The 140,363-nt window shown below is 38.1% G+C and overlaps 5 protein-coding genes across 10 annotated transcripts; 3 read left to right on the top strand and 2 right to left on the bottom strand.

Moving 5' to 3' along the window:
• Positions 1-4,294: 4,294 nt before the first annotated feature.
• On the top strand, positions 4,295-18,296 carry chrna9a (cholinergic receptor, nicotinic, alpha 9a; the record flags this gene model as incomplete). 2 transcript variants are annotated; one of them, XM_084401854.1, is made up of 6 exons in its annotated part: positions 4,295-4,340; positions 4,977-5,122; positions 10,461-10,615; positions 10,700-10,883; positions 11,824-12,175; positions 16,571-18,065. In XM_084401854.1, the coding sequence occupies 6 exons, from the start codon at positions 4,295-4,297 to the stop codon at positions 17,434-17,436; spliced, it is 1,749 nt and encodes a 582-aa protein (XP_084257980.1). In that variant the 3' UTR covers positions 17,437-18,065. The 2 variants fall into 2 exon arrangements, with proteins under 2 accessions (XP_084257980.1, XP_084257979.1); XM_084401853.1 differs by lacking the exons at positions 4,295-4,340; positions 4,977-5,122 and adding an exon at positions 6,624-6,759 and having other exon boundaries at positions 16,571-18,296.
• Positions 18,297-27,177: 8,881 nt separating this feature from the next.
• haspin (histone H3 associated protein kinase) lies at positions 27,178-38,410 on the top strand. Of its 3 annotated transcripts, XM_084402051.1 has the most exons (19): positions 27,178-27,310; positions 27,989-28,167; positions 28,282-28,386; positions 28,693-28,863; positions 28,952-29,039; positions 29,154-29,743; positions 30,252-30,402; positions 30,598-31,035; positions 31,789-31,963; positions 32,171-32,331; positions 33,907-34,092; positions 34,309-34,394; positions 34,481-34,543; positions 34,716-34,807; positions 34,890-34,969; positions 36,764-36,852; positions 36,955-37,097; positions 37,872-37,974; positions 38,077-38,373. In XM_084402051.1, exons 2-19 carry the CDS (start codon positions 28,001-28,003, stop codon positions 38,279-38,281), a joined length of 3,093 nt encoding a protein of 1,030 aa, XP_084258177.1. In that variant the 5' UTR covers positions 27,178-27,310; positions 27,989-28,000; the 3' UTR covers positions 38,282-38,373. The 3 variants fall into 3 exon arrangements, with proteins under 3 accessions (XP_084258177.1, XP_084258175.1, XP_084258176.1); XM_084402049.1 differs by having other exon boundaries at positions 27,183-27,310; positions 30,252-31,035; positions 38,077-38,410; XM_084402050.1 differs by having other exon boundaries at positions 27,187-27,310; positions 27,994-28,167; positions 30,252-31,035; positions 38,077-38,410.
• A 139-nt stretch (positions 38,411-38,549) lies between these two features.
• Positions 38,550-83,016, bottom strand: fam184b (family with sequence similarity 184 member B). Its single transcript, XM_084402048.1, has 19 exons — positions 82,534-83,016; positions 67,675-67,854; positions 66,875-67,549; positions 60,749-60,884; positions 58,995-59,146; positions 55,709-55,981; positions 53,447-53,542; positions 50,469-50,648; positions 50,057-50,163; positions 48,205-48,322; positions 47,948-48,130; positions 47,429-47,645; positions 43,974-44,104; positions 43,710-43,873; positions 41,760-41,924; positions 40,902-41,010; positions 40,706-40,810; positions 40,320-40,576; positions 38,550-39,085 (listed from the first exon to the last, which is right to left on the bottom strand). Exons 1-19 carry the CDS (start codon positions 82,690-82,692, stop codon positions 38,995-38,997), a joined length of 3,498 nt encoding a protein of 1,165 aa, XP_084258174.1. The 5' UTR covers positions 82,693-83,016; the 3' UTR covers positions 38,550-38,994.
• Positions 83,017-83,951: 935 nt separating this feature from the next.
• ncapg (non-SMC condensin I complex, subunit G) lies at positions 83,952-100,996 on the top strand. Of its 2 annotated transcripts, XM_084401841.1 has the most exons (23): positions 84,045-84,059; positions 84,437-84,473; positions 84,708-84,825; positions 86,135-86,356; positions 86,470-86,698; positions 86,841-86,986; positions 87,206-87,290; positions 89,960-90,155; positions 91,276-91,425; positions 91,570-91,710; positions 91,908-92,031; positions 92,981-93,070; positions 93,162-93,347; positions 95,513-95,623; positions 95,797-95,916; positions 95,999-96,220; positions 97,209-97,390; positions 97,917-98,079; positions 98,187-98,357; positions 98,553-98,676; positions 100,051-100,095; positions 100,195-100,264; positions 100,372-100,996. In XM_084401841.1, exons 2-23 carry the CDS (start codon positions 84,454-84,456, stop codon positions 100,490-100,492), a joined length of 3,036 nt encoding a protein of 1,011 aa, XP_084257967.1. In that variant the 5' UTR covers positions 84,045-84,059; positions 84,437-84,453; the 3' UTR covers positions 100,493-100,996. The 2 variants fall into 2 exon arrangements, with proteins under 2 accessions (XP_084257968.1, XP_084257967.1); XM_084401842.1 differs by lacking the exon at positions 84,437-84,473 and having other exon boundaries at positions 83,952-84,059.
• On the bottom strand, positions 100,980-123,019 carry lcorl (ligand dependent nuclear receptor corepressor-like). Of its 2 annotated transcripts, XM_084401826.1 has the most exons (8): positions 122,887-123,016; positions 121,036-121,101; positions 118,059-118,138; positions 117,639-117,768; positions 115,050-115,262; positions 114,647-114,719; positions 104,791-109,202; positions 100,980-102,772 (listed from the first exon to the last, which is right to left on the bottom strand). In XM_084401826.1, exons 1-8 carry the CDS (start codon positions 122,981-122,983, stop codon positions 102,759-102,761), a joined length of 5,085 nt encoding a protein of 1,694 aa, XP_084257952.1. In that variant the 5' UTR covers positions 122,984-123,016; the 3' UTR covers positions 100,980-102,758. The 2 variants fall into 2 exon arrangements, with proteins under 2 accessions (XP_084257952.1, XP_084257953.1); XM_084401827.1 differs by lacking the exons at positions 100,980-102,772; positions 104,791-109,202 and adding an exon at positions 112,010-113,946 and having other exon boundaries at positions 122,887-123,019.
• Between the last annotated feature and the right edge of the window lie 17,344 nt (positions 123,020-140,363).

Raw genomic sequence — 140,363 nt, 5'->3', positions numbered from 1 at the left:
CGTGCTTGGTGGCTCTATAGAAAAACTTTACAATTGTATTGAGAAATGTACATCTATTTCTAAATGTTTTCCTACGTGATCAGAAATATTCTGTGCTGATTCTAGAAATCAACACGAGAGGTTGAATGAAAAGTTGCTATTGAGAAGAATGAAAAATTTCAAATACAGTTACAATTTGAATGGGTTTATTCAACATAGTAGATTATTTTAGTAGTTTATGGGTTATTCTTACTTTTAAACAAATGAAGAGTGAGAAGAGTAGCTAATACGATCAACAGGACTGTATTCAAACTGCAATACATATACCACAAAAGAGGAAGTGAAAACTATCAAAGAGTTTATTTAATACGACACTGAGTGAGCGTACATGTGAAGCAGACAGGTTTATAGAGTGAATTGAATTGTTGAACTTTTGAATATTTAATGAATGAATTGCTGAATTATTGAATATTAACAATGGACGTATTAATGAACGCTATAAGGTTTTGTGCTACATTTATGAGTTTTCCTTCAGAAAAGAAAAATGTCTCTGTGTTTTTTCTCCCCTTGCAATGAAAGTCTACAGGGTCCAGTGTTATTTTTGGACCTCACTGGCTTTAACTGACAAAAAACACAAAATATCTTCAGGAAATTAGCAAATAATGACAGAATTTTTATTTTTGGGTGAACTAAAGTAATAGACTTGAAACTGTAATATGTGGGTGAGACAGATTGCTGAAGATGTTATATATATTATTAATATGCCTTAGTCAATACTTGGCAAATTTACAGAGTGCTGTGGTCTGCACAACACACAAAATAAATACACGCAGACATATACACATTTGTTCTATGCGACCCTACCACACAGTTCTCTATTCTACAACAGGAAACACCTGCACCGTTCTCTTACCACACGAACGCTCTGATACACATACACAGACAATCCACCCATAAAGCATCAAAGCCTTGCACAATCACCTCTTTATGACAGTTAAGCCATAACTTAAGAGATTGAGCATCATCAGATCAGTTACATATGCATTTCAGTTCCAATTGCTGAGGCGATGCTAAAACGCCAACAAACCAAGTCAAAAATAGTCAGAGATTTTAGTTGAACCTTTAGGATTTTCCACACTTTGGTTTATCTGGCCAAAGGTGAGTCAGAGAGGAATGAGTGTGTAGGACAGGGAAGATACCCCTGAAAATGATACTGAAAGAATCCCCTTAATTTCAGAAAGCACAAAGAAAACACACATTCTGAGTCATTTTGAGTCATCATTTCATTGTGTCATTTTATCTCTAAAGTGTTGTCTAAAGATACGGACATGCTCTGCTGCAGCGTGACATGAACAGGTAAGACAGAAAAGAGGGTGAAGAAAGAATAATGATCTAAAACAACTTTTCTTTTTTTAAGCAACATTTATTTAGTCATCCCTGAGAGTAATTGTCTATGCTGGAGCATTATGGGTAATGTAGTTTGGCAGCATAATATGTCTAAGTGCACTACAGGATATGAAACTCTCCTACGCCTGTGAAAGAAAGAGAAAGATATAAAGACGCCTCGAGAAAAACCACTTCCTGTCTTATTCCTCTCATCTCTCATCATTTCAGACCCCACGGTCCCTGTGAGTGTATGTGCTTGTATTCCTGCGTAGGTGATGGGAAATATGAGGGGGCTGTGTGACACAATCTAAAGAGATTCGGTTACAAACAGCTCCTCAAAGGTACTTAGAATGCTGTAAATGTGTTACATAGAAGTAGTTCATTAACATAATGTGACCCTGGATCACAAAACCAATCACAAGTCGCACGGGTATATTTGTGGCACTAGCCAACAATACATTGGGTCAAAATTATTGATTTTTCTTTTATGCCAAAAATCATTAGGATATTTATTTTCTTACCGTAAACATATAAAACATTTATTTTTGTGAATGAATGCAGCACAATTGCGAACATAAATGGACGACTTTAATTTTTTGCACCCTCAGATTCCAGATTTTAAAATAGTTATATCTCGGCCAAATATTATTCTATCCTAGCAAACCATACATCAATGGAAAGCTTATTTATTCAGCTTTCAGATGACAATTAAAAAAAAAATGGCCCATATGGTTTTGTGGTCCAGGGTGATATATTTGTTTTACATGCAAAATGTAATATGAAAAATCTGATTTTTTCCAGCACTAGAAAATTTGGAATGGCGTTAAGGGTAATCTGTGTTTGTTCTGTGTTTGGGGGGCTGGGTGGGGGTGTTCATTTTCTTTGCTTTCAGTTTGTTTCCATGGTTTTTCAATGATTTACACCTGATGTTCATTTTGTTAGTTTATGTGTATTTATAAGCCCTGTGTTTTGTTTACTTTATTTTTCCGCTATCATCATGTGTTCTGTTCATGTCTTGCCAAGTCTAAGTCAAGTCAAGTCAAGTATATTTGTATAGCGCTTTTCACAATACAGATTGTATCAAAGCAGCTTCACAGTATTAAATTAAAATAATACAACAAGGTTTGTTTCAAGTGGAATTTATTGATTGATAAAATTAAATATCCCCAAAATATCCCCAACTATAAGTATCCTGAGAGTTTTGTTTTTATGTCAAATAAAAGCTATTCCCAGTAATTAAATACAGCTTTTGTGTTTCACTGTTTTCAATCGTTAGTTTATATTAGTTTATGGTGTTGAGAAAACTAAGAAAAGTAAAAAAAATGGCTAACTAAGCTAAAAAGCGAACTTATCTTAAAGATTGTATCAGTGATTTCAGGCCCGAAAAAAAATGATCACATTCATCTAATCTTTCCTAACGATCCGCTAATGCCGTCAAAAAAACGCGTCTCTGTAGGCAGCCTAGGCTCTGAAATCTGCACACAAAAACAATTGGTTTCACCAACCACTCAAAACCAAAACAATTAGTGTTCCAACCAATCACCGATGGGGGGGGGGGGGGGGGTCCGACTTCACTGCACATGAAGTCGGAGCTGAAGAAGAAGCTGGCTCAAAACCTCACAACACCCTCCCCCTGTCAGTGATTGGTTGGAACACTATTTGTTTTGGTTTTGAGTGGTTGGTGAAACCAATTGTTTTTGTGTGCAGATCTCAGAGCCTAGGCTGCCTAAAGAGACGCGTTTTTTTGACGGCATGCTTATGGGGCGGGCAGCTAGTGGATCGTTAGGAAAGATTAGATGAATGTGATAAAAAAAAAATTGGGCCTGAAATCACTGATACAACCTTTAAATAAGTTTAAATAACTCTTTCATAGCCTTCTCTATCTCATGTAAAATGAGAATTACTGTGCTGTTCTGAATAAATGCGGCCTCGTATTAATTTAACATACACTTTTTATTTCAGTGCCTCAGCCATTGAGAAAAGAATATACCCCACTAGTAAACTAATACAGGGAACAATGTTACGTGTTCTCACTCTTTAATGAGATAAGAAAGTTGATATGGAACACAGACGCAAAGAAAAGATGATTAAAAAGCATATTTTTCATTTCCACATACAGTACACGACTGAAAAAGAGATCAGAATGTCAGAAATTAAGTGTGTTCACGTGTAAGAGGGGAGACTGTCTCTTCCTTTAAAATTCATTGTGGGTAACATTCAAACCACCTGACCTGTCTGCACTACACCCTTGTCAGATCGGCTTTCGCTGTGACTGACAGGACGAACACATTCAATCACACAAAATCACAACGAACAATCCATTACAAGTCTGGAAAGATAACACATAAGATGTTCCTGCTTTTGAAAGAACAGAAGATCCCCAGTGTTATAAACACACATTCTTTTTACACAGTTGAATATCTCCACAGTGACATGAAGTGTGTGTGTGTGTGTGTGTGTGTGTGTGTGTGTGTGTGTGTGTGTGTGTGTGTGTGTGAGAGTGTGTGTGTGAGAGTGTGTGTGTGTGTGTGAGTGTGTGTGTTTGAGTGTGTGTGTTTGTGTGTGTGTGTTTGTGTGTGTGTGTGTGTGTGTGTGTGTGTGTGTGTGTGTGTGTGTGTGTGTGTGTGTGTGTGTGTGTGTGTGTGTGTGAATGTGTGTGTGTGTGTGTGTGTGTGTGTGGGTGGGTGTTAGTGTGCATGCTATGTGATACCTCAGCTCTTGTTCCAGAGAAGCAGTAAGAATGACATTCAGGCCTTCAGTGTTGTACATGGCACACCATCACTTCTCAACGTTCAGATCGCTATGGGACTTCTCGCAATTTCTCCTTCCTCCTCTGCAGAAAATAACATTTAAAAATGAAGAGCAAATGAGGAGAAACAGCAAATAATAACTGGCAAATTGTATTTTATTTTTGCCTTTCTTATGAAAAATGAAGATCATATTTCTTGTGATTCACATTAGCATGTTGCTACATGGTAAGTTCATGCTCCTTTTAATGCTGATGCTGTTCAAAAAAATCATTTTCTTAATCAGCATTTTTGTTTTGTTTTTAAGTGAACAAGATACATTTATTTTATAAGCAAAATTGTCAGACAACAATAGATTTTTAGAGAATATATTTTGAATTAAGCCTAATTTTCATACCTCATTAAAAATGGGCTTTTCTTGTTTTAAATATCTATACATTTTTTTCTTGAGTTTATGCTGAAAATAAAAATAATAGGATAATAATACAATTTTCTCACAAAACAATATGAAAATACTGATTAAGAAATATTGTTATATTTATATGCAGCTACATATATATTACTATTATATATATATATATATATATATATATATATATATATATATATAATACTTTGTTAAACATCATGTTACTGAATGATTACCAGTATATTAAAGTACTGAGATGTTATATAATGCATGTCTAAAACAAAAAGGTTTACTATTTTTCTGTAATCTTAATTGGTGCCTTAAAAAAATCACCAACAATCATAGTTTCCACAAAATTACCATAATTACCTGTGATCATTTTGGGCCGATTTGTTCACTTTCAACATGACTTTATTGTATAAAAACAACTAAATACAATATGTTCTCCTCTCTAGTTGTTTTCTCTGCTCAGGGTCGTTTTGCTCAAAAATTGCTGAATGACCTAATGGAGAACTATTCTAATGCTTTACGGCCTGTGGAGGACACAGACAAAGCTCTCAACGTTACTCTGCAGATCACACTCTCTCAGATCAAAGATATGGTGAGCACTAAACACACACGCACAAGTCTACGGAATATTGACATTTAATCTGGTACCTATTTTATAGTTAGAATTAAATGTTTTACTGAATAATAGAGCAGAATGAGTTTATAGCCACACACATCAGACCTATACTGCAGAGACAGTGTGTCTGAAATAACCGCTGATTCTGAGATAAAGGTATACTGTATAACACCCACACACTGTCCAACTGGCCTTGATGTGGCTTGGCTTGTGTGATTTCGGGGCATACTTTTGCGACTTAATGCTGAAGCCGCACAGATCACACAATGGCCCAAACCTTTTAACCTCTGGAAATACATGCATAGCTCAAATGCATATACTCATTTATGCCCATGGCTTAAATAACTACTACATATGTATGCTTTTGCCCAAACAATTATGTATAGAATTGCCAATAGTAACCAACCAGGCAAACTTGCCCCCAATGGACTACCAGCTGTGGTCTTCAGTTGCAGTTATAGTGGATAACCCAGTGTCAGAAGTTATCAAATGTTTATTGTGTGGATCCTCTTCTCATTAACTCTCTGTATCTCGTGACACTGTAAACATTATATGTGTATGTATAGTGTGAGCTGGGTGACTAATGTATAACAGTTCCTAGCTAGTGTGCCACTGCGGATCATGTTTTCTCCTCACTTTAAAGTGTTTTAAATAGACATCAGTATATGTGTGTTTAAGTAACCTGGAAAGTAAGATTTGTATTATTTATTCTATATATATATATATATTTTTTTTTTATTAGATTATTTATTTACTCATTACTTTTGCTAGTGCAAAAGTAATGTCTGCTTTAAAATAAGAAACATTAGAACATGCTCATTTATAAATAAAAAAAACAATTATAAGCGAAGTAATTAAAAGGAGTAAAACGTTAAATGAACAAATTAACATAAACTTTATAATGTCTTACTATGGCCCTATGGTTTGTCCCTAATAGTTTGTATAGTCTATTGCTGTAATGGCAGAAGCACTCAGGCTGACATGAAGTTTCTGCAAAACACAATGATCATATTATCCTGCATGATTTCAGAATGTCAAAGATAACCTTGTCCTTCAGTGTAGGTCAAAGTAGTTCACATGATCAATGTCACAAGTTTGTTTATTTGGTTAGTGACCGAAATTTAGTGCAAAAGCGCAAATATTACTCATTCATTTTACTTTAAAGGATAATTCCGGTATTTAGCACTTTGAGTCTCTTTTCTGGTTTGTTTTGGATGAACTAGAGTGGTGGACACAGAAATTGTGACGATGGGTCCTGTCTCGACTTTTTGACTCGTTTTGAATCGCCTTTGACCGCAAACAACCCTTAACGTTCGTTTTCAAAATTGTGCAACTCACCGAGTGGTTAGTGGTGTTCGTTGATGATTAAAAACAAATATATCGGCGCAATGTATGATTTCAATCTGTGTTATTTGCTATAGTGGAACTATTTTTTTCAGACACCTCACAGCCACGTATAAACTTCCGCTCGATATTTGAGTCTGAAGCGCAGTAATATCAACGAGCAATGAGTTCTCCAATAGAAATCAATGGGATATTACAAAATGCCAAATAAAACACGACAGAAACTGTATTTCGCTACGCTACTTGTTTTGGAAGATCATAACCACTCGGTGAGTTGCACAGTTTTGAAAACGAACGTTAAGGGTTGTTTTAAGGACATGTTCGTGCATGCCTGTAGCAGCCACTCTGAAGCGGTCAAAGGCGATTCTAAACGAGTCAAAGTCGAGACAGGACCCATCGTCAAAATGTATGTCCCCAGACTCCCCACCACTCTAGTTCATCCAAAAAAAAAAAACAGAAAAGAGACTCAAAGTACTAAATACCGGAATTATCCTTTAAAGATTGTAAGATTTTCAATGTGGTTTAGATTATTTGCAGTTGATGCAATACTTTACCAGGGTAATACTATTTTGTATTTTCAAAAGTCTTGGCTTTTATTCACTTATTTAAACATAATTTTACAATAACTTATAAAATCTATAAAAACGGTTTATTTAAAAAACCTGTTGGTCTGTTAAATGTTCACCCAAAAATGAATAATTTGTCATACCATACTCACTCACATGCCATTCCAAACCTATATCATTCATCCTTCTGTGGAACAGAACAGAATATACTTATTTAAGAATATTGGAGGTCACACGTTGGACACAGTGACTCATACAGATAAAGAATCTGTTTTTTATTTATTTCTGTGTTCCACAAAAGAAAGGAATGCATAGTTTTGCAAACAATGTGAGGGTAAATTATGACAGTAATTTCATTTTAGGGTCTGTCACTGTAACTGATGAAATCCAATTGTAATTGTATGATTTTAAGTTCAGTGTTTGTGTGTTCTGCTCTCTCAGATAATGGTTATATAAGGCACTGGTGGTCATTGTTTATTCGTGTTCCAGAAAGAGACAATGAATTTCTCATTTAAAGGAACACTCCACCGTTTTTTGAAATAGGGCTTATTCACCTTCTTTCCTACATTTAGATAGGTGGGCAAATGCATTTTTGTCTCCGTGCATTCATTGTTTTAGTTTGACAGGGTCGGCGCTAGCTTAGCTTAGCATAATGAATGGAATCCTTTGTTGCCAGCTAGCATGTCCTGAGTAAAAGTGATATAAAAAAAACAAAAAAAAAAACACCTTATTACTTCTTGTGGCCTGCGTATTCACAACGATTACAAATAGCGACGCAGATTAACACTAGGCGACTTCCTAGGCAGATTTTGACTTATATATTAAGGACTATATTAGGGGGAAGCACAGGCAAAGCACTGCTACTTGGGCGTGATATCTCTGCGCCCAAGTAGCAGTGCTTCGCCTATGCTTCCCCCTAATATAGTCCCAAGTCAATATCTGCCTAGGAAATCGCCTAGTGTTAATCTGCATCGCTATTTGTACTCGTTGTGAATACGCAGGCCACAAGAAGTAATTAGGTGTTTTTTATTTATTTTTTATATTACTTTTACTCAGGACATGCTAGCTGGCAACAAAGGATTCCATTCATTATGCTAAGCTAAGCTAGCGCCGACCCTGTCAAACTAAAACAATGCATGCACTGAGACAAAAATGCATTTGCCCACCTATCTAAATGTAGGAAAGAAGGTGAATAAGCCCTATTTCAAAAAACGTTGGAGTGTTCCTTTAAGAGGCACTGAATTTCCGCCCTGATCAAACTCAATCAAATATTAATTTACTGAACCTGAGGAGTACTTTTAACCAATGAGATGTGATATGTAGAAGTCATTAAGTGCAACCTAAGGGTTCAGACTTTCTTCCCTTTCATTCTTCATTGTTGTGAGAAAGTGTTCCATGTAGAACAACAGGGTTGTATCTTGCAGATCAAGACCCTGTGTGACTGAATACGTGGGACTAACATATAATGTAACCCATACTTTTACCTGAAAAAAAAATGAAAAACTCAGAAAGTCCGATCTGTGGCAAGAGAGAATTGTTAGTGAATATAATCTATTAACATCAAATAACCACTTATTGCCTTATTCTACTTTTTGTTGTTGAAAACTGTATCACCTGATCATCTTTGTTTCTGGCTTTCTTTGTAACACTAACAAATTACATGTTTTGGTAAAAACTGTTACAAAAACCACAAACTCGCAAAACAAGCCAAGTGTCAAACTGCCCAACTAAAGGAAACACCGATCACCATAATGGTGATCAAAATCAAACATTTTCAATAAATCGTCAACATCTAATCTCTGTTAATTCTCAATAAGACCTTCTGTAGACGTATGACACCAATTATGTCAATCTGGTTAGTAATAAGTGAGCTTCAAAATGCTGTTTGTGGAGTTGTTTAATCCTCCTCTGCTGAGAACTTGAGAGATTTAATGTCTTCTTTTGTCTTCAGTTGATTTCATCTAAGGCTGTGGCTGGAAGTTAGTTGTAGTTCTTGTGTTTCTCTTTTTCTCTGTTCTTATTGTTTCTCTTTCATTCAGTGATTCTGCTTGTTGACAGCAGGTGTTCATCACTAATGCCCAATCATCACTTAATTAATCCCTTAAGGATCTCATTAACTTCAACACTGCTACAGAGTTATTTTAACTCTCTGTAGAGAGGGACGAAATGTTCTCTGAGCAGAGTTAATTTAACTCTGGGGATTTTGCTGTGTATATATTTATATATTTCTTACCTTATCACATCACATCACTGAACATGTTTACAGCAAGCACAGATGTCTGAAAAAGAATGCAATATCTGGAAACTCCCTTTATATTTGTGCAAACTGTTGTTAGACATCTTAAATCTTGTATGACTTTCTTTCTCCTACTGAACACAAAAGAAAATATTTGAGTATATTTGACTCAAGTGGCATAATACAAGTGTTTAGTTTGTATGACAACCAAAACATTTTAGTGGTTATTCATTTGCAAAACATTGATAAACTCATGTATACACAGGTGAAATAAAAAATGGCATCACACCAATGACATAAAGGGCCCTATCATACAATCGGGGGAATGCAGCGCCAGGTGCGATGCAAGTGTTTTTTGCTTGTTTCAGTCCGACGCAGTTATCATTTTCAGGTCATACGCCACGTTGTTTAAATAGCAAATGCATTTGTGCCCATCTGCGCGCTGGTCTGAAAACGAGGTGTGTTCAGGCGCATTGTTGGCACGGTGCTTTTTTGAGGCGACTGAAATAGACTGCGCCATTGACCAAATGAAACCTGGTCTAAGTCAATGGTGCAATATATTTTTTGTTATTTAAAGAGCGTGTTAGTAATGTGCGCCTATAGGCGGGTTCACAACGCGCGCACACTCTACTTATTAAACATACAGGGACGCGCAGCAGCACACAAATATGCCAAATATAAAAAAAAAAAGTAAAGGATTACAATGTAAAAGATTATTATTGTGTAAAGATATGGAGGAATCCGGCTTGTCCCGTAGATGATCTGCTTGCGCACTTACCTCGCACATGAGCAGTTCCGTTTGCTTTTTGGAGACGGCTTCGGTCTTTTATCAAATTCTGTCATGTAAATATCAAATCTGCCAAGGCGCGAACGCAACTGTCATTTAAAGGGAATCGGAGATGAGACTCTGGTTGGTTTATTGCACGCAAAGCCCAAAACACACCAATTACTCATTAAGAGAATAGAGACAACCCTTTTAGACCATGTGTCTGGCGCGCCGACCATTTTTCCCGTCGTTAAACTAGCAAAAGTGGATTTGGACATGCCTTAAGTGCACCGTGCGCTTTAGATCACGTGCTTAGAGCGTTAAAATAGGGCCCAAAATCATAGATTTGGCTACAGCAGGTTTGTAAATTAAAGTTGCTTTGTGCTTGACTCTCTGTGCTAGGATGAAAGGAACCAGGTGTTGACCACCTACCTGTGGGTGCGTCAGATCTGGCATGATGCTTACCTGAGCTGGGATAAAGATGAGTATGATGGACTTGAGGTCATTCGAATACCCAGCGATCTTGTTTGGAGACCAGACATCGTTCTGTATAACAAGTAAAACACCTTCAGTACATTTATTACTAGTTTTGATTGTCGGTTACACTGAATTATTAACCTCTATATCTCTTTTTTACTCAGTGCAGATGAGGAGGACTCCTCTGGACCCCCAGGCACTAATGTGGTGTTGAGGTATAATGGTGAGATCACTTGGGACTCCCCTGCCATTACTAAGAGTTCCTGTAAAGTGGACGTCTCTTATTTCCCCTTTGATAGTCAAGAGTGCAACCTTACCTTTGGCTCCTGGACCTACAATGGCAACCAGGTAATATGTACTTGATAGATGTACACGCATAGCAAATACTATAGTAGACATGCATGCATATATTCTTGTATTGAGCTATTCTATTATTAAGTTACTTTGGATAAAAGCTTTTTGTATCTGAACTTAAGTAAGATGTACACACTGTTATGTAACAATAGATATGTAATCCACTAACTCACTAACTGTAGACCAAGGATATTTTTAACACATTTGGGTTTTTGCTTATTTACACAGCAAATGTTTAGTTGTTAGTAACAAAAGGATTAGATAAATGTAATGGTAAATGAAAAAGCTCTATACTGTGAAGCTTTAAATGCTAAATCTTAGTCAGTACATCCTCAGCATCCCAAATTATGAAGTGACATCAGAATATATATGATTATGAACACATAGAAAGGATGTTATTAAATAATATTAAAAGTTATAGAAAATACATGGTGGCTTGACCTCTGTGTCGTCTTTATGCACTGTAACCTCATATTATTTATATATATATATATATATATATATATATATATATATATATATATATATATATATATATATATATATATATACATAGCAAATAAATAAGTAAAAATGCCTAAAATTACTTTAGAACTTACTTAACTTATTATATATAGTAAGTAAAGTAAGTTCTAAAGTAATTTTAGGTATTTTTACTTATTTATTTGTTATATTTGGCTATTTTAAAAATATAGAAATGTTACATTTGTATGTTTATGTTTTTAATAGCAGCAGAAATGAGGTTACAGTGCATGATGTATATACTGTATATATATATATATATATGTATATATATATATATATATATATATATATATATATATATATGATGCAAATGAAACCCTGTTATTCCGGGTGAAGGTATAGTTGTTGAGGAGGATATAGACAGAATTGTGAACTGTCCCTTACTGAAAATCCTATCACTTAACCCCAGGTGGACATCACTATGGGCATGGAGAGTGGTGACCTTTCAGACTTTGTGGAAAACGTGGAATGGGAGTGTCATGGCATGCCAGCTGTTAAGAACGTCATTATGTATGGCTGCTGCTCAGACCCTTACCCTGACATTACTTACACAGTCCTCCTCAAGCGGCGATCATCCTTCTACATCTTCAACTTGCTTCTGCCGTGTTTCCTCATCTCATTCCTGGCTCCGCTGGGCTTCTACCTGCCTGCTGATTCTGGGGAGAAGGTCTCACTGGGGGTTACGGTGCTGTTGGCTCTGACTGTATTTCAGCTGATGGTAGCAGAGAGTATGCCACCTTCAGAAAGTGTTCCACTAATTGGTGAGTTTACAGTGGAGCATAGTTAACACGCTTTTGGAAATATTTGAACAAGCTCTCTTTTTCTTTCTTTCCAATTCTCTCTGGCTACAGAATATGGTTGTCGCTCTGGTTAGAGTGTTAAATGTGGTTCTGTTGATACAATTCGGTTATAAATGAGTGTGACAACCAAATGCTTACTGTCACTGTCACTGTGCTTACAGATAGAGCCCTGCACGGGCCTCAAATCTAGGCCCGAGCCCGGCCCTGGCCCGAGACGCTCAGGCCCTAGCCCGACCCGTGTCCGACAGCTCATCAGAATTATAAGCCCGAGTCCGACCCGAGCCCGGGGTTTTTTTTTTTTTTTTTTTTTTTTACAGCGGCAGCCTGCCCTATTTGCAGCCATTAAAATATGTCCGTTTTGTTAGTTATGTTTCTTTTCGTTTCATTTCTTTATTAAGTTAATTTAGACAAATGTTTGGAGCATTTAAAAAAAAAAAAAAAAGTAATAAAAACTCAGTGAGTGTTTTAGCGCAATTTTCTGACGTCATGGGATCACAACACAAAGAGATAGTAAATCTTTTCCTGGATTTTTTTTGTGCGTTCCCGAGATTAGACCTTCCTTAACATAATGCCGAAAACCCGAAGTCTCTAGGTGGTCTGGTTGAGGAGTAGATAGAAGTGCAAGATTGGTGCGCACAGACAGAACAGAAATCATGAGTTAACAATCGCAATTTTGTCCGGTGGAAAATTGCGCTAAAAATTACGACCTAAGCAGCCAAGCCAACAGCGAGTAAAACATGTTTGATCAATTTAGCCTCTCAAATCAACGCTAATACTTTACTTGGCAACAATAAAATCCATAGATATAAAACACTTCAAGCATATCACACAGACAGTTAGTTTAATGTTTATTTATTAAACCACAGTGAGTAATTTTTTTTTTAAATACTGAGGCAGGCTCAGGCTGCTCGCAACAGCGCTCGCAAACGAAACGAGCAATAGAGCAAATTAAATTAAAAAAATCAAAAACAAACTTGCAGGTTATCTTACCTCAAAAATGCACCACAGAACATGGCCATTCTTTTTTTCCAGTAGTTTCCAACAGTTAAACGAAAATAAAGTCCAATCAAACGAAAAACGAAAAACATCAGTAGCCTAGTTTCCAACAGTTAAACGAAAATAAAGTCCAATCAAACGAAAAGTTAGAACAGTCTCTTACAGAGCATCGTGGAGAAAAAGAATAGCATCCACAGTGGGAGATTTTAACCCAGTCCTCTCTTCTATCACTCTGCGATTTTTCTCTTAATATTCTGCATTATTTGCAAGTGAGGTGAATCGTTGGTTGCGCTGACGGGAAACCTTCTGTGTGTGCGGGTGCTTGCGTGCGTGAGACTGTCATGTCAATCATATGTCAGTGTAATTATAAGATTATGAAAGTTATGAGGTTATTATGTCTTTCTATGTTTGTTCTTCTATCGTCGACGTCAACTTCTCATATTTTTTTAATTAATGTCTAAAAATATAAAAAGAAGGATAACCCAAAAAAGGCCCGAGGCCCGGCCCGCATGTGAACTATGACGTGAAAATTGGCCCGAAGCCCGGCCCTAGGGGCGTAAAAAAGTCGGGGCCCGTCGGGCTCGGGCTGAAATGCAGGGCTCTACTTACAGACCTTCCTTGTGGCTCAATTGACCCCCTAGTGGCATCAACAGTTAACTATCAGTTAATTATTTCTGACTGCTTTTTGTGAATTTGAATACATTACATCTACATTGTCACACAAGTTCAAATGGGAAATTAATTATTTCTGGTTATGTGACATAGTGAGAATTTTTTTCTGTCAGAAAAATCATACACTAAACAAACAACCATTGTTGCCAAATACATCAGGAATTAAAACAAAAGTAACTCGCAGTGACATGTATCACTAAATAAAGACAAAGTATATATTTCAGTTTATTTTTATTGAAATATACCAATATATTCATGCAAGGACAAACAATCCCTTACGGAAATTAACCATGGTTTTACTACAACCATCCTCCCCACAAAAAAACAAAAAAACATGGTTATTATACACCCTAAAAAATGCTGGGTTGGGTAAATATTGGACAGAACACATGCTGGGTTATTTTTACCCAGCTTGTTGGGTTTTATACATTAACCCATTTGCTGGGTTGTTTTTTGACAGTGCTGGGTCAGTCCATTTGATATTGAAGGTGTTGTAATATCTATCTAATATCTTTAATAACACTCTAAAATCTCTGTTATAGATAGTACAACAGGAACATATACAGTTCATATACAATATTTTTTATTCAATGGCAAGTCAGTCTTTTACAATCATAAAATACTCAAAAACATTTAGTAAACATTTTAGGACGTGACAGGACAGCAGCAAGAGCAGTCAGTGGGAATCTGTGGGAAAAAAACTGGTATCAGGCTGTTCCAGGTCATTAAATGACAATCTTATATATTCATTTTTGAAAAGTTACATAAAAAACAGCTTTACCTTGTGCCATCTCGCCTGTCAGATATTTAAGTTTCAACCTGTCAAACGCACTGCGACCACAGCTGCGACGCTAGCGCACTAGATCAACGGCGCGGAGCTCGCGGTAACTTTGTCGTGTTTCAGCACTGGTCGCGCATTCGATTGGCGGGAGGTGAAACTTCCATGGTGGCGTCGGGGCGTCGTTCGGCTAGCGTTCCCAGCAGACGTTAGCTGTGACGTACATGTAAAAAAAAATGTGGAATAGGAATACAATGTAATACAACCTTAATTTCATTCAGGAAGTTTCCCCTTTTGACCCATTGACCCAGCGCTGGGTAGGTATGCTATGTGAGGGGGTTATTGACAGTAAAAATGTCCCAGCAGCTGAGCTACAGAAAAACTACTAAAAATAATATAATAATACCAATAAAATGATTCAGAAGGCTGAACCCAGCATTTGGGTTAAAAAATAACTCAACATTTTTTAGAGTGTAGTTAAACCATGGTAACCACAAATTAACCATGGTTTTGCCACACTAACCATAGTTTAACCATGGTATTTGTGGTAAAGATATGGTTTATACAAGTGGTGCCAAACAACAATTCAACAATTGTATACATATACAACATATACAATTGTTGTATATGGTTATACAACAATTCGCCAAAAAACATGGTTAGTACATTTTTGCTATAAAACCATGATTAATTTTAATATGTGCAAAATATAGTACAATGCCCTCCCCAGGCTCACTGGGTGCTTCTCAATCCTCAAATTGATGCTTCCTCGTTTCCTCGCTCCTCCATCCTCCAGCCCGTGACCTGGAAACTGATCGAATTCAGCCATCTTGAAAGACATCTCAATTCTCTAATTCCACCGCAAGGAGGCGAGGAACGAGGAGTGAGGAAGCTTCCAGAGCAGCTATGAGCGAGGATGCACAGGTGTATCCTATGCGGAAGTCTTTCTTGTCGAGAAACCTGACATGTATTTGCCTCCCCCTTCTCATCTGTCACGATAATTTTTATTTATGCTTTACCTTTGCAGTTTAAATAAATCATATATCACACATATATCAAAAGGGCATTTGCTTTATCTTTATTATTAAATAATTTCTTAAATAACCAAACTTTAACAACATAAGGGCAGATCCTTTGAGCACAGCTGATGACGCTTTGAAGTGACGCTCAAGTGATCAAGAATATTCCAATATACAAATAAGCTTTCCTTCGATTCCTTCGTCCTCATTTTCTTTCCTTGCAGCCTTCCCTCGCATCCTACAGGGGCTGGAGCTGAGACACGAGGAAAGGAAACGAGGATGCACATATAAGAAATGAGAAGCACCCACTGTAGCCATTTTAGTATGCATATCAAGACCCCTCCCCTTATCTTAATCCAATCCCAATAAGTTTATTTAAACCTAACTGGCCTAATAAAAGTGTCTTACAAATTTGGGATGCTCATGAAATGTATTATACAATGCTCCCAAAATCATATTTAATACATTGATAATTCATCTTCCAGCCCTACTTCTGGTCTATTGTGTATCTATTGTCATAAGCTAGAGGTTCTTAACTCTGCCTTTGAGATTAACTTCCCAGCAGAGTTTAGCTCCAACCTTGATCAAACTCACCTGCCTATAACTTTCTAGTATTCCTGAAGACCTTGATTCGCTTGTTTAGGTGTGTTTGATTAGGGTTGGAGGAAAAACTCTGCAGGAAGGTGGACTTGTAGGGCCAGAGTTGAGAACCCCTGTCATCAGCATTTAAAAGTGGTTATGCAGACAATATACAATCCACTCCTGTAAGTTGTTGTATGAACAGGACAATTAAGTCACACCTGATAGTACATACAGTTGTCAATCCCAAACATTTCTTGTGTTAATCTAGTGTTTTTGTTATTTATCCCTTGTTTGTGTCTTTCTTATAAGGAAAATACTACATCGCAACAATGACCATGATAACGGCCTCTACATCATTGACTATCTTCATCATGAATATACACTTCTGTGGAGCGGAAGCAAAACCCGTGCCCCACTGGGCCAAAGTCCTGATAATAGACTACATGTCAAAGATATTCTTTGTGTATGAGGTAGGGGAAAACTGCACCACACCTGAAAGCGACAGAGGCCCATTGTTCTCTGAAGACCCGCTGGCTAGCCTGGAGAGAGATGGGTATTTTGACAAAGGGTTTTATGGAGACTGTCAGCTTGATGACAGAAACCACGGTCAGTTTAATGGGTACAATCACAGAGACCACCGGCATGGGAATGGGTACCATCACAACAACAGTGACTATCGGCAACATAGGCACCAGCATCAAAGGAAGACCCGCTCGTCTTCAAATTCCCCTATCCGACAGAGTGCCCATCATCCAAAATACACACACTACATTGGTCGAGATGGAAGCGATAAGCTCCCACTGACAAGTCAGGAAAAACTAAAAGATAGCGAACTCTCAATTCCAGAAAAACTTAGTGGATACACCTACGATCATGGCAATGGCTATCTCAATGGAGTTGGCTATCTCCATGATAATGGCTACAGCAAAACCTTTGGAGCAGATAAATACAGTAAGACCCCCACTGGCACAGGATGTGTATGCATCTGTGGCCAACATCAGAAAGTGGTGCAAAACATCGACTACATAGCTAACTGTTTCAGAGAGCAGAGGGCACACCAGGCAAAAGGGGCAGAGTGGAAGAAGGTTGCCAAGGTGATGGACAGGTTCTTCATGTGGGTGTTTTTCATCATGGTATTCCTCATGAGTATCCTTGTCATGGCCAAGGCAACCTAGAGCCATTTACACATTAAAGATGCAATTAATTGATTATATAATATGTAACTCTATGTTTCAAAAGACCGTTTAGTTACTGATTATTCTTTTTATTTTCAAACAGTAATTCTTATAATTCTGTATTTGTCGGTAAATGGGCTCATGTTCTACATTCAATTTAATATGTGTATTGCATTTAAAGCATGAGTGTTAGTTGTTTGAATGTCTCGCTTTCTTCATTATTTACTTTATTTTTTCCACTCAAGAAGATTATCTGGTCGTAACAGTAAAAGAAATGGCATTAATATTTCAGGTGTAGACGTGTTCCCACATGTGTATAAAGGGTAACACAATCTTTGTCTGGCATGGACACACATTAATAATGCATAATTAACCTTGCACATGCGTATGAACAGACATCCACACTATCGCACATTAAAAATGCATAAATAGACCAGTCTTGAATGCTGAACGAACACACACACAGTGCAAAACTTGCATCCTTGACCAGTGCTAACATCTACATTCTGCAACTTCTAAATTTATTAGTGTTAACTTATTTCTTTGATTTGCTATACTTGTTCCTCGCTTTGTTCTCTGCTTAAAATATTCTTTACAAATGGTGCTACACAAATAAAACTTTATTAATCATAGAGATCTAGAATCTTTGACTACTGTTCAAAAAAGGAAAATGTTAATATATGCAGATATCATTTTACTTGCTTGTTTGTAAAAATATCATTGTACAAACTTTCACGCTTTCATTCATTAATTCACCCCGTCCTGTTGTAGAGGAATCTAGTCACAAATTGAACTTTACTGTATAAAGCAGAACGTCATGGAATTTGTCCATTTTTGAATGAATAAATCAAAAGTAAGGGATGTAGTACAATGAATCAAATCTATATATGGACTAGTGTCTGTGAATATTAAAGCTCAAAAGCTGATAAAACCTGTGCTTCAGGGTAGAGGTCTGCACGGAGCACCTGAGACCCGAGGACCCAGGATCCGACAGGGATGCGACCGGGACACGTAATTTTAAATGGTCCGCCGGATCTGGGTCAGGTCCCTATCTATTACTTCGGGTCCCGGGTCTGTTTAACATTGTGTGTAATACCTGAGTTGATCGGACTCGGAGAACACCCGGCCGTGATCAGAGTCAGTCAGCACTACTTGTGTGTTTTTAACCTGCAACTTGTACAATTAGGATAAGAAAAGTGTGAACTGGGAAATAAGGTTAAAAAAAACACACAAATTGTGCTAAAAAGCTCTTCAGGTTGCTCCAGGCAGCTAAGATGAATGTGCAGTCTCTCTTGGGGGAGTTAAGTCACAGTATTACTACAAAAAACTAGACCACACCACTGTTCGCTGGGACCGCCGGGCTTGAGGGCACTGGATCCGCCATGAGTTACTGACCGCTCGCGCAGACATCAGTGGAGGATTGAACATACTGGATACCAGTCTCGTCCACCCCGAGATGGATCCAGTGGCCGGGATGGTACTGGCCGATGATGTTTGTGGTGGATCAAGCTCCGCGGCCCCCCCAACATATTGGGATCATAGTGTAACGACTGAGACAAATCAGACACATAATTATTTGTTACATTTAACAAATAAGTGTTAAAGCCCACTCTTAGTAATGAAACATTCCCCCGAAAGTCCTCAGTCACCAGGGCGACCATCAGATAAGATGGTTTTATTGCTGTGAAAAATGTGACCATGTGGTAAAACAGGCCAATAGAAAGACACATAGCCCTTAAAACAGACTTTCCTGCATTAATTTATAGACGAACTGATCTATAAATGAACATGCATCCCAGGACATTGTGTGTTGGATATTATTATGTCTTGTATAGTGTATCTTGCATTTGCATTTATTTCATGCATGCTTTATGAGAGAAATACTAGTTAATGTAACCCCACCTATATCATGTCTCCCATCTAATCAAACTCATTTAACGACTCACACTTTAGTGTACATCACCTCCTCATAGAATGCAGTGTATGTTTTTTAAATTAATCTGAGTATAAAGGGACACACACTTGAGACAGAGTCATAAAACCTCCCTACAGAGGAATTTTCCCGCTTGGAAATTCCACCTTTCTTATTGGTCAAGCCAACCGTGAGAGGTGGGGCTTTTCTCAGGCTTTATAGACCATCTACACAAGCTCTTCCCTCCTTGGCCCTTCTCGGTATCTTCGGGTCGCTGTCCTGCGTGGCCTCACCAGGCCCCAGGGCAGCAGACCTTGACTTACAACCAGCCATATGCTCATTAAGGAGAGAGAGGACTCTTTTAACCACAACAGAGTCAAGGACAACATCGGGGGGTTGTTGTCAATGCAGAAGAAGTCAATCGCAACTCCAACCATCGACTCACGGAAGTAGCTTCATAGCTTCATTCTTCAAAGATGTCACACACTGCTTCCACTGCAAAGGAGATGCAAGTATCGCACATTTTAAACAGAGGTTTGTTGTGGCAATTTTTCATTAAACAATCATCAACTGCGTAAGAGACACTCTGAAATTCAAATGATCATTAAAAAAGTATTTTATTCTTGCAAGAAGGCCCAGTTGCCACACAGAAGTCATTAGTACAGTCTGTGGAACAAGTGCGACGAAGGGAGGGAGGGCAGAGGAGCCTTTATATCTTTTCCAAGGTCTCTTACAGGCCGGCTCTTATCTATAGAAGGGAAGGTTTCTCTGCTAGTGACCTAATCCTGCTGAGTTTATTCCTACAAACTCAGAAGTCCCAAATGGGACCACCTCTGATCCCAAGGGGCCAGAGGTTCCTTTTACAGCTGTCTCCCCCTTTGTCTCACAGTGTTCACATTAATCATTATATTGAAAAATCAGGAGCACACCTAGAGTGTGAAAATTAAAATTCCCATTACAGGTTTAATAATAAGCTGTAGACAGCTCTTAATGAGGTGCTTTGAAAGAAGGTAGCTGATGTTTCTTTTCATAGCTAAATTTATATTTTCCATAGTTTCATTCCCTGTTCCATTTCTGGTTTAATTCTGTCACTTACCATTTTACCCATGTATGTATGAGTGTGTGTATGTATGTTTAGATTAGTTGTGTTTGTGATTTAGTTAATAAAACTTGTGCACAATACATATTTAGTTTGCTTGCAACAAAGTCAATTTAGCGATTTCTGATCTTGTGACATTCTTTTCCATTCCATTCTTTCTTTCATGCTAAGAAAGAATCATTTTTCTGTGACCATGAAAAATACCCTTTTCTTAGAATCAATGATTAATCAAAAGTGATAAATTGATTGTAATATTAATTTAGCTACATCAAGTTAATCTGATGAACTGATCCAAATATTCATAATTAATCCTAAATTATAATTTATTATTAATATTCCGATTTATTAAAATATATTATTTTTGAGCTAATTTGTTACAATAGCCATCAGCCATCACAGGAATAATGTATGGATTCAAGCGTAACTGGTGCAAAGTACAGACTGCTACATGTGCATGCTTGTGTTCTGTATGTACTTTAAGGAAGGGTATGACGTACAAATACAATATACCAAAGTAGGTGTAAACATGGTTTTATTTAATCTTCCTGTGAACGATTTAGTCCATGGATTTGTCTGGTCTAATCAAATATATATACAGTGGTGGACAAAATTGATGGCACCCCTGATAAATATGATAAAAAATGGCTGTAAAAAATAAATCTGCATTGTTTATCCTTTTGATCTTTCCTTCAAAAAATTGGCAAAAATCTAACCTTTCATTGAAGTAAAAGAATTGAAATTCGGGGGTAAATCACATTATGAAATAAATGTTTTTCTCCAAAACACGTCGGCCACAATTGTTGGCACCCCTAGAATTTTTTATGAGAAAAATATCTCTGAAGTATATTCCCATTAATATTTACCTTTATTAGCACACCAGGGTGACTAGGAACATGAAATTGTCCAGCTATGACTTCTTTTTTCACAGGAGTTTAAATATGAGGAAACACAAAGGCCAAATTCCCTGAATCATCCATCACAATGAGTAAAACCAAAGAATATAGTTCTGATGTGCAGCAAAAGATTGTTGAGCTTCACAAAATAGAAAGTGACTGTAAGAAAATAGCTAAAGAATTGAAAATCCCCATTTTGACCATCAGGGCAATAATTAAGAAGTTATAATCAACTAAAGATGTTACGAATCTGCCAGGACGTGTGTCTATATTGTCTTAATGCACAGTGAGGAGGAAAGTTTGAGTGGCCAAAGACTCTCCGAGGATCACAGATGGAGAATTGCAGAGATTAGTTGAGTCTTGGGGTCAGAAAGCCTAAAGTAAAAAAAAATCATCAAACAACCCCTACATCACCACATGTTGTTTGGGAGGGTTTCAAGAAAAATCCTCCTCGCTCATCCAAAAACAAACTCCAGCAGTTGTCAGACATGACTGGATCTTCAAAAGGGACCGGATTCTATGGTCAGATGAAACAAAAAAAAGGGCTTTTTGGCAGCAAACCCACCAGATGTGTTTGGTGCACACAGGGATGAAGAGTACCCCATGCCTACGGTTAAATACACTGCTGGATCTTATATGTTGTGGGCCTATTTTTTTTGCTGGAGGTCCTGGACATCTTGTTCAGATACATGGTATTATGGAATCTAGCAAATACCAACAGATAAAAAATCAAAACTTGACTGCCTCTGCTAGAAATCTTATAATGGGCCGTGGTTGGATCTTCCATCAGGACAACGGTCCAAAACAAACATCAAAATCAACACAAAAATGGGTAACTGAGCACAAAATGAAGCTTCTGCCATGACCGTCCCAGTTCCCCGACCTGATGAGTGGAGTGAACTGAAGAGAAGAAGCACCAACATGGATCTGGGAATCTGAAGGATCTGGAGAGATTCTGTATGGAGGAATGGTCTCTGATCTCTTGTCAGTTATTCTCCAAACTCATCAGGCATTATAGAAGAAAACTCAGATCTGTTATCTTGGCAAATGGAGATTGCAAAAAGTATTTAATAACAGGGCGCCAACAATTATGGCCAGCGTGTTTTGGAGAAAAACATTTATTTTATAATGTGATTTCCCCCCCACTTTCAATTCTTTTACTTCAATGAAAGGTTAGATTTGTGTGAAATTATTATTTATTTTTTTTCATATTTATCAGGGGTGCCATCAATTTTGACCACCACTGTATATATATATATTTTTTTTTTACTGGTCATGGTAAGTAGGCATTGATGTTTTGTTTACTAGGGTTACATTCCTACAGTGCATAGCTTCAACATCAGCAAAAATAATGAATCTGTTGTAGCCAATATTAGGAATCATTATGAAATGATATGAATCACTGAAGACAACGATCTGACCATATCTGCAAGCGAGGACTCACTCAGGACTTGAAGCTCCTTCAAAGCTCTCAGAAGACCCCATAAAGCAGGTAATATATTGTAGGAAACTCAGAAGTGAAGACCAGGAGACTCGGTTGTATCTTCAGCAGGATTCTTTATTGAGAATGTGCTGTTGGTCACTACAATCATCAAGTCTAACTAGTTGTATGCACATTTTAAGGGGTAGTCCTTACAGGTGAAGATAAAGCACTCAGGCCACAACTGTTACATCCCTGCCCCTGTTTTTTTTTTCTCTCTTATCTTTTGTGAGAGTTCTAGGACTGACTCCTCCTTGGTGGGCGGGATTGCCCTAATGAAGACCAGCTGCACCTGTGGCAAACTATTTAAGGAGCTCCTGGATTTTGCCTAGTTTGCTCTCATTTGTGTTTTGTGACTTTCTTGAGTTTATGTTCTCATATGATTTCCACAACTCTACCAACCTCATTTCCAACTGTTTATTGATTTGATTTTGTGTTTATTTACTATAATTATCTTGTGTTTGAACCCTAGACATTATTTGTTTAACTTTAAATAAACTTACAATTTCTTTATTTGAATCTTGTCAGTTGTCCTCTTTATGTTATGACTTTGAGCCGGGTCGTAACAACAACCTTAAACAAATTATGCAAAGGATGTAAACAGACCAGACTTTGGAGTTTTGGAGTCTTTTTCCTGCTAAGACAGAACATTAAATCTAACATCCTGCAATAAAACTCACTAATCTGGAGAGAAGATCTCAAAAAAAGCGCATAAGACACACACAAACTTCCCTCCTTGCTTATCTATTCATCCCCCTCTAACTACTCCCTCTCTTTTCCCCTGACTCAAGTCTCTGAAAGTTCACCAACAATATATATATATATATACCACCTTTGATATAACTTATGAATTTGTTGTTTTTTCCCTTTCATGCTTGCTATCATTTTAAATGTCTCGGCGGTAGGGCTGCACGATATTGGGAAAAAATGACATTGCGATATTTTTTTTTTCTGCGATATATATTGCGATATGAAATGAAATCTAATCAAATTTTTTCTTACAAACAAAAATGGGGTAAGCACACTTACATTCTCATTTTAAATGATTTAAACATCAGAGTATTATTTAAATTAGAGTAAATGATTTGTTTGTAACTTTAGGATATGGTTTGAATTGTTAACATTAGTTAATGTATCTAATAACTAACATGAACTTACCATGAGCAATACTTTAGTTACTGTATTTATTAATCTTTATTTATCTTAGTTTATAAAAATACAGCTGTTCATTGTTTGGTAATGTTACTTCACAGTGCATTAACTATGTTAACACATTGAAATTAACAATGTTGTAGAAGTGCAGTTTACTAATAGTAAATGTTAACTAATGTAGTTAAATAGTTTAATAAATAGAACATTATTGTAAAGTGTTACAGATTTTTTATACACCAATTCAGACGTCTCGTGAGTTCAGTGTTGGACAGGTCAGTTGTTTAAACCATTCATTAAATTGAATCGGTTCAAAGGAATCATTAGTTCGCGAATTGGACATGTAGTCAACGGCACGCGTTGTGTAATTATCTCAGCAGTTTAGGATATCGCACAAGATTTGTTAACACAGAAAACATTTCCTTACTGGATAGTTTTTTTTTTTTTTTTACACCATCGTGTCAATTGATTTAGATTAATATGCGCGAGGGAGAGAGAGAGAGCAAGACAGCGCTCGTGTTTGAAGACGGTGAAGGTGAGCGCGCGCGCGGCCGGGGCTCTCTCGCTCTGCTCGTTCTTATATGCGCCCTGTTAAACTGACAGGACTTAAAAACACATGCAAATGACAAACTTTCACTCTATGATGGTTAAGATGTGCAATTAATCCGCGAATCACATGCGTCAAGGGCCGGGGAGCAGTTGGCCCGTACGGTTAATGAATCACGGATTAACTACGACAGCCTACATCGCACATCCTGCGATGTGACTATCGTGGATTCGCACATCGCGATATCGATGCTTAAACGACACATCGTGCAGCCCTACTCGGCGGCGTGATTGGTAAAATGGTCTCAGTTTCACAGCAGGCACTTATATTATGTGAAAGATTGAAAACTTAGGAGAATTCTGCAACAGAAACCATTGACTCTCTCTTTTCCAGCACTTTAGACACAGTTGCTCCTTTGTGCTTAAAGAAGATTAAAGAAAATAGTCCAATGATGTGGAACAACAACCATACTCTGGCCCTCAAGAGAGCAGCCAGAAAAATTGAGCGCAGCTGGAAGAAAACAAAATAGTTTTTTTGAGTTTTTGTGGAAACAGAGCACGATTGCATACAGAAAGGCCTTAAAAAACTGCTAGATCAGCTTATTTTTTGTCTCTCTTAGAAGAAAACAAATACAACCCTAGGGATTTATTTGATACAGTGGCTAAATTAACAACAAATAAAGCTTCAACTTCTGAAGTTTCCAAACAGTATAGCAGTAATGACTTTGTGAACTTCTTTACTTGCAAGATTGAAAATATTAGGGACAAAATTATAACTATGCAACCGTCTACTACAGTATCGCATCAGATTGTGCATTGTAGTCACTGAGGAAAAATTCCATTCATTCAATGCTATAGGAGGAAGAATTGTCTAAAATCATCTAAATCAACAACATGTATGTTAGACCCTATACCGACTAAGCTACTGAAAGAGATGCTTCCAGAGGTCATAGATCCTCTTCTTAATATCATTAATTCATCTTTGTCATTAGGATGTGTACTGAAAACTTTTAAGCTGGCTATTATTAAATCTCTTATAAAAAAACACAACTTGATCCTAGAGAATTAGTTTTGACCCTTTCTGTCAAAAATACTAGAAAAGGCAGTATCCTCACAACTATGTTCCTTTTTGTTAGAAAGAAATTATATCTGCGAGGATTTCCAGTTAGGACTAGACCGTACCATAGTACTGAGACTGCTCTCATTAGAGTCACAAATGATTTGCTCTTATCATCCGATCGTGGTTGTACCTCTCTATTAGTCTTACTGGATCTTAGTGCTGCATTTGATACCATCGACCACAATATTCTTTTAAATAGACTCGAAAATTATGTTGATATTAGTGGAATTGCACTAGCATGGTTCAAATCATACTTATCTGACAGTTATAAGTTTGTAGCAGTAAATTAAGAGATGTCATATCGATCAAAAGTTCAGTATGGTCTGGAGTACCACAAGGCTCAGTACTAGGACCGCAGCTGTTCATCCTGTACATGCTACCCTTGGGAGATATCATTAGGAAGCATGGGATTAGTTTTCACTGTTATGCCGATGATACTCCGCTCTATATTTCTTCGTGCCCCGATGAAACTTTCCAATTCACAAAATTAACGGAATGCATAGCTGATATAAAAAATTGGATGACCCGTCATTTCCTACTACTTAAAAACCGACAGAGTTTCTAATTATTGGGCGAAAAACCTCCGCACCTATTAACCTAGAATTCTATCCAACACTTGATGGCTGCTCTGTCAAGTTTTCGTCGTCAGTTAGGAACCTGGGTGTGCTCTTTGATACCACTCTTTCATTTAAAAGCCACTTTTCTACCATCTGTAAAACCGCATTCTTCCATCTTAAAAATATATCTAAATTACGTCATATGTTTTCAATGAAAAAAGTGACTGAAAGGCGGTGACTGAGTAGTTCTGACATCACATTTATATGGAAGTCACAATGGCTTGTGAAAAGGCACAGCTACTTTATGCAAGCTGTGTGGATTTGTCTGTGGATTGACTGTTTTGAAACTTATGGTCGTTTCATAGCCCCTAGACCTCTGTTTTCATGAAAAAAGCCAGTTTTGACAATATGGGACCTTTAAACTAGCTATGCATGACCACATTAACTAGAATTTATCACGTTCCATTGTATTTATTGTGTTAAATTTTGACTAACTTCTAGTAGAATTTATAATATGTTATCAACCAACTTTGCATGGACCATTTTATAAAAACAAACAAACAAAAAAAAAATAAAAACAACAAACAAACAAACAAACAAATAAATAAACCTCACGAGGGAGCATCCCCTGAGACACAACTCTGTTGAAACAACTGTCAAAATAGATGGTTTGAAATTGCAACGATTGTTTTGAAAAAGTTCCAGTTATTCATAGATTTTCATAACTTGTGATAGGATGTAAAGTAGGAATGAGAGTAGTGGCTGTCGTCTCAGCAACTAGTTGTACATCGTCCTCAGAAATGAGTAGGGTCTTTCTTGTGTCCTTCCTTCTGTTTTACTAAACACTACAAGCAAAGAAAAATTGGGTGTCGTAAACCGATCTGGCGCAACAGCTGCCATTGTACACTAGGTGGCGGTCATGTTCCAAAGGAGTGAGCGGCCATTAAACACGAAGAAGATGAAAACCCAATCAGCGACTCTTCCCAGTTTGAATGCGAGCGGTTTATTATCATGGTGATTGGTACTGTTCATTGTGTCTGTAATCGAAGACTTTTTATTTTTTAATTATAAAGTCAGCTAGTCTCGAGAAGGGATCTGCATGTCGATAACACATCACGGTAAATTCACTTGTCAAAATAACGCTTTTCATTTTTAAAATATGCGCATTGGTTTCCTGTAAGTTATACTGGTTTGTCCGTGTAACGTTAACGTTATTCAGTCGATTTCGTGTTACTAACGTTAGTGTTTTCGAGAATCGAGAACAGTGACAGTTTTCATGTTTATTGTCTAACGTTACTTGTTTTGATTGTTAGTGTTTTTTATTTTTAAATAACGTTATTAGTATACAAACTATGTCAGGAGATTTTTGGAATAATAAGCAGATTGATATACATTTATCTAGGAAATGTACAATACAAATAAATCTAAAACATCTCTTGTAGTCAGTCAAATAATGCTTCTTAAATTTTTATTGACATTAAGAGATGTTAAATAATCTCCATCTGTAAAAATTATTGTCCAGTAACATCAAAAATACAATAAAATACAAGATGCAAATACAGATTTTTTAGAGGTTGTGGACTGGGAAACTTAAACATTATTAAGGAAGTGTTACAAATGAAACACTTTGTTGTCTTCACAAGAATACGTTCATTAGCATAGCAAAGGGGTTTCATTTAAAACCGTGACCTTGCCGTTGCTATCATTTGCTTTACTGTTTGAGTTACACGTTCAAAAGAGAGTTATGTTGTTTCTACATTCTTATATAATAATAATATTTGAATTCTACACTGTAGTAAAGATCCAAGATGAATGCAAGAGGAAAAAATGGGCCGGTGTTTATCAAGACATACAGTAAACGAATGCGAAAGGTGGAGCCTTGGTTTTCCCCTGACCTGAAGAAAGCAGCTTTCTCTTTTTCAAGCACTCCTTCATCAGATCAGTCCATACCAGAGGCCACACAGCCCAAGAAACGGTAAAACATGCTCACCCACTTTTCATTGCCATTTTATAGTACAAAACTGTGGTTTGACTATTTTTAAAGCTGTTATATTCCATGCCAGTTTATCATTCCGTTCTCTGTTCTAAGGAAAAGAAGAGAAACAACCTCTCGCCCTGCTAAGAGCAAAGCCATGACTGCCATAAAGGAGAACATGAGTGATGAGGAAAACTATGCACCAACCTCACCATTCAGGTCAGGACTGTGACAAAATGCCACACCAGAACACATATTTTACTCGCGTTGCGCGGAACAAATTAAATGTCCTCACAAAGAAGTTTTGTCAACTTCCAATGATGTTTAATGAATCAGGCTAACATTAAAGAACTGCAAAATTCAATTATTTATTTATTTATTTGTACCTTTTTTGAAACCTAGTTAATGCTCCTTGAATTTGACTCCTAATCTTATTTGACTTATATTGAAGATTCTAAAGCCCATTAAAAATGGACTGAACAGTAATCTTTTCCTTCACCGTTCTGTATGGCTGTGTTTCTGCAGAAAGAAGACAAATGCAAAACCAGTAAGGACTACAGCTGTGAGAAAGACTCGAACAAAAAACAAGGCTAAAATATATAAACAATTAATACTCAGCAACAGCAGTGAAAATGATGACGAGTCCTTTACGATGAAGAAAGTCCGTGCAAAAACGTCTGCTGATGAACGTGCTGGGTAAGTTTTATTATACGTTTTGTCAAAAAACCGAATGTCGTAACCGTTGTTTGAGTCCGTATGAGTGAAATGCTTTGTATCTCTGTAGTTCCAAGAAAGTGTTAGACCCTCCCCATTTGGGCAGGTTTGTCACGCGTCGCAAAAGACCAGCACCACCCATCCAAACTAAGCGAATTGTAAGTAACAGTATTTATTGTTCTTTTTTGTGTGTGTTACATGAGAAAATGTTGATGGATTGTCATTGTCAAAATCAGTGTTCTTACTTCTCCCCTTCTTCTCTTTTCACCTAGTCTGTTGTTCTTCACCGCACGCTAAATTCCTCAGATGATTTCCTCCCTTTGCTCTCCCAAAAGAAGCGCAAGAAGCCGTTCTACATGGAACACCATGACTCAAATAACCATGCTGCTAACAAGAACCGCAAACGCACGGCTCTGGTTGAGGTCTCTTTCAATGATAGCGATGACCAGCAGCTTCCAAGTAAACTTCCCCTGCTGTCCAGCACCCCATCACTGGTCTGCAGAAAGCTCCAAAACTTACCAGAGCCCTCCATCAGTGAGATCTCCTCCCTCAGCTTTGATGAACTTCACCAACCTACTGAAAACAACAACAGCGCTCCTAGTTTGAAGAATGTTAAAGAGTGTGCTGACCACACCCCACGAGAGAAGACAAGTCAGCAGCTCCCAAACCCAGACATCTCCTCTGGAGAGAGAGCGGAGGGTGAAGAGGATGCAGTTGTGGAAGAGAGAGCTGGGTATGGAGAGAGGGATCAGAGAAAAGAAGGATCTGAAGCAGAGGCCATGTCTGCACAGGCAAGCAGAGGTTTTGGATGCGTGTTAACACCGTCACACCTAGAATCCTTAGCAGAGGACCTAAAGGACAGGTGAGTAATGGCTGCTACGTTACAGAGAGAGAAAATAAAAACCTATTGGTGATTTATGAATGTTTTTAGAGAGATCAAATGAAGAGTTCAGATGCAAAAGCCTCTAAGTGCCATCTGAAATTTTCTTCTAGAATGATCATTTTTATCAAGCCCGTATATTTAAGTTCAATGGTTTCACTTAAATGGCAATGCAAATGACCTATTAATTGTCATTTAAGTGAAATTACTTAACTTAAATATACAAGCTTTATAAAAATGATCATTCTAGAAGAAAATTTCAGATGGGACTTAGAGGCTTTTGCATCTGAACTCTTCAAATGTTTTCATTACTAGTTGAGTTTGTTTCTCAGCAATTGGTTACGTAACATTAAGCTGTCGTAATAATAACCTAATAATAAAGAATGAGTTGGTGTGTTCAAACCTTCGACCGCTAGTGCATGTAAAAATTGGCACGTTTTTATTCGAATAAAAAGTTCCAGTTCATTTCTGTCTGTTTATGTTGATATAGATGTCGCACAATGGATGTAGCCTTAGCGCTCAAAAGAATAGATGTCTCAGACCAGCTGTCGGCGCAAAGCTGCAGCAGGAAACAGGAAGAGAAGATTGCCTCAACCTGTTTGGAGTCCTCCGTGGCAACTAGACAAAACAGCCAAAACTATGTAACTGCATCATCCAGCTGTGTCTCTCTGTCCCTCTATATCTCCTCCTCTAAGTCTCTTAACACTTCTTCTTCAGCTGAAGCAATTTGCTCAAACCTGTCCCTTCTTGACCGTCTTAAAGCTGAATGTCTGTTATCTTCCCTCACTGTCTGCATTCCCCGTCTTGATTTGGTTGCGGATCCTTTTGTCCACCAGAGGGCGACAAAAGCTTCCTGCGCTGACTCGCCATACACACTCCCCATCATTCGCAGGGAAATTGCCACCTCTCCACCTTTTAAGGGGACAGGGAATGATATCCCAAACAGTCCAATAAATCACAGGACTCCCAGTACTGCTGAAGCGGTTGTTCGACACTTGTCCGCATCATTCCAACCACCTCCGGTCTCTCCACCTGCCTCTGCATCTCGTAGCAAAACACGACCGCCTGCTGTGCCTAAAGAACGGACAGGTGCTGGTACTGGGACCGGTCGTAAAGTTTGTGTGAGTGGACTGAACGTCAGCCGCTGGTCTAAGAGGGGTAATGGAGAGTTGAATGAAAAACGGAGGAAAAAGGAAGGACGAACAAAGGCTGTGTCAGGAGACTACAGTTCTGGGTGCAGCATGTTATCTGCTGGAGCAGACACGTATGCAGCGGTCAGTTATCATGGTCAAGAATACATTCATTCTGCTATAACATTTACTTTTACAATATTCATTTTCTCACATTCTTTGAGAAGTAATTAAAACTGTTTATTTAGGTATCACTGTCTTTCACTGGAATGTAGTTCACAGCAATCCACTTTACAATTGAGTTATTTTTTCATTTACTCATAATATGTTCTTGCATCCCATCTGTAATTCAATTTGGAAGTGCTTATTTCAAATCTTTATTACAAAATGTATGCATGGTCAAGAGGAATGTATTTTTGGTATTCACTTTTTATTTATTCATAATGATTTAGTTATTTCATAAATATATTAATCACACTAAATTAACACGTTAAGCCTACAGACCCATATTCATTTTGTAACCGTATTTTTATGCAATTTTTTGTCAACTTAATTAATCTTATATGTCTCTATCTTATTTTTATTATAATACAATAAGCAAAATTAATTTATTTATCCCAGACCAACATCTGACTACCCAGAAAAATGCTCTACCTCTTTGAGTTTTTATCAGTATGTAGAATGTAAAGTCACCCCTACACCACGGGGTGTGTGTTTACGGCCTCCTTTGGATATCTTCAGTTTGTATTTAGTAAATTAAATCTAAAGGTATTTTGACTTTCAATTCTACAGGGTGTTATTTTTCAGGGGGAAGGAAACTGCCATTGTTTTGCAGAAACAATTAATTGTAATCAAAGGTTTCAGCTCCTTGTCTTTTTTTTCTGTTCGTTCATGCAGGAAACAACATGTGGCTGGCTGCAGGGCACCAGTGGGATTGGTCTGGCTGTGACGCCTATCAGAATGTCGCAAATGAATCTCTCCTCCATCCTGGCCAACTTCACTCCTGACACACTCACGACACACTCCTGGGGACGACTAAAGGCAGCACTGTCCCTACATAAGAAGAAAACTGGTATGTGTTTGCAGCAGACCAGATAAAGCCAGTAGACACAAACAAAATGTTTTTGATTCATATTCCAAACTGCCCAAAGTTCGCATAATTTAGAATGGTACATGATGGTTGACTTGTTCTGTTACCTCTCCCTTTAAAAAAACTTGAAAGCTTGAAACTTGAAAGTCACCTTTCCTTAAATGTTCTGTATAAATGTGTGTACTGCAGCATTTCCGACCCCACGGCGCTTGGTACAGTCTCATCTGAAGTCCCCAGGCTCTGGTTTTCCAGCTGACACCACTAGTCTAGACCTGTTTGCTTCCCCTCTCTTCACACCATCCAGAGTCACACCTTTACGCATGCTCCGGTCCACCATGAACTCCCCCATGGTAAAGACACTCCTTAACTCTAATGAACAGTTAGGCTATGTAAATAAAGGTCTCCTTTAATTCAAGAAACTGTATCCCTAATAAATATACAGTTTGCGTGGTTTATTCATATTTCAGAAATGCTGAAATAATTCGATTTCTTTTAGTTTTGCATTTGTCTCAAAAGAGAATTGGTTCATAATGCATAGTTTTCCACTGTGGAAGCTTGTTTCCACCATGGAATAAAAAAAAGAATTATGAGATATAATCTTGCAATTCTAAGAAAAAGTCAGATTTGTGAGACAAAAAGTCTTTGTTATGTTAAGTCCTGCTTATGTTAAAGGGATACTCCACTTTTTTTGGAAATAGGCTCATTTTACACCTCCCCCAGAGTTAGAGTTGAGTTTTACCGTTTTCGATTCCATTCTCCGGGTCTGGCGGTACCACTTTTAGCATAGCTTAGCATAGATCATTGAATCGGACAAGACCATTAGCATCTCTCTCAAAAAAAATGACCAAAGAGTTTCGATATTTTTCCTATTTAAAACTTGACTCTTCTGTAGTTACATCGTGTACTAAGACCGACGGAAAATGTGAAGTTGCGATTTTCTAGGCTGATATGGCTAGGAACTATACTCTCATTCCTGCGTAATAATCAAGAAACTTTGCTGCCGTACCAGGCGTAATGATATGACGCAGCGCCTGATAATAGTCCCCAGCTCGGTAACTTCCAACGTGACCGAGACTAAGTTTGTCTAACCTATTAGACCTATTTTCAGGCGCTGCGTCATATCATTACTTCTGCTGCACTCATGGTACAGCAGCAAAGTTTCTTGATTATTACGCAGGAATGAGAGTATAGTTCCTAGCCATATCAGCCTAGAAAATCGCAACTTTACATTTTCCGTCGGTCTTAGTACACGATGTAACTACAGAAGAGTCAAGTTTTAAATAGGAAAAATATCGAAACTCTTTGGTCATTTTTTTGAGAGAGATGCTAATGGTCTTGTCCGATTCAATGATCTATGCTAAGCTATGCTAAAAGTGGTACCGCCAGACCCGGAGATCGGCTGAATGGATTCGAAAACGGTAAAACTCAACTGTTTAACTCTGGGGGAGTTGTAAAATGAGCCTATTTCCAAAAAAAGTGGAGTATCCCTTTAAAGGATTAGTTCACTTCAAAATGAAAATTGTCATCATTTACTCACCTTCAAGTTGTTTCAAACCTGTATGAATTTATTTGTTCTGTTGAACACAAAAGAAGATATTTTGAAGAATGTCGGGAACCAATCAGTTGATGGGCCCCATTGACCTCCATAGTATTTTTTTTTTTTTTCCATGGAAGTCAATGGGGTCGATCAACTGTCTGGTGACCGACATTCTTCAAAATATCTTCTTTTGTGTTCAGCAGAAGTGTTACAAGTATAATAGAATAATGTACGGTCTACAATATAATATAATTGTTAATGTTTTTTTTGTTTTTTTTCAGTTACTTTCTAAGATAATTGATGTCTCTTTTATTCCAGTTATTTCTCTATTACAGCTAATCTCTATGATGTCTCTTTTCTCCCTTTTTACTCTGCCTTTGTGTTCCAGACTTCATATGATGAGGATATCAGCGATGCAGAAAAAGTGTATCAGGAATGTCAGCAGAGCGGCCCAATTTCCTTTAGTGACTGTATCCCTCCAGCTCGCATGAAGCACTGTAACAAAATTGGCGAAGGGACATTTGGAGAGGTCTTCTCAACTATAAACGATTCCAATGAGACCGTCGCTCTCAAAGTATGTGCTCAATTTATCCATATACAATTTCATTGTAGAAGCATACTATTTACTGTCTTGCACATCACAGGGTGACTTAATGCAAACATAATATTTAAAATACATTTTTAACTTATATGTATATCTATATATGTAAATAGATGTTTAGTCACTGATTTGTAAGCAGAATTATTTCTTAAACATACAAAAATGACTGTTTAAATGTAATTTCTATAGATCATCCCAGTAGAAGGCAGTCAGCAGGTCAACGGTGAACACCAGAAAACATTTTGTGAAATCCTCCATGAAATCATCATTTCCAAGTAGGATCTCTGGCATATCTCAACAATTATGTTATACATTTGAATGAATGGTGTTAATATTCAACACATCTTCAATGTTCCTACAGAGAGCTAAGCAGCCTTAACCTAAAGGAGATTAACAAGTCAGATGGTTTCATTGGGCTCAACAAGTATGCTTGTACTTTTTTTAATATTTTTATAGCTTATATAAGTGTAAAATGAGGTGATTGGAAGTTTGCATGTTATATTTCTAAGAATGCACACATAAAAAAGAAAATTGTTTTTGTAAAAAGTTTTTCAATAATTTTACCTTTTTGGGTGAACAATTCGTTTACTTTTTAGTTTACATTGTGTCCGTGGACGTTATCCTGAAGCTCTGCTCAAAGCCTGGGACAAGTTTGACCGTCAGAAGGGATCAGAGAATGACAGACCCGGTAAGCTAAATGTGTAAACAATTTATGTCTTTAAATAGTTTTATATTTAATGACCATTCATGTATTGCTTCTGTTGGCACAGATTTCTTTGATGACGAGCAGCTGTTTTTAATCCTGGAGTTTGAGTTTGGAGGGAGTGATCTAGAGAACATTAATGGAAAGGTACTCGCGCACAGGTTTCCATATTTATACAGGTTTGTCTATTCCAGGGCCCGTATCCCTAAAGATTCTGAGAATCCTCTCAGAGAGCTCCTAACTTAACCTAAAAATTCCTTGCCAGGAGTTTTAGCTTAGAAGTGATTCCAGAACATTTTCAGTGAACTCTGAGCAAGGAATGGATGGAAAATCCTATCTTAGTGAGGAGGTGTGGTTGACCCCGTTGCTAGGTATGAGTCATCATTTCAAAAGCCGTGATTGGTTGATCCTACAAGTTTGATGAAAATGAACTTTTGGTGATAATGAGCAAAGGATGTACCCTCAAATCAATAAACCTAATTATACACTCTAATCTTATGCAGACTGTAATTGTAAATAATATTTCCCATTCAAGAAAATATCTGGAAAATGAATAGTAAGCTGTAGGGGTTATAGCCTAACATTAGAATCTAAAATATGTGAAAACTTAAGCTCATTACACCCTGTTCAAATAATGATTCGTGTCTTATTTGCTCATATTAATATCCTAGCTGGCATATTTTGTACTTTCACTCCCATATGGACCCAATTGAAAACAAGATGGCCTATCTCAAGGGGCTGTCCTTAATGAAGTAGAAATTGCAACGTTACAACTCAGTGTGGTCTTAACGAGGGTAACACGGCTCAGCTTTTATCAATGTCTGTGATTGCTGGCTGGTCTATTTATGAAGGCTTGTTAACAAATGGGATTAGGACATCTCTCCTGCCTCCTCTGTTGGCCATTTTGTGCAGCTGCTTAGGGGAACTCCTAAGCCACTAAAAGTTCTCTTCCCTGCTCTTAGCAGATCTCGCCTTAGGAGCCCTTTCAAGCGCTAGGAATCTTGAGGAATAGCTTTTATATTAACTGGGATTTTCGTGTCACTTTTAGGGGAAATTCTAAGAAAACGTCATGACTCTGAGAATTTTCTTAGAATTTGGCCGCTAGGAGCCACTTTTTGCACAAAAATTCTTTAGGGATACGGGCCCAGGTATTCTATAAAGCCTAAAGTCCACTGAACACCTTTGGGGTGAATTCAGACCCCTTCACTTTAGTGAAGGACCTCGCTGATGCTTTTGTCATTATATGGTTTAACATGAATTGATTTGAGTTATTTCACCAAAAAAATTTACATTCTGTTACTCATATAACTTGCTTTAATTTTCTAAACAGAAATGAAGATATTTTTAATGAAACCACTGAAAGTCCATTCCACCAAAAGTTCAAAAAGGATAATAAAAGTGAATAGTTTAATTTAATTTAAACCAAATCTTTTGAAGAGACACAATAACTTTTGATCAACGCACATATGCAGAGCACATCGAATATGGTAAACTGATTCTTAACCTTATTTGCTTAAGGCACAAGAACAAACCTCATTGGTTCTCGCACATCAGTAAAGCATAGTTCCTTTTACCATATTTGATGTGTAAAGTCTTCATGTCTCTTCAGAGGACTTGCATTAAACCGTTTGTTTAATTTGGATTTAGTTTACAATGTCTTTATGAACATTGTGTTCAAAAAAAGTTTTGGTGGACTGGCATAAATCTCAGCTTTCATTTAAAAAAAATCTTAATTTGTGTTTTGAAGAACAACAAAAATCTTACGGTTTGGAATGGCACAAGGATGAGTAAACGATAACAATTTTCATTTTTGGGTGAACTATCCCTTTAAGAATTACTGTAATATCTAAACCTGTTAATTAGAAGTGATTGTCCATATACTTTGAGCTATATTGGATCATTATGACTACTAAAAAAGTTTGTTTGTGTGTACCATTGCAGCTAACTTCCATGGCCCAGGCCAAGAGTGTTCTTCATCAAGTCACTGCAGCTTTGGCTGTAGCTGAGCAAGCCCTGTGCTTTGAACACAGGTAACAAGTTTGAAGCTGAAATTTAAATGTAGATGCATACACATTTCTGTATATGCTGTCAGTGTAAGCTGATGTTAGTGGTGTTGTGTGCTGATGTTTCAGAGATCTTCATTGGGGAAACATCCTGGTGAAGAATGTTAAGCACAAGCACAATGAGTTCATTCTGAACGGAACAGCGCATTCCATAGAGACCCGAGGGGTTCACGTCAATATTATTGACTACTCACTCTCACGCCTGGAGATCGGTCAGTCCAATGCAGAACTTTCTCTAACTCCTTTTGGCACAAATTTTTCAGTCTCATAAATGTAGTTTTTAAGGTGATAGAGTTGCAAATCCCATGTTTATTAACTATTATCCAACATTCAATCAATTTAGCATGTATCCCCCCTAGCCTTACTCTTAAAATGGTGACTTCAGAGGCCTTCCTTGATCGTCTTAACTGCAATTTATCTAACAATTAAAATCATACATTATTTTGAGATTCAATGAACAGTTTGAATCTTAAATGAGTCTTTAACTTTTTTTTTCTTTTTATAAATGTTGTTGATTTGCATTTGTAAAGCTAAACCATTCCAAGAAAAATTATCAAAATAAACTTACATTTCCCATAAATTAACTACAAATCAATATTTGGTCCCAAACTAGCTAGCCATTAGTAAATTCAACAATTTCATAACCAGCTTTGTACTGTTAGAATGTTGGTACTGGTAGTATATTTAAATGAACAATATGTACTTTTTCTTCATGTTACCTGCATGCCGGACTTTTGCCGACAAATAAACAATGTCTTGGTCACTGTAACATGGAGAGAGAGTACACATTTGTAGGATTATCAGTGAACGTACCACGGTCATTGTAACAATACAAAGCTGGTTGAAAATGTATGAAGAGAGAGTTTCATTTTGTCAAAATTAGCAACTTTTACTCTTGGTACAAGAGTTGAAAATGTAAGTAAAACTGATACACATGAATTGGAAAATGTTCTAAATGCTTAAACACTTTTCTCTCTCTCTCTCAGATGGACTGACGGTGTCATGCGATATCTCTTCTGATGAAGAGTTGTTTATGGGACAGGGAGATTACCAGTTTGAAGTCTACCGCCTAATGAAGAAAGAAAACAAGTGTGTGCTTCAGCCTCAGACAGAAAGATATTTCAAATTCTTTCATTCTAAATGAAGGATTGATGATTCTCATTGTTCTTTTTTTCATTCTCTGTTTCTCAGTAACTGCTGGTCCATGTATAATCCCCATTCCAATGTGTTGTGGCTGCACTATCTGGCCGATAAGCTTTTGACTATGAACTACAAGAACAAAGCAAAGTCCAACCAGCAGAGGACACTGAAGAGCGCCCTCAAATCTCTCCAGTCGGAGATCCTGAATTATCCATCAGCTACAGAAGCTCTTATGAACTGCACATTCTTTCAGTGAAACTTTTTGTTTTAATTAACACAATATATATAGACCTGTATATTTAGATTAACCAGTCCAGGGCAAGTAAAATGTTCTATAAAAAGGATATTAAAAAACAAATAAAGAAAATGGGCTATCATGCAATTTAAAAAATAAAAATATGTAATTTATTGATACTCATTAATTATCTTGAGACGGTTAGAGTTTTGGCATAGTATGGCGAAACCAGTTATTCTTGCATTCTCTTTTTTGTTTAAGAAAAGTCTCAACATTCCACACCATATTTCCAGTAATCCAAACTTGGCAGTTCATTTTATTAATTAATAGAGGTCCATGTAGAATTTGGTGCAGAATTGTTCAGTTTTTTGACCTTGTATAATCATCCTTATGCTGGGAGAGAGACCACACGTCAAGCATCAATGGAGGAAGCCTCTACACAGGAACATTCTCTTCTTTCAGCTCTTTGATATGTCCACTCACTCTATGACCTTAGTGTCCTGTTGTCCTTCATCGTTTATGACCGAATGCATAATCTCTTTATTTTTGTAACAATTTAAGACATTGGGTCTGTGTGCTGCATTTTGTTAATCATGATAATAGTGTGATGCGTCCTGTAGAAAAGCTTATTTGGTGTTAGCTTGCAGTTGAGTGTAATTATGCAGAAAAGGAGACTTTGGTGATCCTGTTCTCAATATGTTGGGGACAGATACAGCCAAATGTTCAGTAGGACCTCAAAAAGAGAAATATTTGGTGAACCACTCCTGTTTTTGAGGGTCTTGTCCATCAGGCCCTGTTTCAATAACCCTCTGCTCAGCAGGAGTCCTGAAACACAAGCACAAGATTAGAACCAGAAATGTAGATATGACATCTTGGGAGACAAAAAAAAGAAGACTTTTTAATACTGAACCAGGAAAAGGTTGTTTATGTCCATGGACTTTTGTTTTTCTTTTCATCAAAACTAGGTTATAATGTATGCACCAAATTTTTTTACTTCAAGAGTATTTGGTAACACTTTACAATAAGGTTAATGTATTAACTAACAATGCAACACACTTGTGTTACTGTTTATTATTCTTCATTAACGTTAGTTAATAAAAAAAATACAACAGGTGATGTCAGCTCAGGTCCATTAAATAACTGGATTTTAATTATATATTTGTAAATGTTAAAATTAACATGATCTGAGATTAATACTTTCTTTACTAGTATTTTTTTAATGTAAGTTCGTGTTAACTAATGGAACCTTATTGTAACGTGTCACCAAGTATTCTTAGTGTCTGCTGTTGTGTACAGCACATGTTTGCCAATATACTGTAGTTAGCAATTCCATACTTTTGTTTTTTAATGGTTGGTAAGTTCACTTTTTTACTGTGGAAAAGTTCAATGCTGCTACTTGCACTGTACAAAAGGCATACAAATTAAATAAGAGACTCTAAAATAGAAAGTATTTGATTATTTTTGCATTATTTATATATATTTATATTATAAGTTTTAATTGTAGTGTACGTTTTGGTTACACTATTTTAGGTAATGTCACATTGTAAGTACTAAGTAATATTAATTAACTACATGTACTTAAGAGTTACGGTTAGGGTTAGTTACTTGTAATTATGCATAATCTACTATAGTACATAAAGTAACATGTAACTACATCACCATTAAATAAAGTGTTACCTAAGTTTTAGTAACATTATGTGATTAGCTTTATTTTGATTGACAAAAATGATTTTTATAGTTTTAGTTTGAGTTAATACATCCCGATAACCATTCAAAACCTGTTATTATTATGTCAGACCAGGCAACCCTGAATTACACTTAAAAAATAATTATTACTTTGGATAAATGAGTCTACATAATTGCATATTATTCATCACATTTATGCATTTGGCATTTTCATGAAATGAAATTGCCATTAATAATTCTCAATAAGAACAAACTTCATATGTTGAGATTTGTATTAATCTACCTCAAAAAGACAAAACGGGTTTTAAAAAGCAAAGGATTACGTTCAGGATTGGCTGGTTAGATCCAGGACTGCGGGTATGCGGGAGCTTACCTGATGTGCTGGTTGTAGTTCATTTTAAGCTGGGACTGATGTCGCACCTCTTGTGAAGGTGGGCGGCTGTGTCTGATAGAGGCTCTGTGTTCAACATGAGGGGAGGTGGGGGTGTGTGTCCTTGTTAGGGGGTTCCCTCGCCCGCTCTGTTCCACACTGGGTAATCCACGCTCAATAACTGGTGAGCATTTGGGCTTGGGTGACCCCCCATCGTATGAGCAGAGGTTCGGGATGCTAGTTTCCTCAACCCCCTTTTTCTATATACAGAAGATAGATTAAATCCTGAGCTTCAATGAACATCCTCTCTCAGTTATTATATGATACTTGAATTGTTTTTGGAAATTCAGTGTTGTGTGGGGGTTTGGAGCAGTGTGTATGTGTGCTACCTTCATAGTAGGTGTGAGGGTTCCTGCTTGTGTCCTGGAGTCATAAGGCTTCAATATTTCATCGCTGCAGAGAGTTGGATGCTGGGATAGCTGGTGGAGATCCTCCTGAAATAGAAAGAGAAATTAATTCAAGAGAGATGAAGAGACACAAGAGTATGAGTATCCTGTGTCTCCCATGTGTGCATGCGTGTCTAACCACTAGACTTTTGATGAGTTGGTCTCTCTCGCTTAGCTTGTCCTGTAGTTTAGCAATGGTGTGCAGGTCTTCCACTCTTCTCTTTCCTCTTTCTTCCCTTTCTCTCAACCTACAAACAAAAAATACAAGCACACAAAACAGACATACAAAGATTAAATAAATGCAACATACATTTTTTAAATATATGGCTTGAATACAACTGTGTTTTGGCAAAAAATATCACAGAAAAAAAAAAGCAAGTCAAAATGTTTCAAGAATAATCTCAAAATAGGATTTACACAAGAATAAAGGTGTAGCATTATTCTACTTTATTCATGCAATATTACATCTTTATTCCTCTCATTTTAAGAATATTCACAAAAATGATGTCTTTATTCTCATGTTAAGTTTATACTTAAAATCCTATTTTAGATTTTAATTTGGTAGTAAAACACTGTCATACTTACATAAAGACTATGGCATTCTAATATAGATAATATTAATAATTTGAACAGAACTTTGTATTTGTATTAGCAGCACTTTATAGCAGTTAAGTTATAGCAGCACTTTTTCACATCACCAATATTGAGTCTGTAATACAGTGATACAGTGTTAGGCGTGGTAAAATATAGTAAAATGTGTTAAATGGACAGGAACTACAATTTAATAGCTAAAATTATTATCAAATTAGCCATTATATTTAATAAATTAGCATTAAAGGGGCAGAGGATGTGTGAAACTTTGACAAACACTCCAATTCTGTAGAAATCTGTAGAAAATCCTAGTTGTGAGCCATCGTCATATATTGTCTTGCTTGGGGTAATTCTGTATGTAAGTGTGGTTTGCGTTTTGCATTATTGATGTGGGAGGAGTAGGTACTCTGTTTCCAGGGCAACTATGCGGGCCTGTAGTCGTGTTTGGGCGGTGCTGAAGTCTGATATTATGGTCTGGATCTCCATTCTGTGCTCTCTCTTCACACTCTCCATGTTATTCCTGTGATCCGACCCATCCGCTTCACCAGCTGCATCTCGTTCCTCTGGGAAACTGCAAGTCAGATGCAAATACATCATCATCACACATTTTCTGCTTCGCACGCAGAGCTATATCTTTACGCGTCCCTAAATATCACGAAAAAATGAAGTTGATCATTTACGTTCAGGCATCTTTGTTCTATTTAAAAATCACTGTTCCACCAAAAACGTGCAGGTGTTTGTGGGTAGAGCAGGTGCTCAGCTGGCAGATCTGCAAACTCTCATAACTGGCTGAGCGAACAATGATGTAAGTGTTACTACAGTACATACCCTGCCTACGAACTTTATTTACAAGTCCTTCGAGTTTTGAAAACAGGTTTAAATCCAGGTAATTTAATTCAGCTTCTTTATGCCATCACAAGATGCTTTTGATGCAACAGCCAGTAGTTATTGAATATATTTCAAATGAAATTAATTTAAATCAATTCAACATGGCATTTAATTAAATAAAATCCTGTTATTTTAGATAATAACGGGATAACGGACAGAAACTGCCCGGAGCCACTGTGCAAAGCGACGTACACATCAACAAGATCTACGGAATGCACATCTTATCTCTGCCAGTCTTGCCAGTCCAAGTTGTTATTGTTCAGAAAACATTACTTGATGAGGGCATTCATGTTAGTGTTTCCAGGTTTGACACCAGCAGGTTCAAAGGGATAGTTTACCCACCCAACAATGAAAATTCTGTCATTATTTTGTTACATCACATTGTTCCAAACCCATAAAACTTTTGTTCATCTTTGAAACACAAGCTAAGATACTTTTAATAAAACCTGAGTGATTTCTGTCCCTCCATTGAATGGCCATTCCACTAATATTTTGATGTTTCAAAAATACATTGTTAAAGAAACCCATATGAATCGATAGTTTTAATCCAAGTCTTCTGAAGAGACTCAATCGCTTTATATGATGATCAGATTTAATGACGTCAGAACGTAGGCTCACTATTGGCCGACGCTGGTCATGTGTGTGATGACCCAGGAGCTAGCCAATAATGAGCCGTAGAACCCAGAAGCGCTGCACTGTTTACAATACGTCAACAGACATGGAATGGAAATGGAAGGAAGTGACATGGAAGTGAAGAGATTGTTGAATAAAGTCACTATTTTAAGGGTTTTTTTCGCACAAAAAGTATTCTCATCACTTCATAACATTAAGGTTGAACTACTGTAGTCACATGGACTATTTTAACTATGTCTTTAACACCTTTCTGGGTCTTGAAAGTTGCAATGACTGCTGTCTATGGAGGGACAGAAAGCTCTCAGATTTCATCAAAAACATCTTCATTTGTGTTCCGAAGATGAAAAAAGGTCTTATGGGTTTGGAACGACATGAGGGAGAGTAATTAGTGACAGAATTTAAATATTCGGGTGAACTATCCCTTTAAGGCTTTTATTCATATATGAACATTGATCAACGCACATACATGGTCAACGGAAGATGAACGGAAGTCTTAAGAGTTTTGGAAGGACATGAGGGTGAGTAATTGATGACAGAATTTTTATCTTTAGCTGAACTTTGTGAAGAGCTGATTTTCTGTAGTGTAAAATGTATGGAATAGTTCCAAATCCATTTTCAGTGGAAATGGGAATAAATAAGCAGTTCTTTAGCTGAATACGTAGCAATGTGGACAAGATTTTTTGCAGACAGGCAACAATCAGTTCTCATCACTGACTGCTGTGTGAGTATGCTTGTGGCCATCTTGTTATTGACCTCCTGTCTGTGTGCGTGTTTGAGGTCATCTTGTTACTGACCTTCTGTGTGTAATTTTGCTTGTTGTCATCTTGGTACTGACCTCTTGTGTTTACGATTGTGGTCATCTTGTTCCTCTCTTTGTGCACTCATCGCACTTATCCGTTCTTTCAGATCTTCGTTCTCTCTCTTTAGCTCCTGAACCTCGCTGCTCTTCTCATCCAGCTGTCTCTCTAGTGACTGTAAGCGGTTTTGCTGCTTCAGATCCTGAGAAGGAGACAGGGAGAGAGAGAGAAGTGATTCACCCCTTGAGACAGTGTAATGCTATGTGTGTGTGTGTGTGTGTCTGTTTGGATTGTGTGTGTACCTGCTGCAGGGCCATCATTTGTGTGTGTGTGTGTATTTCGTTCTGAAGGTCTTCGATCTGCTGCATGTGTCTCTGGGTGACCTGTCTCACCCACTCTGTGTGCTGCTGGGTCAGCTCTGCCTTCTGCTTGTCTACACACACACACACACACACACACACACACACACACACACACACACACACACACACACACACACACACACACACACACACACACACACACACACACACACACAGACACAGTCGATAGATACATTAGATCAGACATGCTTACAAAGGTGACCGCATGCGCCGTCTTTAGTCCTGCTCTACTTTAGGAGTCGTGGCACTAGATGGTGCTGTAGTGCAAAATGCAATGCATGATCATCAATTCATTTTAAGGAATAACATTATTTTTCAAACAAACTTTCACATTGCTGTTGTTGTTTACAGGCACATCATTTTCTAATTAACATTCACATATACTCTGGTAAAGTCAGAGTGTAGAGCTATGGGAATATTATCAGCATAATATGAATAAACCTTTTAACAGACCAAGATATCCTGCTTTTCTTTTCTGTCTGCACTTTCCATTTATCATGCTCCATTTTAGTCCTTTAATTAACATTCATTTTCATTTCATGTTCCTAATGATAGCAGATAAGGCTAAAGGATGAGTTAGATAATATCCGTATAAAAAAACAAACACCCTTTGATACAACAAAAATGTAAATTAAATGCCACAAGTCAAAAGATTTGCCCTTGCCAAGCATTCAAATTACAAGTTTATCATGGACTGCCAAATCTTGACAAAAACTACACATATGATAAATGATTGCACATATTTATGTGCTTTTCTTCATTGATGAGCCATGCTAATTTAATTCTAATATGTTTCTGATTAGCTGTATGTAGTGCACAATATTCAGTATCTGTCATTTTGTTATATTTTGTTCATGTGAGTTGTGTTAGACAATATGCTCTGCCTCAGTGGTCCTCAACCTTTTTGACTCCAAGGCCTCCCAGTGTCAAAGACAATATTTAAAGGGCCACAAAGATATTTCTGATATTTCTGCTATAAAAACAGAGCTGCTCTCATTAATCCTATTCCATCACATCCCAAAGATGCTCTATGGGATTGAGATCTGGTGACTGTGGAGGCCATTTGAGTATAGTGAATTCAGTGTCATGCTCAAGAAACCAGTTTGAGATGATTTGAGCTTTGTGACATGCCACATTATCCTGCTGGAAGTAGCCATCAGAAGATGGTACACTGTGGTCATACAGGGCTGGACATAGTCAGCAACAATACTCCGGTAGGCTGTGGTGTTTAAACGATGCTCAATTAATTAATTCAAATAAAAGCTTAATACCAAGGGGCCCAAAGTGTGGCAAGAAAATATCCCCTACATCATTACACCAGAAGCCTGAACCATTGATACAAGGCAGGATGGATCCCTACCATATCTGAATGTTGCAGCCGGAATAAAGGCCCATCAGACCAGGCAACGTTTTTCCAATCTTCTCTTATCCAGTTTTGGGGAGTCAGTGCAAACTGTAGCATCAGTTTCCTGTTCTTAACTGACAGGAGTGGCACCCGGTTTGGTCTTCTGCTACTGTAGCCCATCTGCTTCAAGGTTCGACATGTTCAGAGATACTGTTCTGCATACCTCGGTTGTAACGAGCGATTAAGTTACTGTTGCCTTTCTATCAGCTCAAACCAGTCTGGCCATTCTACTCAACAAGGCATCTTCACCCACAGAACTGCCGCTCACTGGATATTTTCTCTTTTTCAGAACATTCTCTGTAAACTCTGAAATCAGAAATACGTATCCGATTGAAATCAGATTTAGCTAGTGTGAACAGCAAAAAAAAAAAAAAGAGATGATTTTTTACAAATCCGTTTCAAGCTTTTCTGGAAATCCGTTTCAGTCTGACTGATCTGATCGGATTTTGCGTGGTTTATGTGACTTTCTCACGCCACGTAAAATGTAAACGTCAGACGTTGTTATAGGAAACATGCTGAAATTCGCTGCCAAACCAATGCTGTGTTGTTGCAAAGTGCCGGACGAACAGATAATGACAATATAATGGAGACATTAGTGGCGGTTACACATTGGCTGCATCCAAAAACTGATAAATGCTGCCTTAGGAAGACGCATTCCAAGGTCTGAAGGCATCAAGGCATGTCCGAATCCAATGTTAGCTTCACTTCATGTCTCCTGAGATACCTTCATCTGATCGGTTTTTGAAGGCAGCATAGATGTATCCTTCACTGCCTTTGATATCCCACAATCCTGTGCTTTCCATTCTGAGACAGTTGAGCTAGAAAAATAAAGATGGCGTCTGAAAGTTGGCGGCTGGTCGTCAGTTTGTGCGTAAATGTACATTTTTGATTAACGGTTTCCACTTAAGATGACATTTCTGCTTATGATGAAACTACTATTGTAGTAACTAAATATTCACTTTGTTTTCACCAAAGCTCGCTCTGTTTTGCTGTAGATCATTAAACCGTTACGCTGCCTCAGAAGTCTGAAATCCGTTTCGTAAGGTACCTTCGTGAGCAGACGCTGCCTGCAAAGTCATTGCATGATAGGGTAGCGAGGCAACAAGTCAGCTGCCTAAGTTTTCGGACGCAGTCGCAGCCTTTGTCATGTTTCCGACCAACGCAACGTCATTTCCATAGAAACCAAAGCAGATATTCCAGAAAACAAAAGGGCAGCATGGACACACAAATCGGATCTGAACAGTTGCGATACACAGTGTGGACGTCAATAATTTTAGATGAAATTCCAATCGGATATACAAATAATCGGATTTGGACTGACAGTCTGAACGTAGCCTGAACGCCGATTTTTCAATGCAGCATAGATGTATCCTTCACTGCCTTTTATATGCCATAATCCTGTGTTTTCCATTCTCTATTTTGCTGTAGATCATTAAACGGTTACGCTGCCTCAGAAATCTGTCCAAAATCAAATTTAGTGAGGCACCTTCATGCGCAAACGCTGCCTACAAAGTTATTGCCTGATAAGGCAGAGTGGCAACAAATCACTGCCAAAGTTTTCGGAAGCAGCCTACATAGCAACTATGTATAATAAAACATTTAAATGACTTAAGATTTTAAACATTTTCAAGACTTTTCTACATCTAGAAATCAAAGTTCTTTTAAAAATCTCTCATACAGTATATCCAAGTTGTCCAAGATAATGAGAACCCTGGTTCTTAAATAAAAATGGCAGGTGTTAAGAGAACATTAAAATAAGAAATACGATTTCAGCTTACATCTAGATTTTTAGCTGTTTTTGCTTATTTTAAACTTTGTTTTGTCTTATTTTAAACAATTTCAAGCCATCTTGCAGCCCCCTCTGTAGTGTGACAAGTGGGTACCAGCTCCCTGAATGAGAACCAGAACCAGAGCCAAATTTTTACTTTGAGGTTTGCAAAAAACATTCTGTATGAGGTGTGATGGTTACCCAGCTGTAGTTTGTGCTGAGTGAGTAAGCGTTGTCTCTCCGACTGAAGTTCTTCATTGGCTTGTGTTTCCAGGGCCTGAAGAGCACGCTGGTGATTTAACCTCTCCACACGCAACAACTCCTCCTCTCGTTCACGCCACCTCCACTTTTCCCTCTCCTCTTCCCTCTCTTCTGTAGCCTTTCCATCCTCCTCATCCTCATCTTCCTCTTTTACCACCTACAGTACACAGATACAAAGACAACACAAAATTAACAACATGAAGAGTTATTTCCAAGTTGTGTATGTGTTCTGTCATAATTCCAACTGTTTTTGTCCACACAATATCAGTCAATGGGGTCCAAAACATCATTAGACCCCCTTTACTTTGATTATACAGAAGAAGAAGAAAAAACATCCTCTTTTGTGTTCCAACGAATGGAAACCCCTTTAACGTAAATTTCTGTTATAATAATGATGCTAATTATATTATTAATCATGAGAAATATTTGAATATCCTGACATCACTAGTGTATACGCACCTGTAACTGCTGCCTTATCAGTCTTTCTTTCTCCTGAATGGTGGAGTGAAGCTGAGATCTGAGTGAACTGTTCATATCTCTTGTCTTTTGGATCTCCTGCTTCATTCTTTCCATCTCTCCATTGGCGTAACGTCTCTCTCTCTCTCCTTCCAACTTCTCAGAGAGTGTTCTCCTCTCCTCCAACTACACACAGAGATGGAAAAATAATGTGTGTATGATGGATCTGACCGTCTGAGGAAACTAACATTGTGTGTTACCTGTGTCTGCAGTTCTTCTACTCTGTGTTGCCACTGTTGGTTCAGCTTTCTGATCTCTTCTTCTCTTTCTCTCTTCAGTTCCACGATCTGATCAGAGAACTGCTTCTCAAACTGTAGCCTACACACACACACATTCTAGTAAATAAAACTACACCCTCTACCCAAAAAAGTGGTTTCCTATATTTTGGAAGTCCTTAGCATCAAACAGTTTTAAAAACCACTGATCTGTAGACCGCGCGCTCTGTCTTTTTCTCCTGCTCTCTCCCCCACACACAACGAGACATTGAAGTCATTTTTACCTGGCATTGCTTAAGCGTGAGTGTCTCCACTCACTGACAAGCTTCCCTGACGCCTGTTAACTACGGTAAGTTGTTAAGGGTGGGGAAAGGTAGAATGATAGAAGTGATAATGCACCGATTACAACAAAGAATTGCGAGTTTCACAAAACATCATGGGATACAGTTTAAGGGGAAGCTACACAACCATAGACTATGGACTTTTGGAGCAGCTAAACAAGAGGGTACAGAGATACGTGCATCTGGCTTCGACTACACCACTGCCCTTTTTACACAATGATTTACACACAATGATACAGCCTTTCAAAAGTTTGGGGTCAGTAAGTGGGTTTTTTTTTTAAGGAAATGAATCTTCTATTCAGCAAATGTGACCCTGGAGCACAAAACCAGTCACATGGGTCAATTTTCTGAAATTGAGATTTATACATCACCTGAAAGCTAAATAAATAAGCCTTCCATTGATGTATGGTTTGTTAGGACAGGACAATATTTGGCCGAGATATAACTATTTGAAAATCTGGAATCTGAGGGTGCAAAAAAATCGAAACATTGAGAAAATCACCTTTAAAGTTGTCCATTTATGTTCGCGATTGTGCAGCATTCACTCACAAAAATAAACTTTTTATACATTTATGGTAGGAAATTTACAAAATATCTTCATGGGACATGATCTTTACTTAATATCCTAATGATTTTTGGCATAAAAGAAAAATCGATCATTTTGACCCATACAATGTATTGTTGGCTTTTGCCACAAATATACCCATGCGACTTATGACTGGTTTTGTGATCCAGGGTCACAAATATGCATTAAATTGATCAAAAGTGGGAGTAAAGAATTTTTTGAAATTGTTACAAAAGATTTCTATTTCAAATAAATACTGTTCTTTAAAATTATCTATTCATTGAATAATCCTGAAAAATGCATCACGGTTTTCATAAAAAATATAAATCACACCGATGTGATGAGAACATTCTGTGTGTCACGTCATCAACCGCTAAATTCAAAGCTGCATTTGCTCTTTAGCAGGCGCTGAGCATGAGACAGACGCGTTTAGCGCTTGTCATACATCACAACTGTTCAGTGTTTTCAACCATGTTTATTTTATGTTTCTGACATTTAAATACAAATAAGTACTAGCAAAAAAATTCTGTTTCATTTGTAAAATAGGCCTATACACTGATGTCTGGAAGCGGCAATAATCCTTTCAAATAGAGACTTTACTTCGAATATTGTTACAAAGTTGTAGAATTTCTTAGCTTTGATGCTATACGTCACATAGCCTAGGCAATTCGTGCAGAACGATCGATTTTTTTGTGTGCAGGTGGTTGGGGGAATCCATCCAAAATGTTACAAAATATATATTTAATTGACTTTTACTGATCGATTGACTTAAAGTGCTGTACAACACTGAGATGCAGTTGCAGAGATGCAGTTTGACTTGCAGTGTCAGTGCTTATATGCTTCAAATTCGTTTGTTTCACATCATAAAAATGTATCAATTAAATATTTGAATCAACTGAAATTATCTTGTCTGATTGTCATTCAGACACACCTGATTCTCTCCTCTATACCATGATTGGACTGTTGTAGAATGTCTCTCTCTTGCTGTAGAGCAGAAATCTCTGCCTGTAACGCTTCCTTCTGTGCAGCAAACTCCTCCTGTGGGACACATAAAAAGAAAGGAGGACAAGGATAGATGGATTCATGGATGGAAGGATAGATCCATGATTTAAGAGAGAAAAAAAAGTAGACTGGTTGCTAGGTGAATGTTGATGTCTTTCTTTCCTTTGGGCGGCACAGATCTGCTGAGATCAGCAGAACCTAGTGCTGCCATAGGGGATTTGCAGATCTGTGTGTGCTTGTGAGAATGTGTGATAGAGCTGTGCAGTAATGGAAAGGGACATCACTGACACTCTGTCCTCATGTCAGATGGAAGTGTGTGTTGAGCAAACTGGAGCGAGAACCTGTATTTGCTGCATACTCCTGTGCATGTTTTCCAGTTCTTCTTTCACTCGTACACACTCCAGGCCATATGCCGACTGCCGCTCCACCTCTGCACACTCCTTCTCTCTCTCTTTTGCCCTTTCCTCCTCCTCTTCTCTTTCTTTCTCCAGCGTTTGAATCACCCCCTCCAATTTCGCCATCTGCAAGCCAGGAAACATTCGTAAGAACCATATTAGCATGTGGAAACCACTCAGGTGTGAAATAAAATTCATGTGAGCCATACAAAGAAAATCAACTTCAGTTAGAATAGAATAATACAATCTTTATCTAGAGCAACATGAGGTTAAAAGTCGTTTACAAGAGAATAAAATGGGGATTGTTATAGGGTGTATTTCAATCTGATAGAGTAAATTGGTTTCCCACTACACTCAATTACCAGTAATGTTGTCGCAAAAATAAATTTATAAAGACATCTTTTTTTTTCTGTGATTTGTAATTATCTTATACTACCATTAAAAAGTTTGGGGTCCATAAGATTTTCTCTCTTTTTTTTATTTTTTAAGAAATATTTGTCTTATTCAGCAAGGATGTATGTAATTAATTGATGTTATAATGTATTTTATATCAAATAAATGCTGTTCTTTTGACATTGAAAGGACCCTGAAAACAGTTTCTGTGATAATAATTAAAAAAAAAAGTTAACTGAGCAGCAAATCAGCATATTAGAATGATTTCTGAAGGATCATGTGACACTGAAGACTGGAGTAATGATACTAAAAATTCAGCTTTGCCATCTCTGGAATAAATTACATTTTAAAATAAATTCAAATTAAATAAATAAAAAAACAGTTCATTTAAACTGTAAACATATTACACAATGTATGTATTGACCCCAAACTTTTGAACGGTAGTGTACAAAACTGGTGTATTACAGTGAAAAAATCCTACAAATGTATTATATATGAATTGCAGTAGTAATGTCTAAATGTCTAAGTGTGTAGTAAAAAATGCAGGGCAAGCACATTTCACTGTACATTGTAAAAGCTACAGCGAAGAAGCCTGATGACCCGTTCAGGGATCTTGTTGATAAATACCATTACCAACTAAATTTTTATAAGCTCAATAAGGTGTCACAGGAAATTGAGTCATCTGTGTGTAGCGGTGATTCTCAGTTTGTGGGTCATGTCCCATTCTTGTCTCCATAGGGTTGTGGATTGCAGGTCCAGCAAAAGAGAACCGCCAGTTAAACAAGCAATGTTGAAGCGATTAAAACAGGAGGGCATAAATTGTTTGAATCACAGCAATGAGTACTGCTAGTTCATTTCTAATAAAACAATTGCTCATGTGGATAATTTATTATCACATTAATGTCAGCAATTCAGCAGTACTGTCACACTGTGTGTTCTTCATTCTCAAAGTTTTGCGTGACAGCATGGTGCACAGCGTGAATCAGATTACCCGCTTTTCAGTCCTGTTAATTTACTCACAAAGTTACCATTTGTGAAATTGCTTTCAGGATTCATAAATCACTTTGCAGGTGCTATTTAATCTGCATTGGTGCCAATGAAGTCTATGGCAGCTGTTGAACCATATGGTAAAAAGTTTGGCACACAGATAGAGGACAGTCTGAACATTAACCAAAGCAATTTTAGAGTCTCTAACTCAATCCATCTAGCACCACTAGATCTGGTCCAAATTTGCACTCATGTATCTTTTGAACCGTAAGGGCTAGAAACAAAATATATTTTTTCCTGAAGATTCAATTGACCCTTCGCAGGGAGTTTTGATTGACAGGCGATCTGACCAATCATAATCCGCCATCCGCCGAATCCGCCATTTTTGTCCGACAAAGCAGTCAGGAGAGTTAGTAGAGGATTTGAACTTGAAAAAGACTGACGTCTTTCCGCGGTTAAAACAACATTCCTTCTTATGTTCATTCATGACTATTTGATGCCATAAATTACGGTTCACGAGCTGCTTTAACTGAGGTGCTACAGCGATCTATCATGACACATTAAAGGGCCACAAAATTTGTATTGTTTATTGTATTGTATTGTGTGTATTGGTATTTATTGTTTAAATTTCTTTAAAAAATGACCAAATTTGAAAGATGAGACTTTGTTTCATATCAAACGTAACCTGCTCTGTCCTGTCTATCAGCACGTTGTCAGTTTCCTCTCTGCTCCGCGATGTATTTTTCACTGCGTGAGAACATGGTGGGGCGTGAGAGCAGCGCGGCTTGTCGGACATCGCAACAGTAACTAAAGGGGGCGGGTCTTTGCGAACGGGTGTTGCACCCTATGATATCATTTCCATAATGAATTTTAAATTTTTTCCTACTTTTTAGAACATACCGTCTGTCCGATTTTCATGAAAATAGAACCACATCATCTTCAGACCATGCCAACAAAAGCACATGGAATTCTAGTTGATTAGTCAAACTGTGTTTAAATAACTTGCAAACGAATTTTAGGAAGAGCACGCCAAAGTGAATGTGAGGCTATTTCTCTGAAACTTTGGCGTGCTCTTCCTAAAATTAGTTTGCAAGTTATTGACAATTGGTTTTCTGATGTATAGTAGAATCTTTGATGAGGCTTGCTTCTCTGCGCCACAGCGCTGAAACAACAGTATGATTCCAAGCTATCACTTATTAAGCATACTACTTCGTTATCATAACCCAGTTCCAAGCCTGCTGGCAGAGTAGATGAAGCATTAGATGAAGCCCTCTGCCTTGGGCACTACAAATGTTCTTTTTGTTTCCTCATTTATCATGGTCATGTGGAGTGCTCTGGGCCTCTTAGTCTGTCTCTGTGTATTTAAGCAGAAGGACTGAGCCTGTTGCCTTTGCCTGAGCCTCAAACCACTTTGAAAGAGCTTGAAATGTATATAGTTCAAGTTATTTGCAGTGACCTGATTCATTAGTAGGTCAGCAATGTTATGCAAACATATCTAAGACTGTTTTGGTTTTTGAGAGGATAAGAAAAGGAAAATAATTTACCTCTGTTTTGGACAGCTGTAGTTGGTTGCGTAGCTCGTCCCTCTCTGTCTCTAAACCCTTTCTCTCTTCTTCTTCGGTTTGCATCTGCTCCTCAGCCTGCACAAACCAACACAATAAAAAACTATTATCTCATTATTTCATAATTAAAGGGTTAGTTCACCCAAAAATGAAAATTCTGTCAGTAATTACTCACCCTCATGTTGTTCCAACCCCGTAAGACCTTCATTCATCTTCGGAACACAAATTAAGATATTTTTGATTAAATCTGAGCGCTGGCTCACTCCTCCATAGGCTTCTAAGACACTATAACTTGCTGGCCCAGAAAATGTATTAAAGACATCGTTAATACAGTCCAAGTGACTACAGTGGCTCAATCTTAAGTTTATAAAGCGGCGAGAATACTTTTTGTGCGCAAAAACAAACAAAAATAACGACTTTATTCCACTTTTCATTTCCTTCTCTCTGGGCCTCGAGTCTTTTCACGTAATGTTTAAGCGTAGCGCGTCTGTGTTGCACGTCACCACGTAGGCTCACTATTGGGCGACGCTGGTCATGTGTGATACGTGGTGACGTATTTTTGTGTTTTTTTGCGCACAAAAAGTATTCTCGTCGCTTTATAAACTTAAGATTGAGCCACTGTAGTCACTTGGACTATATTAACGATGTCTTTAATGCATTTTCTGGGCCAGCAAGTTATAGTGTCTTAGAAGCCTATGGAGGAGTGAGCCAGCGCTCAGATTTAATAAAAAATATCTTAATTTGTGTTCCGAAGATGAACGAAGGTCTTACGGGGTTGGAACAACATGAGGGTGAGTAATTACTGACAGAATTTTCATTTTTGGGTGAACTATCCCTTCAACAAAAATATCAGATCATGCATCAGATCTTTTAAATACTGCTTTTAGTAGTAACATGTTCTGTTTTAAAGGGGGCAAATAGTCCACATCTTTGTCTACATCAAATTTTTTCCTTCCCTGAAGTCCACTTACCATGTTAGTCATTTACATTTATGCATTTGGTAGAAGCTTTCATCCAAAATGACTTCCATTGCATTTAAGTTATACATTTTTCTCAGTTCATGCAATCCTTGGGAGTTGAACCCATGAACTTGGTGTTGCAACATTCATGCACTACTGCTTCGGCTAAAGAAACACTTGTACATAATTAGGAACTTTATAGAAACACTTTCTTGTAACAAAAAAATTATAATATAGAATTAATTAAATATTACATAACCATTTTCCGCTTTCTCTAACTCTTAGAATTAGTTCTCCCAAAATGAATTTTTTTTTCATGTCATTCTAAACCTTCTTTCTTTCTTCGGTGGAACGCATAAGGAGATGTTTCTCTTTTCCCGAAAGTTGCTCTTTTCCAAAAAATAAAAGACAACTTAAATTTCACTCTATGGCTTCAGATAGCTCAGAATATAGTGCATGAGTTTTATGGACTTTTGCCGTTTTTATTGTGCTATTTTTCTTTTCTTTTTGGAGCTTGAAAGTTACTTTTACATGAAACAGAGTAACGCGTTTCATGGAAGAAAATCAGTCATGTGGAAATGACATGATAGGGAATAAATGATGAAAGAAGTTTTATTTACGAGTCAACTAAACCTTTAAATATAAGCGTTTTTTAGTTTCTGTACCTTTAAGAGTTTTTATGCAACTGACTTGTTATGATATGATGGCTAATCTCTGTTCATAAGGATGGGCCAAGTTTCTGAATGCTGAATATGCGTCATATGTTAATGTGGTTCTGATTTTAAAATGACCCATTTTTGCAGCTTAGTTTACACAATTTGTCTAAATGGACTGGGTTTGGAGCTTTGCATTATGAATAATGATTTATGTCTTTATACACAGCAACAAAGGAAATTATTTTTATGTCCCCTGTAACAGTAAAGACACTAGTATAGATGAGTAAAAAGACAGATTATGTTGGTTCTTAAGACATTCTTAAAATCCTATAGTCAATCTTTTAATCACCTTTTTTATTGAAAAAATGAACGTAAATGGCCATTTAAATATAGCAAACAATATAATTGGCATTATAATGCCAAACAATATAAAATCAACATCAAATTGAGAATCAAATCAAGAGAGGAATCAAATCAGAAAGTCAGTACTGATAGCCAGCCCTTCACACTAGCAGCAACAGGAGCAAATGGGAAGGTATGAAATTATTCGCAAAGCTAATGCATCAAGATTTCTGTCATGAAAAGTTTCAGCTGAAAATGATAACAGCAGCTGAAACCTGTTGTTGTACCTGCTGTGTCTTCTTCTTCTCTGCATCCAGCATCGCGTGCGCATGCCGCAGCTCACTGGCATGTTTGCGTATCACTTCTTCCAGTGCTTTCCGAAGCTGTTCTTTAAGCCTTACTTTCTCTTCTTCCATCTTCTGCTGCACCTGTTTCTTCTCTTCCTCCAGCTCCTGTCTGTCATTCTTTCTTTCATTCTCCACCTCCTGCTGAAGACGTCTGATCTCCTCAGTGTGAGCACGCTGCAGCTCCAGACGCATAGAGGATAGAGCATCTGCATGCTGAAACCCACACACAACGCTTAATGATATAAAACTGTAATCCTGTAGTTTCAAAAGAATGACAAAAAAAGAGGTGTCAGTTTTGATGTTTTAAGATGTTCTGAGCGTTTGGCTGTTTCTGTGCATACTAACTAATGCTTTTAAAACAACATTTTAAAGTGTGTTTAATGGAGAGCCTGTGGAGTAGTTTTCCAGTGTTTATACTGTTCTTATGTAATGTTTTAAATATGAGGTGGGGTTCTCTGTTTTATTTCCTATAAGGAAAGGCCTGTAAGGTAGCGCAAAACTGAAGGGGACTGCTCATTTTAACAATTTATGTTGGTTTTATCCATCCTATTTATTGTACTTGCTGATTCGTTTTAACTTAAAGGGTTAGTTAACCCAAAAATGAAAATTATCCCATAATTTACTAACCCTCAAGCCATCCTAGGTGTATATGTCTTTCTTCTTTCAGCCAAACACAATCAGAGTTACATTAAAAATATATATAAAAAAATATCCTGGCTCTTCAAGCTTTATAATGGGAGTAATGGGAGTTTTTGAAGCTCCAAAAATCACATCCATCCATCATAAAAGTAATCAATATGGCTCCAGGGGGTTAATAAAGGCCTTATGAAATGAAGTGATATGTTTTTGTAAGAAAAAATATCCATATTTTGAACTTTATAAACTATAATCACTGACTTCTGGTAACGGCTGTACGCGAGCGAGTCAAGTTCTGGCAGAAGAGTGACCTCTGACCCGACATATGACGTAGGATGTAGGAGTAGCGTAAGCTTAAGTGAGAGTAGATGCCTCTCGCGGTTCAAACAAATAGGGCTGGACAACAAACTCAAGCTCCTGCGACATTTTTCTTTAAAAATTCTTGTTTTAGACTTCTAATTTGTGACCGGTGCTTTGTTTTGCTCTATCCTCTGCACCTCCACATTCGTCAATACGTCATGCGTCGGGTCAGAGGTCACTCTTCCGCCGGAACTAGACTCGCGTACGGCCGTTACCGAAAGCCAGTGATTATAGATTAAGTTATGAATATGGATACTCGCTTCGTTTCTGAAGGTCTTTATTAACCCCATGGAGCCGGATTACATGGATTACTTTTTACACCTAGGATGGCACCTAAAAAAATGTCCTTTGTAAAAGCTTTACCAGGCACAAATAATCCTCCCTTTAGATGAGCTCACAAAAATAGTTAAATGTTTTATAACTACCTAAATTAATCATGAATCACAGTAGGAATGCATATTAATAAAGCATTTATTAACACACTGAGTAACTATTACTATATGTCTAAATAATAATATGTATAAATGTAAATTTAAATAGTTCATTAATCATTTACTTGCACTTTCTAAATGATCTTTAACTATTTACTAATGCTTAACTAATTAGTTAGTATAATTACCCTTTTATATTTTTTATAAAACATTTTTTTTAATTAGCTTTCTTTCTTTTTTTTCAGTTTTAGTCATTTTAGTACTTTATCTTATTTCAGTTATTTTCCAAGGCAATTGTTCTAATTTTTGCTAAAGTTTTTCATCTAATATTTATATATATATTTTTTCTATTACTGAAAATGATTTTTAAAGGAGTCATAATGTAGAAATTTCACTTTTTCCACGAGAATCAATGTATGTTATGATTGCATAATGATTATACACTGGCCGGGAAGCCGATATTTAAAAGTGAAGCGTTTGTTTACCTCAGGGTTTGTAAAATAGGCCACGTGCACGCGCACGAAAAAACGAGATTTTGATTTCTTCCCCTTCTTGACGTCAAGACGGGGGAGGATATACCAAATATGGACACCGCAAACCTATGCCGCGGGAAGCCCGCCCCTCTCCCCCTCAGATTCAGTTTAGTTGACTCGAGAAAGATGGAGAAATCGAGTGCACACCTGAGATGCTCTGTGGGTGACTGCCACAAACAACATGCAAATGTGTTTTATCTACCAAAAACGGACGAAACTATCAGGGAACAGTGGATGAAATTCATTTTTAATGACGCTGTCCCAACAACTCTTTCAAGTGGCGTATCGTTAGGTGTGTGTGCTAAACATTTTACACCGGAATCTTTTACAAATTTGGGGCAGTATCAGGCGAACTTGGCCTCGAAGCTCCGTTTGGGAAAAGGTGCCATCCCAACCATCAGGGACTTGCCAGAAATTGAAAAGGTAAGACTGTGTTTTTATTGCTCTACTGTGGTTAACAAATAGCAGCTAACTGCTAATGCGGCTATTGTATGTAACGTTACCTTCGAGGTAAACACGGGGAATGGACTCTACGAATGCTAGCCACATCTTTCGACTTTGTTTTACACTAGCAGCTACAGTAGTGACGGTACAGGAGTCCATGCTCAGTGGCTAAAACTGTTTAAATGCAAGTATGAAAACAATATACCACTAAACATTATTAGCCAAACTCATGCAAAACATGCAGTTTGAAAATAGCTTTCAGTTAGTGGGGCTTCTGTAAGAATGTATATGGCAATGGTGTATTTTTTCTTTTTTCTTTGGTTGTGATTACAATTTCACTAACAATAAGTACCGTCACATTTATTGAGCTATTGCAGTATTTTGTCTATGTTTTTGTACCGCTTGGAAGTAGTAAAATACTTTTTTTTTTGCATGTGAGTCATTTTTTTTTTCAATCAACGCGCCCCTCATTTGCATTATTATAATGACCGTCCACGACAGCCAAAACATCGCATCAGATCTCGCGAGACAATAATGCCTTTAGAAATAAGGGTCTGAGGGGCTCTGTGTTGATTTTTTTTTCCACTTTTCTTTTTTAGAAGTGCCTAAAATACTATAATAGAGCATTTGGGTATCCAAGGTAACACAACATTATGACTCCTTTAACAGTTTTGGTTTTAGTTAACATTATCAACATTGCTGACACGGCCCCCAAACTCAAAGAAAATCCTGAGTTTCCCCACTCATGTGCATTCAACTCATAAATACAATCTTTCCAACATGACTTGAATGCAACATTAAAAGCGTGTGGGCATGGCTTGCCTGTTTGAGCATGCGAGCGTGGTCATTAGATCGGCCACTGTTCTGGAGCTCCAGCTCTTTGTTTCGAATCTTGAGACGACTGAGTTGAGACCTCATCTCTTCCACTTCAGCAGAGACCCTCACCTGAGATGAACTCTGACTCATTAACTCCTCTGCAGAAATGAGAAAGATGATGATTAGATCAAAGGAAGCAGAACAATCAGTGAACAAGCTTGTAATCACAACAGTACAAGACAATCATTTCAACAGAGCTGAACAAAAAAAAGAATAATTCGACAATAGAACAATTAACATCAAATAGACTATAAACGATGAGTGCTGACAGTAAACTATCAGCTTATTTAATACTGAAATGCATTCTTTTTAGTACTTTAAATGCATTAGTGATTTTTACGATAATTAAGGCGGTTAACTTAATGTTAAATTAATTAATTATATATAAAATAATGCATTAAACATTACGCATTTAATCATGCCATGTAATCCCATGTTTAATTTCTGTAAAAATGGATTACCCTACACTCAGAACAATTCAAGCTTGAAGTACCACAATTACGCTTTTGCTTTGATTCGTGAGATGCAGACAGACGGAATGCATTGCAAATGGAATGGAACAGAATTCTCAGAACTAGAGACACATTTTTCATATTTGAACTTGACAGCGAAAACCACTGAAAAAAGGGATGTGACACATGCAAAGAGGCCATCTGATACAAGTCTACATGAACCAACAATTATAAAACAATAGCACTGACAAAACACTGAAAATGCTTCTTGTGTGAAGGTCACACAAGTTTACCTTAGACAGACTGACAAACTCGATTTCAAAATGAACGTCTGTGGACTGTAAACTTCTGTTTAATGATATGGAAATAAAACAAACCTATAGATATACTAACTTTGTAAAGCAACTTTTTATGTTGACTATTTAATGATTTACTAGGCTATCTTTAAAATATCTTTATTTAGCGGCAGTAAATACTGATTTATATGGAAGCTTGTTTCCGCCAATGAATAATAAATAAATAATAATAATTGCGACTTTTTATCTCAAAATTCTGACTTTTTTCTCACAACTGCGATATATCAAGTCAGAATTGTGACTTTTTTTCTCACAATTGCGAGATATGAAGTCAGAATTGCGAGATATAAAGTCGCAATTGCGTGATATAAAGTCGCTATTCTGAGAAATAAAGTCGCAATTGCGAGATATAAAGTCGCAATTCTGAGAAATAAAGTCGCAATTGCGAGATATAAAGTCAGAATTGCGTGTTATAAAGTCGCAATTCTGGGAAATAAAGTTGCAATTGCGAGATATAAAGTCGCAATTCTGAGAAATAAAGTCGCAATTGGGAGATATGAAGTCAGAATTGCACGATATAAAGTCGCAATTGCGTGTTATAAAGTCAGAATTGTGAGATATAAACTATTCTGAGGTAAAAAAAAGAAAAGAAAAAAAGTCAGAATTGCAAGATATAAACTCGCAATTGCGTGTTATAAAGTCAGAATTGCGTGATATAAAGTCGCAATTGCGAGTAAAAAAGTCAGAATTCTGACTTTATAACACGCAATTCTGACTTTATATCTCTTTATATTTAAAAATTATCTTTTAAAATGTTTTATTTTGTGGCGGGAACAAGCTTCCATAGATTTAAGTCATTCATTTGATAATAATTATTCAGCAAATGCAAATAATTTGATCAATAATGATAAGAAAATAGATACACAACATGCCTTGCACTGTGCATGTGTACCTGACTTGCTCTGTAGCTCATTCTCTTGCAGTAATAAGCGTTCTTTGGCAACAGCTAACTCCTCCTCTGCTTTCTTTGCCACAACCTCAGCCTCAGCCACCCGGCGTCGCCCATCCTCCAACTGCTCCTCCATGTCCTGGAAGAGAAATTAATAACTATTACAATTGCTTATAATTAGGTTTAGAGAATGGGTTAGGGGAAATCCCTAACCCGAAGTATTAACTTTCAATGTATTACTTGTACTGTTTGTGATATTGACATGAATGACACTTCAAATCATGAGGCTCGTTGAGGAAAAAAAAGATAACTTGCACTGAAGGAAGCACCAAAGCCATATGTAAGGGCCAGATTTAATAAACATTCTTAAGAATAAAATTATTATTAACTGCTATTTTCTCGTTTTTAAATTAAGAATAAAGTTAAGAATATTTTGTGCACCCAATTTCTTTACCTGCCTAAGAAACATTCCAGTAAACACTGATAATAGGGATTAGAAGTGACAGGAGGAGACAATTATTTTTTCTTTGTTGTTTATGTACAGTATTTTATGTACCCTATAGGGCTTGTTTCTGAAGTATGTTATTTTGGGGGTTTTGAGATATTTTGTAATAAACTTGATTCAGTCATACACATTATATTTGTTATTGTAGTTTCATAATTAGTTTCTTTTTTCTTTATTATTATTTCTTTCTTTGTTTAGTTGGAGGCTTTAAATAAGCCCTTTTGGGTTTTCTGCCTCTCCCTGCACAGTATATGGATTGTACTTTCTTGTTTTTCTTGTATATATTTTATATTTGTGCAAAATAAATAAACTAAAAACTTAAGGATTTGGGGAGATTCTTAGTGCATTCCAGTGAATTATTGATGGGATATCGTAAATTAAATCGGGAGCACACCACAAATGCGGAGTATATGTTGTCTTCATCCTGTTACAGCAGAATACAAATGGAAAAAAAGAAAACAATCAGGAGGAAAAGAATGCAGCGTATGAAAAGAGCTTGCCATAGATATAGTTTTACCATGTCACATTAATACCAAGGGCCCTATTTTAACGATCTGAAACGCAAGTATCAAGCGTGAAACTCAAGTAACTTTGTGGGCGGGTCTTGGGCGCTGTTGCTATTATACCGGCGGGATAAATGACTCTTGCGCCCGGCGCAAATCTAAAATGGGTTGGTCTGAAGTAGCTTCATTATTCATAGGTGTGGTTTGGGCGTAACGTGAAGTAAACCAATCAGAGCGACATCTCACATTCCCCTTTAAGAGCAGGCGCGCTTGTTACATGGCGGCTTGCTATTATAACGGCGGATTTGCCAGGCGCACGCCAGAAGCGGTTCACAGCCGAGGAGACTGGCGTTCTCGTCAGGGCCGTAAAAGACAGAGAAGTGACATTGTATGGGGATAGGAGAAACCCACCCAAATTAGCTTAGGTTAAACAGGCGTATAAAAACTTGGGTAAAGTGTAAGCTAGATTTATGCCTATTTTTTCACATCTCCATGGTCACAACAATGATTTCCCTCGTGTGGAATATTTTTCCTTGTAATAATGTATGGTTTTCTAAAAATGAGAACTGCAAAGATAAGCAAAGTGCATGCGCGTTGTGCACACGCTACATTGATTATGGCCAAGCATGCACCCTTAAAATAGCATATAATAACATGCGCAACGCGCCACTGACTTTAGACTAGGTTTTTCCTGGTCAGTGGCGGAATTGGTTTCTAAACCTGCAAAATAGCACCACGTTTGCGCCGGAACATGCCTCCTGTTTGCCTCTTTGCGCTGAACCGCCCCCGGGAGCGCAAGTTAATTTCCTAATTTACCTACGTGCGTCTGTGGAGGGAAAAGTCCACTGTGCGCGGGTGCAAAATAGGAATGATACATATTTTCCTGACGTCTGAAAATAGAACGTGAAGGAAATTTTACAGCTAATTCAGTCAAACTGACAGATAATAATTATTTATAGAAATTCATAATTATTTATTATAAATAATTATTTATTATCTTAGAAATTTCCTTACTTCAGAAGAAATTTTCGTGAATCTGATCTCAGAATATCACTTCTGGGTAGGATCTTTTAACTAGGAGCAGTACTGATCCACAATCTGATTTCTGACTTGATGCAGCCTGAATCATAATAACACCATGTTCATTTGTTGGCCAGAGGAGAATTGGCCCCCTGACTGAGCCTGGTTTCTCCCAAGGTTTTTTTCTCCGTTCTGTCACCTTATGAAGTTTAGGTTCCTTGCCACTGTCGCCTCTGGCTTGCATAATTGGGGACACTTAATATTCAACAGTATTATTGATATGACTGTACTGACGCTGTTGTATGAGACCTGAACTGAGCTGGACGATGACATTACTGCTTTCCGCAGAGCTGCTTTATAGATTAAATGAACTAATTTAACAGTTGGTGATCTTTACAATGGAACTGAATGACACTATTTTCTTTTAGAGCTGCAGAACAGCCGAAATGAACTCTGTTTGCATCAGTGAATCATTTTTCTGTTATCAGCTGCTTTGAAACAATCTGTATTGTATAAAGTGCTTTATAAATAAAGGTGACTTGACTTGAGCAGTAAGCAACTACCCAGAACACCCTAGCAACCACAAAGCAACACATTAAAAACCATTCTGAACACCCTAGCAACAACCTGACAACCACCAAAACACCACTCACATCTTCTTGATAAACCAAAAAAAATCTAGTTGACCGTTATCCTGCTGGATCCTCTTATTGGATCACCTCATAGCAGAGATGAACAACCGAAACTGCATCACCTGTCAGGCCCATGAAGTCCAAGATTCCAAACGGAAGTGAGCATCCCTATGCCCTACTCCCTTCGAAGGGCAGAGCACTCGAAGTGGGGACTTTGGAGGGATCACAGCTCTTGCATGCCATTATGTAGCCGTTTGGAACGCACTTGGTGAAGGGAGCATCGAAAGACAACGTAATTTCCTCATTATCTTCACCTGGGATGTTCCCATGACAACGCAGCACGGTGTTCATCAGCTGAGTAGCTGTTTCTTACGACAGAAATGTCTTATTATTGCTGTTAACATAACTGTTGCAAACATACACTCACCTAAAGGATTATTAGGAACACCTGTTCAATTTCTCAATGCAATTATCTAATCAACCAATCACATGGCAGTTGCTTCAATGCATTTAGGGGTGTGGTCCTGGTCAAGACAATCTCCTGAACTCCAAACTGAATGTCAGAATGGGAAAGAAAGGTGATTTAAGCAATTTTGAGCGTGGCATGGTTGTTGGTGCCAGACGGGCCGGTCTGAGTATTTCACAATCTGCTCAGTTACTGGGATTTTCACGCACAACCATTTCTAGGGTTTACAAAGAATGGTGTGAAAAGGGAAAAACATCCAGTATGCGGCAGTCCTGTGGGCGAAAATGCCTTGTTGATGCTAGAGGTCAGAGGAGAATGGGCCGACTGATTCAAGCTGATAGAAGAGCAACTTTGACTGAAATAACCACTCGTTACAACCGAGGTATGCAGCAAAGCATTTGTGAAGTCACAACACGCACAACCTTAAGGCGGATGGGCTACAACAGCAGAAGACCCCACCGGGTACCACTCATCTCCACTACAAATAGGAAAAAGAGGCTACAATTTGCACGAGCGCACCAAAATTGGACAGTTGAAGAATGGAAAAATGTTGCCTGGTCTGATGAGTCTCGATTTCTGTTGAGACATTCAGATGATAGAGTCAGAATTTGGCGTAAACAGAATGAGAACATGGATCCATCATGCCTTGTTACCACTGTGCAGGCTGGTGGTGGCGGTGTAATGGTGTGGGGGATGTTTTCTTGGCACACTTTAGGCCCCTTAGTGCCAATTTGGCATCGTTTAAATGCCACGGCCTACCTGAGCATTGTTTCTGACCATGTCCATCCCTTTATGACCACCATGTACCCATCCTCTGATGGCTACTTCCAGCAGGATAATGCACCATGTCACAAAGCTCGAATCATTTCAAATTGGTTTCTTGAACATGACAATGAGTTCACTGTACTAAAATGGCCCCCACAGTCACCAGATCTCAACCCAATAGAGCATCTTTGGGATGTGGTGGAACGGGAGCTTCGTGCCCTGGATGTGCATCCCACAAATCTCCATCAACTGCAAGATGCTATCCTATCAATATGGGCCAACATTTCTAAAGAATGCTTTCAGCACCTTGTTGAATCAATGCCACGTAGAATTAAGGCAGTTCTGAAGGCGAAAGGGGGTCAAACACAGTATTAGTATGGTGTTCCTAATAATCCTTTAGGTGAGTGTATATACATTTTATAAAAAAAATTTTTTTTAAAGTTTTTGCGTTATATATCTGCGTGTGAGTGTATTTCCTTGCTCTCAACTTTAAAACTTGCCGTCTCATCTTTGGACCCTGCATTACCGAACACATTTCTTACCTATGAAACTTTAAACGAAACAAAAATGTGTGAAATACTACGAACAAAACAAAACAACTTGAATTGCTGTGTTTGTAAATTAACTCGAACTCTCCCGCCATCTAGGTTTAAAATGAACCACGAGTATTCGCTGGGTCACATGACCATAAATGATCAAATTACTTCCTTGAAGGGACCACCGCATGTTCCCTTCGCTAACGGCCTTGTGGAAGGGCCCTTCATGAAGGGATCTAGTTGGTCACTTTTGTTTGGAGCACCCCCACAAATGGCGTCCCCTTCCCGAAGGGCCCTTTAAGGACGCAAAAATGCCATTTGGAATTTGCCCTTTGAGCCAACAACTCTTTGATTACATCACAGCAGCTGCTCTGAGTTTGTAGATCTGAGGTTCCTCTGATTAATTTTCTCTGAAGGATGTCAAGCCAAAGCAGAGAAGAGAGGGTGTTACTCATCTCACTCTGTCTGGCATTTTTAGTCACGTCTAATGCGCATTAGCCGCAGTGTAAAAAGCTGCGTCAGAGATGGTGGTGTCAATGTTGCATGCCTGGCAACTCTTACTTATTTAATCACTTGGGTTTATCCTGTTCTAAAAACAAAGTGTAATGACTTACTTTTGTGTCCCACATAAAACAGCCTATGTTATTTTTATTTTCTGCAGGTTCTGTGCAGACTTCGCTGTAGAAAAACTGGCTGCAGATCTGTAGGGTATTGTCACAGACTGTTTAAGTCGGGTATGCCATCTGTTTCTGCACAGCTGTGTGTGTCTGAGTGACGGTAATTGTGGGTGTTTGTCTGATCCCTCTAATCTCTGTCTCAATTAGATTCGGAAGTGTCAGTCACAGCGGTAATTACTGCCCCCTTACAATGAGATGAACACCCCGCTGAAAGGTCAGTTACACATGGCCACTCAACTAAATTTATGTGAACTGGCTTGTAAAGCAATACTGATTTGTTTGTACACAATGATTTTTTTTTTTTTTTTACTATGCATAAATAGGAAAATGTATATCCACCATATAAATATCCATGAATTACCAGGCCTGGAAGACACAATTTCCAGTTTTTGATAAGGCTTGTTTTTTAAATGAAATAGAAAACATGAAAATCTCACTAGACAACAATAGCACTCGACAGCCCTGATCAATTTAACAAACATAAAATACCATAACTAAAATTACTCTCAATTTCGGCTGGTCCCATCAGGGATCTCCACAGGTCGCAGCTCCATCATCGACATATTTATTTGGCATATGTTTTACGCAGGAAAACTAAATAAAAACTCAACATATTTAAAAAAATAACACCCCAAAAAATAACCAAAACTAAATTGGTTTTAAATTCATTAAAATAATCAATTAATAATAATAATAATAATAATAATAAATACATTAATAAATAAAAATATAATGACAATTTTGATTATTGAAAACTATAATAACTGTGGCCAGCAAGTTACTTCAAAAAAAAAGTTATTCTTTAGTCTATTATGGGAGTAAAACACTTCCAATCTTAAGTAAAAAAACAATTTCTTGAAATAAGAATAATGCTTAATACCCCAAAATGAACACAAAGAAAGTAGAAAGGAAAAACATTCAAGATAAGAAATATTTAAGGGTGTTAGATTGTCTCAATTCACCTGGCATGGGCAGATGTGCCAAAAACTGAATTTTGGACCCTGTGTTTGGGTATTCATGTGTACCTCTACTCTCTCCTGAAGTTTGCTGCAGTGTCTGTTGCTCTCATTCAACCTCTGTTCTCGAACCTCCAAGTCTGTCTCTGCTTTTCTCAGCCTCTGCTGAAGCGTTGCATTCTGGGACTTGCGGTTTTCTTGCTCTCTCTGGTGCCACTGGTTGATGTGTTCATTAAGGCTCTGTTGTAGTGTCTTCTTGGCTGCCTCCTGCTCCTCCCTCCTCTCTTCCTCCACGTCCTTCACTCTCTTCTTCCACTCCTCCAAATCTCTCTTCCATTCCTTCTCCGCTCTCTCCTTCTCCTCCCTCAGAACCTGTAACTCCTTTCTCGCTGTTTTCAACCTTTCTTCACACTCATCCTCTACTCTTTTTCTCTCCCGTGACTCTCTATTCCGCTCTTCTGTTTCTCTGTTCCTCTCCTCGATCTCTCTCTTCCTCTCCTCCTCCACTCTATGCATCTTCTCCTCCTCCTCTCTCTTTCTCTCTTCATCTCTGGCTCTGCGTAGCTCTTGGCACTCGTTCTCTAAGCACTTGTTTTCTTCTTGAATTTGTTGCAGTAATTTGTGTTGGTTGTCTCTATCTGTCTGCAGATTCTGGTAGTCTCTGCGCAGATCAAATGTCTCTTGGGTTAGCACAGCTATGCGCTCCGCAAACTCTATTTCAGTCCTCTGTCCACGCTCCTCCACCTGAAATGGACACACATTCACACATCCTAAGATAATGAAGTGATTCAATCCAAGTTGTATTTAATATACTTGTAACGAATCCATATACAGAAGATATGTGTATGTTTGACCACTTATGTTTTTACTTCCTCTACGGTGGCCTGAAGCTCTAGAAGGCGTGTCCTCAGGATAGATGCTGACTCCTCCTCTTCCTCATCCTGACCTGTGGTTGGCTGGAGGCTGCCCTGTGTCTCCGTGGCAACACGGCGTAACGATTGCAGAGTTGCCTCTTGTTCCTCATTCTTAGTGTTTAAAGAATATATGACCTATACAAAAACAAACACCCATGAATATTATTAAGATACAGTTATAATGGCAGGACAGCACAGAAAGAATTGATCCACACTGTGGATTGCAGTGCCAGTATTCCAGGTGTACAGCGCTAAGCTAACAGTCTTGTTCTTGCTGATGAAATCTTCCATCCCTCTGATCCAATCAGTTGTACACCCACAGTCTGCAGTTCCTGAGCTGCAGTTTATCTAGTACATGAGTGTCTGTCAGGCACGGAGCCAGGATTCGATTGGATGGGCCAGACCAATTGTGGGTGGGCCTTAAATTAAAAACGTTATCAAATCACTGTTTAACCTAATAAAAATGCCTGACTAATATACTGTTATATTATCTGTACTTACATAATAGAGATTTTAATAGCTTGATGCTCTTTAAATATTTTGTTGCATCGTAAAAAGGACGGACCTATCCGCGATCGCTCTCCTTGGTTCTGACCAAAGAAGAGCGCTTTGGAATCTCCATTACGCATCATACCTGGCTGTGCTTTAGCGCATCTCTCTATAGACCTAAGGCCTATAGACTAATCTAATATTTGCCCAAAACATAGTTTAGTTCTGCTCGTATAACATGAAGCCGAATATTTCACAATTCTGTTTTCAACAATACAGATCAACAGCACTGCCCGACAGTTTCAATCAAATCCGGTCATAAGTGGCAATAGACCTTTTTGACGATTTCATACAACATTCATTTATTTCGATTTCATTAACAACAGACTGAGCTTGGCTTATTATACAGAGAAGATGCATTAAAATGTAGCCTATAGGCTACTACGAGATAATAACTAATACATTAGGCTACCGCCAATTCATTTTTAAAATTGTTTTTAAAACTCGACTGGTGCTAGGTGACGTCACCTTGCCCCATTGGATCCACAATAAGCTATGAAACTTTGAAAACTAAACATTTAGACTATTTTAGCACAAATGATGAGCTTATTTGCCGATTTTTAATAATTCTTGACCAAATTAAAATATATTAAAGGTTTTTTTTGTGTGTTTTTTTTTAAAGAAAAGTTTTGGGTGGGCCTGTTGAAAAGTGGGGTGGTCCTAGACCCATAACGCCGTGCCTGGTGTCTGTTATAATGCGCATACGTCTGTTTTAACCTTGGTTGTGCACAGCTGTTCGAATGTGTTTGGCACTTTGACATTGGTGTCCCATGGCATTTCCCAAGCATTAGAGGCACTAATCCCAAGTTTTTGTTGTGAGAATGTCTAGATATGTTAGATAAACTATTTTCATAATATAAAATTAAAACAACATGAAAAGTAGTAAGTTTTAAACACACAAGATCTCTGCATCACTCCCTTAAATTGAGGATTTTAAGATCTGATGAATTGATATTTAATCTATTGTAGTACGAAACTACAATTCCCAATCCCACCCAGTCTCAAACTCCCATATTTTGTGCACAACCACATGATTTTTTCTTCATTACAAAATTTCAACATTCCATTAAGTTGTGACACCCAAGAAGAAGCATCATTTGAACCCTTTCTACACTATGCTGGGAAGACAAGTAAATCATTTAATGTTTTTACAAATACAGTGTGATGACTTTATTCTTGAATCTAAATCGTTCAATCCGTTATTATAAGACAAACAATTCTTAAATATTTTTCTTTCATTTATGGAAAATAGAATTTTATCAATTACTACAAACAAAACAACATTTGGTCCCCAAACAGCTACTGAGTGGTCATTTCATTTAGACTAAATTTACAACCCTGTTTTCCATTCTGCATAGTTTTATTTTAGTTCAATTTAACTCTATTTAATGATTATTGTTGTAAAAACACAAAAAGTACACAAAATGTATTTTGAATGGCATTATTTTTTATTCACGTTTGAAAAAACACCTCTTATAAAAATAAACAGAAAAAAGTTTTTTACATTTTCTGAGGGTTAATCACCTCCTTTCACTGACTATTTATTTTTGACCAAAATAACAAACCAAAAAAACTATTTTGTACCCTATTTGTGGAAAGTGCATTTGTATATTTGAGCCTGAATGTGTATGCAGCATATGAGAGAGGCCTAATATTATGTGTCACTTTGGCTCTTAATCAATGTGTCCTACCCACAAGTCCCCATGCCTGGGGTGTCAACAGATTCCAAACGTCTCACTCATCCCTCCAGCGGGTCGTGTGTTACCATGACGCCTCACTGTCTGTCATTAATCGCCACTGCAGCAGAGCTGGACATTCCGTATGATAAACTGCCAGGAAGTCACTCTCTCCTTTTCACTCGCCCGTCTGGCCGTCTCTCTCTCACTATCTCTTTGCTTGGCCCCCACAGTGTTTCTAAGCCAACCACCTTCTCTCTCTCTCTCTCTCTCTCTCTCTCTCCCTCCCCTGACTCCACTTTATAACTTCACCCTCTGTCTATTTCCTCCCTCTCTTTTTCTCTCAGTCCATGAATATGAACTCTCATGTTTTACGGTGCACAGAATTAAAGGGAAATGTCATATATCTGTACGACTGAAATGTCTGCTAGCTTTATATAGAGTGACAGCACTCATAAATTAACTTGCAGACTGGAACGGACTAGGAAAGAGAGAACATTAGGATAAAGAGCAGATTGAAGGAGGAGAGTGAATGACTTTTGTGTACATAAATGAAATGAAAATTTAACATAGAAAATGCATAGAAATTTGTCCCTGTTTTCATCCTCTGCAAATATGGCACCTTGTCAGACTAAGGTCCATGCTAATGAAACCTGATACATGCGGTCTTAATTTCCTTCTCCCTCCTTAACAGACACAAATGACAGAAGCACATGCGTTTCATCCATTTGTCAGCATTTCAAAAACTTTATATAACAGCCATTTCTGGCCCAGCAAGTGAAATTAATGTGTGTGTGTCTGTGTGAGTGTAAAGGCCCGTTAACATCAAAACTGATAACTATAAAGACAACTATAATAGCGTAAACACTAATATTTTGTTTATTATAAGCGTGTGCTGCAGTTATGTCATCTGTTGTTTTAAATCCTCAAGCTCTTTAAAACGAATGTCCGCCACGGTGGCGGAGGACGCGGGCGCGTGGGAAGGTTCGGACGGTCGGGTGTGGGAACACCCCCCCTTAATGCAGAGTGGATTCTGATTGGCTATTAATGGTTTTATCAATCATCAGCCAGAAAAAAATTATGTTACCATTATATCTGTGGTGTGGACTTCCCTATTCTCATATAATTATTGTTATAGGCAAGTTATCATCATCATTGATGTGAATGACCCTTAATGCTACTGAAAAGTCAAATAAACATGGCTGTGTATTGTTGCTAATATGTGACCCTGGATAACAAAACCAGTCACAAGTCGCACGGGTAAATTTGTGGCAATAGCCAACAATACATTGTATGGGTCAAAATGATCGATTTTTCTTTTATGACAAAAATCATGAGGATATTAAGATCATGTTCCATGAAGATATTTTGTAAATTTCCTGCCGTAAATATATAAAACATTTATTTTTGTGAGTGAATGCAGCACAATTGTGAACATAAATGGACGACTTTAAAGGCGACTTCTCAACGTTTCGATTTTTTTGCACCCTCAGATTCCAGAATAGTTGTATCTCGGCAAAATATTGCCCTACCCTAACAAACCATGCATCAATGGAAAGCTTATTTATTCAGCTTTCATATGATGTGTAAATCTCAATTTAGAAAAATTGAAGCATGTCTGCTGGTTTTGTGGTCCAGGGTCACATATGAGTAACCAGATTTTCTATGTCTAAGGTTTTCAGCTATCTTTGTTTGATTATGAGTGTGAGTTGCCTTGCCTAGCCAGACATGGGACAAATCTGGCCAAGAACTCTCCAAGAGGCCGTCTAATATGTAAAGTGACCAACCACAGTTTGTTTTAGTTCAGTTTATTTGATACAAATAATACATATGAAGTCAGAATTACGAGATATAAAGTCAGAATTGCGAGAAAAAAGTCAGAATTTCTTGAATTTTCAAGTTTAGAATTGCCGGATATAACTTGCAATTGCGAGTTATAATGTCAGAATTGCGGGATATAAACTTTAAAAAACAGACTTTTTTTTTTACAATTGTTTATATCTCGCAATTCTAAAATTTAAAATTCAAGAATTGTGAGATAAAAAGTCACAATTATCTTTTTAATTATTTTATTCCGTGGCGGAAACCAGTTTCAATAAATACCAAAATAACAGGCAAAACGGTGCGCAAAAAAAGTCCCCAACCAATTCTAAATGTCTTTTAAAGATCTGAAGTAATATCACGGTTTTTGATCGTGGACGATTAAAGGTGCTCTAAGCGATGTCACGCGTTTTTTAGGTTGAATTTTTTTTTGTCACATACAGCAAACATCTCCTCACTATCCGCTAGCTGCCTGTCCCCTGAACACACTGTAAAAAAACACGGTCTCTGTAGACAGCCCAGGCTCCACAAACAGCAACAAAAACAAACTAGGCCAACCTGCACCACGAAACATAACAAACAGTGTTCCAGCCAATAACCGACAAGAATGATTTGGGGGTGGGGGTTGGGGGGTTAGTGCGTGTGCACATGAAGGGGGGTGTGGGGTGGGGAGTGGAGGAGAGAGAAGCATGAAGAGGGAAGTTAGCTAGATGAGAGATGTCCAGTTCAAGTTTATTGTCTTATGCATAGTACAGAGTACCACAGCAATGAAATACAATGTGCCTTGGCACTCTCTCAGCACCAGTAAAAAAATAACAAATATAATAACATTAAAATATCCAAGCACAGTAAACATAGTAACTACGCTCAAACCCTCCTTCCTGTTGTACTATCATTCAGTAGCCTTATTACCTGAGGGTAAAAACTATCCCTGAAACGTGATGTGCGTTGGGATGCTCTGCAAACGTCTCCCTGATGGAAGGTGGGAGAAGAGATTATGTGCAGGATGGTAATCCTTACCTAGTGCCTTCTTAGTGCTGCGTTTCCAGTAAACGTTTTGGAGCGGTTCAAGTGGAACCCCAATAATTTTAGATGCAGTTTTGACCACCTTTGTCAGAAGATTAAGATGTCTTTGACAACGACAACGACTAACGTTAGAATTATATTCTCTTGAATTTTTATATGGCCGACACTAGGGCTGTTGGAACGAATTCCGAAATTCGAATATAATTCGAATATTAAAAAAATCAATACTATTCGAATGCTGAAGTTCCTATTCGAATATTGCTTTTTTATGTATAGATTTTTTTTTTTTATGCAATCTTGCCTTTCTCGCCGCCTTGGCACACACATGTGAAAATTAAATGCTTTTGTTTCGTCTGATAAACAATAAAGTTTTTGAATCGTAACACAATTGTGCACGTTATCCACGCTGTATCATCATAACAACTGTCAAAAGTCGCGGAGAGGAATGTCTCCACGGTAACGGAGATCAACAATTTGATTCTCAGTCTACATTACAACGTGAAAACGGCGTCTTCAAATATATCCACTTTGGAGTGCGTTTTCATTAATAAAAACGCCGTCTCATTGTGGACGGAAGGCCAAAACGGAGAGGAAAAATATACGTAATTTTTTTTATGACAACTTACAACCTGACAAGCTAGGCGATCTGTCCGAGGAACCGCCGCTAAAACAGGCAAGAATTACTTATGTTCTGCCTCTCTCTCTCTCCTCATCACGGGGCTCAACTGCTACCAGCTGTCCGCCAAAAGGCAATAACAGACAAACTGACGGTTTATCTGTGAAGATATGAGACCGATCAACATCACTCATTGGCGATCCATAAGACTGTGTAATGTCGTAAATATTAATAATAGGATGAATTTGAGCATTTAATATTCGAATATTATTCGAATATTAAATAAAATAAGGAATGGAATTCGAATAGTATTAAAGAGGAAGATTGACAGCCCTAGCCGACACACAACCAAAGAGACGAAGTTCCGATGAACAAATAGCAAAGAAGATTGAAAAGGAGAAGGAAGTCCTGAATTTACATCGGAAAAGCCTGTTTCGGGAAGCATGGAAGGGAAGGGAGGGGGAGGGGACGGGATGAGGAGGAGAGAGGGTTGAGCTAGCCTCCGTTTTGATTGACAATACTTCGAACGTCAACAAGAAGTGACGTCACCCAACATCGCTTAGAGCACCTTTAAAATGCATCCACGGCCTGCTTTTGAAGAAATATCGTAGTATCAATCGTGCTCAAGGGCGTAACTTTGGGTCTACCATTGGGGGGGTTAAACTCGCGGCATATTTATTTATTTATTGAATAATTTTCTTGTGTAAAAGCCAAGGTAACATGCGCGCGAGTACTGAATTGAGCTCTCTTTCGTGTCTGAATGGACAAATACACACAACATTATGTCGAAATGTCCGTTTTGGAGAGTATTCACGTAAACTATGTTGGTTATGTCTTAAACAGTTTTGAGTGTATTGGATGTGCATCAGCGCACGTCACTGGACATGATCCGACGTCTTAAAGTGACAGTGGGTAATAAACCTAATGCGGTCTGTGTATTGATCAAGCAACAAAAGGAAAAGAGAAAAGCATTCACTGCTCGTTAATAGCTTTAATAATAATTCATTATATTTAATTCATACAAATAAATATGTCTGCTGCTTGAAAGAATAAAGAATGATGATATTTTTTAGATATGTTGTCACCAGTATTTATTAGTTATTTTTTAATCCGACCAACTCCAAAACGTTTTGAGCTGTATGTATTTTTATCTTAATTTTCGTATATGTAAAAAAATATATAAAAATAAATTCTGCATGAATACAAAAAAGCATACACTCCTGTTATTTTTTTATTAAATCTGTTTTTTACCTGTTTACAGATAATTACTTTGAATGGAGCTAAACAAATATAATACTATATATCATAAACATTTTAATGGTGTTTTTGTTATGTGACTAACAACTATAGATGATAATAACAAAGTACAGAAACAACATGTTTATTTTGGGACGGTTGACATTCACTTTAGGACGGTTCAAATCGTTTTTCAGGACGGTTCCAGGACGGAGGTGAAAAAAGTTAGTCTGGAGCCCTGAACAGCATTAAAAACTTTCAAATAGAGAAAATGAAAGTGCAATTATATTATCACTTTGCATGAAATAAGACTCAAAAGTAGATAAAAAAAATGTGTGTTTGCATTTAGCCTCTGATAACATAAAATTCAGAAACTGAGAAAATACAAGTGTGGACTAACGTTAGTTGTGCTTTGATTCATTTTGTCACTTTGCAAACTCCATGCAAAAAGAACAAAATAATAATAATAATAATAAAAATAAATAATAATAATCTCAAATTGAGCCGGAGGTGGTAAATTCCTAATAATGTACGTATTTTTTTTTTAGGTATTTTAATAAGATAACTTACCTAAAATACGTTGCGCATACAGCTCAACTAACGCGATCGTTATAAAGGTGTTTGAACAACAAAACACATCCACTTGCACACATTTGACAATCGGAATATCATATATATCCTGCTATAGCTAACAAATTTGTGAAATTTTGAATAAAAAAGGAAATAAAAGCAGATCATCAGTCATTCAGCGTGGCTGCGGTGTGACAAGCAATGAATGACGCGTCTCCATGGGAACCATAAAGTGATACGATCAATAACGGTCGCCTTGAAAAACTTTTAAACTTACGTGTGTAAAGGTTAAGTAAGGCTTACATTTAAACGTGTCTTTGTTTTGTTTTGAGTGTATGGTCAATAAATAAAGGAATTAAAAAGTTGGGCACAAATCCTGTTTGTCGCGCCCCACTTGTCATGGCTCTATTCCCCACCAGTGGGCCGCGCCCGCGCCCCACACTTTGAGAAACGCTGAGCTAATATAGGGGTACCTCCGTTTGGTCAGGATTTTTCCTCTTTTTGGCTGGTGTCGACCAACAATGAAAAATCGTTGTCTGGCTGCCTTTCAGTGTCCTTTTCATCTTTCCATCCGTTAGCATGCTTCTCCAACCATTCATCCCAGCGACTGCGCAAAATTGTTAACAAACTTGGTAGAGAAAGCGGGTTGGGTAATACCAAGTAGGCTAGTCGGTGCGGTGGGCGGGGGTACATTACAGCTTTTTTTAAAATATGATACTATCTTTCTTGCTGGCAAATGAAATTAATAAAGAAAACGAACAAAAGTATTAATTCGGAATATTTCATATTTATTTTAATCTGAATGATGTGATGATATTGGGGGGGGGTTATATTAGCTGGATCTGATTTTTGAGGGGGTCATGACCCCCGTAACCCCCGTGCAAATTACGCGCATGATCGTGCTACAGTGCATTCTATCAGTGTAGTTCTGGCGCCTCCATCTCAACATACTCAACGCAACGTACATTCACACGTCATCACATGTTAACGCAGTGGTTACACTCACGGGACGGGACATTGCAGTTCATAAAAGTTCATTATTTGCCTGTGCATTAAAGCTTTGCCGGTTAAACTTTTCATTCGCGTGCTGTTGCGCGGTTCTAACTAACATGCGCTTAACACCCGAAGCACACACTAAAACGTCGAACAGTGCCTGGTTACTGGACTAAGTTATTATTGCGCTAAAGTCAAATACACAAACACAGTTGGTTAACTTAGTGAAAGCACACATTTGAGAGAAAATAGGGTGCGTGTCATATGGGTCCATTAGATGCGCCGGTCTTAAAGTGATAGTAGCCCAATAGTAAACATGATGCAGGTTGTCCTTGAAGGGATAGTTCACCCAAAAATGAAAATTCTGTCATTATTTACTCACTCTAATGTTGTTCCAAACCAGTATTCATTTCTTTCTTGTGCTGAAAAAAAAAGAAGAATATATTTTGAAGAATATGGCTATCCAAACAGTTGCTGGTCCCCATTGACTTCCATAGGAAAAAATATACTATAGAAGTCACTGGGGACCAGCAACTGTTTGGTTACCCACATTCTTCAAAATAACTTTTATTTTCAACAGAAGAAAGAAACTTATTCAGGTTTAAAACAACTTGAGAGTGTAAATGATGACAATTTTCATTTTGGGGGGAACTTATTTATAAAACAACAAAACACAAAGAGAAAATCACTCACTGCTCTTGACTGAGAACTTTACAAGTAGCTTTAATAAGAATCAATGTATAATATATGTGATGTCTTTCATTTCTTTCTTGAATGCTACTGTTAAATACACCTGCTGTAGCTGAAAAAAGAAAGAACTGTTTATTTAATTTGTATATTACGTTGTGTATATAGCCTATTTTTATTTGCAACCACTTTGGCATAATTGTCTGCCATTATTTTTTTATTTCATATTTTGTTACTTTATAAGGCTTTGTTTTTAAAATAGGGAAAGTAGTTTGGCTGTAATGCTCAGTCACTTGCAAAATAGTAAAACCAACATGAAAGAGAATCGTGATAAAATCGTGAATTGTGATTTTCCTGAAAAGAATCGTGATATGATCATTTTGCCATATCGCCCACCCCTAATCTGAAGCAACAAAAATCACAAACATTTTACAAATTAAGTGATTAGTTATTCCTCACAAATGTTCATAATGTCATCCTGATACTTTTTAAACAATTTTGTTTCCTGGAAGAATTATAAAAAGTGACCAAATGTTAGGTTGCAGTCACTCAAAGCAAACAATGCTGTCACAAAAGCATTGTTAGCCAACTATGATCGCAAATTCCAACATTACCAACATTGTTAAACGATTCTTGGTTTCCCAAAACCATAGTTCCAACACAACACAAACAGCAATGCAAATGTAGTTGAAGTTACAGCTCTCACCCTGTTAGAAGCATCATTTCTTAAATAGATCATATTCTTGAGCAAAATAAGCAATCTAACATGCAGTACATTCCACATTTTTCAATTTAAATATACTTTTCAATCTATATTTTTTAACCCACAAACAATTAGCGGTGCTTTGAAGAGTGCGCAAGTGCGCAAGGGAATGCCACGATAAATTAAACATTAAAGAAGGCAAAACGACAGGAAACATGTTCTTCACAGCAGTGACTCGAAGAACTTATGTTGAGGAGGAAAAAACAGCTTTCTATTGTTCATCTAAATTAACTATAATATTCTCACATTAACTGCGATTATTCCACCTCCTGCATGTGATGTCATTAATGACAGTCCCATTTAAACCAACATGGTTGAAATGATTGAGGTGTGATCATGCTACTACGGTTTTGGCAAACAGATGTGACTAGCTAGTTAATTTCTCCAACGATGCATCATAGTGTTTAAGCAGCAAGTTATGTCATTGTACAGGAAACGCACCCCATTCCCATCATGCTCATAGATCCATATCAGACCAAAGTAGATCAAATCTCCTACACTCCTGATCGGTAAAAATAGTGTGCCTTGTTGTGTAGCATTACTAAGCGTCACAAATCTGAGCTGAATGTAGAGAGGGTATATGACTCAAACATCTGTTCTTAATTATAGACAGACACACACAAAGCTAAAGATAACTAGTAGGAGTATGTTTACATGATGATAGCAAGCGGGATTCCACAGCTCACAGGCATACTCTCACATACACATGCATACATACACACTCACAACGTGGCAGGTTTGAATTTCGAGTCCTGGCCTATTTTGTTCAGTAACAGTGCTTCCATTTCGAGGTCTCTAACCTCAATGGACCTTAGTCACGGCAGACACCATTTTTTTTTCTTTGACAAGAATGAAAACGAGGCTTTGAGGGACAGTCCGTTCAATAACTTGCACTGTTGTATACCTGGGTATAAAATATTACAAAAACTGCTTTCCAAAATCAATTCCAGAGGAAACCAGCCCATAGAATCGGCTTACATCCCTCACAGCCTTGTTTTCATTCTCAGTAAATACGGCATCTTTCCTGACTAAGGTCCATATTAATAAAACCTGATACACACTCTCTCACTTTCCTTCTCCCGCCTCAACAGACCCAAATGACTGTGTATGCATTAGCCATTAATAGTGTGTTGATATTACAGCCTTTAACCTGTATGTTTTCAAAGTTAAACTTTATAATTGTCCAAGGGGATACATTTTTCACACAATGACAGATATAGTTATGGCCATTGATTTTATCATACATCATCAAGGTGCAGTCTATACAAAAACGCATAATTCAAACTGAAACTCCAGTGTTCCACAATAAAGTGTGTAAATGTGTTTGCTTCTATTAGGGAGTTTTGCTGATAAAATTAAATTTTGTGCTGATTTACATTTAATTTCATGTGTTGTGATTGTGAAAAGCGTGGAGGCTAAACTTTAGGCTGTTTGGCCACTGGTTTTAATCCACAGTGACAAACAGTATCATAAATATGTGCTTTATTCCAAGAGCATATAGAATATGAGCTTTTTAAAGGAGCCATATGTAAGATTGTGGCCAAAACTGGTACTGCAATCACTTTCAAATTACTGTAGAGCAGTGTATCCCCTCCCCCTCCCCCCTGACTCGAGGTTGCCAGATAGGCTGCAGGATCCAGCACGAACGTTTGTAGCTGCAGCTGTGGTAACTAGAGCAGAGCTGGAAACCCGGATGCCGAAACACTACTGACTTCGTGATTGGTAGATAGGTGGAGGGTGGAGCATCAGGCCAAAACACAAGATGACAACATCAACATCAGTTGAGGGCTGCAACTTCACTTTTTAAATGACAATATCCTGGCCGGACTACTGTTGTCAGTGATATAAGTATTTGAAATGAACATGATTTCTTAATCTCTTAATAATTTCTTAATGATTTCTACAGCTCCTTTAAGCCTTATTTTAGGAAATATTTATTTTTCTTTTATAGTCCTATAGTTCAACCTCCTTAACATTATGGTTTCATAGTTATATACTTCATAGTTGGCCAAGTCATTTTTCACAGTGTCAGACATACACTGCCTGGCCAAAAAAAAAAAGGAAAAAAAGAATTGATTTTAATAGGCATATGCTAAAGAGTCTATGATTGGATCATTATTGCAATGCATATTATGTTTCTAGCATGTTATATGTTTGGGAACAGTTCTTTTAACCCTAATTGATGGAGCGTGTAGCTTTTTCATTTCTTAAACAACCATATAGGAAGACACATCATGGCCATATTCCAGGATGACAATGTTAAGATTCATCAGGCTTAAATTGTGAAAGAATGGTTGGGAGGGGGGATAAAGAATAATTTTCACACATAAATTGGCACCTCTGAGCATTTTCACTGGCTTACAATCGATACCATGGGGAAAAACAGCCATATATATATTTTTTATATTATCTCATAATTTGGCTGCTGTAACTTTAAGACCTGACACACGGATCCATTATACTGCTACACATGCGTTTTCTCTCTCAATCTCAACTGTTTACGTTCACTTAAACCATAACTGAATGTGTTTACATGAATATTCACCAAGATCAGCATTTTGACATTTTGTGTGTATTTGACTGTTTAAGGTCAATAAGCTCCGAAAAATAACTCAATTTAGTACTGAGAGGCAAAAAACTTTGTACTTTGGGTGTGAGCACAAAATCTGCCAGAATTAATACAATTATGCGCAATACGCACAATCCCACACCAAAATTGAAGCCCTGTAACACCAACAACATTCATCCAGAGCATATGAAACGAGTGAGTGAAGGGAGGTGGGTTTGTGTGTCAACTTGCTGACGGAGAGATAAGAGAATGAGAAAGATATTTTCAGTTTATCGTTTCAGATATTTCAGTATCAATATGTATCGAAAAATTTATGTTTTTGACAACACTACATTGCACTTAGTTTATTATTTCAGCTGCCTTTTTAAAAGACTATACAATTGAAAAATGTATATATTATATATAAAATTCAACTGGCCAAAGTTGGACAGTAGGAGTGACTGCGTTACACGCCACTGCTGAAATCCACCCGCATTTGGCGAGTTGGCGGGTGTTAAATGTCAAACCCTGGCAATGATGTGTCTTCCTACATGGTTAGTTAAGAAATTAAAAGCTACACACTTTATCAATTAGGGTTAGAAGAACTGTTGCCAAACATTCAACATGCTAGAAACATAATAATCACTGCAATAATTATCCAATCACTTAAGCATTTGCCTAATCCAAACAGCGACTTCTTTTGATTGTGATTATGTTTGATTGATTTTATCATACATAACCTAGTTGCAGTTATAAATCACTGAAACTCCAGAGTAAAAGTATATAAGTTGTAATTTATTGATGTTCTTTCTTTTTTTTTTTTTTTTTGGTTCACATATATTTAATTTCATGTGTTGTGAAAAGTGTTGCTTTGGTCACTTGTTACCAGATGCATTTTATCCAGAGTGACAAACAGTGTTGCAATTGTATTTGTAAGAGCTTTGTTTCAATGGCACAACGTGTAGGGCAGGAGGGGTATCCCAACAACTGTTCAGATTTTCCATATCAAGATTCAAACTAGCAACATGTGTTCACTTCACATTCACAACACCTTGGCTACCCTGCCACTAGAATGCATTTCTGGCCTGTTTATTGGAAACGTAATAAGCCTACATCTAAAACAATGTAATATTAACAACACTATTTACAGGATTAGTTCACCCAAATATTTAATTCTGTCAATTACTTAAAATAACTCATAAATTACCCTCATGCCATTTCAAACCTGTATGACTTTCTTTCCTCTGAAGAACACAAAAAAAGACATTTTAAAAAATGTTGGTAAACAAACTATTTTTGGTACCACTGAGACATTTCTCAAAGTATCTTCTTTTACATTCCCTCTACGACCTATTTATAAATCTAAATACATTTCCATAATGCATTCAGATCCAATTGATATGAGTTATTTAAGCCTAAATGGTTTTATTAGTCTTAGTAAAGATGGCCAAAAAGAACATCAGATTAAAAAAAAAAGTACTTAGGTGCCACCAGATATATAGTAAAATCATAGGCAATTACACAATATAGGCCTATATACAGTATTGAATGATTACAATATTAATGTAGGCTACTGTAAATTTTGATTATTTACTTGGCATATATGGTATAACAAACATTACCACTGTATGTCCTAACAAACATAATTCCAGCGTGCTTCTTTGCTAGTGGAACAAACAGAACTAACAAATGTGCTGTCTTTTGCCAGACTGAACAAGTCTGTTACGTTTGCCTCAACCATATTACAAGCTTATACGGGTCATAACAACTGGATGCTGCTTGTGAAGGGGTGGTTCCTAGTACACACACACACACACACACACACACAACCCTGATAATAGATAACCGCACATTTCTGTTGCCAGTGATCACCCACGGGTCAGATAATTTTAGATGAGCCATTCGTAGTGTGAACTTCAGTAGCCCCCTCTGAACTATATAAACTCAATGAAAGCGCGTTTGCTACCATACAACATCTCAAACGTGATGTGTCTCCTGGTTCTTCTGCATCACCTGTGATGGACAGACAGTGATGCGACGCTGAGAGCATTAAAACCCTGTTGCATTCCAGTGCCAGTGGGTTAGGGAGCATAAAATATACTGATATGTGTCAATAGCCTAATGTATATTTACAGAATGTCGTCTGTCACGTAAAGGATGTAATGGTTAGCGTACAATTTGCGCAGTAGCAGAAAGGTGTATTAGCATACATATAAATACAATCATACATTACAAACACACACCTCTGCGGCACGTTAAGTGAATGGATATCCAGGAAACAGTTTAGTAAATGAGTCCCGTTAGTTGAGTAGTAAAATTACGCGCTTACCTTTGTCAGCTGCGCTATTTTCTTGCACATTTTCGTGTGCATTTGATAATCATACATTTCCTTCTCTACAATCACATTGGGGATGTCCGCAATAGAGGTCCCGTTACATGCACAGCTGCCGCCGGGGGACTGGTTCATTTTCCCAGAGCTGGAAGCCATAATAACCAGTTAGATCAAGCTGATCAATCACAAACTGGGCTGCGCAACACACTGGTCGCCTGTACGTGATCCTGAAGGTAGAGTCCTTACGACAGCCGAAAGCATTCTGCATGCTGCAACAGCGACCGGCGAACACCCTCCCGCTCCGCCGTGAAGCTGCCCCCGGTGAGAGCACTGCTCACGAGATAATGCCATCGGTACACGACTCACTGACAGTGTCACTGACACTGACGGCATGCGCCCCCAGCCCGCCCGGACACCTGTCTCTCACCCGGGGCGTGACTACAGTCTTACATTACAAGTCACGGGTACTGCAGTGTAATCTTAGCCCCTCCCATGAACACCAACACGCCCAACAGCACAACAAGCATCAATTTCTCTCTTCAAAATCTCCCTTTTGATATGTTAGTGTTTGAAGATTTAAATCGTTTTGTATGAACAATTCTAAACAACAAACAAAACTGCAGGCAGGCCTACTTATAAATAAATATAATTGATTTTTTTTGTCCCCAAAATATAGAGAGCGTTAGAGGGCCATGTAAATTCTAAAGGTAGCCTACATTGCTTAAGTATTATATTAAAGGTGAAATCCCCTGAACCATATTTCGAATTCTGAACCATATTATAACCGTTATATATACATTTATAACATATACATATATACATATTATTTTCAGAAATGCATGACGTTGATCGTGTCGTGCTAAATGCCGTTTTTGTTCAGGAGTTGAGATGATCAGAAATGTGGTTTGCTGCCTTTAGTCTAACAATCATAAAGGAGCTGAACCTGACCTACCTGCCCAGGATGATCTGTCAGAAGTAACCAACAAGAATAAAACCTAACCTACAACCCTAAAACAAAGCATAGCGTGGGATCTAGAGAGTTTTTTTTTATCATTATTTTTTTATTTCAGGACACGTCTCGGATTTGTCATTCATTCGAACCGCAAGAAATAGCAGCAGAAATAATATAATAATAAAAAATTCAAAGAAATACATTTATATAGCTTAATCAATATCTGTATCTTTCAAAGAGCTTACATTTGGACCAATCAGAGCTGTGCGTGATTAATTAAAGCGTTTTATTGAATTATTGTAGGCCTATAGATATCTAAACTTATATGTCAGACTCCAAAACTTAAAAACTGAACACGTCTTGAGATTTAAACCAAGGAGGTCCATATTCAAAGATGTAGTTACTAAGCCTCTCAGCGCCCCCTGACGGAAACCTCATAGTATTGTCCGTAACAAGCATGATTGACAGCCAGGGACGGAAGGAGGCGGTTCTACGTTACTCTCGCGAGAGCAGAGAGTTTTGAAAAGTGGCGCTTTCACCGTTGTTCAAGAGATAGAAGCCTTCTCTAAAGGTACGTCGCGGATTAAAGTGTTTGTTTGTTGTTGTTTTGTTTTGATAAAAAAAAATGAACATTTAAGCATATACACTCGCAAGGAAGAATGTTCTGGCCAATTTTTATTTGTTAAAATGATAATTATGAGTTAGTTCGTCATGTTTTGTGGTGTTGGTAACTGTCGGGGCTAACGTTAGCAGTTTATCGAGGCGGTGTCGTTCATTTTATACATACAAACCAATAACATTACGTTACCTGTTTTATTTAGGGAATTTGAATTGTAATCCTACCATTTAATCAGTGCTCTTCTTTCATGTGTTTGATTTGTTGTGGGATAACATACATCGTGCTGTGTCTTATATACTAGCTTATTTAACGAGTAACTTTTTATTTAGATCATTAAAAGTGTCCAATGGGTGGAGGAAAGATCAGGTAACGATTCTGTCGTGCTGGGTTAACGTTACCCGACATTTGTTGTGACTAATTATCTTTAACCTGTGAAGTGTGTTATTAACAGCTAACACTAAAACAACTAAAAAACAAAATACATGTTTAAGCGGATGTCCTCAAGATGCGGTGTCCCATGGGTGTTTTGGATTTGTAAACGTATATCAAATATCATTCATTCACATGCAGGCTGGCATGTAATTTGTTTTTGTGTCTCAGCAACATCAACATGCCTGGAGACGCTGATCTGGAGATTGAAGAGGCTTTCCGTCGCGCACAGAAAGCTCATAATAACAAGGCGAAACTTGTTGCCAGTTTGAAGACCAGATATAATAAGGTGCAGCATAATTACGTGAATTTTATAATGTACACTATCGTTCAAAAGTTTGGGGTCAGTATTTGACAAATGAATACTTTTATTCAGGAAGAATGTATTAAATTGATTTTAAAAATAAGTTATATTTCAAATAAATGCTACTGTTTTTTTTAACGTTACATTCATCAAAGAAACCTGAAAAAAAGGTATAATGGTTTCCTCCAAAATATTGAGCAGCATAACGGTTTTCATCATTGGTAATAATGTTTGACACCAAATCAGAATATTAGAATGTTTTCTGAAGGATCATGTGACACTGAAAACTGGAGTAATGGCTGCTAAAAAATCAACTTTCCCATCGCAGGAATACATTACGTTTTAAAATATACTAAAACAGAAAATGTTATTATTTTAAATTATAATAATGGTTCACAATATTACAGTTTTTACAGAATTTTTGGTCAAATAAATGCATTCTTGGTGCTTATAATTGACCGTTCAATAAAGGGATAGTTGCCCCAAACCCTCACCTTCATGTCGCTACAAACCTGTAAGACTTTCGTTCGTCTTCACAACACAAATGAAGATCTTTTTGATGAAATCTGAGAGCTTTCTGTCCCTCCATAGACGGCTACTCAACTGAAACTTTGACGCTTCGAAAAGTTCATAAAGAGATCCATAAAACTAATCCATATGGATTGAGCGGTTTAGTCCAAATTTTCTAATGAGACTTGTCTTGGTCGCTTTATATGATGAACAGGTTGAATTTAGGCTTTTATTCACATATAAACATTGATCAGCAAACAGTAGACAGAAGCTGAACCGAACCTGCTCGACCCGAGTGAACAAACCATATGCAGAAGCTCAAATGTGCTGTGTAACACACGAGAATAAACCTCTTTGATTCTTGCACGTCAAGCAAACATGCTTAAGCTTCTGTTTACCACAACTTATGTGTGAGATGATGAATGTTTATTTGTGAATAAAAGTCTAAATTCAATCTGTTCATATAAAGCTATTGTGTCTTCTCAGCAAATTTTAACTAAACCGCTCAATTCATATGGATTAGTTTTATGACCTCTTTATGAACTTTATGAAGCTTCAAAGTTTGTTGTGTAGCCGTCAATGGAGGACAGAAACGTCTTACACATTTGGAACGGCATGAGGGTGAGTAATTAATGACAGAATTTTCATTTTTGAGAGAACTAATCCTATAACATTATAAAATCTTACCAACCCCAAACTTTTGAAAGGTAGTGTAGGTGCATGGGAATTTTTCTTGCACACATCAAACAATCTTCTAAATGAGGTCATTTTTAATTCTGTGTAGTTGGAAGATAAGTCCGAATTCAATGAGGAGTTCATCCGATGCCTGAAGTATGCCATGATCATTTACACCCGAGAGCCTGCAGTGGAGAATGTCATTGATTTTGTCACTAAGTTTGCTGCGAGTTTCGAAACGCCTGTTAATGAGGAGACTGAGGAGGAGGAGGAGGAGGAAGATGATGATGACACTGAGTTTTTGAACTTTCTGTTCAACTTCCTGTTGGAGGTAGTGTCACTCATGCAGACATTTGGGTTGGGGAAAAAGTCATACCTCAAAGTGTACCTTTGTTTTCATTCGATTTCTTATCCATCTCTTTACCATCTTTTTCTCTCCCACAGTCTCACGGTGCAAGCAGCCATGCTGTGCGGTTTCGTGTTTGTCAGCTGGCGAATAAGTTGCTGGGCAGTCTGAGTGAGAATGCTCAGATCGATGATGATCTGTGTGATAGGATCCATGAAGCCATGCTGGTCAGAGTAACAGACAAATACCCTAATGTCAGGATTCAGGCAGCACTGGCCTTGGCCAGACTTCAGGACCCCAATGACTCAGACTGCCCCACTATTAAAGGTACTCTGAATGCTCATACTTTCACTCACAGACATTGAGCTACAATCCCTACTTAACATGTTAACGTTCAAAATTGATCCATGAATTTCCAAGGAATGTACATTTAAATAAGGTAAATGTGATTAATTCTTTGTGTTTGCAGCTTATATTCTGCTTTTGGAAAATGACTCGAACCCGGAGGTTCGACGTGCTGTGCTGTCTTGCATCGCTCCCTCGGCTGCTACACTCTCTAAAATCTACAAGCGCACCCGAGACGTCAAAGAGAAAGTCAGGAAACTTGCTTATCAGGTAAAAATGTCTAAGAAAATGCCAAATTGACTAATCTGCAATAAAAGTTACCAATTAGTAAATAGTGGTGTTTTTTATTTATTTATGTGAAAGTCTTTACTGTCAGTTTTGATCAATTTAATGAATCCTTGCTGAATAATAAAGGTATTAACTTTAGTTAATTAAGTTTTTAACGGTAGTGTTTGCAATAAATATGATGCGCTTATGTATGTGCCTCAGGTACTGGCAGAGAAAGTGCATATTCGAGCTCTGAGCATCGCTCAGAGAGTGAGTCTATTGCATGAAGGCCTCAGTGACTCTGCAGGTAAGGACATTGTCGTGTTTGTTGATCAAACTCTCCAACGCATGTATTAGAGTTCATGTGCATTGTCTCCTATTAGGGCTGCATGATTTGGGGAAAATGTCATATTGGGATTGAGACAAACAAATGGTTTCATGAGTCAACTTGCTTGGTTCTCAAGGAAAATGCACACACAGATTAGTGATAATGCTGAAATGTGTATTTCTCAACTCAAACTAGCAACAACAACTAAATGCACTGTGTTTTAAAATTAAAATAATATTTTTTACAAAATTAAATAATGATATCTTTGCATTACTGCAAACCTGTTACTGTCTCAATAGTACCTTATATACCCGAATATAAGACAACCCTGAATATAAGACGACCCCCCCCCCATTTTCCAGACTTATTTTTGTGGGAAAAAAATCTGGTTTTCAACAGCAAATAATTTTATTTGAAAATTGCAGTGATAATTCATTCTCTGTCTTCCAGCACGCGCGCGCACCTTTCTCTCTTTCTCTCGCTCTGCGTCTCGCGTGCTCACCTCTCTCTCTCTCTCTCTCTCTCTCTCTCTCGCTCGCTCGCTCTCTCTCTCTCTCTCTCTCGCTCTGCGTCTCGCGCGGCAGAGAGGAGCAGCGTTTTAATTCAGTTAAACAGATATTATGTTGCTTCTCTAATTTTACATGCAAGTATAGCCGAAATCACAGCACAGATATTGTTTTTATCTTATGTGTATTTGATTTCATCAGACGACGGCTCGATTATCAGGATTTTTGTGCAGATTAACATCTTGGAAGGGAGAGCTGGTTTTGTCTTAATGGGTCGCGTTTCAGTCACTATTTCATATTAATTCCGTTGTTCTTTCTCCCTTTCCCCCCGTGATTTTGTCTATATCGCGAATATAAGACGACCCCCATTTTTCAGCCTATTTTTAGGACAAAAACCTCGTCTTATTCGGGTATATACGGTACAATAGTATAAAATAAATAGAACAACAAATAAGAACATTTGCATGCTCATGAAAATAAGATATTTTGAACATTCTGTCCAGGCAAGCAGGGACATTTAAGTAGGATGTAACACATGCTTTGTCTAAACTCAGTCATTTTTGGTTTAAGTGTATTGTGATTGTCAAAACATTTGGTAACTAAACGGAATTTTGTTACGTTTAGTGACATGTTACAATGTTTACATGGTACAATGACTTGTTGGCTACTGTTTTTATCATTGCTTGACACAAGCTTCACGATTTCAATTCAAATCTTGTGATTTGATTCTGATCTTGATTCAATATAGATTTATTTGGATAAATATTAGGTACAGTAGATACATGTTAATTTTTCTCAAGAAAAGAAGAAAAATAACTCAAATAAAAATAATGTGGTTTTTATAGGCTATAATAAGATTACAATATTTTAATAAGTAAAAATATAATATTTAATATAGTGCACATATTTAGCAAAATACTCCTCTCTATATAATTTGTCTAGCCAGCTAACGTGCTATCAAATGGCTTTCCTGAGGTAAATGTAACGTTATGTGACATTGTTCTCCAGCTGTTTTATTGACCTCTTTCCGCGGTTGAAAAAAAAACCCCACTGATTGATATTATGTATGAGGCCTAAACATTTTGGTAAGTTGTACTGTATCGTTCAACACACCATCTTTCTAGTAAAGAGTAGGCTAAGAGATGTTCGGTTCACGACCATGATCTGTCACGTCACATTTACAAGCGCTATTTGAATTTCGTAATAAAATCGACAGAATCTGAGAGCTGAGAATTAGTTTCATATCAAAAGTAACCTGCTCTGTCTAGTCTGTCGGTGTCAAGTGTCCTCTTTGCTTTGTGATTTTTCTCTGCGTGAGAAAATGGATGTGGCGTGTGAAAAGTGTAAATTGCGTGAGTCTCATGCTGAGTGAGTGAGAGTTGGCAACCCTGCTCTCTCTGCTCAGTGTTGGTTATCTTATAGCCAAAATATCGTCATATAACAGAGGTATAATTTTTTCTGGCCACCAGTTCAATGTCCGTCTGCTCAGCATACATCTTCACCTGTTCTCCACGCTGCACACCGGAAAAAGTCATGACGTGACCATACGCGCCACACGTGCCACTGCCTAAACTGAAACTGACCGGTCTTCTTTTTATTAGCAGTGTAGAAAATGGGCAAACAGCTCTCAGAGAGAATGGGTTGTCATGTCCACACATGCATTTATTTATTTCATAAAATCGCAGCATTTTGCGTCATATATTTGCATAGGCTTGACATCGCGATTGCGATATGATTATTGTGCAGCACTATCTCCTAACAACAAAGTCCTAGGCACAAACAAGTTGTTTTTTAGGTGACAACTGGGTCATTAAAGACTCAAACGCAGGTTTCTACTATTAAGGAAAACACCTCATTCTGTCTGCTCTTTCAAATAATTTTTACTATCAAACATATCTTACTGAACTACATTGCCTAGATGATAATATCAGGCAACAAACATGTTTATTAGAAATTTTTGGCAAAAAACATGTTTATTGGAAATATGTGGCAAAGTATCGCCTGAATGCATCTTAGAATTTTTGTCTTGTATTAAGCTTATACTTGATTATCTTAGAATTTTGTAAATTGTATATATTATATTATATTTACTGCTGACAGGGCAGTATAAGTCAATTAACAAATCATGTCCATTTCCCTTAGACTCCGTGAAGGAGGTCATCAAGACCCATTTGCTGCCTGCTTGGCTTCGCTTGCTGCAGGGAGATGTTTTGCAGTTGCTCCACAAACTGGATGTAGAGAACTGTGCAGAAACTGCAGTGACTACCTTACATGCCATCTTTTCCATGGCAACAGACCCTGATGAACTCCTGCAGAACGGTATCAGGCTGGATGAGAGGTCAGTTACTTGAATCTAAATACCAGAACAAGCATACTTCAGACACTGCAGTTTTGCAGCATAATTCAGTTCACCAAAATTGAAAAACATGTACACATGCCCTGCCCTTTGTATGTCCATTTGACATCTTGGAAAAGGTTTATTGCAATTTTTTTATTATTATTATTTTCATTGTGCTTTTGCTTTCAGCTATTAGTAGAAGCATAGTACTTTCAGCTGCATTCAAGCAACAAGGTTTCCACGGAGCATTAAAAGTCATTAAATGGATTTTGCGAAAATTAAGGCCTTAAATTGCATTACATTTTAATCCTACAGGCATTAAAAATGTTGATATAGTTTTGAAGAATTTTATTTTATCAATTTGAATATAGCCTTCATAATTAACGGACGTTAGCGTTATAAATGCAGAACCAGTTTGGCTTCCAGCCAGACTAAAATTGCCGTGATGAGGGCATTTTGTACTTTAGGAATAACAGGAATAAAACTAGACCAGAAAAATGGGAAAGTGCAAATTCCAGCAGAAGTGGCTGGCAGACAGTTTAACGCATTAAAATATTTAATGCAATTAACGCAGCATCCGTTAATTTTTGTCATCCTTTGGCTAGTTTTACATTATATGATCCCGCTCTTATTCATGCAAATTCTTTTAAACCATTCAAGACGCGCCCTAGTATCGTGTACACAGACAGCGTGCCAGAATAGTTCTCTTTCGTGCTTGAACCTGGCTTGAACGAACAGTAACACACACAATTATTTGAAGATACCTGCAGAAACCCTGAAGCAAATGTTACCATAAATATTCTGCTAGTTTTTCCCATATTTGGCATAAGAAATTTGAAAAGTGTGAAGATCCATTGTGGGCCGGCCAGTAACTAATGGCAGAAGTAGAACATTTATTAAAGGAAAAGTATAACCAAAGAAAATATCCAAATAAATATTTACTATTTACTGACTAAAATGTCTTTACAAAGTGTAAACTTTGATTATTACATTTAATAATGTAATGTGCAGTTATTACATTATGCTTTAAGTTACGAGTTGCTACACACTGCCTGCTAGTATTTGTTTGGGCAATCTTCAACATTAATCTCATGTCTTAAATGTTTGTGCCTCTGTATAGGAAACTAATTACTGTGGACTCCCTAACATGTGAAAACGTCTTGTACTGGAGAGCGTTGTGTGAGTTTGTCAAGAGTAAAGGAAATGAGGGTGAGGAATTACTGGAGAAGTTACTCCCTGAGGCGGCCATCTTTGCAGAGTATCTATACAGGTGAATATGCTCTACGCTTTTGTTTCTTGTAACCCTTTTAATTGGATTAATTCTTCCATGTTTAATTTTCTTTTTGAATTCAGTTAAACACTTAACATTTGCAAATGATAACCCAGCTAAAAAATGGAAGCCTTTTTGTTTCAGTTATCTAAAGAGCATTACTCCGCTGTCTGAGGAGCAAAGAGCTGATATGACAAAGCTTGAGATGGTGATGACCCAAGAGTTTGTTGGACAGCAGCTGATTCTGCTAGTCGGGTGTCTTGACACTTCTGAAGAAGGCGGCAGGTCTGAGTTCTCAGTACTCTGATCTCTTACTGATCAATGTAGATGAAACATTTTAGACTATTATTATCTTCAGTTTTTGATAGTCCTTTTCCTCCATTTCTGTCTGTATAACTTGTATAACACCCATAAAAGTCTGTTGTATTTATTAACTGCAAATCTAGATATTAAAGTTTTAATCTTCCCATGAACTGTTCTAGGAAGCGCATGGTAGCAGTGCTCCAGGGGATTCTTGTGATGCCCAACACACCCACTTCTCTGATTGGTTTGCTGGTGGAGAAACTGATTGGCATTCTACGAGATGACGCACAGAAAATTCAGATGGTCAGTCCTTGTGAGAACATCATACTCTTTAAAAAAAAAAAAGAAGAAAAATCTTCTGTTTGTGGCAGCCAGAGATTGTATCAGTCTTAGATTTGTAACGTTATGAGACTTTCATGGTTTGAAAACTGTCTCAGAAAATTGTTAAACAATCAATTCTTATTGTCATCAGTTAAAAGGACAGTTAAATGAATGAAAACGGGTTTTGGTAAAAAAAACAAAAACAAAAATGCTTTACTATAACAAACTTGAAACCATTTGTTTGTTTTAATTCATATTTGAATCATCAAAAAACATGTATAATCATTTCAATTTAGTAATCGATTATTGACTGGAACAACTTTTTAAGAATGAAATGTATTTTATTCAGAAAATTTTATTAAAAAATATTACAAAAAAACGGCGGTAATCAATTAGTGCGTAAAACTAAAAATGTTAAATAATGTTTTAAAATGTAATCAAATGAAAAGTGCTGCACAACAAAGATTTGATAAATTAAAACAAACATTAAGGAATATCATTTTTTCTGTCTAAATAAATTGTGCTGTTATTAAGTACATTCTATTCTACAATAGTAACATTTCTTCATAGTACATACTAGTAATTTAAGGGATAGTGCGCCCCAAAAATTATGTCAGTATGTCGCATTACTCGCATAAGTTGCGCTTTAGACTTCCCGTTTAATTCCCCTCCCCCAATACCGTAGATAAACAAATGTGCACGATATGATAACCATATACCGTGATATTATCGTCAAAGTTACAACCCTAATCAGTGTAGTCCTCTCAGATGGAGAACATGCAACAAGAATTATCGGTAGCAGTTTGCTGAAAAAATTTAATTGGTTGACTATGTAAATGTGGCCTTTGAGATCTGCTGATTTATGCAGTCAAGTGTCTCTACAGCAATTCACTGAAGGTTTAATTTTGTATGTGTGGGTTATTTTAATCAGGTTGCTGAAATAATCTCTGATGTGAGAGAGCCCATTTTTCCCATCTCTGAACCTGTGGATGAGAATGAGAAACGCAGAAAGCAAGTTAGAGTGAGTAAAACTTCATAAACCACTAATGCTTAATGGCATCAACATAATGCATGAGATTGGCATCATGTAAAAATATTTTTTTTTTTTATAGTTAGCTGAGGTGCGAGTGCAGATAATGGAGGCCAAGCAGACTTTAGAAGATTGCATCAGCTGTCAGGACTTCAGTCGTGCAGCTGAGCTGAAAGACTCCATCTCTCAGCTGGAAGAGCTCAAGAACCAGCTTGCCCTGGAGGCTTCGCAGTCTGCTGAAAATATCAAGGAGCAGCGTGTGGAGAAGGTACTAATTTACAAAGACACTCACATACATTAAAAAAATAAAAGAATACATTTATTCAGCAAGCATACATTTTAATAAAAAGTTATAGTAAATACATTTATAATGTTTCAAATAAATGTTCTTTTTAACTTTTTTTTACTCAAAGAATTCTGAAATTCATCAGTTTCCACAATTTTTACAACAATTTTTAGTTGCACATCTGTTTTCAACTGTTATTAAAGGGTTAGTTCACCCAAAAAAGAAAATTATCCCATGATTTATTCACCCTCAAGCCATCCTAGGTGTATATGACTTTCTTCTTTCAGATGAACACAATCGGAATTATATATATAAAAAAAAAATCTCTTCCAAGCTTTATAATGGCGTTCCTGATTTTGAAGTCCAAAAAATTGCATCCATTTATCATAAAAGTAATCCATATGACCCAGGAGGTTGATAAAGGCCTTCTGAAGCAAAGCATTGGGTTTTTGTAAGAAAAATTTCCATATTTAATGCTTTAAAAACGAAAATAACTAGCTTCCGGCAGGAGGCCTACGCAGGTCGACTTGCGCCAAAAGAGTAACCCCTGACGCAATGTAGGAGTAGCGCAAGCTTTGATGTCTCTCGCGGTTCAAACAAATAGGCCTGGGCAACAAACTCAAGCTCATCTTCTCTTATATTGAAATCCTCTGACATTTCTCTTTAAAAATTCTTGTTTTAGACTTCTGATTCATGACCGGTGTTTTGTTTTGCTCTATTCTCTGCGCTTCTGCGATCGTCAGTGCATCAGTTTAGGGGTTACTCTTTCACTGTAAATCAATGTGTATGGCCGTCTGTCGGGAACTAGTTATTTTAGCTATATAACGTTTTAAATATGGACATTTTACTTACACAAATGCATTGCTTTGCTTCAGAAGGCCATTATTAACCCCCCGGAGCCATGCGGAGCACTGTTATGATGAATGTATGTGCTTTTTTGGAATTCAAAATCTGGTTCTTCATTCACTGCCATTTTAAAGCTTGGAAGAGCTAGGACATTTTTTAATATATCTCCGATTGTATTTGTCTGGAAGAAAAGTCATATACACCTAGGATGGCTTGAGGGTGAGTAAATCCTGGGCTAATTTTCATTTTTGGGTGAACTATCACTTTAATAAGAATCTTATTTGAGCACCAATTCAGAAGCCTGGAAATCCAGACCTAAATCTAAAAGATTAATGGTCTGGCGTCGACTAATGAATATCGGCCAGCTCGAGGGGCGGCACCAAGCATGCATTTGAAAATCTCATTGCACGCAATTGGATAACACTACGACCAATCACAACAATAAACCCCATACGCTTAGCTACCAGCAGAGCTAACTGGTAGATTATACTCTTACCGTATCCGGTCGGCAAAACAGCAAATACGTCCTTCTTGCAAAGGAACGATTCGAGCGGCGTCTTCTGTTCCTGTTTTAGATAAAAAGCCAAGTCTAACTCGTTCATTGTAGCGGCCAAAGCCGTTTCAAACAACTGATATTCATCCATAGCCATCTTGCAATGTTTACTATAATGACTTCGTCACAGCGCTGTCTCTGTTTAGCTCGCCTCTGGCCCGCCTATATCAGATAACCTGATGTGATTGGTGCAGCTCAGATCGAGGGGCATATTTAATGAGCATCTTAACTCGATGAGCAAATTCAACTTGTACTCTCGCGAGAACTCTGGATTACCAGGGTACCAATTTAATTTTGTCTATCACTATGCTGTCAGTCACAGTATACATCGGTTCCTCAAACTCGGTCCTGGAGGGCCGCTGTCCTGCAGAGTTTAGCTCCAACACTGATCAAACACACCTGAGCAAGCCCAGGACCGAGTTTGAGGAACCCTGGTATACATGATGAATTGGTCTTGGAATTATTTTTGTGGATAGTTGTTGTATTAAAATTTGTTCAACTTGTATCATATGAGCATAAGTTAGTTAGTGAATTGCTCGATCAGTGTCATAAACTAACATATTACAAGACGAAGTGTGAGAACAAATGTCGTGTGAATGGCCTGAGTCTTGGTGTCACGTTTTAGGTGAACACTATGGCATAGTTGACACCATTAACGTGCATGTACATATTAAGTCTTACATTAAGTGCTTAATTTAAATATAATCTCACATAATGTAATCACATGTCATGTGTGTTTTTTCCCCAGAGTGATCCAGAGACTTTGTTGAAATGTCTGACGATGTGTGCCGAGTTGTTCAAGCAAATGAACATCAAGAGAGGAATCTGCCCTACCATGAATGCTCTGATAGAGTCACTGGTACTCATACTCATCCATAAAAGCACTCACATTAATAATCATTTCCTGCTTTTCTGCAGTATATGAAAAACTTGGGTCTGCATGGCCCTTTTATCACAAGCCACTTTGGTTACTGGACTCAACTGGAGCTGCAGTTACGGGAATATAACTTAAAAGTGCTTTCTCATTCCTAGATACTGCCAAGTGTGTCTAACCCTAACCCTGCTGTGCGCAACATGGCTGTCATCTGTTTGGGAACTGCTGCTCTCCATAGTAAAGACCTCGCTAACACACACCTTGTGCTGCTCTTGCAGGTATTTAAACATTTGTGTTAAAGATGACCAAATTCACTTTGTCTTGAAAGCTTGGAGATTATTTTGTGTGTGTGTGTTTTAGATCACACAGCTAGACGAGCCTAAAATCAGGATCAGTGCTCTCCGAGCTCTCATTGACCAGCTCCTGCTCAATGGCCTTAACATCCTGCAAGACAAGTCTGCTCCTCCTACCTCCCAGGCACCTGACTCTCCAGACAATAACGGACAACCTGACCAACAAGTTGAAGAGGAGAGTACCGTCCAGGGCATTCTGAGGATGCTTTCAGAATTCCTTGATAGTGAGGTACTGCATATCCATCACTTTAGGCACTTTCACATGTGGTACACTATTGGAACTTAGGCCTCGCTGTCACTAGGGGTGTGCCATATCATACCGTCCACTATAATACCGGTAGAATTTTTTTACATGATAAAAGTGTCATATCGCGATATCAATGATATAGTGACGCGATGACGTATGGCGCATTCACGTTCTCTAGCGCGCACAACAACAACACCTGTCTGAGAGTAAAAGCAGCCTGTCAGCTTCTGATGACCAGTTAGTAACTATGTAAAAAGGGAGCTACTTCAATAGAATGGAAGTGGTTTGGTTACCAGACCTCCAACAAAGCACAATATTTTGCAAAATAGGCCTATGCAAAAAAACTGTTACCGCTAAAGGTGGAAACACAAGCAAAAACACACCGACATGCAATTTCACAAACAGCTTGAGTGTTCAGCGGTGCTGCCGCATCTTCTCTCTCATCTCTCAAAATGTGTTGCACAAGCGTCAAGCGCTGCAGGCGGCGTTACCACATTCTTGCGTTTAGGAGTCGGGACATGACTGAATTGTCACTTGCGCAATCGTGCCATCAGTGCATCTTAAATAGTTTATCATTTTCACGTCTTAAGTCTTATCAGTTTAAACATTCAAGCGATTTTCAACTATCCAGTAGGCTACTCGCGCGCTCTCTGAGAGATAGGCCTCACACTGGTGTATGCGTCAGCAGAGAAGAGAATGTTGTTGTTTTTTCTGAAGTGTTCAGAATTTTTTTTTATAATAAACTGCTGCATTCCATTAAAAAACATGATTTCATGATGACTTGACATTGCTGTGAACAGCCTTTATTTGATAGAACTTTTAATGTTAAGTTTCATTCACATGTTGAACCTATGCAGTGATTTTCTGCCAGCTCCTTAAGCTGGCAACTTGCTGGAGCTGATTGGCAGGCATTTTGACAGTGTGCCCTGTTTATACATGATGGCTAGATCACCTATTTGAAATATTTCAGATCTGTGAGCTCCGCACAGAGACGGCAGAGGGTCTGGCCAAGCTGATGTACTGTGGGAGAATCCTAAGTCCAAAGATGCTGTCCCGTCTGGTGCTATTGTGGTACAATCCTGTAACAGAGGATGACCAAAGACTAAGGCATTGCCTGGGGGTATTCTTACAGTTATATGCCCGGGCCAGCAGGTAAACGTAGGGAGATCTGCTTAAACTGAACAAAAATCATGTAAATGCTTTGAGTAATTAAAGGGGTAGTTCACCCAAAAATGAAAATGGTCTTTTACTCACCCTCCTGCTTTTCTAAATCAATGTGACTTTCTTTGAAACACAAATGAACATTTTTAATAAAACCTGAGAGATTTTAGTCCCTCTTTTGAAAATCCATTCCACCAAAACTAAATTTTTTTCAAAGGGTAATAAAGAGATTGTAAAAGTAATCCATATGAAGCAAGATGTTTAATACAAGTCTTCTGAAGAAACAGGATTGTTTTATATGGTGAACGGGTTTAATTTAGCCTTTTATTCACGTATAAACATTAATCAAAACGCATACATAGAACACATCAAATATCAGAATTAAAATGTTTGGGTGAACTAACCCTATAATGTAACGTGTACATCTGAATTACAACAATGGTGCCATTAACGTTAAGGACTGTTGTAACAGCACAGCCAGATATTTACAGTTGTTCCTGTAATTGTTGTACACTAGAGCAAATCAAGAGTGTGTGGAGGAGAGTTTCCTGCCAACCATGAGAACTCTGTTCAATGCTCCCGTGACCTCTCCATTGTCTGAGGTTGACACATCCAACGTGGCCGAACTGTTTGTTGAACTAACACGACCCAGTGCTCTTGTGCAACCTGCTGCTGTACAGGTACACTTGAACTTGCATGCACGCTTACAGAAACAACAGTAATGGGTTATGTTTAAAGCACTTTAATATGTTGATATTATGTAAATGATCAAACATCTCTTTTGCAGGCTGTGTCTGTGCATGACTCCCTGGCAGTGCGTGTTTGTAATGAGATCTTGAGAGACGTTTCTGCTCCTGAGGTGCGTCTCTACTGTAAAACTCTCAGCTGGCTGGAGATTAACACTGAACCTGGACCTGCCAACAATGAACTGCAGCTACTGTTAAAAGACATTTTACAGGTACTGCTGGAGTTAGGTCTCTTTTGTGAACACGTATATGTTGTTTTTTGCTTTTATCCTTATAACTCTCTAACCAGATTAAGCAGAAATGGATGAGAAATTAATGCCAATCTAACTGATGGGATATTTCATTAATGTATGCAATTATTTATGATCCATTAAGTGATCACTGTTTTTCCATCTTGTGTGTTACAGGAAGTGAAAGATAAGTACTGTACAAGGGTTATTGAAAAGCTTCGTAACCAGCTAAATGGGGATCGTTCCAAATCAGGCAGCAACCAGGACACAACTTTGCTTAACTTGGATGACAATACTGGAGGTACTAGCAAGCAAGCTAAGCATTCAAAAATGTATAATGGCTGAGGAAGAAAAAAAGATTTTTATTAGTATAGTTTTATTTCTCCATCTAACATTGTTCTTAGTCCTATCTAGTTTCATTTATGTAAGGGTTGATGGTTGAGCTAATTTGTTAATTTTATTCATTTAGTTGTAATTGTTCAGATTCATAATTTTCAGTTGATTCAGTTTAAATCTTTACAAGTACACTATGCAACTTTTTGCCCTCTAGCAGTTAATCAAAACTGCATGCATTTTGAGGAAGAACATCGTATTGGTTGTGCTTCGGCTCTCCATGACTGCGGATAAACATGGTTCTGTCTCATAACTAAAACAAGAGAGGGATTATCCCACTGCTGAAAAAAACATGGACAAAAAAAACTTCAACTAGAAAAATAAATAATTAATGCTTTACAATGAACTCTGTCAGAGAGCTACATATGGCAATTGATCTTGCTCAATAAAATACCTTATAAAAACTGAATTATCCCCATCGCTTTTACAACATTTTAAATCCCTCAGTTCTAGCCATCTCTGAAAAGACAAGCCAATGTTGATTAGTATTTAATTACTAGCTCTGTCATGTTTTCTTTTTGGCTGCAGACTTTTCCTTTTATTCAGTGTTTTTAAACAAACGGGTGATTCCCCAGAGGTTTGGGATTTAGGACTCCATTAGGAGCCTTTAAAGTAGCATAACTGGGGCACTTTAAACTTTTGCAATTAATCCGCGAATCACATGCGTTCCGAACTGGAACCAATCAACTACGATCCCTATACTTGGCGTCACACATCTTGCGATGTGACTATTGTGGTTGCGCACATCGTGATATTGATGCTACAACAATATATCATGCAGCCCTACCCCCACCATACACGTGTCAAAATAGCCAGAGAAACTTTTCTTTGTTAACGGATATGATGAGACGCACAGGCGAGTTGCTTATGCAATTTCCTGTGAAAACGTTCCCGCCCGGTCTAAAATATAAATGCTTATAATGGGCTTACCGTAGTGAATCAGGGTAAGACTAGAAGTATTGGTTTATTGACTATTTAAATTAATTTTGAACAAAAAAGTCACACTGTGTCCCTTTTTAAGTATTTACATTTGCTTTCATTTTTTAGATATTTATGTAATTTGATTTAATTTATATAACAAATATAGAATTTTTCAGTTGTAGTTCATTCTCGATTAATTGAATTAAAGTACTGTAAATGGACAGTACACTACATTTATATTGTAACCGTAAAAACGCCCTTTAAAATCCACTCCCGGTTGCAAATATTGACGTGATGTGTTAATACCTGTGGTAAATAAAGTAGCTGTTGCATTAACAAACCTATCTGTGTATCCTTGCAGAGGTGGTGAACAAAGATGAGACTAAACCTAAACGTGCTAAACGAGGTACAGTCTAATTTAATTTGATTAAGTGGAATATTGTTTTGTTTTTTTGGTGTAGCTTTTATGATGGTTGTATTTAGCTCTCAGTCTGTTGTTTTTCAGGCCAGAAAAAAGCTTCCACTGCAAAAAATGGGAAGAAAACCAGTAAAGCTGAGTTGTCCTCTGATGAAAGGTTTGTTCCACATCTTGACTTTTTTTTATATATATATATTTTTTATATACAATTACATTTGAGATTGTTTATCTTTCGATTGTGTTTTGTTCTTATTCTTTCTATAGTGATGAAGAGAATGTTCCAGAAGTGCCTCCATCAGTGCGACCAAGTCGCCGTGCCAAGATGGCTTCTCTGGATAAAACCAAGCAGGATCTGACTGCCCTCATGAACCAGGAGTTGGATTAAGTTATGATGAAAAGTCGTCCTTCCTATAGCATCCTACAGTCACTTCAGATCTACCTGAGAAATGACATACTGCTAAATTTCTATTATACTCTCAGGGAATCTTGACTCCTTACAGTCTCAACCCTGGGTAGATGTCAAAATTGCCTTTGTTAGAATGCAGCATCTGCAGGACCTCTCAAGAGGTGGTCCTTGGGAAGGAGTCATGTTAACATTTATTTACTTGTGTGAGGCTGTTCTTTTAAAAAATGCACAGAAAGTGGACCAAACTACCCCTTTCTTTTATAATTTACTATTAACAAAATGATGATCCTATTATGAACTAAATGTTGGAAATTTGGTGCATGTCAATAACAGCTAATGTTTGCAAGTTGGTTGAGAAGCTGGCACATATTTCCATATAAAATGTTTACTTGCATTTGTGTGCATCTTTTAAACCTGAATAAAATGTTTAAAACTGTAACACAATTACTCTGACAGGAGGACAAAATCTGTTTGCAAGAGATTTTATTGTTCTAGTGATTGAGACATCTTTAAAGGCAAGTATAAAAACACAGAGAAAATACAATGTGTGTACATAATTTGTATGTTTATGTACAACATCTAGCACCAGGTAACAAGTTTACAGTGGCCAAAACTTTTAAATGGCATATTTGAGTATTGTAAGACTATATATACAGAAGGCCTCCTGACGATTCCCATTACAAGCTCCTACTCCAGCATATGGTTGGCATAGGTAGAGAGATATAATGCATAATTTGAACTCTGTTGTCTGCACTTTAGCCACAAGTTTTGAATGACTCCATTAGTTCGAATGGTTAGAGGCCCTAAAGTAGTAGATGGATGGATGTCTTATTTCAGCAGTTTCAGAACAAATGCCTCTAGATGCATTTATGGATTAAATCTTGTAGCTTGAAATGGACATCTAGTTTATGCTATATGTAAAAACAAGCCTTTCTCAAAGTACAAATCAAATGATCCATCTAAAGTGATCTCAGTGTTGCACGGACTAAACTTGTTGCAGAAATCCTAGCCAGTCTTGTTACAAGGAGCCTAAATGAATTCAGGGGACTCAAAACCTAAAAACCACAGTAGGGCAACTTCCTTTTACATACTCAAGGGACAGGGGGGGGGCAGGCTGCTAACAAACAACAGGTGTAAAGAGCTACCAAACAAAGTATTTAAATAACTAAACATACAGGCTGTATATAACCAGTTAAAATGTTCTTGGTAGAGGCCTAAATTAAGGGCATGGTTACAACAATGGGAAATCAGTTTAGGCTGCTACTACCATGCCTTACCAGTAGATTTCAGGAGGTAGGTGTCTCATACTGCTATAGATCACAATTTGTTATATTCAAGAAATGATATGTGGAGCATATTGCCTCTGGGTGATCTTAAAAGCTTTTAATTTAAAAGAAAGAAAAACAGAATCTTACATATTCCTCAAGAGTAAAACATTGCACCAAAAATACACTGTACATTATAACAATGGTTGTCAGAAATAAGAATACAAAATGGGTAGCAGTTGGGGTTTGGTAGTGCAACAAGAACATAAACCTGGATGTAAATTAATGCTTAAATGATTTTCCACAACTTGAAAAACAATGTAAATTCACAGAAGTTGTAAGAAAGGTTTCCATAAATACAGGGTAAAAGCACACTACATACACTTTGAGAATAAAAGAAGTGGAGACGCTACCATCACTTTCAAACTTCAGAAAATACACGTTTTGAGTGGGCTGTTTTTGTCACAAGTTTACTGAATAACAGCACATAAAGAGACTCAATCTGAAACATTTCTAACTTTAAAATATCTACATTGTTAAACAAATACACTTTTTGTGAAGTATCCCTTTTATGAAACAAAAAGATTACAAATGTCAAGAAATGTGAAATTAACTGATCTTCTCCAGAATTACATAAAAGTTAGCCTTAAAGTTTAACTCCGCTATCATGGGTTGAGCAAACCAACCAACATACTGCCCATTTAACCTTTGATACTCCATGCAACTAGAAGACATTTACTTAACTTCTCTAGGTCTGCACCAAAAGTAAAATTCAAACGAGATTTCAAAAGAAAAATAATCACTTTACAAACATAAAATCTAAATAATATTAAATAGTGCAACAAGTGTCTTAAAGTTTGTTTTTTTCTTTGCTACATGATGCTTGCCGAGGTTGCGTGTCATAATGCTTTGTGATACTCATCCAGACCACTGTTGAAAGGCACCTTATGTTAGAGTTCAAGCACAAAACTGGTCCCAAGTTATTTCAATGACCCTGTGAAGCACAAATTGGAGACATTGAGAATCGAGTTGAGTAAAAAAAAAAAAGTATTATACATTGAAAGCAGACAATCCACAATCCAAGGATCAACACAAAGTAAAAAAACAACTAATATCAAAACATTCTTTACAGAGGCCAGAAACAAACTTTATGCCAGTATGCATATGGGAGCCTTTGGTCAACACGTAGTCCGAACATATTTGACGTGATGTTGCACCGATCTATTAAAACTCAGTACATACGAACGAGTTATTCAGTTACAGCTGTAATCAAAATTATTCAACCCCCATTGCAAATAAGGTGTATTGGTATAACAGCAAAAGGGTGTTTTACCAAGTACTAAAGATGCTTGCCATGAAGGTGTAGAATAATTTTGAGACTGCAGAAGTCATTAAAAGTTGAATTTGGGGAAACCTGATTTGCAATGGGGGTTGAATAATTTAGATTACAACTGTAATTATGACTTGTATTAACGTGACAGCGCATGGTTTGTGGTCAGAATGAACACCGATTGACATGAAAATATAGTAATCTCACCATAAATGCATTTAATTAAATTATACTACTATTTTTCACAGTCGTTTTCTTTTTAACTTTAAGCCCGGGGTAATTAAAGCAAGGAAAACTACACAGTACCTCAACAACGAGACCTAATGGATGTACTCGTCTCTTCGTGGAGGTGGAAAAACAAGTTCTTTGTGACCCACAATATTTCTTGTAAAAATGATTTAAATGCAAAAGAAAAGGTATGAGAGCGCGGTTTTTGTCAATTGTATGTTTTAATTTAAAATGTTTGCGATGTTAACATAAGTAGGCCTACATGTTTAACCCTTGTGTGGCGTTCACAACCCAATTTCCCCCGTGGGGTTCCCGGTCAAAAATGACCGGACTATAAAAAATAGCTTATAAATCATTTGTTATGCTATATTATCTCCCAATATTGGATTCAATCTTTTTGTCAACTTGTTCTCTTTCGATTAGGACTGGTTTTATATTTCTATTTGCATCTGATTAATCGTAGGCCTCATTTATTTGATAGTAGGCATCTAATTTTTTGAGTAAAAAAAAAATAGATTGAATCCAATATTGGGTGATAATATTGCATAACAAGTGATTTATAAGCAATTTTTTGTAGGCCGGTCATTTTTGACCGGGAACACCACAAGAGTGACAATGTACCATTTTGTACAAAATAAAAGTTTTTCAAAACAAAGTTCCTGGTGAAAAATTAAAGTAGACTAGTGTGATCAACAGTGCCAATTTTCTTCAGATTTTATTTAAAATTTCCAAAATTATTCAAAAATAAATGTTTTTTTTACTCAAAAAATGAGATGCCTACTCTCAAATAAATGAGGCCTACGATTAATCAGATGCAAATAGAAATATAAAACCAGTCCTAATTGAAAGAGAACAAGTTGACAAAAAGATTGAATCCAATATTGGGTGATAATATAGCATAACAAGTGATTTATAAGCAATTTTTTGTTGTCCGGTCATTTTTGACCGGGAACACCACAAGAGTGACAAGGTGACAAACCCCCCCCCCCTAAAAAAATTAAGAAAATTGTCACAAAACTTTTCAGAAGTATTGCCACTTGCTTGAGCAACTTAATATATAAATCCATATAGTAATGCATTGAATAATACGGTTTTTTTTAGTGTATTGAGTTTAAACGTGAATACGTCTGTGAAAGTGTAGACCTATACCTAGTGTGTACAAATAGAATCGCAATGCTGAAACTTTTTTACATTATTTTATAAAAGTCGCTGATAATAAAAATAGATTTGAAAAAAAAAAAAAATAGAGAATATATGTTGTGTTTGTGGTACAGCCGTAGATCAGTCGCGCACTGCAAACGCAGCATATGTGAAAGCACAATATGTGCTCCTGCACCGCAACACGGAGTATGTGTGAAACAGGTGTAAAACATTGCAGCTAGAACACACTATTGTTTGCGTACTTGCATAAAGTATGTTTCAGGAGAAAAGAGAAATAATGCTTAAAGACTTACCGAGCACGAAGTCACACCATCTTGCTCCCAGAACACCCCTGCTGCTCCTTGATTGTCTGAGCATTTTTGTTGGGGGAGATAGACTTGTGCTGCAACTTTTCCTTTTGCCTCTTTTTCTTCCTCCCTTGCTCTGGCTTTTCGGGGATGAGGGCAGCTGCACTGGAGAGTTGAGTGTCTCTCCCACCATAACATCTTCATTCTCCTCTTGTTCCGAGACATCGTAGAGCTTTACTGTGCAAATGTTACATTCCTCTGTCGTTGACTTTGTGCTTGGGGAGTTGATCTTTTTCAGAAACACCCTGCACTCCTTTAAAGACTCCGGACTCCAAGCTTTGGAGCAGATTCTGTTCTGCTTTGAAATTTTGGCAATCCCAATCATTTTCTGAGGAGTTTTGACTAGAAGCTTTAATGCATTTTGAACTTTCATGACTGGTCTTGATGTTTTGTCTACCAAGTTAGGTATTTCTTTCAATAATTCTGGAGTCTTAGCACCTGAAGTCATTGTCCTCGTCTGCTCACGAAATACTTTTGGTGCCGTATCATCTAATGTTATCCTGGGCCTGGTTTTAAACTTTAGCCTTGCTCTAAGCAGAGCTGTTCTGTAGACAACCCATGCGCCACCAGTTCTAGACATTTGCTGCCCAACGTCATGCCTCAGTTTAAGTGATGTGTGAAAAAGCTTTCTCTTGGCTTGTGACCTCACTGATTTGGACAGCAATTTTTGTGCTTGTTTGTGCATTGACGGACTCTTTGGGACAACTGTAGCAAATTTTTTGACATGTTTCCTGAGCCGCTCTGCTTGTGGACTTGGGCAAACATTCACTTTGCAGTTGGGTCTGCTGAGGTTGTAATGAAAGACGTCCTTGGGGTTTCTTGCAGTGGCCTTCTTTACAATTGCAAGGGACTGAGTTTCTGTGGACTGCATGAACCAGGTACAGAGCTTCTCCATATTATAGTTTTTCTCAAAAAGCATTTTAATGGCAGAAGCAGACTTCTTAGGAGAACCATTAAGCTTCTCACAAGTTTTTGGTTTAGGGTCAGTTTTAATCTCTCCTGACTTGGCCTCAAGGACATCTGATACCCAAGTATTGGATATCAGTCTGATCCTCCTAGCTAACTCTTCATTTAAGGTCTCAGGTGATGCTGAGGTGGGCCACCACCTGAAACCCTCATTTGATGAGAAAATGGAGTCCACTGAAACTGCAGAAAAACGACTAACACAACTGACATTCTTGGTCTTTATGGAAAGTGCATTGTCTGGGTGCTCCTCTTGTCTATTCTTTGTATGCTGGCTGGCCTCACAGCTAGCCTTATTCAACAGTAGTTTCCGTGACCTGCGAACCAATGCACAGGATCTGGCAGTCGCGACAGAATGGAGTAAATGAATGGAGGGTTTCCGCTCTCTAACAGAATGTCTCACTGGTATGAGTTGCCCTATGGTATTACGATTATTTTCTTTCGGTGGATCCACTCTGTCCTTGTGAATGTCAGTAGGAATGCTGATTTTCTTCTGCTCTTTGGAAGGATGAAATTCAACAAGAAGAGTCCTCCTGAGCAGATGTGAATCTTTTGCGTCCCTTTTCATGTGTATCTTTCTTTGCCTTGGTGATCCTGTGGTGACGGTTACAGAGATCCCAGATATTTTAACTTTGGGAGGTCTTCCTGGTTTTCTTGACACAGCTGTATCACTCAGTCTTTGACATTTTATGTTGCTGCTAGAATGGACGCATTTCCTGTCTTCAATAGGCATAACAAAATTAAGATCTTTGTGATGATCTTTGGCCATTTGATCACTACCTGTCTTCCCAGAACATTTACATTTACTGTACATGCCGCCATTACTTAATTCATAAACATGTTGCTGTGCTGGGAAATTGCCCAAATCTTCAGAAACTACTCTCCTTGCCCTTCTTGATCTTCCATACACTATGGTGATTTTTAGATTTTTGTTTCCATCATCCTTACAAGACATTTCTGTTGTTCTATGATTCACTGCGTTGCAATTGGTTGCGTTACCTGTTGAAGAACTTAAGTCTGTTGGTTTGGATTTTGGAGGTCTACCAATGGGACGTTTCACAGACTTAACAATATGTGGTCCTATTTTTTTGGGGCGCCCAGGTCGCCTTTTTACTGGAATTGTATCATGTACAGTTGGTAGTGTTTCTTGGTTTTCACCTTCGTTGTTTGAACAACTGGGCAATAATGCATCAAGTGAAACCACTTTTGGTGAAGTGCACTTGTTCCCAGTACACTCAACAGTTCCCCCCGGTGCAGATTCAAGGACTGAATCCTGGACATGTTCATCTATGGCACTGCCTGCCCATGAGGATTCCACACATGGATCAAACATCTCTCGATGTGAATTTGAGCCAGAGGCAGCTGCTTTGAGTGTATATTTTACACCATCTTTACCAGCCACAGAGGAGACAAACATGAGCTTTATCGGACTATCATATTTCGGGCTTGCTTTAGCCTGCTGTGCACTCTCAGTGGTAGTCAAGTTAGACATAGTTTCAGTAGGACTGTCTGAGTCAGTGTTTAGACTGTTGGTTCTATGGCGTTTAGATCTTTTTGATGGGGAGGTGGAATTTTGGCATGGTTTCCTTTTTCTTGCACTCTCTTTATCAGGATTCCTTACATTACTCTTGTGCTCAAAGAGTGGCTCGTTTTTGGGTAAAATCGCACATTTCTGTGAACCTATGTTCTGTGGCACAACACAATCTTCTTGTTTATCCACAGTTTCAAATGGCTGATAGTCACATTTATCACTTGGCAAGGCAATTTCTTCTGTGAAGCCAAGTGCTGTTGAGGTACTGTCTTTAGGGGAATGCTTGGTGAATATACTCTCTGAAAAACAGGCTGCAAAATACATCTTTCGTGGCTCAGTGACATAGGAAGAGAAACGCTGTGGTGGTACAATATTGCGTCTGGACCTTCCAACTTGAACTGTCAGATTGTTCTCTTTATGGATATTTGTTTTCACCTTCTGGTCACTATCGGTTGTTTGTAATTGCATCGTTTCATCTGAAGGAAGTGGTTCCTCAAGACATACATGTTGGGGTTGAGCTTCTTGGATCTCTTGATTATTTGGTGTCTTGTCACTTTGTGGATGCGTTGTCAGATTTTCTATGGTATCTTTTACAGGCTCTGTGAAAACTCTGTCCAACTTTCTGCGTGTGATCCGCGAAGGTTTAACAGTTTTTAAACAGCTATCTCTATCAAAGCCTATATTCCTCTTAAAATACGATGGACTAAGTCTGGCCAGATCTCTTTTAATTTGTAGGCTTTGTCTTCTTGATGATGGAAGGTCAGGTGACTTGCTCATGGCAACTAAAGTTTCCAATCTCTTACGGGAACGTGTCTGAGGAGATTGCTGTTCTGTGGCCACATGCTGTTGCAAAAGCTCATTAAGGTTGTAATCTTTGTCACTACTGTTGTGTAGCACAGTTGTTATAATCTCAGTCAAATGCGAGTCATCTCTTGTCTCTGAGATTTGACCAGCATGGGTAAGAAGATTTTGTTCCTTCTCTGAGGGTTGGATACTCTTGAGCTTTTCAGTGACTCTATCCATTAGCTCTCCTATAAAAGATCCACACTGGTGGTCACTCTCTTTCTCTGCATGTGTATGCAAGGTTACAACCTCTTTGCAACATTCATCAGGAGATCCAACACATAGAGGAGTGTTAGAGTACAAAGCAGTATCTTCATCCTCGGTTCTGTGAGGTAGGAGAGAAGGAGGTGCCATGTTCAGGGCCTTGCAGTCCTGAATGTGCAAGACACTGGACTTGACAGCTATTTTACAGTCCAGGTCCACAGGTTTTGGTGAGAGTGGTGGAGGGGAGGGGCTCCGGCTTCCTTTGCATCTATTATGAGAGTTACAATCACCCAGAGGGGTGATTAGGGCACCACTTGTATGAGAAATGTAGGTATGATCACGATGCTGCCATGAGGGTAGTTTTGAATGAGTACAACAAACAGTGGTGTTGGAACAGATGACTTGGCCAACACATGTCATGGGTGTATTTTGGCAGCAATGGCCATTAATGTTCCTTATACAGATGGATAGAGGAGAAAATGCACACGTTGGAAGCCTACTAGCTGTTCTGCAACAAATGTCAGCAGTTACTGAGCAGTCACTTAATGAAAGTGTTGGGGCTTCATTAAGCTTTTTTTTATCAGCATGGCAGCAAAGGGATCCGGCCTTAAACTGTCGACTGTGAGCATCCCGCATAGTTAAAGAGATGTTGTAATCTTCCTGCACATCCTTTAAAATGTGATAGAGTAGCAGTCTATGGTGGGAACAAAGCAAAGACAGGACCTTCTCCAACACAGTGACTCTCCAAACCTCTGGAGCTTTAGGATAATCTTCCTTCCCCCGCCTGGACTGGTCTTCCACACTTGGTCCTAAGGAACTACATAAATAAATTAGGTTAAGAATTACTCAAATCACTGACATAATCAATTTTCATGAAAGTGACCTGAGCTAACCCTCTCACCTCGTTTAACTCTGCTGTGATGATTAATACATTTTGATTGGTTTAAAGGAATGACTAAAAATATACATTTCATAATTATAAAGCAGGCATAGTTGTTAAAGGCACCACATAACATTGCATTGTAAGTGTGTTATAACTACACATGCAAAATTACAAATGTGTAAAAGCCACTGAAAACAAAAAAAAAAAGTACTAGCAACTGTACATGGAACAATTTTTTATTGGTAACTTGAAGGCAAAGGATGGCGATTGTAGTAACGCTTACACTCAGGAAAACTATGTATATAGACAATTACTTTAATCAAACCTGAATAATTTTGTTTCCTGATTAATCAATGTGTCTTCTGACAAATCCAATTACACAAACCAACAACATTTGCAGGCAATATGTTGTCTTTTGAAAGCAAAATACAACTACCCCAAAAGATAACAGATTTGGGGTGGAGAAAAAGAATAGAGAATGTTTGACATTTTTTATAAATTACACTTTTTTTTTTTAAATGTAGGATATTTAAAAACACATTGGAGTAATATGCCTTCAGTATTCCATCTTATTACAATCAATTCAATTCTCGCTTTGATTAGCCTTATCCTAATCCTGAAATGTTAAAAAATAGACCACACCAAATATAAATATTTCAGACACAAATAAATGCTTAAAAGGACCAGTTTTTCCCCATTTTAAGTTGATCAAAACGTCATAAAGATTAAATGTATATTAACCTGCCTGGGGTAAAAACAAAAATGTTGAGTAACATTACAGGACAAGGGACTCAATTATGCATGCAAGTGCAGTAAAACTTTTCACATATCAATGTGCAAGAGCATCAAAGTGCTTCAACACAAAACCCAATGCTTCAACCCAAAACACAACGTTTAAACTTTATATTCTGATTACATCGAAAGAAATGACACACAATACAAATACAATTATAGATTAGAATTAGAGGGAATATTACAAAAATCAAATCTTAGTGCAGCAGATATATGCATAAATAACTAATTGCAAAATTATTAATATCCTGAACCCGTTATGAATATGAAATTACACATACTTAGAAAGGCCTAAACAGGGGTTAGGGTTAGGGGGGGGATATTTAAATGTATATTTTGCCTTTCTGATGAATAACCTCTGCTGAACATGCTGTCCCCATAATATGGGAGAAAACAAATTGGCTTTGGATGAACCACATTTGGCTCTATAACAGAATCCTAAGGCCCCTTATTTTGATATAAAAGAACCGTTCTAACACAATCATGCTGTTTTTTTTAGGATTGTTGTTACCCTGAGAATACTAATGTAATGTTTTTGGACAAATTATACAGGACACTAATAGGATGTCAGAACAGCAATGTGAAATAATGGGGACCAACATTCTCCACTGGGAGCCGAAAAGTATCCCATATAGTGAAAATATGAGTGCAGCACTGACAATACATGTATATGATTTAAAGGAATCTGTATGATATGAACACTTACATGACCACCCTTCACATTAAAAGTGAAACTGTGCCAGCAACATATCTATCCCCGAGTAATAGAACAGAAAAATGTACAGTTACATTGGTAACGGTATATAAATCCACAAAACAGATTTTATATACGATCCACAGAAGTATATAAATTCTTGTTTGTATTTTTTTTTTTAAAGATTTGTTATGTAAAACGAATGTAAAAACTACTGGCCTACAGAATAACTGAGCCGTAGCTGTAAGAGCAGGCACTGTGTTAATTTTAAGAGCCCGTGAAGAACATTCAGGGTGGTTTGATAAATGTTTCTAAATCAGAGGTAAATTTAAGAATATATCAGTAAATCTGTGTTTTTTTGTTTGTTTTTTTGTTTTTTGGGTGGAGGGGAGTTTAACTTCAAAGAACAACAAGAGGTAAACCATTTACAGAACACTCAACACAACAATAAACACATATGGAAATGTTCATATTTCCAAAGCTTCAATCACAAAATTCACATGCTTCAGCTACACTTTGCAAAGCACTACAAGTATACTTGTGAATCAGATATCAGAACTATGCTAAAAAAGATGCCATTGAAGGTCAGTATATGGCCATATCCTTCATCGCAGGTATGCAACAATAACCTGTATCACAAGTATGTGTGCATCTTTTGTAAAGTGCAACTGAATCTTATATTCCAATTTTACAAGCTTCTAAACTCATTAAAAAAAACAGGTCCATGCTATAAATAAGGACTCAGTTAAATTACCAGTATCATAAAGTGAAACAGTTGTATCATAGGTCATTAAAAGCTATAGTAATCATTAACATGAGAGAAAAAAAACCAACACAAAGCAAGAGCAGCATAACTATAGAAACTGAACATATGAACAAAGCTTTTCAGAGAAGCACTTGGATCAGCCTTTCCGATTTCTGTCCCATGAGAAGTCCATCATGGAATATGGACAAGGACAAATTCTGATCCAAGATCAGCAGCACCCTACTCTGAACTGCTTTGTTCATGGAGTGTGTAAGTGGAGTGGCAAAATGACCCTGAACTGTTTTGGTTACAGCAGACAGATAATGCTAGGATGTCTCTAGTGTGAGGAAAAACACAAGATTATAGAGTAGAATTCAAATCAGCAAAGAGAATATGGAGTGAGGATTTCAGTAGTTCTGATTACTGGAAAAAGTAATAAATATTATTCTATTATTCAGGGCAAAACAAACATTCACTGAGACTGTCATCAAGCTTCTTCTTTTTTTTTTTGTGCACTATTCTGACATGCATTTCATTGCATTTCCAACTTACCCCGTACAATTTGCTGAGCAGATAATGCAGGGAAAAATGGAATATATATATATAAACAATGTTGAGTGTATAGAATTCTAAGCATCTTAACTTACCAAAAATAAACAAAATAATAAAATCACTATCAGTGCAGGATGTGGGAAGTCTCATCCACAAAAAGCCTGAGATGGTCCAAGCTTTCACTCCAAAGATCTCGCAACAGTCCTGATTAATGTACTTCATTAATACTTCATGAAACTGATATAATTACCTCTTTTATACAACAAAACGTACCAATAAGTATTAAGTCCAAAAATATTTACATAGTGTTGTTCCTTTGCTGGAGTGGAAACTTGTACCTATATCTACCCATTGCATATATGGTTAGACATCTCCCACTGGTGAGTTAAATGAGATGTTAGTCATGCTGTCACCAGATTTGCCACACAGACACCGTAAAATACTGTTGATAGACATGAAATAAAATGACCAGTCGCTACAAAGACTAATCGGTGTGAAAGCTGCATACAACAATCATTAAGCTGAGATTAGCTTATGTATTAACAAAACCTGAATATTTCTTAGTTTTAAAACTGTAATTAACTTAAATTCAACAGTGCTTTACAATATTTTAAATATATATTCACAGAGATATCCACAGTGAAAACCCTGAATAGATTTTTTTAAAGGCATGTTTTGTGACTTGATAAAATGTACCATTTAACCTGTGGTTGAGGATTCAAGTGTATCTTCCAAGTCTGAATGAGGTCCTTACTGCATGTTGAAGTAAAAAAAAAAAAAGAAAAGAAAAAAGAAAAAACTTCTGTTGGCTGTAGTTTAAGCGATGTTTTAGTTAAAACCATCTCTAGGAAATAGTTGAGCTTTTGGTTTTGAGTTAAGACTGTTTGTAGGCAGTAGATGAGGCATTGGTTGTTGTCCCTGACTTTCCGGAGCCTGAGGTTGCTGCTTCAACAAGGCGGAGCTTCTTTTTTGGTGGGGTCTTGAGCATGCCTGTTCGCTCTTTGACTTTGTACTCAAGGGTGCTGTGTGGAACCCCATAGACACCCTGAGCTTTTGACACGCTCATCTTCCCACCAATCACCATGGCTATGGCCTCCTCCAGGATATCGTGGTCATATTGCCGATAACGGCCCCGCTTTTTCCGTGGCTGCTTGTCTCGACGGTCATCATCTCCAGTGTCAACCAGACTTCCAGTGATGCTACCTCCAACACTCCCATTCTTTATGTTCAGACACAATGGAGGCACGTCACCCTGGAGTAGACGTGACTCAAGGCCTGAGTGGCTTTCGACCAAGCCCTGTTTAGGGAGAATGGTCTTCAGCTTGTGGAAAGCAGTGGAGCCATCAGAGCCTTTGTTGGCCTGGTACACCGCATCCACCAGGCCAGCCAGATCCAGCTGGGCTTTGGGCTGAGCACTAAAGCGTACCTGAGGGATTCGGATGTGCACAGCTGGCCCAATGGCGGGACTCTGAGGAGATGTGGCTGGCTCGGTGCTGGCGAGAGACCCGCCGTTCTGCTCCCGTAGCTGCGAGACCATCCTCTGCAAGGTTAAGTGGTGAAGGTATGACGAGGCAGTCACGGCTGCAGGGAATTTCAGCTCGGTGTGCTCTGGTGACGTAAATTTACATTTTCTTACTTCGGATTGCTCGGACTGCGAGCGAGCCCATGCTGCTACCTTCTGCAGGATGAGTCGAGTGTCGTTGGTTGGCCAAACCGACTCTGTCTTCGGCGATAAGGCCTCTGTCTGGAGCTGTAAGGTTTTCTGAGGTATCCCGTATAGTATGGCTGCTTTGTGAATGTCCAGTGATCCAGAACGAATATCTTTCAAGGCTTTAGAGAGCAAACCCTCTGCAAACTCAGAGCTGCGATCCAAATAGTCCGCTCTGATTGGTCTCCTAAGGGGAGGTGGGTGGGAGGATGAGAAACGAACGGGTGAGCGGACCAATGACAGGACGCACTCAGGGTCCACTCCTTTACTGCCTTGTCTTTTGGTAACATCACTCGCTTCTCAATTGTCTGTATAACACAAAGCCTTTGTAAACACTTTGTTTTTGGCCTTAGGTTGCAAACGATACTTCTTGGAAGGACAGTCTCATCAATAGTGTGGAGAAAGACAAGCGTCTATGGGAGTACTTCCAGTATCTTTGCAATGCAGATGCATTTTGTAAGACTCAGGTATTTACTTCTCACGTGAAAATACTGCATAAATCAACGAATAGATAAATAAACAAATAAATAAATAAATACAGGCGGCACAAAGGAACAAGTAATGCCCCTGACTGCTGGCAAACGTGACGTTACCTTCCAACAAGTTAGAAAAGAGTCAACCCTTTGGCAGTGCAACAAAACAACCACTAAATTATACATTAAAAACATCAAATGTATGAGGAGTAAAAAAAATGATCAGATAGGATACAAAAGAAACACTCAAAACATTTTTTTTGAAATAAAAAGCATACATTTTTACTGGGTCAATTTTACCAGTTAAAAGACCATTTCGGAACCAAAATTGTTTTTGGCTTTGTTAGGACAAGGACAAACAGTCAAACACACCACTTGGTAGGAGGAAACAGGAGGAAAAGGAGAAGTACTCACCCTGAAACTTTAAGTTGAGTGGTTTCATTTTCTGAAAGTGTGTTTTTCTTAGAGAGGTCAAGTACTCCATCTACTATGAGAAGTAATCCATGAAAATAGCAATTAATACATTTTGAGAACACATGCACAAAATCATCAAATATTTGCACTCTCTGTAAATTCACAGTTGGGTTCCTTCAAGAGCTAGGCTTAATAAATAAGTCAATAGACGAGTTTCTCTGAAAGCAAGGAAATAATTCAGAATTTTGACAGTGATCTAATATTGCAGAGCTACAAACTTTTGAATTTGTATGAACATGGCAGTGTTCTCTTGAAGTGAAAACAGTTGTGATTTACATTGCACCAGTATTTGATTACACAATTGTGATTACACAAGTAATGAGGATTAATTTTTGGTGCTTACCTGGCAAGGCCTGAGAATCTCGGCTGACAGTGAGGTCCAGGGGCCCATCAGTATCTGGATGTTTAGGGAGAAGCTCATTGTTGTCACTCAGGCCATTCAGGCCCTCATGAGCCTGGCTTTTGCATGCATACTCTAAGGCAAAACGCTGAATCATCTTGCGCATCAACTCCTGCGCCGCCAATGGTATACTGGAATCGCAGCTCTGAGGGAATTCTGGGAAATTGATAACCACAGGACTAGTTGAAGATCTCATGCACTTGCAAAACATGTTCCTCATGTAAAAACATCAAAATGACATTCACTAAATATTTGTCTTAAAACATAACATTTCAAGAATGCATACTTTTTTGCACCATGATTTTTTTAGATTTGAAAGAAGAAAATCTGCAAAGATTCTCTTTGAGTGTGATGCAACCAGATTTCATAATCATTTAAATTTAAAAACTCCTGTAGTCTGAGCCCAGCTTAAGTCAAATGTTCTTTTACCTTGCATAACATTTTGTTCATGGATTTTGACGATGGGGGTACATTAACCTGCCCGTGTTGGCATCAGCCTAATTTGGCATAACAGCCTCGGCATTTTGCCTAGTTACTATTAAAGGAGAACTCCGGTCAATTTTAACATTGAGCTAATTTTTTTGTACATTTGGAGTGCTGTCAGTACAGAGAACAACGACAAAAATCGGTGTTGCCTACACCGTGTTATCCTCGTTTTAAAATTTGCACCCTGTTGACTTCAATGGGGCAAGTTTTAAACCTGCTTTTAGCCTCTTAACATCCTTGATGTGTCATTACAAGTGCACAGGTCATGTGAGTGATTCCTTCTGAGTGAACGCGGGTGAATCTGACTGCAGTAGATGTGAAAGAAATATATAAAAAATGATGTTTATTCAGCCAGCGCACATACCTGTATTTACATCCTGTTTTCGGTCGAAGTCCACAGTAATCGATTGTCGAGTTCACGCGCATAGGTTTAGTACCTATGATCACGCGCGTGAACTCGACAATCGACTACTGTGGACTTCGACCGAAAACAGGATGTTACTCTGTTACTACAGTAATTCCATGGTGAATATTGCAGATCTGTGGACACTGGATAGTTCATTCATGGCACAATGTATCTTCCAGGTTTCCACGTCAGCGCTGTTTGATCCGTTAATAACGGAGAAATGTGAATGTTTCTCACTAGATCTCGCAGCGATGTTATTACTTCTGTGGCGAATTCAAATGCTTTCTTTACTGGATCTCTTATTAGCGCTGTGTAGTAACAGTGTCGCATGATCACGATCAGCTCGCGCTGCACTGGTCCAAACTGATAAACAGTCCTTCAACCACACAATAACGAGCAGTTTCGTTCCGCTTGCATTAACGTTTGCCATTTGATGTTGGGCAATGTTGTGGTCGCGCCGGCGTCTCTTACATTATGAGCGCGCTTGCCACCTGCAACGTGCCTACATTTGAAATAACGAAATTTTGGTCGGCCAGAAAAATGGTCCAACCGGTTTGTTCGGTTTGAAAATGCATACTGAAAACCGAACCGAAAGCCTCATACCGAACGGTTCAATACGAATACGTGTATCGTTACACCCCTAATGAAAAGTATTTCCTACTTCCTTTTAAATGTCAGGGGTCAACGCTAAGGATTTATTCTAGCCCAGTCAGGCCAGTGGTTCAAATTTTCACTTGCCCCACCATAAAAAAAAAAAAAAAGGCCTTGTTATTGTTTTTGTTGTTATTGATTTCTTTGTGTTTTGTAGTTTGATTAACATTAAAAACACAGACAGCAGCAGGTATATTAGGCTGCTGTCACTTAAAGACCTAATGCACGGATCTAATATACTGTTACATGCGTTTTATTTCTCAACTGTTTACGTTCACAGACTGTTGAGGATACTCGCCAATACTGGCATTTTGAGGTAATTTTGTGTGAATTTGTCCATTCAAGCGCAAGACATTAAAGAGAACTCAATTCATGTGCTGTCTTAGAAGCAGCTTTCTGAGCGTGCGCTTCAAATGTGTGCACAAAACGTGCACGAGTACCGATTTGAGTTCTCTTTCGTGTCTTCTTGCACTTGAACATTTAAATGGGCAAGGCTTAAAAACACTTGCTAATGATAAACTTTTGTGATGATGCTGCACTGTTCAGTCCACTCCACATCGCTATGATCAGATGCTTTCTTAATTGTGTTCTCACCGCAGTCCTTTTTGTTGTTATTGAGAGGAAAGCGTGCAGCACAGCGCTCAGCAGGACCTTAGATTCAATGCGTTTCCCGAGTATTGTATTTTAGCATGGTTTATTTTGCAAACAACATGACTCTTGTCGATCTCCTTAGGGGTTTCATTATAGTGGAAGAAAAAGGAGTCCAACACTTCAGCTCCGAACACCGCGGCGGGAGCTGGTATAATTCTATCATGTTGTTTGCTAATGCTAACGCTAGCGATGCACCCTTGTGCTTCTCCCCGTCACAGTTCACGTGTATAGATATTTAATTACCCTCATGTTGAAGACAATCGTAGTGCAGTTGTATACTATGGTGTCAAAATGATTTTGCTCTGTATGGATAATGGGAATACAAATTTATTTCTCACCCTTCTTTCGAAATACAGAATGGAGGAATCGGTCTGCTTGGCACTGGAGTTTATCAGAGGTGGACAGGCCCTGAGGTGGGGGGGTTTCAGCAGTGGGTGGCGACCCGGGAACGGCCACAGCAGGATGGTCCTATGTCAAAAAAAAGACTAGAGTTACTGACACCTGTCACATCCATCCCAAAGTGTTGATTATAGTCTCACAGGCTTGAGTTGTGATCCATTAGAATGAATTACACTGTATGTGCTTCAACTTGTTTAACCATATATTATAAAGATTAAGACTGCATTAACAAAAACCCAAAACAACAACTGCTAAACACAGAGAACTATTCATTCTTTACAAATGTCAAAACAAGCCTTTTCTTGCCAGCTAACACCACATAATAAACATCTTTTTGTGGCTTTAGAGGGTTGACTTACATTCAGTTTCTCTAGCTGCAGCTTGCAAAAGGAGCAGTTTGCATCCATGGACCAATCATCCACAGCCTCTGGTTCACACTCTGAGGGAGAATCGGATGAATAACTGTCAGTAGCTGTTTCCATCCACCAATTTTTATGTGCATTTTGGGAAATTGCATAAAAAAAACCCAAAAAACACTGGATGGAAACTAAAAATGCATATTTAAAAAAACGTATGCACTCAATTGAGGCAAATACATATTTGATATGATAAGACAACGAACACAAACATACGCATTTTTCACACTATGAAAATAGAGCACTTCTAATATGTAAGCCAATTTAAAAGCACTTGTTAAGTGATGGTCATATTCCCTTTATTCACTGTAAAGACAAGCTTCTGAGGTTTAAAATGACACCTATCCCTTTAACCACCACAAAATAGTTCACCCAAAAATGAAAATTCTGTCATTAATTACTCACCCTCATGTCGTTTCAAACCCGCAAGACCTTCGTTCATCTTCGGAATGCAAATTAAGAAATTTTTGATGAAATCCGATGGCTCAAGGGGGGCTCCATTGAGAGCTATTTAATTAACACTTTGAAGGTCCAGAAAGGTAGGAAAGACATCGTTAAATTGTCCATGTGACTACAGTGGTTCAACCTTAATTTTATAAAGCCACAAGAACGCTTTTTATGTGGGCCAAAAAAAACAAAATAATGACTTTATTCAACAATTTCTTCTCTTCCATATCAGTCTCCGACGCGCGTTCACGAGAGCACCCCGACGCATGCGTGCGGTGATGACGCAGGAGCTGGCGTTCTGACATATGACCAGGATTGCTGTGTTTACAAGCAGAGGAAGACGCACGCTCAACATAAAACAGTTTATAACTATGTCTGTAGATTTCGACAGAGGATGAATTGCAAGATAGAGAGCAATGGAGAGATGGTGGTGTAGATGTCATCAGTGCCAAGCGATGCCTACTGAACAGGAGAGTGTGTGCTGCATCGATCTTTAAAGTTTGGATAATTCAGCCAAATGAGACGACACATGTATGCGTCATCACCACGCATGTGTCGGGGTGCTCTCGCGAACGTGCGTCGGAGACTGATACGGAAGAGAAGAAATTGTTGAATAAAGTCATTATTTTGTTTTTTTGGCCCACAAAAAGCACTCGTCGCTTCATAAAATTAAGGTTGAACCACTGTAGTCACATGGACAATTTAATGATGTCTTTCCTACCTTTCTGGGCCTTCAAAGTGTTAATTAAACAGCTGTCAATGGAGCCCCCCCCGAGCCATCGGATTTCATCAAAAATATCTTAATTTGCATTCCGAAGATGAACGAAGGTCTTGCGGGTTTGGAACAACATGAGGGTGAGTAATTAATGACAGAATTTTCATTTTTGGGTGAACTATCCCTTTAAGCAAGTGGTTAAGTAACGTGATAACTTGGTAGCTCGGTTCTTTGCGTGTCCACGGTTTGCATTGTGTGTGTGATTGTTCACTGCTACAAACTTACTTGAATGGGTTAAATACAAAGGACAAATATGGGTTACCATACTTGGCCTTCACGTTATGTCACTTTCACTAGATAAATATTATCTACAGGGTTTCTGCTGGGTTTGGTCAGTCAAATTTAAGACTTTTTAAGACCTTTTTATGACCATTATGATTGAAATTTATGACCTACACGAATTACGAAAAATTCATTAAAATTCCTTTCAAAAGTTTTTTTTTTTATTATTGACTTTCATTGAAAGTAACAAGATGTATTATTTAAATGCCTAAAGACAGCTCCAATGCCTTCTTACCCAGTGTGCAATATGCTTGATACTGATTATTTGCAACGGGCTTGAGCCAACTACTAAACACACCATCTTTGAGCCATGGCTCGTTAAATGTACACTTTCCCATTGTGATAGACCGGGAGATTTCAGTTAGGGCTGGGCAATATGGCCAAAGGCAATTATCACGATAATTGTTTTATATTAGTCAATATCGATAATTATCACGATAAATGTCAAATCTTTATTTCTTTCAAGTTTAAAGGCAGACTGTTGCTTCTAAGTGAAAGTTGTAGAAACCAGAGCGTTAATTGTGGTTTTAAACTAACTTTACTCTTTATTGCCAGAAAATATAATGACAAACACTTGCTAAAACAGGTGAACATTTCACAAATCTGAGGTCTAGGACATTCAAACATTTGTCATTTGTCCTTAACAAAATAAATCTCTTTATTGGGAAAATAATTACTAGGTCAAGTCTTGAAACAGGTTTGTGTTGCCTAACTTTGATGGCACGTATCTTCAGGAAATGTATGAAAAACAGTAGCCTAAATACATTATTAAATACTGTAAATATTCCATTAGTCCTTTAATACATTATCAGCACTAATAATATAATAAAATTCAATATGTATATCCCACATGGTGCAGTTAATATTACTAGGCTAATGTTACAGTAAATCCATGGTAAATGATGGGAGATTGTAGACGGAAAAGCCTTCTGACTATATCGTTGTGCAGTGTTTCTCCTGTTTGTCAGCGCTGCTTCATCTGCCTTTAAACTGGTTTAAATCACTGAGACAGTGTGTTCTTCGCTGAATTCAGGCACTTCTCACTGGATCTTGTGACCGAGACCGATCGGAGTAAACGCGTCAGTTCTACTGAGCTCGCGCTGCGCTGCCGTTTGGACTTGGAGCCGAGCGGGTAAATGGTCCGTGTGGCGCGCGGTTCAAATGAGCGTTCCGCTTTTGCCGCATTTAACATTATGCCGCCAGCGCATTTTCAGGGGGAAAAGGCAATGGTAAAACCAACGAATGAACGAGCATATCAATTTAAGACGTGGCTAAATGAAATTTATGACCTTGTATGGAAAATCCGGACGTTTTTATGACTTTTTATGGCCTAAAATTCTTATTATTAAATTTAAGACGTTTTATGACTTTTTATGACTCCGCGGAAACCCTGTATCTAACAAACACAAAACTCACCATCAAATATATTGAGGTCTTGCAACAGCCTTGGTCCATATATTCCCTCCAGTATACTTTCAAACCCTGCAAACAAACACAATACCATCTTATCTGTATGAAATCCCAGAGTAAAAAGTGCTCTAGTAAAACACATTATCATAAACCTACACAGATGCCACAACCTCTCTGCCAGCAAGTCCTGTCTAATGTCTTTTTTTCAGAAGGCCTATGCTTTTTCACATCTTCAAATGTAAAGTTTTTTTATTTTATTTATAACATTGGCTAATATATAAATTGATTTTACATGTAATATATTATTCTATCTAACAGCAAAAGCCAAATACTTACTGCACAAAAAAATCACTAACTGCAAGACACAAGTACATGCCTATGTAATACAAAATGTCTGGTGTTTCTAATGCTATGATAAAAGGGTAGAATATTATTGTAGTTTATTTATATAAAGTTGAAAAAAAAAAGTTGGATAGAATTTTAAGTTGGAAGATCTCATATTTGCAGATCTGTTGCACATCCTGTTAGTCATTGTCTGTACCACTGATGCCCTTCACTGCGGTTACATTTACATTATGTCAACATTAAAACAAAAGCTTACCCAAGAATGTCACATTCTGCAAAAACTTTGATGTTGCGTAACTTAAAAATAAAATTAAAAAAGCATTAGATCCACAATTGCTATGTTTTATGCTGTAAGACCCTACTAGACACGTTTCATAAACTATTAACAACCTATCATGAAAAATAGTTAATTTTAAACCCCATCAAATGTCTGTATTTTCCCTTAAAGGCCTTAATATTCTCGAATGTATACAACCCTTTAAAACCATACAATTTACAATCTGTTAAACTGCCATTCTATCGATCAATTCTACTCTACGCCAGTAAAAACGTCTTTATTTTATATTCGATAATTTTATTTAGCACAAAATTAATATATAGGCTAGTTATCCACATTTTGCTTGCAACCCTGTTACAACACGATTAGAGTATATAAGCTAGAAAAACGACTGCAAATGTATTTGATGGCAAATTATTATTGCAGATTACTATTATTATTAAGGGTTTCAAAACCTATTTCATACAATGTGTAGGCTATTTTCTTATTTGTGGAAAGTATCGTTTACAGTATCAAATGCATGGCAATAGCTTCACATAATCGGAGGTTCTAGTGATCAGTTTGATCACAGTCATGTGAACGTGTGGATTTACGCCGATCACCGTAAACTCGGCCAAACATTTGTCAACACCTGTTTTCCCAATTTTTGGGAATCTATTCACCTACCAACTTTCAAAACATCAAAAACGCACAGTGAACGTTTAATATTTAATAAAAGACAAACATTCTCTGATGGTTTTTAAAACTGCACTACTTTTAGACATATCGTCAACAATGAAGGGGCAATGGGGAAATTGCCATATATTTCACGAGAGAGATAGTCAAAAGCCGGACCGTACTGATTCTCTATTAATATAATACAATTACACCGTCATTTGTACATCGGTATTCGGTGCAGAAAAGGGTCAGTGAGTGCAAAGCTAACTCGGTTATCGGGGAATCAAGAAGTAGGGACAAAGAAAATGGAGCCGGTGTTGACCGTTTTTTCTGTTAGCTACAAAAGCTACCCAGGGCTCGCGCGGACAACGACTCTACGCTAATGATATTTTTGAACTTGACACAAGCTCGCTTAGCAACTCCATGAGCTAACAGCGGCTGGGGGAGGGAGCTTCGCGAGACCCAGGCAAGAAAGAAACCGAGCGCGAGACTGCGCGAATGGTTGCCCGAGAGTGATACGTCCGCTTATGGAACCACACAAATATGGCTTTTCCGAGTACGAAGTGTTTTGATCTTACCGACACAGTGGATGAGTTTGTGTCGCCAGGAGTCGAGTTCCCGCCGGAATCCTTTTCTTTCGACCGTGCATTTGGAGCTCCGGCACTGGGTCGCCATTCTGTCCGTCCACCTTCCCCCCGGCTCTGAGTGTGTGACGTCACCGCACGTCATCCATATCACGGTTCCGATTGATTGACACGTGTCAAAACAGGCTAGGGGCGGGGCTTAGCGATGTAAACAACCTCCCCCGCGGCCCATATGTGCATTTATTCAGTAATATTGCTAGATAAATACCTAACTGTGTGTCTCCAGTGTTTAATTAGTAAAAAAAAAAAAAAATGCTTTAAAGCTAAGATGACATGTCTGCACCTGTCATCTAAATAACTCTTGTAACATTACCTGTAACAACCCAGCAAGCAATAGCCATCATTTCACTGCACCCGATAGTCCGGCTATGAGTAACCTCTAGCCAAAATAACCTTGAACTTGGTTAGGCTACATATCATTTTTGCCAAAAGAACTTGGGAGGTGTATGATATTCCATTATGTAAGCAAAGTCAACTGTGATTAGAAGGTGTTCTGTTTCATTTATATGACATGTTCTATGCGTAACCTGTGCGTCTATTCTTGCGCTGTGATTAGACGACTATTACACTTTCACTGACAGCCCAAATTTTGCCTTGTTTTAACTTAGATGTCAGGGCAGTGATTTGGGCTGCTATTTGACGTCTTTTAAACGCAAAGTTGCTTGCTGGGAATCGTCAGTCACACAGTTGTTTAGATCTTTACAATGGGTTCATAAACTATCAGCTCTTATGTAACAGGTTGTAGGCTAGGCTACTCTTTAATCATCAACCAGAACCTGATTGTGATAATGCACTTGGAGTCCCATAATAGTCCCACAAAAGCAGCTTTACCAGTCAGGAGAATCAACCACATATCACATTGTGTCAACTAAATTCTAAAAGCTAAAAATTACACTACATTATTTTCCTCACTTAATTGCGCTCTAGCATATAACCATAGCGAATTAGGAATTATAAATATACATACATGTTATTTTGTCTTTACATTTCCGTAATTTAACATCAAACACAATGTGGGCCCCTCCCCCATGTCACTAGTGACACACACACACACACACACACACACACGTCTGTCTAATTCAGATGCACATGCACTGATTTTATATTCTCGGTCTCCATTTTGGATCAATATGCAGGTCATATATTAAAGCATTGATCAACGTGTTCATTTTGATTTTACAAAGCGTCTATGTGTGTAAAATCCATGCTGACAACAGAGTGTAATCTGAGGTCATTTTGAACTCATTTTAATTTCTTGGATTTCTGTAAAACAGCCTTCAAATTGCATGTGTTCAATCCCACTTGATGCTCTCAGCTAGAATTTCAAATCTCAACAAGAATCATTGAATTTTGTCCGTTCTTTAAACTATGATAGACAAACAAATGGAAAAAAGGAAATCTCAGACTTACGAATAAAAAATCTCTCTCCATTGTCTTTGTTTGCTCTTGGTAATATTAACCACTAACTCCTTGGTTCTCTAAGAGTTTTAATAAACTCTGTCTGAGAACAACAAATAAAGTAATCAAATGTGTTTGAGGAGGAAGTGTAGTGTGTTTTCTTTTTCATCTTGATCTTTTTTTATTTTATTATTCTGTATTGGAAAGACATTAAAGTATATTCCAAGACCTAATAATTTTGAGCTTTGCCATTTGAGAATAACAACTTTGTTAGAATGACTAATTGTATGTATTCAGGCCTGTTTTAAATTACAGAAAGCCATTTTATTTAACAGTAAAACAAATAGTGCATACTTTTAGAAAGAAACTGATTTATAGTACACACTTATTTTGTTAATGAGAACATTTAGACATGTGCCCCTGCATCGTGTGAATCCATTCCTATTTTTGAAGTCTCTCGTGAGGAGGTCTGACAATAACTGTGCTTGCTTTAAAGAAGTCAGAAAAAATCATCTTATTCATCTAAGTCTTGTTAAACACACTGCTGACTCTCTGCAACAACATTCTCTAATTGTTCATATGAGTCCCTGAGGCAAAGAGCTCTTTAGGGTGGTGGCAATCATGCCCCTCATCCATAGCAACCATGACTAAAGGTCTATGTGTGTGCATGTGAGGGGGAGGTAAGGACAGCTTCATTGTTCCACTGACAAGGAGGCACATTCATTATCATAAAGGAATGTGTCTATGTAACCTTCACTTGTTGAATAGTCCAAAAATAAGATTGCAACAACCATACAGTACAAAATGTATGAATGAGCTCAGAACTCAATCTTCCCTGTTTCATTCTGCTCTATACTGTCCCTTAAAAAGAAAGGCAAAAAGCCCAGAAATTACATTACGGGAAAAAAAAAAATTAATAACCAGTTAGGGCATAATGAGGATTTTGATGTTAATTTTGTTGAAGAGAAGTTTGCATCATGAGCAGAGAAGTTTAACTGGTGGTGGTTCCTGATTCCTTTCATAAGCTGGCTTGATGGTTGAAGAAGCCAGCTGTACAGTGATGTTGAGGTTGACTGATGTGTTTGCTGGGATTACAAGATGCTCTCTCTCCTGAATGTGGTGTTTTTGCACCCAGTTCGAGATGCCTGCAAGGCAGAGATTATTGATTATTGATTATTACCAGGCCGGAAAAAAGCCATGCACCTCCATGACTTTGCACAATGAGGTCTAGATATAAGAGTCTAGGAAAACTTTGAAGGCATCAGTCTCCATAAGAAGAGAGAAAAGGAGGACAGTTGACAGTGTCTGATAGTCTCACCCTCCGCTTTTTCAGTGAAAAAGTGGCAAGGTCATCAGCAGTGAGAGAGGTGGTGAGAGGAGGTGGAGGAGGAGAGAGAAGAATGTTGTGAATAGTGTTGCTGATCTGGTTGTAAAGTGACCTTGGCAGCAAAAGAGGAGAGGAAATATTGATACCTGCACATCTTTTTGACTTCTTCTCAGTAGCCCTGAGTTGGGTGTGGTGGTCATGAAGATTATCAGACTAGAATTGTTCAAGTGAGGAGAGGTGGGTAGTGGAGGTGTCACGTGTCAGTGTATGTTTGGACTTTTAGTTTGTGTTTTGATTTGTTCCTGGTTTCCTTTGTTCTTTTACCGCCACTTCTTCGTTTCCATGGTTACTGTCATTATCAGTTCAGTTGTATCACCCATTTAGTCATCATCGTCATCTGTATCACATGTAGACATGTAGTCCAGTCATTTTAAGCCAAAATGGGGGTCAACCTTGAATAAATTGCCACAGAAGCAAACTCAACTGACTTTGTATCCTCAATATGTCCTGAGTAAGGAAAAAAAAGACCCCCAGAAGAATCCCATTAGGGGAAAGTTTTGAAAAAGACCCAAATATAGCCTATTCATACACCTATTCATTCTTTTTCTCACGTGAATAGGGTAAAAAATTTAACCTTTAGATACCACCATGAAAATTACTGAGTTGATTACTTACATCAAGACAAACAAAAAATGTATTACAAGTTTTTTGAAATTGTTTGTTAACATGGACAAACGGTGCGTAATCTAATTATGTATGTGCTAATTTGCATAAATACCACAACAGATCTAAACATTGGGTATAGCCAGGTGAAAATGTCTTGTTGAATCTTGTTGACATATAACAGTAAAATACTTAATGTTAAGGTCTGAATGGAACCCATTTAGGCTACCCATGAGCATTAATACATAGAGGCAGGAAGAAGTAAACCAGCCTTTATCAATTATTATTGCAGAGATGGGGTTTGGGGCTGGGTCTGTGGGACTGTTTCTGGGGATTCACTTTTTATTTTACTTACCTTTTGTCTTCTGCATTCTCCTTACCATTGTCTCCTGTTCTTCCCTCAGACTCATCCCCCAGAAACAGTCCCACGGACCCAGCCCGATCCCAATCGTCCAATAACCAATCACTTAAAAATTAATAAAGGCTGGTTTCTAAAGTACTTCTTCCTGCCTCTATGTATTAATGCTCATGGGTAGCCTAAATGGGTTCCATTCAGACCTTAACATTAAGTATTTTACTGCTATAAAATGACTGGACTAATGTGTTCTGTTAATCAGTGTAATCTGTGTTTGTATTTAAGTTCTGTCTGTTCAGTCAGTCGTCTTCTGATCTCCCTTATATTTAGTGTGTGTTGCTACTTGTTCTGCTGTCCAGTCTGTCCAGTCTGTCCCCAAGCCTGTATCTGCTCCCGAGCCCGAGCCGGAGTCTGCTCCCGAGCCAGAACCCGAGCCGGAGTCTGCTCCCGAGCCTGTATCTGCTCCCGAGCCCGAGCTGGAGTCTGCTCCCGAGCCTGAGTCTGAGCCTGAGCCGGAGTCTGCTCCCGAGCCTGAGTCTGCTCCCGAGCCTGAGCCGATTCCTGAACTCCCACCCTGCCTCCCTCTCCAACGCCTCTGCTGCTTCCTGTCAGCCCCTCAGCTCACCCTTATTCCACTATCAGTGGCATGGGGTTGCAGCGGGTCTGCCAGTCTCCAGCTCCATCATGGTCGGTGGATCCCCGGTCACCACCTCCGGCCTCCGTGAGCAAGACTCCATCTCGGCCTGTCGGTCCATTAACTCTACCTTGGCTCCCACCTTCCTCATCTCCACCGTGGCCCATCAGTCCACCAGTTACGCCAGGCTCCCTCGTCCCCCCGGCCCTTGATCGTTCGTCGGCTTGCCCTCACCTCGAGACTACACTCCTCTGGCTTCGCCACGTCCCTCTGGCTCCTTTGGGCTCCTCACTCCCTCCAGCTCCACCTTGGTCCTCTGTCGCTCCGGCTCCACCGCGGCCTTCTGGATCCCCGCCTGCGCCTCGGTCGCCAGAGCCGTCGGCATCGCCATGTCCCTCGGAATCCTCAGCATCGCCTTGGCTCGTCGGCTCTCCGGCTCCATCCGGGTATCCTCTTCTGCCCTGGCCGCCTGCACAGCCTGCTCCGCCCTGGCCGCCTGCACCATCTGCTTCGCCCTGGTCCCTCCTGCCTTCTGTCTGCCCTTCACCTCTTCGTCCTCCTCCTGAGCCGCCTCCCTCCCTCCCTCCGCAGTTGGTCTGAGTAACCAACTCAAATTCTGTTAATTTTGTTGAGTCAAGATAATTTACCATACAAATGAAAAACTAAATGGATACAAAATAAAATTGTTTTGTATTTTCTTAGTTTCTCTTGTATAATGACATTTTATTTGATTCATTGACAAAAAAGGACATCCTGTTTTTTTGTATTTAGTCATTTAATTTATGTAAAGATGTTGGATGTTATTTTGTCATTTAATCGGAAACACAGGTTCATTGACTTGACCTTGAACAGGGCAGAGAAAGGGAGGTTGTATCCCTTTATAATTTATATTGTATTGTACATTTTATGGATGACATGGATGTGATATGTAGGAGCTTTTTCTTTGTGTGTCAGTGTGTGCATGCATATGCATATTCCCGTTTAATTCAGTAAGTGACTGACTCATAAAAAATGATAAATATATACGTTTTAATGCTTTTTGCACTATTTTAAATGTGGATCAACAACAAATCATTTACCCTGCAAAGAGAAGGGTACAGGTGGACAAAAAGAAATAGACATTTGCACTGTGCAAGGAAGGATGATTGTTATAACATGCAATAATTCAAAATCAAATACAGAGTAAACTGGAGTAAGGGGAGCAATGGAAGAGATACTATGCCATTACCTTGCATGCATTCTTTTATGCATTAATTCTTTCTTTCAATCTCTACATCCACTAACTCTCTGTGACATTCATATAGAGCCCCACGGTTTGTCTGATATCTTCACTAAAAACAGATTGTCCCTCTGGACGGGTTATTTTGATCTCCAGTGCCTTATCTCCTTGGAAACCACATCTGCAGCAATTAAAATGTCTCTTTACAGTTGCCCTAGTGTGGTTTACAATAAACTGCCCCTATTATGCCATTTTAAAGGCTCCTAATTTAGTTTTGGAGGTCTCATATAACAGGTTTACATGCATCAAATGTAAAAAAAAAATTTTTTTCTCATAATATACATTACACATCACAACGGACTCAACGGATGAATCAGGGGCTGTTTACACGATACCATTTTCAACTAAAAACGTAAAACTTTTTATGCAATTTGGCCATTCAATTACACGACAACAGCGTTTTGGGAGCCTGAAAACACAAACTGAAAACGTTCTCCATGTAAACAACAAAAATGGGAATTTCTGAAAACAATGAAGTCATGCACATGCATATTACGTGTTCAGTCTATAGGGTTTCTTCACCATCTTTTGGCTTGGCAGCAGAATACAGTGTTTTTAGTCGTTTTTGCGGATCTGTGTGAATGGGGATTTTGACAATGGTTCGGATAATTTTGATGTTTTGACAATACCTGTACACGGAAAACTCAAGGGAAAAACGTTTCCGTTTTAAGCATAACGTTGACGTGTAAACATACCTCAGTCTGTCTAAATCCTTCTTTTCCAAAGGGCATACTCTGCTTTGATTGGCCAGACGGCCCAGTCTGTTGTGATTGGTCTACCGTGTACAGCATGTGGCTGAAGCTAAATGCAATTACCATAACTGAATTTCAGCTCCGGAGGCTTCCTAAAGCTCAGCGACTAAACACACTGTAAGGACAGTAACGATGGTGTCAATTTTACCATATCAATCTGAGCGCGGGTCCGATGATGAAACATTGGAAGAACTAGTTATTCAACCCAGACCTCCGTTGCAAGGAAGACTTGAGCAGGACGTTTCACAGTGATACGCTACACAGTTTGAGGTAAATCGAGATATTGCAATTGTAATTCCTCACAATCAACATTAACAAGAGTGTTCATCAACAAACTGATGTGTATATTTCTAATTTATTGCGGTGCACATTCGGGAACTGTATCAATAACGGTGCATACATTAGCCGAGCACTAACATGAATGACTGATGTAACAAATCTTGCTCAATCCTTTCTCTTTACTCAAAGTAGTAAGAATGACAGACAATCTACATTGATAGACACAGTTTAAAGGGATAGTTCACTTTGAAATTAATTTTTGATATGTTTTAGCTTACCTCAAGGGCATCCAAGATGTAGGTGTCTTTGTTTCCGCAGTAGTTTCAATTTTGATATTTTTAGGTCAAACCGTTCTTGTCTGTCAGTCATATAATGCAGGTCTATGGTCACTGTCTCAAAACACAAGCACAGAGTCCAAATTAAAACAATTCCCCACGTCCAAATGAAACAATTCCCCATCATAAGTACACATTGATGACCTAAGACACGAAACGAGTGGTTTGTGTGAGAAAACGAACAGTATTTATATCGTTGTTATCTCTTGAAAACAGCACACGTCCAAATGATCTGACGGCGCGGGCGGGTATAGATATATACATAGATGTTGCCTTGGCTACTGCAGTTCATTGGAACGAAACCGTAGCCAAGCGACATCTAGTGTATATACACTAGATGTCGCCTTCGCTACTGCAGTTCATTGGAACGAAACCGTAGCCAAGGCGACATCTATGTATATATCTATACCCGCCCGCGCCGTCAGATCATTTGGACGTGTGCTGTTTTCAAGAGATAACAACGATATAAATACTGTTCGTTTTCTCACACAAACCGCTCGTTTCGTGTCTTAGGTCATCAATGTGTACTTATGATGGGGAATTGTTTCATTTGGACGTGGGGAATTGTTTTAATTTGGACTCTGTGCTTGTGTTTTGAGACAGTGACCATAGACCTGCATTATATGACTGACAGACAAGAACGGTTTGACCTAAAAATATCAAAATTGAAACTACTGCGGAAACAAAGACACCTACATCTTGGATGCCCTTGAGGTAAGCTAAAACATATCAAAAATTAATTTCAAAGTGAACTATCCCTTTAAGGTAATAGTGGCCCACTGCTGCTTAGCAGAAGTATTTCAGTAAGACAGTATTAACACGAGTTAGCCGGTGTCATGAACGCGAGAGAGAAGGCAATTACAGGTAAAAGTATGTTTATTAGAGATAAACAGAGAGGTCAGATCCACACAAATACGACACACTGGGACGGGAGAGTGATGCAGGGACTTCGACGGGCAACCGGGCTGTGATGGGTGGTGGATGAAGCTAGAGTCCAAATCCAGAAGAGTGATGAAGATGATTGGAGGTGAAGACACGACAAACAATCCAACAGGAACGAAGATCACAGGAGACAGCCAAAACGGGACAGGAACAGACACCGGTAACACCACAGCACAAGCTGGCGCTGATGATCTTCAGTGATTGGAGGACACACCCACACTAATAATACACACAACACAACAATCACACGAGACAAGGAAAAGGCAGTGAATTCATTAACCGTGACAGCCGGAAACTTACACAATATAAAACACAAAACTACATATTTTGAACACCTGGTAGAAAATATACACATCAATAATTATTCATACTTACAGGTTGTGATTCTCAAGAGCAAGCTGGTCCAAATAAACTGGGTACTGACCCATCTTTCAAGAGCAAGCATTTTACGAATTCCGCTTTGAACTCCGAGATTTGAGAAGCAGCCGTCAGTAAAATTATGTTTGTGGGTTCGCGGGCAGACAACGTACAACATAGGCGGGCATTATGAAAAACTATTATGGACTTTACAAGTTTGCAGTATGTTTACATTCACAAACAGCTATATTACACACTGTATGAAAGGGAATATTTGAAAAACCATAACAGGGGCACTTTAAGATTACTGGGGAATGCAAAAAGTGGGATAGATATTCCAACCAGTCATTTTCTTGATGCATTTAAGAAGAAAGATGGGATGATACAAGAGAAAAGAGAGAATAAAGGGACAAGGGGGATTTGGACATGAGATTCAAAAAAAATCTTAGATTAACTCAAGCAATCTTCAGACCGGCATAGAGCAAAATCGAATAAACAAAACATGTTTGGTATGAAACACAATCCTTTCTGAGGAATTCGTGAAATGACTCTCTCTTGTTCTGTTATGATGTAACTTTAATACAATTAATTGCACTCAAATTAGCTGATGATCTGTATTCCTACTGTTGAGTTTTAATACTAGTACCTGAACCATAACTGTAATGACAATCTGAAGTAGTTATATGCCAAATTATACAGACAGACCCTTTTGTCTGTAATCATGCAATATTCATGTGACTTGACACAGGTTGTCCTGATTTGAATATAAGCGTATAAAGTTGTGAGTGTGCATTAATGAATGTACAGTATGATTATGTGTGGGTGTTTGAGTAAAAGATTCCAACCAAGGAGAAGTTTAACAATCTTTTTTTTAACATGCTACAACAAATAATTTAATGAAAATATGTTGCCAATTGCCATATACAGTATCCTTTGAGTATTATCTTGAGTAATCCTTATTAGTATTTTAATAAATATAAAGTCAAGTAAACAGTCAATAATAAAATAAGAACAAATGAGCAATAGCACAAATAAACACAATCAGGGCAGGGCTGATGGGGCTGGGGGCCCCTGGGCTTGAGTTTATGCTTGGGCCAAATACGCTACACATGTCCTCAACTAGAACATCATTATGGAGTAGTACAAAAAACAATGAAAATATGCTTTGTGGTTACTAGAACAATTATGCAACAAGCCTTAAACTTAGTCAAAGTTTAGAGGTAATGTTAAATAGTCATTATAATACAATAAAATATGCGATGTGCTCTCTCAGTTGAGAGAAGGTAACTCATATATCATAGGCTTATGTTACATTTAAAAAACAGGAACTCATTAAATGGAATTGTTTTCACTCATTTTGAGGACTTTTCTGCCCCGCTATAGTGTGATGGCAGTGAGATGGGAGAGAGCGCTCAAAACTCTTCAGATCGCATTATTTAGTGGAAAAATAACAGAAATGATCCGTCTCTCTAAAAAAATGAGCCGGGAACATATGAGACGCAAAAGAGAACTGTCTAGATGTGGCTCTCTGCCAGTGTATTGTACACTTATACAGTGTACAGTGGGTGTATTCACAGAGAAAACAGCGCACAAGTTCTCTTTCACGTCTTATCACGCATGAACTGTTTAAAATCATTTGAATGCTTAAACTGAAAAAAGAAGACTTACATCAGGCTTTCTAGTTTCTAAATGATGCCAAGTGGCCGAAAAGCATGATCTCTCTCAAAATCTGGAGCTGAAATATTGAAATTGGTTATTTGGCGTAAGGCCAGGGACCATGGGTGCAAGTCAACTTCTGATTGCAAACAAACCTCGTGATGTCACACTGTGGTATTGCAAGATGGGGGCGCCCTTGCTCCAAAAGCTATAACAAAAAAAAAATGTTTCATTAAAATTGTTACATTTGTCTACCCTGGAAATCCAGAGTTCTCACGAGAGCACAAGTTGAATTTGCTCAGCGAGTTTACTCTGGCGTCGAGTAATGATGCTAATTAAATATGCCCTTGTATCCGAGCTGCCCCAATCACATCGGGTTATCTGATATAGGCGGGCCAGAGGCGAGCTAAACAGATGACGACAGCGCTGTGACGTCGAAGTCATTAGTAAACATTGCAAGATGGCTATGGATGAACACCAGTTGTTTGAAACGGCTTTGGCCGCTACAATGAACGAGTTAGAATTGGCTTTTTATCTAAAAGAGGAACAGAAGACGGCGCTCGAATCGTTCTTTTGCAAGAAGGGCGTTTTTGCTGTTTTGCCGACCGGATACGGCAAGAGTCTAATCTACCAGTTAGCTCCGCTGGTAACTAAGCGTATGGGGCTTGTTGTGATTGGTCTTAGTGTTATCCAATTGCGTGCAGTGAGATTTTCAAATGCATGCTTGGTGCCGCCCCTCGAGCTAGCTGATTTTCATTAGTTGATGCCAGACCGTTAATCTTTTAGATTTAGGTCTGGATTTCCAGGCTAACATTTGTCATCATTATGTTCTGTTTAGTTTGTTAGTTTTAGACTTTTAGTTTGCATTTCTTCAGTTCCTATTTTCCTTCTGTTAACTGTTACTATGGTCACCGTCATTATGAGTTAATCTAGATCAGCTGTGTACCCCTCATTATCTCGTTTGTGCTTGTCTTATAAGTTGTACCTGTTCCTTCACACCTTGTCCAGTGGGGAAAATGAACAAAGCAGAGAAAGTTTATTATTATATATTTTTTTTTAACAAGAACAGGTCTGATGAGAAGAATATGATGTAAATGGACACGACAGGAAAATAAATCCAGAAGATGGCAGGAGTGCACCGCTAATGGATGCAAGCTGCCGTTAAACCTTAAAGAAGAACACACCTTGTCCGATCACTGTTATGTTTAGTTGTGTTTGCCATTGAGGTATTGAGATTAAACTTTGAGTTTTCTGAACTGGATCTGTCTGTCTTCGTCTTCCTGCCTGAAACACAACGTGACAGATGATCGGACCGCCCAAAATGGACGAATGGGCAAAGTTTATCATCCAGGCTCCGGAGAGCCATGATTTATTTTATTTTGTCCAGAATTTTCTTTGTTTGGCTGTCACCAGCTCCCTGGACGACGAAACCCTGAAGCCCCTGTTCTGGATTGGGGCAACCTTCCACCATCCTATCGACCTCCCATACCACAGATCTGAACGGGAAGGAGATGTCATCAGGTGTCTGGAGAGAGTGCAGAGCCCGTTTCACCACCATTGATCGCGGAGAAGTCATGTGAGCCCCCCGCAGAACGAGTGGCACCACCCGCCGCAACGAGCAAGCCAGAGCCTGAAGATTAGAGGGCTTGCCATCGCCCCAGAAGAAGTGCCTCAGCTTGGATCTGACCAGGGGTGTGAGTTCGAGACACCAGCAGCCGAGGAAACTGAGACGGAGGACTGGCTGATAGACTTCGATAGGGTATTGTCAACTCCCACCCGGTATCTAATTCATCTGTATTACTCAAAGAGAACGTTGAGAACTGGGAACTGTTTTTTGCTCTATTCTGTGTGAACTGTGTTATGATTACCTTTGTCATCTTAAGTCTCGTTTCATCGCCACCACCACAGTGCTCAGTCAGTCCTCCAGTCCCATCGCTGCCGGATACTTGCAGCCCTGTGCTGTTTCTGGGGATATGCCCTGCATTGACGTCGAGCCTAGTCTAGTGGATTCCCTTGTCCCACCGGCTCCCCCCTTGGTCAGTCGTCTCACCACTTCTGCCACGGACTTGTGGGCCATCCGCTGCGCTCCGTCCCCCCTCGTCGGCATCGCCTCTGTCCTCGCTCACACCGTCGTCGCCCCAGCCTTCGGGTACTCTGGCTCCACCTTCGACGCTTGTCGCAGCGACATCGCCTGGGTCTCCTGCACCAGCGATGTCGCTCAGCTCCCTCGATCCTCGGTCTGCACCAGTGGATGCCGTCAGACACCTTAACACCATCTTGGCTCCTCCCTCCTTCGACTCCGCCATGGGCTGTTGGCACTGGGGAGCTCTGGGTCTGTGCCATCAGCCAACCACTATCGTCGCCGCCAGGGGATTGTCATCCTATACCATCACCATCCTTCTGTGTCGTCCTGCCAGTACCATCCTTTAGTGTCGTCTGCCTCTCACCATTCCTTTGCCACATCCTGCTACCATCCCTTCATTTCTGCCTCCCCGCATCGGTTCGCCATCTCGTAACCCCTCCAGAACCTTCACCATCGGCACGAGGACGCGCCCTGCCGGAGGGGGGTGCTCTGACACCATTATGTTCTGTTTAGTTCATGGACTTTTAGTTTGCATTTCTTCAGGTCCCGTTTTCCTTGTGTTATCTGTTACTATGGTCACTGTCATGAGTTCATCTAGATCAGCTGTGTACCCCTCATTATCTCGTTTGTGGTTGCCTTATAAGTTGTACCCGTTCTTTTGTCTGATCACACTTCTATTTAGTTGTGTTTGCCATTGCCTTACTGAGGTATTGAGATTAAACTGAGTTTTCTTAACTGGATCTGTCTGTCTTCGTCTTCCTGCCTGAAACACAACGTGACAAAATTAAACATGTTTGTTATTGTTTATTAAAGTGTAAATCAGTTTACTAAATGTAAACTTGACTGACTGCTTCATTTCCACATTAAGCTGACTTCTAACACAGTTATACTTTATTGTATTTTTTTTTAAATATAAATAGGCTATTATATTCATATTTAATATTTGTTTTTATTTCTTTAACAGCCCAAGCATACATGCAGGCCAATAGGCCTAGCAATAGGGTTGTTTGCAGCGCTGTGTTATATAGATGTGCACAAGAAAACCCATGTTAAAGTCTTAGATTTTTTGTTCATCAATGACATCTGCGACAAAAAAAAATCAAATCTGAAATCGTTCAACTCCACATACATATATGCATATAAAATAACTTATCAAGAACAACTTATTCTTGAGATAAGGGACAAAACATGTTTTAGAAGTTTTTATTTAATAATTTAATTATTATAAACTGATTTGTAGACAATGGTCTCAGCTAATGAACCATGTAAAGGCCTCATTATACTTCTGCGTCGGACCTACGCCGGAGCCTATACGCCGTAGGCAACGTGTTGGTTTTAATTTATACTTCTGTGTCGTTGTCCGCGTTGACGCGTACCTAGGGAGCGTGTGAAACCCCGAGGGAGGGGTTCTGGCAGACCAATCACAGCGCTTGTGTCCGCGTAGAATTGACGCGTTGTTACATTTTTGGAGAGGTGCACGTCAGGGTACGCCGTAGGGTACGCGCGCTACACACAGCTTACGACGTAGCTACGGCGGCAGTTCGACGCAGAAGCATAAAACAGGCTTAAGGGAACAGGCTTTTCAGATTTTTTTTTTTTTGTCAAAAAATGTACATTTATTCACTTCATAACTTAATTTGTGTCTACTCCATCAGATGCATCAAAGCATGATATTTTAATTTGGTTTATCCAACAACAGTGTAAAGTCTTTAAGTAGCCTATGTAATAATGGCGTTCAGTAAAGGAGCTAAGTGGAAAAAATATATTCTCAATTTTTTTCCCCCTGTTTTAGGGTTATTATGAACAATCCAGTTCCTAAATTCCTTAATTCTCAACCCTCCTTTTTAATATTAAACAACATATATAACCAATGTTCTTAGGTAAATCAGACATAATATCAGGTAGTTCAGTTGCTGTTTGAATATTTTAACACAATAAAATAATAATAATATAGGCTATATATATCTTTTTAAAATGAACAGAAACCTTCATCTGACAATGTTAAATACTGAGGGAGTTGACATAAACTGATGGAGTTGACAAAGGTCCAACTGAAGTTACAACAAGATTGACATAGCAAATTAAGACAACACATATTTAAACTAATATTTCATTTAATACAACAATCCTTCCAGTGGTTAGTTTTTCTCATTTTAGCAGTACAGTATAGGCCTACGTCTCATTCTGGGTCTCCAGTAGCTTACAGAATACAAGAAGCGTGTGTTAGGTTGAGTGTAAAGGTAAGCATTATTATGTGCCGCCCTGTAGCAGCAACAGAAATGTTCCCAATGTGTATCCAAAGGATCTGTAGCCTGTCTTTAAACCGCATCAATAACGTACGTTTTATTTGTGCTGACCTGCATGACTTAAGCGGTGGGAAACTGGCATTTTCCCTCTATATGAAGTCCATTACATCAGGGTTTGCTATTGCTGTGAGTGACAGGTTGAAAAAAAAAGATGTGTACAAATTAATTATTTATAATAAGAATAAGAATCATCAATTTTGATTTCATGGTGACAGTAGACGTAAAGATCCATGTATAGGCATGTAAATCAGGCCAAATCAGGCTTTTAAAAAAAGTGTTGTCATACTATAACAGGTTATAGGTAACACTTTACAATAAGGTCCCATTAGTTAATGTATTTAACTAACATTAACAATGAGCAATAGCTACATTTGCTACTGAAGGTATTATTCTTTGTGAACATTAGTTAAAAAATACAACTGATCATTGTTAGCTCAGGTCCATTAAACAAGTTACAACTTTTGATTTTAATAATTTGTTATTAAATGCTGAAATTAACTAAGATAATGAATGCTTTATAAGTATTTTTCATCGTCAGTTTATGGTCAATAATGAAATAACTAATGTTAACTAATTGAGCCTTATTGCAAAGTGCTAACGTACCGAACTATTATATAATAGTATACACTAATAAATAATCATAACATTTTCAATCAACATCTAGGGCATGTTGTATTCCGGATTAAAATATATATAAAAAATAAGTTTGAAAATAAATAGCCTATTAAGTCTAAGTATTTGGTGCTGTGATGAACACCACTGCGATTACAAAAAACTGAATGGCTGTTTGAAACATATTAAACTGTTCAGAGAAAGCAGCTGGCCCACTGATCTAGATAGTGAGCTGGCCAGATGCTTTGCTTGGGGGTTACCTGGGTAACCGCAACATTTCTGCTGTTCCATCAGCGCCATCTGCTGTCAGAGAGTGAATGTGCATTTTCATTCAGTGCGTCTCCATCACTTGTTCTGCCATGCGCTGCTCACGACTGTTGGGCTTGTTTACATCAGAGTGCGCGCATACCTCTTTGACGCAGTATACAGCAGTTGTGTATTTTAAACGGTTGATGGGTTAAGTATTAAAATGCACTCTAAAAATATGATAAATTCGTAATAAATAATTATACACGGGATAATATCGTATATATCGTCTTAGTGTATATAAAACCGTAAAACAGCTGTTTTACGCGCTGGAATTCTCGCGCTGGAATTCGCGCTCGGCTCGGCTCGCGCTCACCTCTGTGAACTTAAAGCCCGCCTACCGTGATTTGATTGGTCATCTCAAACATTTTGACATTGCCGACGAGCGGTGTTTGAGTGCTAAAAAAGCTCATATGAGGAGGTCGGTTATCGTCGCCATGTGCGAATCATTGCAGCACCAAATTAGAGTTAAATGTTAGGCAATTATTTTACAACTTTCATTAGCCTACACTTAGAAAAATTACCAAGGTCCGGGGGCCGGTTTCACAAAGATAGACTTTGACTATGGCTTAGATATAGTAGAGTATAGTAGATATAGTCAGACTTCAGATAGATATCTAAATCAGACTGCTGCACAAAGCACTTAAGACTCTTAAGTAGGACTACACTGCAATGAATTCTGGGTAAAATAAGACACTTTTCAAAACAAAAAACATGGCGGATCGAGTAAGCGCATTCAACCGCTCAGTGCAATTTACCCCAGTGGAAAATATGTGTTTGTTGGAAGAGTATAACAGTTACAAGGACAAGGAAATTTAGCGGAGAATGTAGTAACAAGAAGAAATGTTTAAATTATGAGCCATATTCCCTTTTCTTTTGGCTGTTTGTAATGTAACTGATTGTTACTGCTGGTTGCCAATGTAACATAGAGTCTTAGACCTAAGTTAGCCTGGGGGTAAGGGGTCTATTTATTTTGGTCTAAATTAAGTCAGTCTTTATTTTAGTGAAACAGTCTACTTGCGTTAGACTAGTCTATGAGCAAATTTTAGACTTGTCTAACACTATAGACCGGTCTAAAATAGCTTTATGAAACCGGCCCCGGACCTCGTGAACCTCAATGATGGGTACGGCCCTGTGTGACTGCAGAGACTTCAACATTGTTTGTATAAAATATAACAATATATAATATTTTAGGACTGTGTGTCCTACTGTGAGATCCACAATGAGCAGGAAATAGGAAAGGGGTCATCAGAGTTAAAGATGAACATGACATTGCCTGATTTTGTAAATGAATGCAAATTAATGTTGACAGTTACAAAGGCCAACTCCTAGAACAGAGCCAGAAAAACACCCTTATTATTTGTGCTATAACATTCACATACAAAACATAAAAAAACAACAACAACAACATCACCATTCCTCAAATAACACGCATAAATTTAAACAAACATACACTTCAACCCTATACCTGTACCTGGCAACAGCTTACAACAACTGTTTTCCAAACCAGGCATAAACCATCATTACAACCTGCACAAAATATTTTGACGCATTTAAAACCAATGACATCAGACATAGCCTATGATAGTTTGATTTACCTCAAAGAAAGAAAATCGCTGCTACCTATCTGGCATTGTCGTACCTTGCAACAGCTTACAACAAGTGTTTTGCAATCTAGGAACAAACCCTTACAGTCTGCACAAAATATTTTAATACACATGATTATACAAAATATCACAAATTAAATAAAACAAATACATCAAACATAACCAATGAAAGTTTGATTTACCTCGAAGAAAGAAATCGTAGCAACCTATCTAAGTGTTTATTTGAAACAGTGGCTAAACTAACGAAAAATAAAGCTTCAAGCCCAGAAGTTTCCAAGCAGCACAGCAGTAATGACTTTATGAACTTATTCACTTACAAGATTGATAATATCAGGGAGAAAATTATAACTATGCAACCGTCTACTACAGTATCGCATCAGGCAGTCCATTGTAGTCTCCCTGAGGAAAATTTTTATTCATTCATTGCTATAGAAGAGGAAGAATTCGTTAAACTTGTTAAATCATCTTAATCGACAACATGTATGTTAGACCCTATACCGACTAAGCTACTGAAAGAGAT

This window comes from Rutilus rutilus, assembly GCF_951802725.1.
Source record: "Rutilus rutilus genome assembly, chromosome: 2".
NCBI lineage: Eukaryota > Metazoa > Chordata > Actinopteri > Cypriniformes > Leuciscidae > Rutilus > Rutilus rutilus.
This window is presented reverse-complemented; position numbering and strand designations above follow the sequence as displayed.

Excerpts from the sequence above, each read along its gene's own strand:
- fam184b (XM_084402048.1), bottom strand. The coding sequence starts at position 82,692 with ATGGCTTCCAGCTCTGGGAAAATGAACCAGTCCCCCGGCGGCAGCTGT. Across the intron at positions 53,543-55,708 it reads AGAAGAAGAAGACACAGCAG|GCTGAGGAGCAGATGCAAAC; the intron begins GTACAACAACAG and ends TGGTTTGTGCAG. Across the intron at positions 41,011-41,759 it reads ATAGTTGCCCTGGAAACAGA|GTTGAGAGAAAGGGAAGAAA; the intron begins GTACCTACTCCT and ends TTTTGTTTGTAG.
- lcorl (XM_084401826.1), bottom strand. The coding sequence starts at position 122,983 with ATGGCGACCCAGTGCCGGAGCTCCAAATGCACGGTCGAAAGAAAAGGA. Across the intron at positions 117,769-118,058 it reads TGCAGCTAGAGAAACTGAAT|GACCATCCTGCTGTGGCCGT; the intron begins GTAAGTCAACCC and ends TTTTTGACATAG. Across the intron at positions 109,203-114,646 it reads ACTCAACTTAAAGTTTCAGG|TTCCTTAGGACCAAGTGTGG; the intron begins GTGAGTACTTCT and ends TTATTTATGTAG.
- ncapg (XM_084401841.1), top strand. The coding sequence starts at position 84,454 with ATGGGTGGAGGAAAGATCAG. Across the intron at positions 93,348-95,512 it reads AGGAGCAGCGTGTGGAGAAG|AGTGATCCAGAGACTTTGTT; the intron begins GTACTAATTTAC and ends TTTTTTCCCCAG. Across the intron at positions 95,624-95,796 it reads ATGCTCTGATAGAGTCACTG|ATACTGCCAAGTGTGTCTAA; the intron begins GTACTCATACTC and ends TCTCATTCCTAG.
- haspin (XM_084402049.1), top strand. The coding sequence starts at position 28,001 with ATGAATGCAAGAGGAAAAAATGGGCCGGTGTTTATCAAGACATACAGT. Across the intron at positions 28,864-28,951 it reads TCTGCTGATGAACGTGCTGG|TTCCAAGAAAGTGTTAGACC; the intron begins GTAAGTTTTATT and ends GTATCTCTGTAG. Across the intron at positions 29,040-29,153 it reads CCATCCAAACTAAGCGAATT|TCTGTTGTTCTTCACCGCAC; the intron begins GTAAGTAACAGT and ends CTTTTCACCTAG.